At 40.9% G+C, this 144,179-nt stretch overlaps 1 protein-coding gene across 1 annotated transcript; it reads left to right on the top strand.

Moving 5' to 3' along the window:
• Positions 1-39,972: 39,972 nt before the first annotated feature.
• COL6A5 (collagen type VI alpha 5 chain) lies at positions 39,973-130,909 on the top strand. The gene is made up of 40 exons (XM_058553328.1): positions 39,973-40,056; positions 41,487-42,086; positions 46,952-47,584; positions 52,478-53,038; positions 56,197-56,751; positions 58,796-59,371; positions 62,401-62,976; positions 64,672-65,012; positions 65,125-65,206; positions 67,157-67,299; positions 67,885-67,977; positions 69,813-69,866; positions 71,635-71,706; positions 72,050-72,076; positions 72,184-72,228; positions 72,319-72,372; positions 74,289-74,351; positions 75,006-75,071; positions 75,503-75,556; positions 78,711-78,746; positions 79,262-79,324; positions 80,794-80,856; positions 81,904-81,966; positions 83,317-83,379; positions 84,883-84,933; positions 85,051-85,086; positions 86,746-86,808; positions 87,841-87,903; positions 90,171-90,206; positions 90,309-90,345; positions 93,587-93,598; positions 95,628-96,115; positions 98,841-98,934; positions 99,496-100,155; positions 102,825-102,915; positions 105,141-105,349; positions 117,940-118,629; positions 120,413-120,509; positions 121,782-122,023; positions 130,093-130,909. Exons 1-40 carry the CDS (start codon positions 39,990-39,992, stop codon positions 130,110-130,112), a joined length of 7,839 nt encoding a protein of 2,612 aa, XP_058409311.1. The 5' UTR covers positions 39,973-39,989; the 3' UTR covers positions 130,113-130,909.
• The last annotated feature ends 13,270 nt before the right edge of the window (positions 130,910-144,179 follow it).

Genomic DNA, 144,179 nt, shown 5'->3' with positions numbered 1-144,179 from the left:
GTGAGGACTGGAGTTAGGGCTCAGAAAAAAGTAGGACCAAGTTATGAACTCCATCACATATTTTCTCCATTTCTTACTTCTGCTTCTCTCTCTCTGTTTGCTAATTCTTATTTTTCCTTTCTCTCTTCAGTCAGGATTCCTCTACTTCTCCCACCCATATGGTAGCAAACCTGGTCACTGACAGCACCTAAATTTCAGTCTAGGCACCCGGATAGGGAATGATGCAAGTTCCTATTTCCCATGGATAGACCATGATTGGGACCATAGCTTGGGTCAGGTTTCCACCTCTGGACCAATGAACGGTGGACAGGGGGCAGATCTTCTTGAATAAATATTGCAGCTCCAGTAGCAACCATGTGGGTGAGGGCAGGAGGGCAGTCAAAAAGGGATGACAGACAGTCTGAGTGGGTTGTTCATGCTTGGTGACTGCCTATTTTTATAGGGAATGGAAGACAGCACAAGCAAAAATGACTTGAAGGTTTGAGTCTGGCAGAATACTGGTAGCACTGAGAGAGATACAGAGTCTTGTGGCACTACTGGGCTTTGGAGAAAGATTGTAAACTTGCTTGTGGGTATGTCGATATTGAGATGGTCATGGAACGTCCAGACAGAACTGTCCAGCAGACAGTGGAAGATGTGGAACTAAAACTGAGCAGAGTCCCAGGTTGTGGTGTTAGTGTTCCCACACTCAAAGTTGAGAAATCAAGCCATGAAAATGAATGAGCATGCAGAGGAAGCAGAGCAGAAGGTCAAGGATTAAACTTTGTTTGATATGGCCACAGGTAGGAGGCTGGAGGAGGACATGGAGTCAAAGAAGAAATGTCATGAAATGTAGGAAGAACACCTGGAGTGTGCGGTCTCCTCAAAGACAAAGGAGGAAACTTTCAATGGTAAGGTCAACAGAACCTAATACTGCATAAATATTCAGGAGACTGAAGCCTGAGATTTAGCAGTTTAAGTAAAATAAACAGCAAGAATGTTCTCAGCAGCAAGTCATAGAAAACTCTGACATAGCTGGCTGATTCAATAAGGATATTTATTCTCTCAGATAACAAGAAGTCCTGGGAAGGGCAGCCACAGTCTATAACCTACAGCTGCTCAATGACATCATCAAAGTCCCGGATTCTTTCCATTACTCTGCTCTGTTATCCTCAAGCTAGTCACAAGATGGCTGCTGTAGCATCAGGCATCTCATTTGAATGTGATAATGTCCAGAGAAGGAAAGAGAGTGTATCTTTTTAAAAGAGAGAAAACATTTAGACCTTCCACTGTGTGTCATTGGCCAGAAGAAGGTCGCATGCCAGGTGGCAAGAAGAATAGGACTACATGATTGGCTTAAACTGAGCTGGGAATAGGGTCAATTTCCTTAAGTATAATGCCACACAGAGAGGGTAGACACCTGAACAAAACTTGCACACTGCTGATGAAGAAGAGTGGAATAATGGATTACAAGTAGGAAACCAATATCATCTACTACTGTTGTCTACTGGGAAATTGACAGCCAAAGATCGTGTGAGGGTTAAGAGATTGGTGTGGAAAAGTTTCAAATAGATTTGTGGTAAATTCAGTAGAATCAAAACGGAATAAGTAAAATGATTGTCGCATGGCAGTGAAGGCCTATAGAAGTTCGAGAGCATTGCTCAGAGTACCTGATCAGCAAAGTTTTAAGATATTGAATAACATTCATATTTACAGGAATCATAGTCATCGACGTTTCTGACTAGTCTGGGGAAAATTCAGGGACAATGGAGCTTTTCCAAGTGCCCTTAAAATTATATCTTGTTTGTTCAGTTAGGAAGGCTTAGACACAACGCTTATTTTTCTTGATTCGTGAATTTACTTCCTTTGTTATCTTACTGATTATAAATCAGAAGATTCCTGAAAACTACAAGCAGAATGTGGCAAGAAAGCAACTAAGTTACCTTATTATTGAACCTCACATGAACAGGATGAATGAGCGTTTTCTAATATGTGGCTTTCCTCTGAAGAGATGTCAGCAGTCAAAATGCCCTTGAGTTTCTCACTGTATGGTCACTGCATAAGCAGAATCAGGTGTCACTTCTTTAAGTGAACCCCCTTGTTTTGTGAGGCTGGTAGTCAAGATGTACTTGCCCAGCAGAGAATTCTGCTCTCCAGTCACTAGTAGAAAACGGAGTTTAGAATTATCTCCCTGGGCTGTTGAAAGTTAAATTGAACTTAAGGGGACTTCACCTCTTTGGAAACATAAAGTCTGAACCGTGACCTTGACTGTTAAAATTTTCTTCCTATTTATAAATTTTCTCCAAAGTTTCTTAGGTGGGGATATGGGTTACAGTCCTACGAATTTCAGATGGTGTGAGCATAGATTTCATTTGTGTTATATTTTTTACACAAAAATTTTGGGAAGCATTTGGAATCCTTCTGTGAAATCTTTTCTAACAACAGCAATGATGAAAAAGCCCTAATCATTGGATTGAAGCCATTTTGCAGACTTACGGGATGGCCGGAACACCAACATTCATCCAGTTGTACACATGTCCCCTTCCCATTGTTTCTGGCCTCAATCAGTTACATTGTTTTCCTTTTAGGGAATTAATGCAGCACAGTGCAGAAATTTCAGATGTATGCAACTGAAATAATTACAGTGAGCACAAACTCAGGATACCCTGCCAATGTGTGACTGGGTAATTGAATATATACAGTAGAATTAACACTGAAGATCTGAAACTTCTCCTTATTCTTCCGGGACATGTTTACAGAATCATCATGCTTATTCTTGACAGATGTTTAGTGGTTCAGTAATGAACAATTAAGAATTCAGATATGTAAACATAGATCTGAGTGACTCAATAAATCAGAGAATAAGTTTACCAAGAGAACTAAGTAAAATGAGCAGAAAAGGACCCAGAGCCTTTGGCACTTCTTTTAAGCCTTATACTTGATTTGCCTGAGGTCTAAATTGGTTTCTTTAGATTCTTGCCATCTAAACCAGTGTTTATTTGTGAGATGGCAATAATAATAAAAACTCAGGATATTTTCAAAGGTAGAAGTAGTGGTTACAGGATTCACATATAATGGAAGCCATTTCGAGATGGTGGAATGGGCTCACGCTGTAGTATCTTTTACAAAAAAGCCTTAGAAATGATAGAAAACTAAACAAATAAACCAATCAATAGATACATACGCTTGCAAATAGAAATAGAAACTCTTGAAGGACCAGAGGCTGTGAAAAATTTCCTAAAGATGGAAATTAGATATTCTCAGGTTAAGGAGAAAAACCACAGCCCAGTCCATTTGTGTGAAAATATTACTGTGAAAGGTAGAAGAAGGATCAAGAACGATCTGTGCTGAGAGAGAGATAAAGAGTAGCAGCTGTAAGCAGCAAAAGGCTGAGGGACAAATGACAGGGTGATTAGTTGGGAGTTTTAGGGGCAAACCTAGGGAGAAACATGTCTGTGATTTGTCTCTATCTTGGGCCAGGCAATGACAATAGGGAATCTCACTGCTCTAGGGAGAAGCAGTGAGTACGGAAGATTGTATTTCAGAAACAGGGTCCCGAGTGGTGGGTGATACTCTGAAAGAACACTTAGGAGACCAGCCTCAGAAGCCCGACACAGAGAGTGCCCCATTCCTCACCCATTCTCACTGAAAGCAGAGAGGTGGGCCAGCAAAGGCAGCAGCCCCTGCTTGCTCTTCCCCTCTAAGGGGACCACACAGCAGGAAATCTCAACTGCAAAGCGGACCATGCAATCAAAAGTCACTCAACATTTAAATAAATCTAATATCATTTAAGGAGAAATCAAGCTTAACAAAAGGAAGAATTTACACCCCAGGAAACAAAATTATTAGGGAAATAAGGATGCATGTAGGGTGTGATCAGACACCGATTCTGTGTAATTCTCCCACCAATCTCTTTTTTGTCTTCAGACTTCTGTCATGGAAGCAAAAAAGTTCTGTCATGGAAGCAGACTTCAGACTTCTGCCATGGAAGCAAGGAATTTCAGCAGCAGGAATTTTAGGCCTCATACCTGCACATCATACCATCTAGAACAAGAGAATATCTGTATTCAAGAATTTCCAGAAAACACCCTAGAGAGGCCAGCTGCCTGTACCACTCTGGAACAAATTCATGTGTTCAGAAGAATGTCAGACATTGACTGGATTAGCCTAGGACTATCTCAACCAATACGGTGACAAAGGGGAGACTACCCTGATTGTTTTAGACCAATCATGGCCTATTCCTGGAATTAGAGGTGAGGTCAATTTCACCCAAACCTCCAGACGGCTACACAGGGAGGAAGGGGTGTAATAGCTGTTGGGGAGACAATAAAAATGTCATTACAGTGACAAATTCTTGATGAATTCTAAAGAGCTCATATCAAACAGGACATGTTCAATGATTTCATGTCATAAAACTAGAAACATACATGGAAAAAGGAAAAAAAACACTTTAGAATATCTCAGGTTATTTATTCCATTTTGATTCTACTGAATTTACCACAAATCTATTTCAAACTTTTCCACACTAATCTCTTAACGCCCACATACTCTTTGGCTGTCAATTTCCCAGTAGACAATAGTAGCAGATGATATTGGTTTCCTACTTGAAATCCATTATGCCACTCTTCTTCATCAGCAGTGTGCAAGTTTTGTTCAGATGTCTACTCTCTCTGTGTGGCATTATACTTAGAGAAATTGACCCTATTCCCAGCTCAGTTTAAGCAATCATGTAGTCCTATTCCTTTTGCCAGTGAACATGTAGGAGGGATATATTTCTCCACACCATTGATAGGTTTGTCCATCTGACTAGGTGACCATCGGTCCAAGGAGAATATGGACACATGTAAAGGAGATCTAGTACCAGTCCAAAGCCTGGAGTCAAGCCCATCTTACCCATAGCCTGAAGAAAAGACACCTTAGACAACCCATGGACCCATGTGTGAGAAAAATAAAGGCTTGATATTATAAGCCTCTGGGTCTTGGAGTGATTTGTTATGTGTAATTACTATGGCGACAGATGAATAACTCATGAGCCACCGAACTGGAAATGAACCTGTAAACTGGATAGAAGTTTCAAATCAAACTCCCAAACAGGAATAATTTGGATGTGAAAGATAAATGGACGAGGTAAAAATGTGGATGGGTAATTATATAGCAGCCTTTGTAAACAGAGGGAAACTTAATAATTTCTCTAAATCATTCCATTATAATTTTACTTTAAAAAGTATTTATTGAGGACTGCCTGAGATGGGCAATTCTCTGGGTTCCTGGGGCTATAACAGTGAACAAGATGAACACAGCACTTGACCTCAGGAGCTTGCAGTCTGGTAGAGGATCTGATACTGAGCTAGATAGTCCAGTGTTTAACTTCTTGTTTATATAAGACAAAAAAAACAAGCACAAAAACAAAACCCTGGATATGTAACTTCTCAGTTAAAAATGAGAGACACTGCTATTAATACCTACATGACGGTTAGAAACATGGGCTGTTTCTTGCAGCCCTCTAGATGTAACTTCTCCTACCAGAGTGTGGACATACACATCTAATGAGGATAAAATATTTCCTAAAAATGTAACTAGTGGCCCTTAGATTTCGTTGTTGACATGTGTTCTGCAAACTTATGAAACTGAATTTATTATAAATGTACGCTGAAATGGAGAAGTATGTTCGGAAGTGCAAATAGAAAACAGAAGGGAGATAGTTATTGAGGAGCACACAACACAGATCTGGCCAGTTGGCTTTCGCAATTATTTTCATTTACGAGAAAGTGACACTACAGTGAATATTCATAAGCTTAGATAAATGAATCCTATTGTTCGCATTACCTAACCCTTTGGGAGATGATACTAAGATCTAGAAAAGAGAAATCATTTGCCCATTCTAAGTTACCATAGTGAAACTGGGATGCTTTATTAGCCTCTATGTAGATCCATCTCTTCCTCCACCTGGTGAACTTCTACACATTCTTCAGAGCCCTGACCTTGAGTTAGCTCTCCAACTTTAGCCTGTCTTGACTTCCACAAATGGTATGAATGGCTGCTTTCACTGTAATCTTGTAGAACTTTGGCATTTACTCTATCAAGCTGTATCATAATGTATTACTGTTGTTTGTCTAGACGTTTGACTCTGCTGTTCCTCACCCCGCTAAATTATGACCTCCTTCTGGGCAGGAGTTGCATAAGGTTTAGTTGTTACTACATAGACCACACAACAGCTTTATTTGCTCTTGCTTTATTTGTTCAACAACCATGTTTAATAATTTGTCTTCTTCAAACCTGATTGTTAGGAAGGGTAGATGGAGGCCATGCAAATTTAGGCCAAAGGGAAGTCCTACTCATAACAAGGGCAAAATGAGTGGGCACCACAGTTTGTAAACCATGGTATTGTGCATTTGAGTATGTGAATCAATTCTTTGGACTAGTGGTGCTCAAACTTGTCTGGTCAAAAGAATCAACTCTGGAGCCTTAAAATATCCAAATTCCTGGCACCAACCCCAGGGATTCTGATTCAACAGGCCCTTGGTATCTCAAATACTATATACATATACATATGTATTTTTAAAACATAGATTTAAAAATCTATTGATTTTTATATACAATTGACTTGAGAAAATATGATCTAGCGCTTGATCTCTCCAATAACCTAGTAAAATAAAAGCAGTAAAACTGAGATCCAGAACTCACCAGGGACAGCAGCTCCTCTACGATTTAACCTGTACCAGTAAATCGACCATAACCGTTTCTAACATTACCCGTTTTAACATCCCAACAGCACTGGGTTTGGGAATTGCATGTTTTTTGAAATTTGAATGGAATTTGACCCACCCATAAAAATCCTCCTCGGGGACTTGACATTCTGAGAACTTGCCCACCTGCTTAGTAGTGGTTATTGAATCTTATATGTGGTGTATACGTAACACATATGGCTCCGTCCATTGAGTGGGATTTGAGATATTCTGAAGTTTCCTATGGTTAACTCTTTATTTTAAATGGAGACAGAGAACCTCAGTGTTTATTTTTCCTACTGTAGTGCTTTTTAAAATTATTTATTTTGCTGGGAAAGAATTGCCCTGAGCTAACATCTGTTGCCAATCTTCCTCTCTCTCTTTTGTTTTTTCCTCCCCAAAGCCCCAGTACCTAGTTGTCTATTCTAGTTGTAAATCTTTCTGGTTCTTCTATGTGAGCAGCCGCCACAGCATGGCCACTGACAGACGAGTGGCATGGTTCCGTGCCCAGAAACTGAACCCGGGCCACCGAAGCGGAGTGCGCTGAACTTTTAACCACTAGGCCATCAGAGCTGGCTCGCTTTTTGTAATTTTTGAGTTACTTTGGGACAGTTCTGAGATATCAAAAGGAGGAAGAGATGATTTCAGTAAAAAAATACAACCCAGATTTAGGTGGATTAAATAGTCATTATATTAGCTAGGCTTCTTTCACTGAGTGAAAAACAACTAACTAGCTGTTTGTCAAGAAGGACTATTTCCTGGCCAATGTGCACACCTTGTAGTAAGGACAAAGTCTTAAAGATGACTGGAACTGGGAACTCTAATACCCCCAGAAGGCTCTCCCACTCTCTTCTCTGCAGGTCAACTCTAATCTTTAACAGTCTTCTTTCATAATGACTGGAATGTGGCTTCCATCAGCCTTCAGACTCATGTTTATCTGCTAAAGAATGAAAACTCAGCCTCTCTGAACCCAAGATCCCAGGGCTGACTGGCCAAATTTGGGTCAAGGGCTATCCCCAGACCAAGAACTATGGCTATGGAGGTGGGGCCCTGAAAAGAATGGCTGCTCTCTTTGGAATCATATAAGAAGAATAAATATTTCCCCGAAGAGGGGAGGGGAATGCTCTTCTAAGAATTCAAAACAATAGATGTCCGGTACAGACATGAAAGTTAATTGTTATAATTATCATATTGTGATTTGTGTGTCTGTGTATATCTATATCTATCTATATATGTTGTTACAGAGACTAGAACAACTAACATTGAATGGAGGTGATAATAGGGAAGAGGCTTCATAGAAGAGGTAACATCTGAGTAAGTCTTTAAGGATCACTAGAATTTTACTAGGCAGGCAAATGGGAACACCATTTGCGAAAGTATGAAGTATAGAATAGCATGGTATGTGTGGGCAACAGCAAGACAGTTTAGATTTTGGTGTAAGTTAGAAAAGTAGAGTGCATCTAGATCACTAAAGAACTTTTATACTTTGCTCTAAGTTTAACTTTATCCTCTAGGTATTGGGGAGTCTTGTACATTCCTGGATCCAATTCCAACATATGTGTTGGGGCGGGGGGGGACTTCCCATATAACACCAAGCGCTGTGTCTGAGGATTCAACTCAATTCTGACACTATCTATCCAGAGAAAGGGTCAGATTTCACAGGCTGATGGCTCAGTCCTGTAAGACTGCAGCTCCTCCCCTGCTTCAGACGCCAGTCGCCAAGTCCAGGCTGTTACCTGTGCTTCTGACCAACCGGCTACAAACTGGAGATGCCAATGACCCTCTCCAACTCAGGAAGCTAATCGCAAGTCCAGGTTGTTCCCTGTACTTCCGACTATCTGACTATAAATTAGAGGTTCCCACGACCCCCTCCTCACGTTCTCTTAATTTGCTAGAGTGGCTCGTAGAATTCAGAAAAATACTTTACTCACTAGATTACTGGTTTATTATAAAAAGATATAACTCAGGAACAGCCAGATGGAAGAGATGCGCAGGGCAAGGTATGTGGGAAGGGGCGGAGCTTCCATGTCCTCTCCTGGCGCACCACTCTCCCCAAATCTCCACATATTCACCAACCGGGAAGCTCTCTAAACCCTGTCCTTTTGGGCTTTTGTGGAGGCTTCATTTTATATATATATATATATACGTATGTATGCATGATTGATTAAATCATTGGCCATTGGTGATTGATTCAGCCTCTAGCTCCTCTCTCCTCTCCAGAGGTTGGAGTAGGGGGTACCCAAAGTTCCAACCCTCTTCATCACAAGGTTAGTTCTCCTGGCAACCAGCCTCCACCCTTAGGTTACCTAGGTTTTTTCCAAAAATCGCCTCATTAACATAACAAGACACCTTTATGGTTCTTATCACAGAAAATTCCAAGGGTTTTAGGAGCCTAGAATGGGACAGGACCAAATATATGCTTATCATAAATGACAATATCACAGGAAGCTGTTGAGTTTTTTCAGTAGGTGAGTTTAAAATCAGATTTCTGTTACAGGAGGATTGTTAAGCCACTCCCAAGTTCAGGCTCCAATCTGGAAACTTGAAGTTGACCTGCTGCTCTGTGCTCAAGTACCACTCAATATCCTTTCCATCCCCTTTGTTCTCCTGTATATGCATCATAGCTACGATTCCAGGGACACTTGTAGAGGGAGTCAGTTTGTACCACAGGAGAGGCACATTCTACCCTGGAGGTCCCTCTGTTTGACTCTTTACTGGAAGTCAACAGCTCTGACCCTCTACAGCACTAGGGTGAATATTGGGGATGACGTATCAAGGAAGGGATGGGCCTTAAAGGATACGAAATGTTTATTATGGAACATCAAAGACAACTTGCAGCCACATCAATATGTTGTCTGGGGTTTGCCTTAGGACCTTCCTTGATGAAGCTAACTTTTACCCCATGTACCTGGGCTCATAATTTCATTGGTCTTTGAAAACCCGACAGATTGTGAAACTCTTGTGGCAAAAACTCTCCTTCTTGGCCACATTGAATCAGGAGCAGAAATCCATAATCATAAGGCTGCATTTTCTATGTTTCAATCCTCCCCCTTGCTTCCACTATTATTCCTCCCAGGAAAAAATAATACATATAAACCAACATACATATAACAGTCACTGCTTTCTCCTCCATGGTAGCTGAAGATGCGTAGTCATAGGCTCCAAGAAGTCACAAGGCTTGCCTGCCACGCAGTGTTTGCATTACAAGTGATGAGAAAGCATCTACAGTGGTGGGTCCTTTCTTGTCTGGGGTTATCTGCATCTCCACTGGGCCTGGAGCATATGCACTTTCACTTCCTGAGGGCTCTGTCTTCAATCCTTGCAGTTTCTCTTTCAACAACCCCTTGTCCTGAATACTCTTGGCAAAGGCAAGGAAAATTTTAGCCTAGAATTTTGCTGTGTCTAAGATATTTGTGTTCTCTCCCACACAGGAATGCTCTGCTAAAAAGACATTGTTTATTATTTGGCGTGAAATAAATAACCATCGCATTCCATGTCTTTTGTGAAATGTGCCATTTCTACCCAGTAGGAAAAAAAAATGATGTGCTGAATGACTTTTAGGACAAGACTTCAGATGAGAAAAGGGAAAGCAAGTAGCATTTATTGAGCAGCTACTATATGTTGTACACTGTCATATTAGACATAGATGATATATCTAGTCTTCACAACAACCTGTAGCATAAATATTATCCATGATTAGTAGATGGGAAATCTGAGACTTGGAGAGAGATTAAGTAACTTGCCCCAAATCACACATCTGAAAAAAATCAGAGCTGGGTTTCAAACCTAGGTTGGTTTTGTTCCAAAGATTAAGTTCTTAACCACAATGTTAAGACACACAAATACACTATTTCATTTAGATCTTATGACATTGTTGTGAGGCAAACACAATTATCTCCACCATTTTAAGTCATCTCACTATGAAAATTCATATTATAGTTCAGATGATGTTGCATTAAAAGGGGTACACTTTTCCCACAATTACCTGGAAATATATAATGGAATTGATATTCTTGTTTAACAGGGTTGTAAAAAGATATTTTACCATGTTTTTATTACCGTTAATATCAAGGTGAAGAAACAAAACTTAAATTGGCTTTGGGCTGTTTAGAAAGGCTCATAACCATTATCCTTGCTGGATAAATCAAGGGAACTCATGTTTTGAGGTTTTAGGTCTTCTAGAGACCCCTCTCTTGTTATCATCATATTCACCATCCCATCCAGGATACATGAAGTTTCTTCTCACATTTTTTGCATATGTGAGATTTTCTCAACTACCTAAGAAGGTAAGGGGTAGCCACTCATTTTACCATGAATTCCTGGGATTTCTCCTTCTAATTGTTCTTTTTGGAGATGGAGGGTTTCTCCTAAGGAGACATGGTTCCCCAGTATTCCAGAGTTGGACTCAGGACTCTTTAGGACCTAGCTCTCATGTCACACTCTCATTAAACCTTTATAGATTCTGCTGCCCTCACCCATCCACACACTGTTGGCTTCGTCTTCCTCTGTGATGCTGTAACGTGAAACAAACATTGATTAAGGTGTGCTTGTCAACTGTTGAGTTCCTCTAGAAGACCACCAGAGAAACGTATTGGTCAAGCAAAGCTAACTAATCAGATTTATTACAGTAAAGAAGAACACCGTATTGATAGTCCTAGTAGTGTCTCAGAAGGAAGTCAGGGCAGGATATTTATAGGGTTTAGGTCCTGGGCTGGGTGAATTTTAGGTGGGTTTGCCTGCCAGCGTACTAGTTGGGTTTGGGCGAGTTTATTATATAATAGCTTTGGACTGGCAGACACTGGAAGATGAAGGAGTTGAAGCAATTCTTGTTGCGCTAGCTCATTAGTATTGATAAGTAAGCTGTTTTTGTTAGTCACAGTCTTGTCTTTAAGGAGCAAGTATTTCCTGGAGTGAGTAGTTAAGTCATTTTTGCTTGTTCTCAGTATGGCTTAACATCGAGAAAGGAAAGCACACCAGATTCCAATATTGTTTAACACAGGGATAAGAAAGTATGTTGGCCTTAATTATCAATATTGTATTTTATTTATTAATTTTTTTTTTACCTACTAGTATACAGGCATGACAGAGTGATATTGAGTCACTTAGTTAGAGAAGTGTTTCCTATTTTCCCCTTCTTTTAATAATTCCGATTTCATCAAGGAGAAAGTCGATCATGTCATTTAAATCATCTCCCATCCAAAATCATCTTGTGTATTTCTGGTAGTATAGGGTTCACATTTTTGGAAATACCATCAATATTTCTCAGTGGGAATTAAGGGGTGCACATTAAGGAGAACACAATTTGATATCGCTCACTCTAATGTTCTCTCCTTATTTTAAAAAGTTGCAGAAAACTCAGACTGCAGAGGCTGAGTTAATCAAAAGAAAATACAACTAATGATGAATTCTGGGGAAACATTTAATATCCTTTCCACAATTTTAATATTCTGGATTTCTTTTCTTTTATTCCATACCTTTTCCTTTCCTAGAGAAAATGGCAAGTGAAGCCAAAGTGAGATAAATGTAATGTAAGTCCATGTAAGCTATTTTCTGTGTTAGGAAATTGAAAACTTGGTGATTTTAGTGCCTGAATACCTTCAAATGTTCAGCTTAAAACTCCTACTTTTTGAAGCAAATTAAATTAGATTAATGTATTTGTAGTAGAATAAATATAATTCTCAACAGAGGACAAATTTTGCATTATAATTTCTTTAGAAAAAAAACTTGTTTCAATTTTAGAAGCAGAAGAAAGGAAAAGGAAATGTTGAATTCTGTGGAAAAGGTGGTAGATCCCCAAAGCCATTTTTACATCATATTGGGATTATGAAACCTAAATTGTAATTGTATTGTAAGTAAAAACATTCCTACAATAATATTTTCCAGAAAAGTTTACTCAAAAAAGCCAACTTCCTTTGGACTCCAATGCCGTTTGAACACTACTTCACTGATGGTGAAGAAAGGACCCCACCCTTCTCCTGAAGTGAAATAGATCTCCTTTCCTCCCTTGGGATTTTACTTTTGGTCGGGGAATAACATCCCAGTTAATAAATCTTTGCACACTGAGGGTGTAAGGACACAGCATGAGCAAAGCTTCCGTGGGGTGCCAGGCATGAATGTGAGCTGGAAGTAGATTTTGTCCCCAAGAATCCAGGTTCCTGACCTTCCAGCCCTCGACATCACTCTCTACGGTTCACCCTTATGGCCGAACGCAGATTCTCCGTTAAGGCCCGGACAGGATCTGAGGCTCACTGATACTAAAGGACGAGTCTTGGGGTGGGTGAGGAGTGCATCTCAACCAGAGAAACCATTCTTTGGCATCCTGAGTTTTTTTCCTGATTACATTCTAGAAACAATGCTGGGTGGTGATGTACCTTTAAAGAGCATGGCCTCCATCTCCCCCCACCATTCTGCTTTTATTGGGTTGTGTTGGTGGTCCTCATTACACCTCTTGGGGGACTGTTGAGGAGGGTGATGTTGGACAGTCAGGACAGCTCTGGTGGGCGGCACCAGGGACAGTGAACTCTCACAGCACACCTCTCCACCCCCAACACACACACAAAAGAGAAACCTCAGGATTGAAGAGCCAGCTGGGGCAGGTTGCAGGGCTCTGACCCCTGTGGTGCAGGCTGGGACCTCCTCCCAAAATTGAACAGAACTCTATTCAAATCCAAGATTTCAGGACGTTCTGCGCAGAACACCCCGTAATCCTGACTGTACTAAGTGGATTCCAGAAGTCCAGGACACCCTTGGCTTAGAGTAAACACACTGTCTTCTGACGAAAACCATTTTCCCCTTTATTAATAAAAAACAAATAGAAAACTAGTCATTAGTTTACACATATTTGTGTTCTCTTTGTTAAAAAAATAATAATACAAGGAAAAACTCCTGACAGCCCTCATTCAACTTCCTTCTCTCCATCCTTTCAACCCCATTCCTTCTGAGACATACGTGGCAACTTCCTAATTAACTTCTTCGGAAGCAGTACCAGAATCAAGAGGCCTGGCGCACCAGAGGTCTTTGCTGGGCCAGGAGGAGCTCCCATCCTTGTTTCCTCTCTGCCTTTTAATAAACTTCCATCAGTGTAAGTCGTTTCAGCTTCTCTTCACCGACAGCCTGAAGGAGCTGAAACGGTGCAGTGACAGACCCAATTCAACCGCACAAGCTGGGAACATGTTTACATATAAAATCTCCTGTCCATGAAAAACAAACATACATAAAAAATAAGCCATTCATCTGAGAATAGGCAACGCTTTCTAAGTTCTCCATCGTGATCTACGTGCTAAACCACATCTTCACTTTTGTTGCCTGCTCCATTTGTCAACCCTGCCCTTTCTGGAAGCTGCTGGAGAGAACTGCTACCTACTCTTAGCATAGGTACTCGCTCTCTCTCCCCCAGGACATTGCCCCTCTTTGGGAATTTCCTCTGGTTCTCCGCAGGCCGACTCTGAGGAAACTGCTGAGTAAACCCTTAGAGCTAAATGGAGAGTCCTCAGTCCAAGGAGCAGCAGTGACCTCGGCTCAGCAGCCGGCAGACAGATAAACGTTGCCCTCTGCTTCTGAGAAACTCTGCCTTCTGCAATTCTTTTGGCAGCCCGCAGCTTCCCTGAAATCGGCTGCGAGCCGCTGTGGATGAAGCCAACAGGCAGCTGGAGCATTTCTGAACACGCACATAAAAACCTGCAAACAGTTAAAAGTCTCAGCCCGCAGGGGAGAGCCAAGCCAAGGCCAAGGGTCAGCGCCAGCTTAAAAGAGCCGCCCAGGGCACGCGGCGCTCGCTCGGTGCCCACCTGCGCTGTGCAGCGGGAACCCGGGCTGCCCGCGCTCCCGCCAGCCGCGCCGCGGGCGCCGAGAGGCGCGCGGTTAGCGGAGCTCTCCGGAGAGCTGGGGGCGGTCTCCAGGGTGCAAAGTTCGGTGAGTGTAAAGTGCGGGGGCTTGGGGGCTGAGGCGGGCTGAGGAGGGCGCTGAGGGCAGATATGCAGGTGCCAGTAGGATGTTCCCCTTCCGGTGATTTTGCACCGGTAGGATGCCCTAAAATCCTGGACTCGAAGGAATTTTGCAAATGGTTGAGACAAGGTTCTTAAAGGTTAGACTCTTAGAGTTGGAAAGGACCTTAAGAGCAGTGCTATCCAAAATACGGTTCAATGACTAGCAGCATCGCCATTCCCTGGAACCTTGTTAGAAACGCAAATTCCTGGGCTTCACCTTACACCTGCTGTACCAGAATCTCTGGGAACGAGGCCCAGGAATATGTGTTTTAACAAGCCCTCCAGCAGCTCAAATCTGATAGCCACTGCCTTGGAGATCATCTAACACTTGGCATTAGATATTGGGATATATTCAGATATAATAAGAACTTGGAAACACAGTTTCTGGGAATTGCTATTCTGTTTCAAACTGTGAACTGTGATCTTCCAGATTTCCTTTAAACAGCACTCATGGCTTTAGCAAAGAGTTTTGACTTTCTACCATGTGCAAGGCTCCAAGCAAGCTTCTTTCAAAGGGAGGGAGGGATTCTACTCTTAGAATCTCCGAACTGGTGGCATATTATTTCTTTAACCGGGATCTTTGTAATTTGGGGTAGTGATTCATACCTCACGTTTATGTTGGTTTTTGGTATTTAAATGCTCCTTCTGAAGTTAATTTTTGTTATTGTTGTTAACCCAGAATGCCAGATTAGATATTTTGGAAGAGATGTATTTACTTTGTGAGTTCTGAACAAAAATCCTTAAGAAAAATTCACATTGGCAAGACATATTTTTTGATCTTTGTATTAAAATTTATGTGATACATTTTACAAGTAGAATAAACAGGGATCCTGAGATTTCTTATGAATCAAAGTGAGAAAGACACTTGTCATCTTCTCTGATGAGTCTGGTGCCAGAGCTAGCTACCTTTTACAAATTCTGAGAAGAAATCAGTTGCTATGGGAAAACCCCCTAGAAAGAAATATGGATGCTGTGTAGACCCAAATTATGCTGTTTCCTGTTCTCCAAGGTTCTGAACCTTTCCTGCTGACGAGGCAGGCTCTTCACCACTGCTGAGAATCTCACTCATGAAATATTTGATGATGAAGGTTCCATGAATGGTTTGCTGTTACTTGTGTTTTTTTGTTATTCTTCTCCTTTAGTGGCTTCATTTAAATATTGTCTAAATCCACTATTGTCTCATTCTGAGACTCTGGAGCAAATGCTGCCACTATTTCTCAGTTTTCCCCTCTCTTTAATGGGTAGATGCAGGATGTATGGTTTTGATGTGGCACTTGCCAGGATTATTCCAAAGTATCTCCTCAGAGTTTCCTACCTGCTGTATAGTTACAATGTTGAATCTTTATTAATACGTTAAAGCAGAGGAAATACCTAATACAATGATCATATATTTAATTATGCTTGCATACTTTAAGTTAAAACATCTAAAAGGTTTGTACAGATTTCAAAGGCTAACTTCTCTTTGAAAACAACTTTGGAAATGTCGGTAAAATTGAAGCTGTTGCTAGGAATGCCACGAGCCTGTGAAAATAAAGTTTGCCAATGTTAAGTATTCCCCATCCTGAATCGTGCATGCACACCGAGCTTGTTCATAAGTATTCAAAGAGCATCTACTCAGCATCCTTCTATAACAGAGTATAAGATTTACAACATATGTCTTGTTTTCATGGTATTTTATGTTGTGATTTTCCTCCTTCAAGTTCAAATCACCTTCCAAAAGGGAAGAATTTTTAACCCTGGAACATTAACCCAGAACCCTCTGGCTCTGGCATTGGAGGACAGGAATTCGCTTGAGATGTGTACTTTTCATGGTATTGCAGTTTGCTTTGAGGATGTCCCTGTCAATCTTGCAGGATCTCAGACTCAGGTCCTCTCTGAGCACGTGCAAAGGAGGAGGAAGTGGGGCACTAGGCAAAGCCAGGACCTAAGACACAAACAAGATGCATGCCTACCTTATGAGGAGGGGCTAGGTGGTGGTACAAGTGGCAGTTGCTAGAATTTTTGTCACCACTGTCAAAATCCCCAGTCGCCTGTGGTACTATTCTAGATTCCTCTGACTTGTTTGAATTCTGACTCTTCAAGCCACTCTTTGGGGTCATACTATAATTCAAGGCTTGGTCTCTGAAAGGCCATTGTAAATTCCACGTTATTTGATGGGTCCAGATAACACCTTGAGCCATCTCCCTTGGCATGTTTAACTAAGATAATAAAGGAAATGAAGAGACCAGAATAGTGGAATGAGAGCTTTATAAAGGCAGCATAGTGCAGTGAAAGAACATCATCTTTGCAGTCACAGAGACTGCAAGTTTTGGGGCAAGCTGTGCTACCTCTCTGAGCCTCAGTTTTTTTCACCAGTGGTATGGGCATAATTATAGTGCACAAAGACCTACTTCTCTGCTGGGTCATCCACCTTCTGTGTGTGTTTCACTGGCTAACCTTAGCTGCAAAGGAGGTTTGGAAATGTGTTTTTTATAATTGCACACATTGCCCCATCCATCAATATAGAGGTTCTATTGATAAAGAAAGAGAGAATATTGGATAATGGGTAGACAACTAGAAGTCTCTGCAACAAGGATGCAGGACAAGAATGGTTCTTTGGAGAATGACAAGTGACAATGGTTGTGGTGGGTGGTGGTTTGTACATGTGTGTGTAATAACAAATTTATAGGCAACTGGATGGCTTGAGGATGTTCAAGTCAATCAGACAGGCCCCTGAAATAGAAATATTCTGGGTGTGAAATTGTAGTAATAATGATATCTCTGCTAGGTCTTGAAGCAGTTTATAAAAATGGTTATATTTAAATCTCACAGTAATTCTGAGAGGTAAAAAAAAAAAATGAAGTGTTTATTACCACTTCATTGATGAGAAAGTTGAGGCTTAGAATTATTAAGCCCTTGCCCAAGAGCACATGCCAAGTTAGTATAGAGCTGCTTTAGACCTTAGCTTTTATGATACGCTTAATAGGTCTATCTCCTTAATGGAGAGGGGGCAGGTTGTAGAAGAAATGAGAGAATGAAGATAACTTTGCATACTTTGTTTTAACCATTGCAATAAGGTAAGAAAAAAAATTGGAAAGAGGGAGATAACATAATCAAATTTTGCAGTGTAATGATTTAAGAGCCCCCCTATCTAGGTTCAAATCAGCATTTCATCACTTACTAGCTGTTGAACTTGGGTAGAATACTTAACATCACTTTATTCTTCTGTTTTATGGGCTAAAGGTGGTACTCACCTCATAGAGGTGTTGTAAAGATAAAGAACAAAGAATAGTGACTGGCACATGATAAGAAATACATAAATGCTTGCTGTTCCAGATAGACCATAGATAAGAGTCAATTGAAAAATTAATTGAGTTAATTAAGATAGCTGAGTACAAAATAAATCCTGAAAAAAAATCAATAGCTTTTTTATTAAGTAGTAACAAGCAGCTAAAAGTGTAATGAGAGGAAAATGTCTATTCTTTTTTTCGGTGAGGAAGACTGGCCCTGAGCTAACATCTGTTGCCAATCCTTCTCTTCTTTTTGCTGAGGAAGATTGGCCCTGAGCTAACATCTGTGCCCATCTTACTCCATTTTGTATGTGGGACGCTGCCACAGCATGGCTTGAGGAGTGGTGCATCAGTCCCCACCCAGGATTTGAACCTGCGAACCTTGGGCCGCCGAAGCAAACTTAACCACTACACCACTGAGCCAGCCTGGAAAATGTCCATTCTTAATAGCAATAAACTACAAACTAGCTGAGAACTATGAATGTGAAATGTGTAGGACCAAATCCTGTTGGATCCCTGCTGCCTCAATTTTCCTCCCCCATCTCCATGCCCAACACACACTCAAAGGCTGCACAGAAAATCCAAAGCACCAGTATGGGCCTTATGCAAAAATGCTTCCAATAAAAAGGGAAGCATTTGTTATATGCAAAATAAAGATTAAGAATTATTCCAGGAAACAGAAGAAAATCACTCCAAATTCTAAGGCATTAAAGAACACAGGTTAAAGGTCTCAAAGAAATGCAAGAGATAATGAAAGGCAAAGTCAAGGAAAGCACAGAAGGAAAATAAAACAATTACAAAATCAAAATCCAAATTAGAAGCAACTAGATATAAGTTAACCTTGTGGAAAACTGAGTTTTGATTTACAGGACAGCTTTGGGAAAAATCTCATAGATAGCAGAGGACAAGGACAAAGCCAGAAAAATGGTTAGATAAAATAATAGCGATGGAAAAAAAACAACAGAGAAACAGCATAGGACTATGTGGACTTTCTGAAAAAAAAAAAAGAGAGAACAAAAGGAAATGCAAATAAATATAAAACATGTTGTATTTCAGTGATTTCAAACTATCCTTAATCAAGATGCGTTGTTGGTTTGAAAATAACTTTTGGGGGAATAAAAAGGAACAATAATAAATTAAAGAACATGTCACAGGATATTTCTCAATTAGAGAAAGACTAAGATGTGAAAAAATATATCTTTTAGTTAAGGAAACATGGAATTAGATGAAAACTTTTCCAAAGTAAAAGAACATCTGAATTGGCAGATGAAAAGTCTCATCACGTTCCAGAGGAAAAAACAAAAAACAAATCAAGATTAATTTGGTGTTATTAAGGATAAAAGATAAACTATCCAGGCAGAAAAATAAAACATAAATTAGGCTAGCCATATGAATTATCTCAGCAACATCAGATTCCAGAAAACAATGACTCAATGATACAGAGCTTAGAGGGGAAATGAAAGGAATGAGACCCAAGAATTCTTTAGCCACATTCTACATATGGCTTGCCTTGTTTTCCATCCTAGCGAGAAAGCGTCTAGTTTCTCACCATTAAGTATGATGTTACCTGTAGGTTTTTTGTAGATGTTCTTTACCATGTTGAGGACGTTCCCCTCTATTCCTAGTTTGCTGAGGATTTTTTTTTTTTTGATCATGAGGGAGTTTTGGATTTTGTGAAATGATTTTTTTGCCTTGATTGATATGATCATGTAGCTTTTCTTCTTTAGCCTGTTGATGTGATGGATTACGTAAATTGATTTTTGAGTGTTGAACCAGGCTTGCATACCTGGAATAAATCCCACTTGGTCATGGCGTATAATTCTTTTTATACATTGCTGGCTTTGATTTGCTAACTTTTTTTGAGGATTTTTGCATTTGTATTCATGAAGGATATTGGTCTGTAGTTTTCTTTTTCTTGTAATATGCTTGTCTGGTTTTGGCATAAGGGTAGTTCTGGCTTATATAATGATTTAGGAAGTATTCCATCTGCTTCTGTGTTCTAGAAGAGATTGTAGAGAAATTGGTATCATTTCTTCCTTAAGTATTTGGTAGAATTCACCGTGAACCTGTCTGTCATTGGTGCATTGGTTTTGGAAGGTTATTGGTTTAATTTCTTTAATCGATATAGGCCTATTCAGATTGTCTGTTTCTTCTTGTGTGAGTTTTGGCAGATTGCATGTTTCAAAAAATCTGTCCGTTTCATCTAGGTTATCAAATTTATGAGCATAGTGTTGTTCGTAGTATTCCTTGATTATCCTTTTAAGGTCTGTGGGATCTACAGGGAGGTCCGCTCTTGCATTTCTGATGTTAGTAATTTGTGTCCTCTCTCTTTTTTCTTAGTCAGCCTGGCTAAAGGCTTATCAATTTTACTGATCTTTTCGAAGAATCAGCTTTTGGTTTTGTTGATTTTCTCTATTGATTTCCTGTTTTCAGTGTTGTTGATTTCTGCTCCATTTTTATTTTTTTCTTTTCTTCTTCTCACTTTGGATTTAATTTTCTCTTCTTTTTAAAATTTTCCTAAGGTGGATGCTTATATTTAGATTTTTCTTTTTTTCTGATACACGCATTCAATGCTATAGATTTCCCTCTGAGCACTACTTTTGCCATATCCCACAAATTTTGATAAGTTGTTTTTTCATTTTCATTTAGTTCTAAATATATTTAAATTTCTCTTGAGATTTCTTCTTTGGCCCATGTGCTATTTAGAAGTGTATTGTTTAATCTCCAAGTGTTTTGGGATTTTCCTGCCATCTTCCTGTTATTGATTTCTAGTTTAATCCCACTGTGGTCTGAGAGCAGACATTGTATAATTTCTATTCCTTTAAATTTGTTAAGGTGTGTTTTATAGGCCAAAATGTGGTCTATCTTGGTGAATGTTACATGTGAGCTTGAGAAGAATATGAACTTTGCTGTTGTGGGATGAAGTATTCTATGGATGTCAATTATATCCATTTGATTGATGGTGCTATTGAGTTCAACTATGTTCTCACTGATTTTCCGCCTGCTGGATCTGCCCATTTCTGATAAAGGGATGTTAGAATCTTCAACTATAATAGTGGATTCATCTGTTTCTTTTTGAAGTTCTATTGGTTTTTGCCTCACTTATTTTGATGCTCTGTTGTTAGGTGCATACATATTAAGGATTGCTATGTCCTTTTGGAGAATTGACCCCTTTATCATTATGTAATGCCTTTCTTTATCCTTGATAACTTTCTTTGTTCTGAACTCTGATTTTTCTGACCCCTTTATCATTATGTAATGCCTTTCTTTATCCTTGATAACTTTCTTTGCTCTGAACTCTGATTTTTCTGAAACTAATATAGTACTCCAGTTTTCTTTTGATTAGTGTTAGCATGGTATATCTTTCTCCATTTATTTACTTTTAATCTGTATGTAGCTTTATATTTAAAGTAGGCTTCAACAACATGTAGGTGTGTCTGGTTTTCTGATCCACTCTAATAATCTATTTTTCAATGGATGTAGTTAGACCACTGACATTTAAAGTGATTATTGATATAGTTGGATTAATATATCTACCATATTTGTTAGTTTTCTATTTGTTGCTCTTGTTCTTTGTTCTTATTTTTGTCTTCCACTCTTTTTCTGCCTTTTAATGTTTTGAGAATTTTATATGATTCCGTTTTCTCTTCTTTCTTAGCATATCAATTATCCTTTTTTTTCTTTTACTTTTTTAGTGGTTATCCTAAAAATTGAAATGTACATTTACAGCTACTCCAAATCCACTTTCAAATAACACTATATCACTTCATTGGTACTGTAAGTACCTTGTAATAACCAAGTATCCCTAACTTATTCTCCTGTCCCTTCTATCATTGTTGTCATTCACTTCACTTAAGCTATAATCATCAGATACATTGTTGTTATTATTATTTTGAACAAACTGTTATCTCTTAGATCAAATAAGAATAAGCAAAATAAAAGTTTTTCTTTTAAATTCACTTATTCCTTCTCTAATGCTCTTGTATTAACTATATTTTTTTATTTTCTGTATTCCTGATGTTCTGGCATCTGGGGCATTGCTAACTAGGGAGGGACTGCCTCTCCCCTCCGTTAGCTAATTCCTAGAGACAGTAATGGATTTGCCTGCAAGCACTCCTTTAATATGCAGACCAACCAAACCTGAGTCCCTGTCCCCACCTGCCTCCTCTTATTGGGCTCTTGAACACTAGGGCACTACTCTCCTCTCCTAATCATCCCAGGACCAGGTGCTAGATGACTAGGGACCACCTCTACAGCCCAGAGCCCACTGACATTATTCAAACTATCCAATTCTGAGTCTGCCTAGCTTATCTACCTTGCCTCACTCATTTCTTCTGAGATAAACCACAAAAAAGGCTCTACCCACAGTTCCTCTCTCTCTCTGCCTGCTCATCTTGCCTTGGTTCTTCTCTGTGTGGCCCTGCATGGCATGCCAAGTCTCCTGTTTCTAGGGGACTGTGAGTAAAATAAAAACTTTTTCCTTCATGCCAATCATTTTTGTGTTTGTGCATCTTACTATACCTAATTAAAACAAATTCTGGGTACCATTAAAATTTGAATCTTTGTCAAGATCCAAGTTTCTAACCTATGTTATTTTCCTTCTCTCTGAAGAACTTCTTTTAACATTTCGTGCAAAGCAGCTCTACTGGTTACAAATTCTCTCCATTTTTGTTTGTCTGAGAAAGTCTTTATTTATCCTTCACTCTTGAAGGATAATTTCACAGGATGCAGAGTTTCAAGTTGGTGGTTTTTTCCCTCAACACTTCAAATAGTCCACTCCACTCTCTTCTTGCATGCATGGTTGTTGAGAAGAAGTAAAATGTAATTCTTATTTTTGCTCCTCTATAGATAAGGTGTTCTTTTCCTCTGACTTCTTTAAGGATTCTTTGATTTTCTGAAATTTGAGTATGATAAGCCTAGGTATAGTTTTGGGGGTTGGGGGGGCACTTATCCTGCTTGGTATTCTCTGAGCTTCCTGGATATGCGTTTGGTGTCTGACATTAATTTGGGGGAATTTTCAGTCATTATTATTTCAAATATTTCTTCTGTTCCTATCTTTCTTCTTCTTCTGGTATTCCCATTATGAGTATGTTACACTCCTTGTAGTTGTCCCACAGTTCTTGCATATTCTTCTGTTCTAATTTTTCAGTCTTTTTTTCTTTCCTTTTCAGTTTTTGAAGTTTCTATTGACATACCCTCAAGCTCAGTGATTGTTTCCTCAGCTGTGTCCAGTCTACTAATGAGCCCATTGAAGGCATTCTTCATTTCTGTAACAGTGTTGTTGACCTCTTGCATTTCTCTTTGACTTTTTCTTGGAATTTCCATCTCTCTGCTTGCCTTACCCATCTGTTCTTGCAGGTCGTCTTTTTCCATTAGAGCCCTTAGCATTTTAACCTCCAGGTCTGATAATTCCAACATCCTTGCTGTATTTCTGAGTCTGCTTCTGATGCTTGATCTGTCTTTTCAAACTTTGTTTTTTGTCTTGTAGTGTGACTGAAAAATTTTTTTTGGAAAGCTGTATATGACACAATGGTTAAAAGAAACTGCAATAAATAAGTATTTAGTGATGTGGTAGTAAGGTGTGGAGGGAAGGGAAGTGTTCTCTAGTCCTGTGATCAGGTCTCAGTCTTTTAGTGAGCCTGTCCTCCTGGGCTGTGACCTTCACAGGAGCGTCTCAGTTTTTTTTTTATCCCCTTAGGTGGGACAGGATGGCTACAGGGGGCTGGAGTTAGGTACTTCCCTTTCCCCAGGTCGATTAGGCTCTGGTAAAATAGTTTCTCCTGAGGGAAGATCTTGTTAAGAAGAACAGAACTCTCTGGAATATTTCAAAACGGTTACTTCCCCCTCCCCCTGCTGGAAGCACAAGTGTAGTTTCTCAGATCCTCACTGTGAGAACTTGATAGAGCTACTGGAGGTAAAACTTACAAAAGTATGGGTGCCACCCTAATACTCAGGCCTCCCTTGGAGTTTTTAACTCTCCGATTTGTCCACTCTGAGCCTCTCACAATTTGTCAATTTCAGATCAGGTTCCTCTACCCCGGCACTGGTTCCTACAGAGGTTTCTGCTGTGGTAAGTTGTGATTCTCTGTATCCACCCGTCTGTCTCTCCAATTTTGGGAGCCGTGGTTTGCTCTGTGACCTCACTTCTTGGATAGATCTAAGAAGAGTTGTTGATTTTCAGTTTGTTCAGCGTTTTACTTGTTGTTAGGACAGAGTGATGACTTCCAAGCTCCTTACAAGCCAGATCGGACACTGGAAGTCCTGGGACACCTTTATGAGAGAAACAAGTTGCTATTAATGGATGTACTGGGACAACAGTCAGGAATTGGTACTGTTCTTGGAAACGCATCATATATTTGTGAATTTTTTCCCTCAATTTTTATGTTTGCTTTACTCGGGAAAAAATAATTTTTTTTATTGATGTTTTAATGGTTTTTAACATTGTGAAATTTTGAGTTGTGCATTTTTGTTTGTCCATCACCATATATATGACTTCCTTCACCCCTTGTGCCCCCACCCCCACCCCCACCCCCACTGCCCCTGGTAACCACAGTACAGTTTTCTCTGTCCATGTGTTGGTTTATATTCCACATATGAGTGAGATCATACAGTGTTTGTCTTTCTCTTTCTGGCTTATTTCACTTAACATAATACATTCCAGGCCCATCCATGTTGTTGCAAATGGGACGATTTTGTCTTTTTTTATGGCTGCGTAGTATTCCATTGTATATATATACCACATTTTCTTAATCCAATCATCAGTCGAGGGACACTTAGGTTGCTTCCATTTCTTGGCTATGGTGAATAATGCTGCAATGAACATAGGGGTGCATAAGCCTCTTTGGATTGTTGATTTCAGGTTCGTTGGATAGATTCCCAGTAATGGGATGGCTGGGTCATAGGGCATCTCTATTTTTAAGTCTTTGAGGAATCTCCATACCATTTTCCATAGAGGCTGCACCAGTTTGCATTCCCACCAGCTGTGTATGAGGGTTCCTGTTTCTCCACATCCTCTCCAACACTTGTTGTTTTTTGTCTTGGTGGCTATAGCCATTCTAATGGGCGTGAGGTGGTATCTTAGTGTTGTTGTGATTTGCATTTCCCTGATGATTAGTGATGTTGAACATCTTTTCATGTGCCTATTGGCCATCTGTATATCTTCTTTGGAGAAGTGTCTGTTCATTTCCTCTGCCCATTTTTTGATCGGGTTGTTTGTTTTTTTGTTGTTCAGTTGTGTGAGTTCTTTACATGTTATGGAGATCAACCCCTTGTCAGATGTATGTTTTGCAAATATTCTCTCCCAGCTGGTGGGTTGTCTGTTCATCTTGATTCTGGTTTTGTTTGTCTTATAGAAGCGGGAAAAAATAATTTTTAATTTAAGAATTAACTGAAAACATCCTCAACCCCAGATCCTAGAAATAAACATATTTGACATCTTTTAAAAAATTGGGATCACACTTTACGCACTCAACTCTTCATTACCCCCAACCTACTGTATCCTTTTAATTAGGTTAGGCAAGCGTTTACTTGCTTTGCATTGTATTAGAACCCCAAAGTAGAATCAAATATGGTCCCTTCTCTCAAAACTTACACTAAAGATAGGTCAACCAAACATGTACACAAAAATAAACAATACAAATAATAAAACATATATGTGAGCTGTTAAGAAACAGTGGTATAGACAGTGTTTGGGGCAGATGGGAACTTGGAATGTGGATGCAGCTGCAGTGGTCAGGAGAAAGGCTAAGCAGGTTTTGAAGTGTAGTTGGCATTTGAGATTGTGCATAAGAAGAGGACTGTTCAGGCTTGGGGCAGAGGAAGAAACAGCGTGGAAACCATGGTGTTTCGTCAGCTCCAGAGGGATTGGGAATTTGAGAGCTCTCCAGATAGTATGGTTCTTCAAAGTTGCAGCAAGAAGGAACCATCATAGAGGCCCCAATCTTGATTTCCCAGTGGGTCTGGTATCCAAGCATCTTCAAATGTTTCCAGGTGCATGTTGGTCAGGATTTTTTGCTTGTAAATTATCAAACCAGCTGAAGCACAAAAGGGAACTTATTGGCTGAGATACCTGAAAAAGTCCAGGGATTGGTCGGGGTGATCAAGGTGTTGATGCCATCACAAACATGTCTCTCTTGATCTTGAGGTTCTCCTTCATGGTGGCAAGGTGACCCCAGAAGCTGCTGCAGTCTTATATCCCACCAGTTTATCAACCTCAGCAGCAAGAGAACTTCTCCTTCCCAATTGGTCTAGCAAAAGCCTATGTATTGGCTGATGATTATTGATGCTGATGGTCTAGGTCAGGTGCTCATTCTTGGATCAATCATGGTGACCACAGCCATGCTGGCTGAGTCCAGGTGTCCTTTCCTGGAGTAGGGGTGAGGTCATGATTTCAGCAACTACATGAATTGAAAGTGAGGAGAGGGCTTCCTCAGGAGGAGTAATGAATATTGGGCAGGCAAAATCAACAGATGTCTCCTACAAGATACTTTATATACATAATCTTATAGAAACTTCTCAACAACACAATGCTACAACCATTATTCACCACAACTTACAGATAAGGCCATTGAGGTCCAGACTTTCTTCTCTTTGGTACTGTAACCCTGTGCTTTCTCCAGCGAGTTTGCTTAGACCTTTCAGGATGGCCTAACCCGATGGTGCTCAATCCTGGCTGCACATCAGAATCACCTGGGGTGCTTTAAAAAATCCCATGCTCAGACCACAGCCCTGATCAATTGAGTCTGAAACTCTGGGAGTAGAACCAGGCATCAGAATTTTTTAGTAGCTCTCCAGGGTGCAGCCATGGTTGAAGGCCACCAGCCCAGAGGTTGTTCTCTTTTCAGAAAGTTGTAATGAGAAGAAAGAGCGGAGCCATGTTCTGTTTTCTCATTGGCAGCACCATTAATGAGGCATACACTTAGACCCCAAGGAGATCAAACAACCACAGGAAAGCAAGCTGCAACCCCAGTGGAAATCAGGCATTGGGAGTATAGATGGGAATCATACTAATTTGGGGGCTTCATGATTTGGAGGGCAGCTATGGTCCAATCATTTATTCCTATGTAGATATAACAGGCCTTGTAAAGTTTTGGCTAGTGGAGGTATTAGAAACATAAGCAAGACATTCTTCTCTCCAGGGATGTTTATGCAAAAAACAAAATCTGGTTTGTAAGAAGCTAATGGATTGGATGGTTGAAATGTAATTAATAATACGTGAAAAATAAAAGTCCCTGATGCCTGGGGCCTGTGCTGGAGGAACCTTCTGGATGTACCAGTGCGGTTTCTGCCAATGCTCTGGCAAGGAAGGTGACTGCTTGTCTGAGAGGTCCAGACCTCGGAGGGATGGACTCACTCATTGTATGCCTTTGGCAGACCACATGTTCCGAGAAGAAATTGGTTCTAATTCACAAAATGAGGGCATTTTATAGCTGAAGTCTAACCCTCTTGTTTTATAGATTAGGGAACCAAGTCTCAGAAAGGAGCTCACATTTTGAATTATGAGTTCTGATTCTTCAGTATTCTTTCCATTACCCCTGATAAAAATTGTAGGAGCCATTAGAGTATATCAAGTGTTTCTGTATGTTTCCTTTTGATACCTTTTCATAAAATACAGTGTTATATTCTTTAAACTTCATTCTAACTCAGTTCTTTATAATTTATTCTGAAACACCAGGTTCATTTATTCTTTCAACAAGTATTCACTAGGCACCTAGCGTGTGCCAGGCACTGGAGTATGTGCCATAGTTATTGTATGATGGAGTTTGCAGTGACATTTTATTTATTTATTGTGAGGAAGATCAGCCCTGTGCTAACATCTGCCAATCCTCTTTTTTTGCTAAGGAAGACTAGCCCTGGGCTAACATCCGTGCCCATCTTACTCCACTTTATATGGGACGCTGCCACAGCATGTCTTGACAAGCGGTGCATCGGTGCACGCCCGGGTTCCGAACCAGAGAACCCCGGGCCGCTACAGCGGAGCGCGCGCCACTTTATGTGGGATGCCACCACAGCATGGCCTGACAAGCAGCGCGTCGGTGCACGCCCGGGATCCGAACCTGGGCCGCCAGCAGCGGAGCGCACGCACTTAACCACTAAGCCACGGGGCTGGCCCCTGAAGTGACATTTTAGTCAAAACCAACAGGTTTCTGACCCTTATTACAGTTCAGGGTTGAGCACTTGGTGCTTCCTGTATTTTTTCTTTTCATGTAATTATCCCGGCTCCTCAAGTAGATTGTATGCTCTTGGAGGGAATATTTTATATGTTTTACTCTTGGTGTCCAAGAGCCTATAACAGTTCCATTAATTCTCTATAAATGGCAGTGTTGGATGACTGGGCAATTGACAGCTGGTAAATTTGTTAATTAAGCTGCAGCCCATGTTTCTGATGTGTCTTACTTGTTTTGGTTTTAGAAGACAGTGGCACAAGCATTCCTGTCATCAGTCCTAATCTAATGTGCTCTGATGAAGATGTCCCTAGAATGAATTATCAGACATTCTCCAAACAAGAAAAATTTGAGGAATTGTTTCCTTGTACTGATGCACTGTGTCACCTTGCTGTGGGATCCTCTCTATCTTGGATTGCCCCTTTCCCTTCAGCCAAGAGCGATCATTAGCCATAATTACCAACAGAATTAAGTCTCACTCCTAAAATGCTCCTTAGAGCATTAAAGCCCTCCGCCGTCTTGTCCTCTCAACCTGGGCCTTTCCAGCCTTGATCTTCCACTCCTCCTCATTCCACATCCTGGACCACAGCCAAAGCAGAAGCTGGCAGCCTCCAGGACACACCTGCCTCTTGCTGCTATCCAGAGCCTTTGCTGTCTCTGCACCCTAGACACCAGAACTGTCTCCTCCCATCGTCTTTGCCCTTTGATATTCCAGGCATCCTTCAAGTCTAATCCAAATGCCTTTCTTGAAGCCTTTCCTTAATTCTGCTCTGTTTCCATGTATTTGTTTCATCCCCTTGTTTGAGATGACACCTCATTTTGCCTTATTTTATAAGTATTTGCCTTCAGACCTTCCTTCACTTCCTTCTCTCCTTTCTAACTGAGTATTCACTCTGTGCCAAGCACTGTGGATGTAAAGATGTATCAAACACATATGGTCCCAGCTCCAAAGAAGTTTATAGTCTAGAGGGGGGACCAGAATGAAAGCTTCACGAGAGTGAAGATTTTTGTCCACTGCTGAATCCAAACTGCCTACAACAGTGCTGAGAACATAGTTGGCACTCAAGAAATGTATATTGAATGAATAAATAACCTATCTATCATGGATGTTCATGCACATGTGTGTACATATATATATACATATATACATATATACATGTATGCGTGTATATAAAAATATATAGAAATGATATAAGTAAAGTCCAATGAGACTGCAGAGGAGGGATGACTTTGCTGAGTCAGCTTCTAAATCATGAGTTGGACTTTTCCTGGCAAAGATTCTAGTCTTGTTTTAGGCAAGGACTAGGTCTTAATCTTCCTTTCCCCATGTTGCCTGCACTAAGCACCATGCATTGTGGTAGCTCAGTAAATGTTTATGGCATTGAACTGAAGCTGTTTCTAGCTAAACTGGAACTCTGGATCTTTACTTCTCATCTGCTTTGCCCAGCCTGTATTGAAGGACATACTGGTCCTAGTACTGATGCCAAATCTCCTCCCTCTGCCACCATCTACTTCCTCCCTTGGCTGACTGCAGGGGATTTGGAAGGCCTCTGCTTTTTATAAAGTTGGAACTAGGATTGTCCACACAGTGTGGCCTTTGCTGCCAGAGCAGGCTCCCTGGGACTTGTGTAGAATGGTCCAATATGGTGGTATAGCTTAGCCACATAGTTGCTCAAACTGGTAGTGTTTGCTTCCCATGCATAGGGCAATTCTTTATCAATATCAGGATGCTCCAAACGTGGCCTTTTGCTCCTAGTTATGCCTAGAATTGCTGCTGTGTGAGGTTTGTTAGGCAGTTGAGTGGAATTGGCTGGATTGATGGTGCTTCTAGCACCTTCTAAGTAACTCAATTCAATAACTATTTCTTGAGAACCCACTATAGAGCAGGCACTGACCTAGGCACTGACCTAGTGAGAGATGAAGAGCCAAATCCTGCCTTAAACAAGCTTGTAGGTGTTGCTGTGTATGTGTATGTGTATGTATTCGTTGTGTGTTACTGGGTGAGGAGAAAAAGTGGGGGATTAAGAAAAGAATTTCAGTAACCACAGAACAGGCAAAATGTGATTAGTGCCAAAGAAGAGGATGGTCTTGGCAGTCCGGGCAGCCAGAGTTGGGGTCTGGGCGTGTCAGTAGATTCTGGGATGTGGAGGAGGTAGCACATCCTCTCTGAGGAGTGGTACCATGGAAGAAGCAAGAAAAGCGTGAAAACCAAGAGAAGCAGAGCCATATGGCACCCACAAGATGGTCAACCAGAGCAGGAAAATAAGACAGGGTGATTATCTGGCCTCACTGTCCATACTCACAGGAAAACTCAATGTGCCTTCCAGATGCTCCCAGAAATGGGCCAAAGCACCCGGGAGGCTGAGGCCCAGGCTTTAAGCCTCAGCTCTGCCATGGACTAGCTGTGTAACCTTGGACATTCCACACAACCTCGCTGGACCTCAGATCCTCAGCTGGAAATGAGCGGGTGGCACAGGTGCAGTTTTAGGCCCTTACCAGCTGAGGTTGCGGTTCCTAAATTGTGTCCTTCTCCCTCTGCTGGAGCTCCATATCCTGGTCTTGGCCTGTTTGTGGTGCAGATATCCTGAGTTAAGGATGGTTAATCTGGGAGAGTGGAGGTGGCCACTGGGGAGGAGGGAAACAGGATGGAGCACAGAAGGAGAGTTGGCCTGATCTTTATGTCTTACCAACTTTCAGGACCTCATGCTCCTTTGGCTGCAAAAGGAGAGAAAGAGAGAAATTAAGCTTGGTGGTTTTAGAATGCTGTTTGTACTGTGTTTGATTTAGGATTTAGAAGTGTAAAGATTAGAAGGATTTAGAACCTCCAAAAAACTTTTTACATATTTCTTTCCAGTCCAGCAGGCTCAAGACCTACACCAGTGCCTTTGATGTATTATTATAACTTACTAAATATTTACTGTTTTCTTATAGTGTCTGAACCTGTCAGAAGGCTGCAAGCTTTGCAATGTGCCTTTGTATTTCACTAACTTAAGCTTTTTTATTTTCCTGCTTCACCAAGTCAATTTAGACCCCAGGCCTTATGTTATAAAACAGACTGCCCCATAGAAAGTACAGTTTACCATTCCGAATGAGTGAGATTTGTCTTCACAGACATTTATGACCAAAGGAATGTAATCAAAAGGGAGGTGACTATTCATTGTTTCATTATTATTCTCCTATTTTGTCTCCTGGCAATGGCTGGGGAGTATCTTTACCCATCTCTCTGTGGCTGGCCTACATGTGCTGAACATCCCCACAGGAAAAAGCAAGGCCAGCTAGTTGCTGCCCAGGATGTGTGGAGCCTTCTCTCCAGAAGTGTGGTTTGGCTATTGATAGCCCCTGAAGTGGACTTGGGGTACTGTCCCTTTAGAGCTGATGCTAGCTTTGAATTCCCAATCAGCCTCCAAGAGATTGAACAGTTGAAAGTGTGAGAATGGGCAAGTTGGTTCACTTGGCAGCTATTTGAGCTTCAGTTTTTTTGTACCTGAAGTCTAGTTTGGGGTATATATCCTCCAAAATGGCCGATTAACTTCCCCAAAATATCACTTGTTTGTGCTACTCTCTGCTTCAGGACCTTCCATCGTAACATCAAGGGATCAGAGACTTTTAGAGGTAGAAGGAGCCTTAGAGATGTGATTCAACCTTCTCCTGAGTGCTGGGACCCCCACTCTGATGTCTTGGGACCTCCATAGCCTAATCCTTCCTTCAATTTTCCCCTGTTAGTTTTGGACAAGTTGGCAATTTGGTACTGGCTGCTAGCTTCCTCTGTCAAATCCAAACTTCAAGATGCCACAGGAGAGATAGGGAAGTTGAGTCATCAAAGAACCAAGAGCCATATATAATTCGTAATTAATAAAGGATGGCTTCCCAGAATAACCACAGGGCCTGAGGTAGAAGTACTTGGATGAGAGGGAGGCTTGGGAGAGGGGATTGGAGTGATGGGCCTAGATTACAGCAGTGGAATTTTTCTGTTCTGGGAGTCTGCCCTCTTCTATCCCCATCTCATCTGGAGGAACACAAGCTTTCCTTCTATCCTCAGGAATAGGGTATGAAACAGCCAAGAGAATGAAAAATGAGTTACACATACGCAAAAATTAGATTTCTCTCAAGAGCACAAGCAATACGAAAGATAAACAAATCAGAACAGCTTATACTAAGAGAAGCAGAAGTAATGGAAATAGCAAATAAAAAGGTGAAGTGAGAGACTTCAGCAAGATAGCTGAATAAGACATCCCTCGCTTGTGTCCAGCCCCCCCAACCCTGCCACAACACTTTGGCATCCATCTCTGAACAAAAGTGTCTCTGTGGGAACTTCGGGACCAGGTAGGAGATTATGAAACCCTGGTGCAGTTCAAGACTTCAGAGAGCCATTTTGAGAAGGTGGGCTTGCACCCAGGTAGTTGGCTTACTGACTGTGGTCTCTGCCTCAGACCCCAAAACAGCTCTATATCCCTGAAGGTCAGCTACAGCCCCTTTTGGCTTTGGTTCTGTCACCAGCCCCATACACCAAGGGACCTGGGAGGAGTCACACCCACCTGTGGGTCTTGAAGTGGCTTGCGAACCAACTCCAGCCCCTCTTGGCCATGGTCCAGGAGCCCCTGGAGGTGATGTCATCAAGATGGTGACATAAGTTGTTCCCTCCTTCAGTCTCCCTCACAAGATGACCAACTAGCAACTATCCATAGGCAAGACACCATTGCAAAAATCCAGAACCCGAGGGTGAGGCTGACACAACCCCTAGACCACAGAGACTGAGAAGGACCACATTAGGTGGGTAAGAGGAGCAGTTTCACTTTGATCAGGTTGCCTGTCCCCCAGGTGGGCACAGAACCACCTGGGCCACTCCCCCAAGGGTGTAGTTTCTCTACTGGGAAAAGAGAACCCAAAGTGGATATCCAGCTCCCTCAGAGTTGCAGGACACTTCCCAGGAGGTCCATTTGGGACTTGCCTCACAGGGATCACCGGGGGGTTCTGCAGGGCTTGACCACTGGGGATAAGATAGAGATGGAGAAGGGGGGCAGGGCTTACATGAACCGGTGCTACGAGCTTGGTGGAACATATTCCTAGCTTCCAGCCAGTGGCTCTGCCCATCTTCAGGGCTGAGCCTGTGGCCCTGTCTGGCCAGGTAGCTCTAGTGGCAGTTCTGCGTGATTGGAGTCCCCAACCAATGGGCTGTATTGCTGTGGAGACCATTTTATGGCTCCGCCCAGTCAAGGAAGAAAAGTCACAGCCCCACCCAACTGCTGAGCATAGCCTTCAGCCCCACCTGACCAGAAGCCTCGCTGGAGAACCTGGGCAGCTGTGGAACACATCCTACAGCCCTGCTCAGGCAAGGAACCAAGCCAGCAGCCCTGCCCAATTGCTGAGCATAGCTTCTGGCCTCACATAACCAGGGAGCCTGAACAATGACCTTGGGCAGCCTCAGAGCCCAGCCTATGGTACTACCCAGCAGTGGAACCCAGCTTACAGCCCTGCCTGATTTCTGAACACTGCCTGTAGCATCGCCCGGGCAGGGAGCCCATCCAGTGACCCTGCCCAATTGTGGAGCATAGCCTGTGGCTCCAACCTACCAGGGAGCCTGGACAGTGACCTCATCCAGTCTCAGAGCAGTCTCTAGCCCCACTCAACTGCAGGATACAGTGGGAAGCTCTGCCCAACTAGAGAGCCCAGGCAGCAATGTTGCTCAACAAGAGAGCATAGCCAGTGGCCTACCTGACCACAAAGCCCAGTCTGCAGCTGCACGTAACTTTGAGGCACAGACTGTAGCCCTGCCTGATTACAGAGCACAGCCTGGACTGTGGCTCTGCCTGAACGTGGAGTCCAACCAGCAGCACCATCTAGTCGGGGAGCATAACCTGAGATTCCACCAGACCAAGAGCAATTACAGAGCCCAGTTCACAGCCCTGCCCAATCACAGAGTCCAACCATTGGCACCACCCTGCCGGGGAACACAGCTTGTGACTTTGCCGGACCAGAGGTGTTTGTGGAGCCCAGCTAGTGGCTCCACAAAAATGGAAACACAACATACCCAAACTTTTGGGATGTTGCAAAAGTAGTTCTAAACAGAAAGTTTAGTGCTATAAATGCATACATTAAGAAAAAAGAAAAGTGGCCAGCCCGGTGGCGTAGCGGTTAAGTGCACACACTCCGCTGCTGCGGCCCAGGGTTTGGATCCTGGGTGCGCACAGGTGCACCACTTGTCAAGCCATCCTGTGGTGGCATCCCATATCAAGTGGAGGAAGATGCGCATGGATGTTAGGCCAAGGCCAGTCTTCCTCAGCAAAAAAAAAGAGGAGGTTTGGCAGATGTTAACTCAGGGCTGATCTTTCTCACAAAAAAAGAAAAAAGGAAAAAAAACCCAAACAAATCTCAAATAGCCTAACTTTATACTTTGAGGAACTAGAGAAAGAAGAAAAAACTTAGCCCAAAGTTAGCAGAAGGAAGGAAATAATAAAGATTAGAGCAGAAATAAATGAAATAGAGAATAGGAAAACAATAGAAAAGATTAACAAAAATAAGAATTGGTTCTTTAAAAAGATAAGCAAAATTGACAAACCTTTAGCTAGATTCACCAAGAAAAAAAGAAGACTCAAATAAAATTATAAATGAAAGAGGAGACATTACAACTAATACACAGAAATACAAAGGATCATAAGAAATTGCTATGAATAATCATATGCCCAACAAATTGAATAACCTGAAAGAAATGGATAAATTTCTATAAACAAATATCCTACCAAGACTGAATCATGAAGAAAGAGAAAATCTGAACAGACCAATAATGAGTATGGAGATTCAATTAGTAATCAAAAACCTCCCAACACGGAAAAGCCCAGGACCAGATGACTTAATGGGTAAATTCTACCAAACATTTAAAGGAGAAGTAATGTCAATCCTTCTCAAACTCTTCTAAAAATTTGAAGGGGAGAGAACACTCCCAAACTTGTTTTATGAGGCTGGTATTACCCTGATACCAAAGGCAGATAAAGACACTACAAGAAAAGAATCTATAGGTCAATATTCCTGATGAATATATATGCAAAATTCTAAACAAAATAGTAGCAAATCAAATTCAGCAGCACATCAAAAGGATCATAAACCACGATTAAATGGGATTCATTTCTGGGACGCAAGGAAGATTCAACATATGCAAATCAATAAATGTAATACCTCACATTAATAGCATGAAAGATAAAAATCATCCTGTCTCAATAGATGCAGAAAAGGCATCTGACAAAATTCAACATCCTTTCATGATAAAAATTCTCAACAAATTGGGTATAGAAAGAATGAACCTCAACATAACAAAGGCCATATATGACAAGCCCACAGCTAACATCATACACAACAGTGAAAGGTTGAAAGCTTTCCCTCTAAGATCAGGAACAAGACAAAGGTGCCCACTATTACCATCATATTCCACATACTTCCAGAGCAATCAGGTAAGAAAAAGAAATATAGGTATCCAAATTGGAAAGAAAGAAGTAAAATTGTCTCCGTTTGCCGATAACATGATCTTATACATAAAAAATCCTAAAGACTCCACCAAAAAACTGTTAGAACTAATAAATTCAGTAAAGTTGCAGGATATAAAATCAAGATAGAAAAATCAGTGCATTTCTATACACCAACAACATACTATTGGGAAAAGAAATAAAGAAAACAATCCCATTTAAATAGCATTGAAGCAAATTATTTATTTATTTGAGGCCAAAAGTCTGTGTGTTTGTTTCTCTTTAGTATTCACAACATAAATAGAGCTGGCTGAATGACTTAATTTTCAAATATTGAATTTAATGTGATTAGTTAAAAAAAATAGCATCAAAAACAATAAAATACTTAGGAATAAATTTAATCAAGGAAGTGAAAGATCTATACACCAAAAACTATAGACATTGATGAAAGGAATTGTCGAAGACACAAATAAATGGAAAGATATCTTGTGTTCATAGATTGGAAGTGTTAATATTGCTAAAATGTTCGTACTACCCAAAGCCATCTATAAATTTAATGCAATCTCTATTAAGAGTTCAATGGCATTTTTCACAGAACTAGAAAAAACAATCCTAAAATTTGTATGGAAACACAAAAGACCCTGAAAAGGCCAAAGCAATCTTGAGAAAGAAGAACAAAGCTGGAGGCATCACACTTCCTGTTTCAAAGTATATTACAAAGCTATAATAATCAAAACAGTATGGTACTAGCATAAAAACAGATATATAGACCAATGGAACAGAATACAGAACCCAGAAATAAATCCATGCATTATATCATCAATTAATTTACGACACAGGAGCCAAGAATATACAATGGGGAAAGGACAGTCTCCTCAATAAATGGTGTTGGGAAAACTGGACAGCCACATGCAAAAGAGTGAAACTGGATGCCTATCACATGCCACTTATAAAAATTAACTCCAAATGGATTAAAGACTTAAAAATGTAAGACCTGAAACCGTAAAATGCCTGGAGAAGAACATAGGAAAAAAGCTCTTTGACATAGGTCTTAGCAATGATTTTTTTATGTGACACCAAAAGCTCAGGCAACAGGAGAAAAATAAACAAGTGGGACTATATCAAACTAAAAAGCTTCTGCAGAGCAAAAGAAATGATCAACAAAATGAAAAGGCAATCTATAGAATGGGAGAAAATATTTGCAAACCATATGTCTGATAAGAGGTAATATCCAAAATATAGAAGGTACTTATACAACCCAAAAGCAAAAAAAAGACAAAACCCCCCCCCAAATAATCCAGTTAAAAAATGGGCAAAGGATCTGAATAGACATTTTTCCAAAAAAAGATATGCAAATGGCCAGCAGGTACATGAATAGGTGCTTAACATCACTAATCATCAGGGAAATGCAAACCAAAACCACAATGAGATATCACCTCACACCTGTTAGAATGGCTATTATCAAAAAGACAAGAGATAACAAGTTTTGCCAAGGATGTAGAGAAAAGGGAACACTTGTATACTGTTGGTAGAAATGTAAATTGATACAGCCACTATGTAAAACAGTATGGAGGTTCCTCAAAAAGTTAAAAATAGAACTAGCATATGATCCAGAAATTCCACTTCTGGGGATATATCCAAAGGAAATGAAATCACTATCTCAAAGAGATATCTGCATCTCCATGTTCATTGCAGCCTTATTTACAATATCTAAGACATGCAAACAATCTAAGTGTCCATGGACAGATGAATGGATAAAGAAAATGTGACACACACACACACACACACACGCACACCCCACACTGGAATATTATTCAGCCATAAAAAGAAGGAAATCCTGCTATTTGCAACAACATGGATGAACCTCAAGGGCATTATGCTAAGTGAAATAACTCAGACAAAGAAAGTAAATACTGCATGATCTCACTCACATGAGGAACCTAAAATAACTGAACTCATAGAGACAGAGCGTAGATCGGTGGTTTCCAGAGGCAGGGGGTTGAGGGGAATGTGTGAAGGTGGTCAAAGGGTAGACAATTCCAGTTATAACTCTTACAAGGAAACATCAGAGTAAATCTTCATGACTGTGGAGTAGGTAATGGTGATTTAGCTATGACACCAAAAGCACTAGCAACAAAAGAAAAAAATAGATAAACTGGACTTAGTCAAACTTAAAATCACTTGTTCCTCAAAGACACCATTAAAAAAGTGAAAATATGAGCCAGCCCTGGTGGTCTAGTGGTTAAGATTCGGCGCTCTCACTGCCACAGCCCGGGTTCCTTTCTTGGAGGTGGAACCCACACCACCAGTCTGTCAGTTGTCATACTGTGGCGGCGGCTGACACAGAGAATCAAAACTAACAACTAGGATACACAACCATGCACTGAAGCTTTAAAAAAGAAAAAAAAAAGTGAAAATGTGACCCACTCATGAAAATATGACCCACAGACCGGGAGGAGTATATTTGCAAATCATATATTGATAAGTGTCTAGTGTCCAGAATGTGTAAAGAACTCTTAGAACACAACAATAAAAAGATAAATAACCCAGTTAAGAATGGGCCAAGTATTTGAATAGATATTTCTCCAAATAAGATATCCAAATGACCAATAAGTACATGAAAAAATGCTTAACATTATTCATCATTAGGGAAATGCAAATCAAAACCATGATAAGATACCATTTATACCCACTAGGATGGCTATCATAAAAAAAGACAGACAATAACAAGTATTGGTGAGAACATGGAGAAATGGGAACCTTTATATATTGCTGGTGGGAATCTAAAATGATGTAACCACTTTGGAAAACAATTTGGCAGTTTCTCAAACTGTTAAATATGAAGTTACCATAAGACCAAAAATTACCTCCTAGATATCTACCTAAGAGAAATGAAAACATATATCTACACAAAAACTTGTGAGTGCTCATAGCAGCATTGTTCATGACAGTCAAATAGCAGAAGCAACCCAAATGTCCATCAACTGATGAGTACATTTTTAAAATGTTGTATATCCATACAATAGAATATTACTCAGACATAAAAAGGAGTGAAATACTGATACATGTCACAACATGGATAAACCTTGAAAACATTATGTTAAATGAAAGAATCTGAACAAAAAAGGCCACATATTATATGATTCATTTATAGTAATGTCCAGAATAGGCACATCTATAGAGAAAAAAGTAGATCAGTGGTTGCCAGGACCTGTGGGAAGGGAAGAATGGGGAGTAACTGCTAATGGGTATGGAGTTTCTTTTTGGGGTCATAAAAATTTTCTGGAATTAGTGATAATGGATACAAATCCTGTGAATACACTAAAACACATTGAATTGTACACTTTAAAAGAGTAAATTTTGTAGTATGGGAATTATATCTCAATAGTAAAATTAATGAATAAGTAAAATGTATGGTTTATTATAAGTCATTGTTGACATGGTTCAGCCACTGACTACTGGGGAGCCTCAGTTTCCTCCTTAGCAAAATATGGGTTTAGTCTAAATGATCTATCAGGTTTCTTCCAAATCTAGCTTCCAATGATTCTCTCAATCTTCCTGCATGATCAGCAATTTCAAAAGAACTGCTGGAGAAGTCAATTCCAGAATAAAAATCAACCTTTACATCTGTGGTATCTCATTTAAGGCAGTTCTATTTTTGAGGATTGGCTATTTGATCTATTTCCCTTTTTATAAAGAGCAACTCTGATTTGGTGGAATTTCTGTAAGATTGTAATTTCCCATGAAGATTTCTGATTGATTTTGAGCTTTGTGGAGAGAAATGCTGAAGTTGTAATTTGTAAAACTGAATATAACCATAAATGAGAGAACAGTTTTCGTAAGGGTTGAATGAAGAAAGAAACATGGGTAGCTGTTGGCTTTTTGGAGCCAAGTTATGAACATATACAATAGTCATTGTCAGCATAACAATAGAGGGTAAAGAATAGTGACTGCATACATTTCATGAGGATGCAGATTTTATGCAAGGCTTATAGCACGGTGGTTAAGAGCTTGGGCTCTGCAGTCACCTTGTCTGGGTTAGGATCCTGGATCCACCACTTACCAAGCAACTCTCTGCCTGTTTCCTTATCTGTCACATAGCTATAGTAATCGCACCATCCTGTAAGACTGTGGTGGAGATTAAATTAGATGATACTTGTAAAGCACTGAGAAAAGTATCTGAGCCATGGAAAGGGCTCAGCAAACATTAGCATTATCTGTTTTCAACAAATACTCCAAATGCTTGAGGAATGTTTTAAACACACCTGGCATTGCTTGACAAATAAGTTGTTTACAGTGTATTGCACCCTAACCCATCTTTCCCAGTAGTTATTTCTTGTTATACAATGAGATTTTTCATATTGTAAATAACATTTTTTTTACAGGATAAAAGCAAGAAACCTTCACTAACAAGATGAAGATCCTGCTAATTATATCTGTCCTAATCCTTTGGACTGAAACATTGGCAGATCAAAGTCCAGGTACCAGCATGTTTTATGTTTATTGTTATTATTTAGGAAAATAAAAATTTTTATGTCTTAAGAAAACTTTATTTCAATAAATAGAAACAAAGACTTTATTTACTAAGAAATCAAAGTAGACAGCATTTAGTTGTAATTGGAGCTATACAATATCAAGCAAACTTCATCTATCAAAGATGACAGAAAGCCATGGGCAAAAGTCATGAATTATGCTGCACCTGGCTAGAAAAACTAATTATTCATTGATTTGCTTAAGTCCCAATGTTTCTTGTCTCTATGAATAGAGTCAACCCATTTGTTTTGTAGGTCATTTTGCATGTTGGCCTTAATAAATGGAAGAAAAGGAAAAAGAAGGAACTCCACATAGAAAATAAATTCTATGTGTTTTTGTGGCTAAACCATTGCCTTCCTTTTCTTTTACAAACATGAAATAGGGAAGGGATATATGAATATATATAAAAAGAGTATGAAAGCTAGGTTTTTCTACTCTCTTGTAATTACTCAAAACATAGTTCAAAGAAGCATTTTTAACTTTGCACTGTGTTACCCTAGAATTTCCTGACTCATTTCTGAGTTGCTTTGAAAGAAAGAGCCAGTTAAACATTTACTAGCACATCACTAATTTCGAGAGCGGAGGTGGCTGATCATGACTGGTGGTGCCTCTCCTGCCCAGACTCTCTTTATCAGGCTGGTGCACGCCCCCCGGCAGTTGCGAATATTGCCTGCAACAGCTCACAGCTGTACCCCTCTTTCTCAGGAGAATTGCTCTCAGCTTTCCCAGAGCCACTTTACCCAGGAGGTTATGCCTGTAACCCTCCTCTCCTTCCCTCCAATTCCTGGGGATGGTCTGCAGCCAATGATTGACTGATAGGGGATCACAATAACCTGGCCCTCTTGCCCCAAAGAGGGCCACTCTGGTGTAATTGATGCTCCAGAGTCCCCTCAGATCAGGCCAAGGTTAGACATCCTGCTTTGCCCCTCTCCTGCTTCCCTCCATCAAGCTCATTCACCAAAACCCTGTCTCAGATCTGCTTCTACGCTCTCCAACCCAAGACAGCTGCCTCCTCGATACTGTTTTAAAAGTTGCTGTTAGTCCACAGACCACTTTGGGATTTGCTGGTATCGTGTTATTTATTCTTTGGTACAATATCAGAGTTTGGGGTTCCACAACCAAAAAGGAAAACAATATTGATTGTCTCTGGTATAGAGTTGAGAAAGAAAAATCTGTTGTTAACTTTACAAAAGTGCTGTTGTTTGACATTTTAGCAAAAACATGTATGGTTTCTTCTGTTTGACCTCCAGGAGACACATTCCTTGGGATTCTGAGTTACCCTTAACACTAGGACATAGTCTCAAATGAGTGCTGTGGGCGAAAACGTAAAGGCTGAACAATCTCCTTGTTTTGGTTTGTTGTCGTTTTGTTTTGACAGAGCCAGGCCCTCAGTTCGCAGACGTGGTGTTTCTGGTGGACAGCTCTGATCACCTGGGAACCAAGTCCTTCCCTCTGGTGAAGACGTTCATCACCAAAGTAATCAGCAGTCTCCCCATAGAGGCCGACAAATACCGCGTGGCCCTGGCCCAGTACAGTGACAAGTTCCACAGTGAATTCCAGCTGAGCACCTTCCAGAGCAGGAACCCCATGCTGAACCACCTCAGGAAGAACTTCAGCTTCACTGGCGGCTCCCTGCGGATAGGAAATGCCCTCCAGGAGGCTCACAGAACCTATTTCTCTGGACCCCCAAACAGGAGAGACAAGAAAGAGTTTCCCCCAATTTTGGTGGTCCTGGCTTCAGCCGAGTCCGAGGATGACGTAGAAGAGGCTTCCAAGGCCCTAAGGAAAGACGGAGTGAGAATCATCTCCGTGGGGATGCAGAGAGCTTCTGAGGAGGACCTGAAGGCCATGGCCACAGCTCCGTTTCATTTCAACCTTCGGACGGTCAGAGACCTCAGCACGTTTTCCCAAAACATGACGCAGATCATCAAGGATGTGACTCAGTACAAGGAAGGAGCAGATGACACTGATATAAAAGGTAAGGAAGCCCTTGAAGAGGTGCCCAGTCCCCATGCCATCAGATCTGCATCTGTCCACCCTCATGTCTTGCAACTCCCCTTCTGGTTTTCCTGATTAGACATGCTGAAGTATTGGAAATTTGTACACATCATACTCTGCTCTTGCTCATTTCTGCATTTGCTTGGGCCGGTTTCTCTGACAGGAATCTTTTCACACTCCTTAGCCTTCTTACAGCTTGAATTACTCCTGTCATCATTTAAATTCCAACCCCGCAATCATATCCTCCTGGAAAGCTTTTCTTTCAAATTTCTTTTTGGGTCTCACAGTTCCTTGTGCACACTTGATGACAGCAGCACTTCCCATAACTGTATAATTACCCGTTTCTGTGTTGGTCTCCACCCCCAACCCCACCAGTGAACTGGTAGCACCACGAGGGCAGAATTGGCAACTTACATGTATCTCTGTGTTCTTTGACTCTACACAGTGCCTAACAAGGAACTGATATTATATTTCTTAATAAGTGAAAATGAAAGTCTTACAGATAAAGAAATAAGATCCTTGTCTGTTCTCTTTCCCTCACAGTCCTGGCACAGTGTGAGGACAGTAAATATTCAATAAATGCCTGTCAATTAAGGTGTGGTGACACTATATGGGAACATTAACCTTAGAATGAGACCAGGCAGAGAAAGCATACCCTCAGCTGTACGGTGGTGCAATGCAGGATTCTGTGGTCTTGAGCCCTTCATGTGCTGTGTTGGCTTCTCCTCTCCCACCCCATTTTTTTTCCCTTGGAGGTAAAATCTCTCTAACAAGTGTCAGGATCTGCTGAAGCCAGAAGTTTGACTCATTCCCCCTCCTAGCCATGCAGTCATTTTGTGCTTATATTTTTCACCTCCAAGACATACATTTTCTTCACATTTTCACATTTTTTATATAGGGATGTGTCTTTCAGTTGTACCTTTTTAAAAAAATTCCTGAAGAGTTGCCATTAAATCATAGTATATCTTACAGTAGACTGCATTTTTGAATCGAAGAAGTATTGGAAATACTTCTGATGAGGTCATGGGGGTGAATGAGATCAATTAAAAGCAGCTCAAATTGAACTGACTCAGTAGCCCCACTTGTATAATTTAAGACCTCGGCTATCACACCCCCTGATGTAAATTCTCCCCAGCTTATTTTCTGAGAAACACCCTCGTGACAGCACAGACCCATCCTCTAAGGCTCCATCATCCATGTTGATGTGTGCTGTGTGCAAAGCTGCTTGAGAGCAGTACCTTACCCCAGTCACTGCAGCTGGTTTCCTTTGGGAGAATGCTGATTCTCAGGCCAGAAAGCCATTCTCTACTATCACTAAGCTGCCACCCCCCAGAACTGCCAAGTGCCACAACAGCCTTCCCTTCAGCCCCTGGCAAATCCCTGTACTTCGTGCAGAACACCTCCTTCTCATCAACTTTCATTCCTGATCCCCTGGACCAAAAGGAAGACTACTTATGCCCCCACAACTCACAACTTCTCACTTTAAAAATGCTTTATTTGTGTCTTAGGAGAGTTCTCCATGAAGACCCCAAAACAGAAGACCCTTGAGTACAAATAGTTTGCTTGGGAGGTAAACCTACAAAGCATTGGTGAAGAATGGGTAAAATGAGGCAGGAAGCTATACCTGCAGTATTGATGAGCTGGCAAAAAGGCCAGCACACAGCTCAGGGGAGGTGCTCAGTAAGGGTGCTGTGCCGTTGAGAGGCTCCAGCCATTCTCTCCAGGGTGAGGTAGAAAGACTCCTGGCATAATGGATTTTCCCAGCCGCCTCTGTGTTCGGTTAGCGATGATGGGCCATTCTGAACAGGTGCTATCCAGCTTTAATGCTCAAGGAAGCCACTTGGTGTGGTACAAAGTTCCCTGAACACCAGGTTAAAAGATCCAGACAATGCCACTCGCTGACTCTGTGAACTTGGGGAAGTGATATCATCTCTCTGTGCCTTGCATCAGCATCCTCATTTGTAAGACGCGGAATGAACTTGAAACTTCCATCCTGCTCTGCCATTCATCAATTCAATGGCTATAGCTATGGGCTGATTTTTTTGTCAGACTAGACTAGGGTTTAATAACAAATAGACTTCCTGGATAAGAAGAAGTTTATTTATTTCTCTTATAACGTTGTGGGGCCAGTGCTCAGAGTGACCAGTTGTCTTTCCTCTGTTCAGGTACTTGGACTGGTGGTGGCTCTTCCATCATCAAATATGACTTCCAGGTGACCTGGGAACTGTTACACATTCGGTGGAAGGGAAACAAGATGGACGATCACTCATGGGAGGGCTTTATGGGCTAAACTTGGAGGAGACACACACAATCTCTGCTCACATTTCATCGGCCAGATCTTAGTCTCATGGCCACTTTTCATAATGGAAAGTGAGACTGGGAAATCAGGTATAGCTCTATACCCAAGAAGAGGAAATGGGTTTTGGTGAGTATCTAGAAGGCTCTGCCACAGTTAGTGTTGCCCCTGAGGCACCAGGGAGTCCCTTTCCCTTCCCCTCCCCATCCGACACTCCTCCTGCCTTAGGGAAAATAGCAGGTTCTTATGGCGTATGTGCTTCGTCTCCCACAGCAGAAACCCTCCTGTGGCCCTCCACCTTGGGGACCTTGGAGATCCTCCACCCCTGTAGGTAGCTGCTTTGCCTGAGCTGTCCAGGACAGTGGGGCTCTCCCACCTTCTTAGAGGGCTCTGTGTGCTGATGCTGCTTCTCTCACTCCTTCTATTTACTTCACAGTGGTACAGTACAACAAGGATTTGCTTGACAGGACCCCTTCCTTGCCTTTAGAGGATAAGAGTAAGGGCTTTGGAGTCAGGAAGGTCTGGTTCAAACCCTGGCTTGGCTGCTTAGGGCCTTGAGTAAGTTGTTTAATCTCTGAGCTTCATTTTCCTTAGGAAAAGTGGCCATGAGACTAAGATCTGGCCGATGAAATGTGAGCAGAGATTGTCTCTTCCAAGTTTAGCCCACCAACGTCCACTTAGTTGTTGAGGCAAAAACCTAGGAGTTTTCACCACTTGCTCTTTGCCTGTCCACACTTACATCCAATTTATTATCAAGTCCTCTCTGTTCCACCTCTGATCATGTATCAAAGCTACCCTGTTGTTCCACCTTATCTGCTGTTATCCTTGTCCAAGAACCATTATCTCTTTCTGGCACTAGAGCATTTGTTTCTTAATTGATATCTGTGAATTCACTGTTTCCCCTCAGCAACTGGGGTGATTTTATGACTTAAATAAGATCATATGACTCCTATATGATTTGGGCCCCACCTCCCTCTGACCTCATCCATCGCTGTTTTCCTCACTCACTGGCTCTAGCCACTCTGAGCTTCTTGCTTGTTCCTACCTCCTGCTGTTCTTTCTGACAGAATTCCTCTTCCTTCAGAACAACATGTGGCTGAATCCTTCTCTTCATTCATATCTCAACCCAAATATGATCCTCTCAGACAGGCCTTCCCTGACTTCTTTATGTCTCAGATAAGTTATTACCCACCCCATATCCCCAGCATAGTAACTCAATTGAGTCACCTGTTTGATTTCCTTGCTAGCATTTATTACTGTCTGAAATAACATGATCTAGTTATCTATCCTCCCCATAGAATGTGAGCTCCCTGAGGTCAAAAATATTTCTGCTAACTCATCCCTGCATCCCTGCACTTGAGAGTGGTAGTGGTGGTGGACCTGGAGGTAGTGGAGGTGGTGGTGGTTGTTGTTGGTAGTTGTTGGTGGTGGTTGGTGGTTTTGTTGGTGGTGGTGGTGAAGGTGGTGGTAGAGGTGGTGATGGTTGGTGGTTTTTGTTGGTGGTGGTAGTGGAGGTGGCAGTGGTGGTGGTGGTGGTTGTTGCTGGTGGTAGTGGAGGTGGAGGTGGTGGTGGTGGTTGGTGGTTTTTGTTGTTGTTGGTGGTGAAGGTGGTGGTAGAGGTGGTGGTGGTTGGTGGTTGTTGTTGGTGGTGGTAGTGGAGGTGGCAGTGGTGGTGGTGGTGGTTGTTGGTGGTGGTAGTGGAGGTGGAGGTGGCGGTGGTGGTGGTGGTTGTTGGTGGTGGTAGTGGAGGTGGAAGTGGCGGTGGTGGTGGTGGTTGTTGGTGGTGGTAGTGGAGGTGGAGGTGGCGGTGGTGGTGGTGGTTGTTGGTGGTGGTAGTGGAGGTGGCAGTGGTGGTGGTGGTGGTTGTTGGTGGTGGTAGTGGAGGTGGAGGTGGCGGTGGTGGTGGTGGTTGTTGTTGGTGGTAGTGGAGGTGGCAGTGGTGGTGGTGGTGGTGGTTGTTGGTGGTGGTAGTGGAGGTGGAGGTGGTGGTGGTGGTGGTGGTGGTTGTTGGTGGTAGTGGAGGTGGCAGTGGTGGTGGTGGTGGTGGTTGTTGGTGGTGGTAGTGGAGGTGGAGGTGGTGGTGGTGGTGGTGGTTGTTGGTGGTGGTAGTGGAGGTGGAGGTGGTGGTGGTGGTGGTGGTTGGTGGTGGTGGTAGTGGAGGTGGCAGTGGTGGTGGTGGTGGTGGTGAAGGTGGTGGTAGAGGTGGTGGTGGTTGGTGGTGGTGGTAGTGGAGGTGGAGGTAGTGGTGGTGGTGGTGGTGGTATTCATAGTGGTGGTGATGGTGGTCATGAAGATCCTGGTGGTGAGCCGTGGGGAAAATTGGTAAGACTTGTTCTTCAGATAGCAAGAACAGTATTGCAAAGCCTTTGAAGTCAATGACCCTTGTAAGTCGTGTTTAGAATTTTTATCTTTTGTTCACAAAAAGAAAACCATGCTAACTACATCTGTCATGACTACCTCAATTGTCACTAATGCTTCCTGACAATCTGAAAAGTGCCTTTCTCACTCTGGGCCAGTGGTTTGTAATAATCCTTTTTCTTTCTCCACAGTTCCCTTCCCCATGGCCTGTCAGAAAGATTCCCTTGCCGACCTCGTGTTCCTGGTGGATGAGTCAGTCGGAACCACACAAAATTTAAGGAACCTGCAGAGCTTCCTGAAGAACATTACCGCCTCCATGGATGTGAAGGACAATTGCCTGCGTCTTGGACTTATGAGTTACAGCAACGCAGCCAATACTATTTCTTCTCTGAATTCAAGTACAACCCAATCTGAATTTCAGGAACAAATCCAGAAGCTTTCTCTCCAGGCTGGGAAATCCAATGTTGGAGCTGCTATTGAGACGATGAGGAGAGAAGGCTTCTCAGAGTCAAATGGCAGCAGAAGGGCACAGGGAGTGCCTCAGATCGCAGTTCTGATCACTAACAGACCATCAGATGACGAGGTGCGTGAGGCTGCGCTGCAACTTCGGCTGGAGGACGTAACTGTGTTTGCCATGAGCATCCAAGGGGCTAACGATACCCAGATAGAAGAAATAGCATCTTACCCTCCGAGACAGACAGTTTCCGTGCTGAAGTCCTATGCAGACTTGGAAACTTATAGTAAGAACTTCCTAAAAAAGCTCCAGAATGAAATATGGTCCCAAATTTCTACTCGTGCTGAACAAATAGATCTTGACAAAACTGGTATGTTTAAAAAAAATACTTTTCTTATTATAAAATATGAATAGTTGCCTAGGGCTGGGGCAGGAGCAAGGACTGACTATACTTGGATAAGGGAACTTCAGGAATTATGGAAATGTTCTAAAACTAGATTTTGGTGATGGTTGCAAAACTTTATAAATTTACTAAAAATCATTGAATAATTACAGTGAGTGAAGTATTTAGTATGTAAATCATACCTCAATAAAACGTAAAAAAATCATGTGTTAATTATAAAATAGTTTAATAGTCTTGATGAACATAAAGAAGAAAAGAAAATCATCTGTAATCCTATCTTTCAGATAAAACCATTCTTAACATTTATTTTGCTTGCATTTTTGTCTCTTCTCTCTCTCTACATTCATGTACACACAAATACACACGTTTTAAAAAAATGGTATAACATTGTGCATTTCAGTGCTGTCCAGAAGAACTTTCTGTGATGATGGAAATGTTCTCTATCTGTGCTGTCCAGTAAGGCAGCCGCTAGCCAGATGTAGCTATTGAGCACTTGAAATGTGGCTAGTGTATGTGAGGAACTGAATTTTAAATTTAATTTGATTTGAATTTTAGTAGCCACATGTAGCTGATGGCTGTTGTGTTGGACACCGCAGGAATATACAGTTGGGTAACCTGTTGTATTGGTTACAGTTACATTTGGGTGTGACTAACAGAAATAAAAATAGCAGTGATTTAAACAGGATGAAACTATTTGTTCTGTTTCACCGTTAAGTCCTAAGGTAGGCAGACAGAGCCCGTGTGGTACACCACGGTTCAGGGACCCTGTCTCTTTCTGTGTTACTGTTTTTGCTATTCGTGGCCTTTTCTCCCATGATCTTAGTCCAAGACAACTGCTCCAGGCATCACATTCACATCCAGCAAGCAAGAAAGATGAAAGAGAAGGAAAAGGGCAGGCTTCTACCTCCTTTTTTCCAAGGATATTCTCAGACATTACACACACCATTTCTTCTTACATCTCGTTGGCCAGAACTGAGTCACATGTCACACCTAGTTGTAAAAATGGAAACTGGAAAACGTTAGTCTTTATTTGGGGCAGCAAGTACCTAGGTTAAAATTGGGAGTTCCATTAGTGTAGAAGGAGAGAATGGATCTTGGGGATAACTGGTATTATCTGCCTCACCCACTTTTTTATCAACCTTGTATCATGAACTTTTGTCAATTTCCTTAAATATTCTTTTGCAGCATTCTTTAGGTTGGGAATAATATTCCATTGTATGGATATAAAATAATTTGTTTAACATATCCTAAACTGCTGGATATACAGGTCATTGCCAATGTTTTGCTCTTATAAAAGTCTTGCAGGGATCATCCTTATTCCTATATCTTTATGCACAACCGTGATTATTTTCTCACTTTTTGTTCTTTTTTCTTATGTTTTTCTTCCATCATTCTAGTGAAGGATATCCTAGATAAGATGCTTTGTGAATCTGCTAGTTTTCCTGAGCTCTTTTCAAAGGTACATGCCAAGAGATACTTGATGTCACTTTGAGATTATCTAATTCTGAGATAGCTGCTATTTTCACACATTTCCTCTGCAGATAAAATGCTTCCAAACAATTGAAACTGGAATTTGGCAGCACTCATGTAGAAAAGAAGTGTAATCTTCCAGTGATATTAAAGGCTAGTTTTAAACTCAGACCAGTCAATTGAAGGTTTAAGGATGCATCCTGGGCCAGCCCTGGATTTCCTCTGGCACATGTACATCACAAGCAGCAGCAAGAAACAAGTCCCCTATTACCTCCTGAGTGATACATAGGGGAGTCCCTCAGAGTGGCAGCCACCTTGGTCTAGTATCAACTGTCCGGGCATAGGAGGGATGTGTAATGTGGTCTCTCTCGGGGAGTTTGCAACGATGTGACAAAAACTATTATTGTCACTATAGAAATTCTAAATGGAAAAGTATGGGACCAAGGCTAGGGCAAGGGCCGTCCAAGGGGATGGCTATCTTCCATAAGGCCACAGTGGGTAGCTTCTTATTAATTCAGTGGCTCTCAAATATTGGTACCTGACTTAGGTTGGGTTCCTGAGAAGTAGAGGCCAGACAAGGATTCATGTGAAATTGATGTATTAGGAAATATACCCAAGAAAAACTGGAGATTGGTAGGGAAGTGAGGAAATAGAAGCAGGAAGGGAAGGATGATAGGCAAAGTCTCAGGGAGGGTCAATTCCGTGGGGCCATTTCTAGAAACAGCGTGGGTTCAACTTTAGAATTGTCCTAGTCAGGGGGCAATATAGCTAGAGAATTTATATTCCAGCACACGTGGGAATGTAAATTTCCACACACTTCTCGCTCAAGCACCAAACCAAGAGGGTGCCAACAACCTGAGAGAAACAAACAGACAGAGGTGCCAGTCATTGGGGTGAAAGCATTGGGGGCCAACATGCACAAAAATGGTAAAAGATTTGAGGGGATACAGGCAGGGCACCAACAGCATCTGCAGTAAACTTACCAGAGTTTCCTGGGGAGCTTGTTAATAATTCAGTGGCTCAAGCCCCACCCTAAACGTAATGAGTTAGTCTCTGAGGGTAGGGCCTAGACACTTGCATTTTGGTAAGCTCCCCAGTGAACTCACGCTAGCAATGTTTGAGAAGCACTACCTTAGTGAATTTGCTGTGGTCTAGAGTGTGGTGGTCAGCTTTCTAGTTTCAGAATGGTTAGACACAGAGAACCAATCTATATTGACGTAGTCACTGCTGTATCCACCACATCTAGCACATACTAGGTATTCAATTTTTTAAATAGAACTTCATTAAATCAAGGGGAGACTCATTAACCAAGCCAAGAGGCTAATATATAGAAGAAGAATGACAGTTATCTTTGTAATGACAACTATCACTGCCCAGGGCCTGGATGTTCCTGTCCTCTGAGAAATACATTCTCTTCCTGTAGGCATGCCAAGTGAGACGCTAAATTATAATCAAAAGAATCAGAGCAAGGAAGTTGTGGAATCAGAGTAAGGGAGTTAGTTTTATGATTGAAATGTCTAGTGGCATCCAATTGGGTGGATGACTCTCTTTCAAAATCAAGAACATAGATCTCTATCTCTATCTCTCTCGCTATATAACTGTACAGGTGAGACTGTGGGCCAGGGACGCATTCTGCTTCAACACTGTCCCATCGAACTTTTTTTGATAATGAAAATGTTCTATATTTACACCGTTTAATATGATAGCCACTAGCCGCACGGGATTGTTAATCACCTGAAATGTGGCTAGTATAACTGAAGAGCTTATTTTTAAATTTTGTTTAATTTGAAGTAGTTTCAATTTACATTTTAATAGCAATATGTGACTAGTGGTTATTGAACAGCATAACTCCAAGGAGGGTGGGACGGGCCTTGCCACGCCCACCCACTGTGACTTCACATTTTTCTCTCCTTCGTGCAGACCACCACTATCTTCCTTCTGAAGAATACCTAATTCTTTTTTATGAGGTATATAAATCAATTCATTCCGGTTACCGTCAAGTTTTGCTGGCCCAGGAACAACCCTAACTTTTGCAGATAACTGCTTATCTTTGCCCTAATATTTTATGTGCGGATTTCATAGTTTAATTCTCAGGGTTAAACTTGTTTCCAGTATTTCTGATTTCTTAAGGACCACCTCCCCATAGCTTGAAGCAGTGTCAATAGCTATAAATTGCCAAAAAACTGTTGAGAGAAAGTATTTCTGAAATGACTAAATTGTCTTGTATTTTAAAGATCTTTTCGCGTACTCAACTGGATAATTTCGTAAATAACCTAAATTTTAAAAGTATGCTCTTTCTCCTACCCAATTTCAATGAATGACTAGATGGAGTTGTAAATAGACTATTAGGAAAGTTATAGCATTGTTTCATAGAATCTGCTCAACAAAGGGAGGAACATTGAGAGCTCTTCTATTTAAAAATTTTTATGGAAATCTTGTGATGTACCAGGCCTACTGGGCAGAAGCAGAGAACTAGGCAAAGTCTCTGTCCTTGTGGAGCTGACATTCTGTGACAGGAAGCAGGCTGTGCTCATGAACACATGAATAAGATAATTTCAGAAAGTAATGGGTATTATAAAGAAAACAGACAGGGTAATAGATTAGACAATGATTGATGTGCTTTAGCTGGAGGGGAAGAGAAGGCCTTTTTGAAGAATAATGTTTGAGTTGGCACGTCCATGGTGAGATGAGAAGGAACAAGCTAAGGGACTATTTGGGGGAAGAATATTCCAGGAAGAGAGGAGGGCAAGTGCAAAAGCTCTGGGGCATGTTCAAAATACAGAAAGAAGCCCAGTGTGGTTAGAGCACAGTGAGTAAGACAAAGAATTGCTAGCAATAGGATCAGAGAGAAAAACAGGGGGAAGATCAGGTCAATTTTTTATTTTTAAATTCTAAATGCAATGATAATTCGTTTAAGTAGAAGAGTAATATGATCTGGTTCTAGTTTTAAATATACTGTGCTACTTGCTCTGGGAAGAAGAGGTTACTGGGGAAGTAAGAAGAGAAAGTCATCTAGCCCATCCTGTTTCTTAAGAAGTGAAGGCATAAACTGTCTAAAAAGTCAGGCGTCAATACTAGAAAAATGATTTATCTTAGAGCCTGGAGACTTGGGATTCTGGTCCTTACCTGTTAATTTACTGGCTGTGTGACCTTCGGCAAATGAGGCCCCACTCTGTTTCAATTTCCTCACAAGGGTGTTGCGAATTTCAAAGGAGAAAATGAGTATGAACAAGCTCGATGAAATGGACAGGCTCTTTGCAAACGTGAAGTGTCCTCGTTCTTTAGAAACTTCGCAGTCTCACATTCCTCTACAAACCCTCTTGCAAAGTTCTCTCCAGATTCTCTATAGTTAATGGAAGAATGCACTTTCCACTTTCTATTTTTTTGCAGGCTGTGTGGATACAAAGGAGGCTGATCTCTATTTCCTCATCGATGGCTCAACCAGCATCCGTCAAAAAGAGTTTGAGCAAATCAAGAAATTTATGTCAGCAGTGACAGAAATGTTTAGCATTGGCCCAGGCCAAGTCCGAGTTGGAGTTGTGCAGTATTCACATGAGAATAAAGTAGAATTTCATATTAGTGTCTATTCTAATGATGTGGACTTAAGAAAGGCTATTTTCAACATCAGGCAACTGCAAGGCAGAACTTCCACGGGGGCAGCTCTGGATTTCATGGGGCCAATAATAAGGGAGGGAAGGAAGCATAGGCCAAGCGGGATTCCCTGTCATCTCATTGTGCTGACTGATGGGAAGTCATCAGACGACGTCCTGGAACCTGCTGAGAGGCTAAGGGCTGAGCAGATCACCATTCATGCAGTTGGCATTGGAGATGCTAACAAGGCAGAACTGCAACAAATTGCTGGGAAAGAAGAAAGGGTTAACTTTGCACAGAACTTTGATTCTTTAAAAAGCATAAAAAATGAAGTTGTTCACGGCATCTGCACTGAGAAAGGTAAGCAAAACTAAAAAGGCTTTTTTCTGCACACTTCATTAATTGCTTCTGGCAGACTAATAGCCAGGCTGAGACAGGAGTGATGTGACCAGCTGTCTGGCTACGGTTTCGCTAACTTCCTTTATCACCTGGGAGAGATTCAGCCCCTCTCTTTAAACCAATTGCCAAGATTAGAAAAGCCCTCTGTAGACAGCTGCCCTGAGGCCATCTTGGAAGTCCTAAGTAGGAAAGTTGCTAAGAATGTTGCGGCCTTGACACAGCCCACTGCTGTGGAGTATGAGACTCTATTCTAAGTGTGAGTTGTGTGAGTGTGCATGCATAAGCACTGATGGAGGCAGATGAGTACAGTGGAAAGAAAATTGGCTCTGGCTTTAGGTAGATCGGGGTTCAACTCACTTTTCCACTTGAGCCTCAAACTTCCTCATCTATAAAATGAATGAATACCTGTATAAGAGAGTCCTTCTAGGTTTAACGTAATAAACACCAACCATTATTTCTCTATTATGAATGCATACCTAGTACCCAGGTAATCCTTGTTTATTTTTATTTATGACAGGAACACATATTTGCCTTTTTGTTCTGAAAAAGAGTAAATAACAAAAGTTAGGAAAACTTTGCAAATTTGCAAATTCCTGTACTTGATTATTTCTCTTATTAATAATAGCCACTTACTAATTGAGAATAGTATGTGTTGATTGCTAGTATTAGCGCATGAAAATATTGTCTGCTGAGAGGCGTGTTAGCTTAGTGGTTAAGACAGAGGATGCTGGAGTCAAAGAGGAAAAGTGCAGACCCCAGCTTGATCACTTATTCACTGTGGGCCTTGAATAGGTTATTTACTGTCTACCTGCCCTGGTTCCCTTGTGTCTAGGCTTATTGCAAATCTTATAGGTGACAATGTATGTGGGGCACTTAGAAGCATGCTTGGCACATTGTAAGCACCACATAAAAGTTAGCTATTGCAGAAGTTGGCTAAGGTGTTCACTGATGAGGGAAGGAAAAGAATTCTCACTTATTTGAACTTACAAAAGTGAAAATGTGTTGGAATTTTCTCTGAGTCACTAAAATCAAAAGCAAAATGAACAAGCCCATAAGTAGCATTCATAGCAAAAACCTAAATCCCAATTTTGTTCATTGTTCTCCCTGTGTGGACAGTAATAGAGTGGGGTCTTCAGGGTGTCTTAGAAACAGTACAAGAGAAAAAGTTCCACAATGTTTCCTGGAGTTGATGCCTAGGAAAGTGAGAGAGTTTCAGGAGACATAAAGTAGCTTGTATCTCAGGTCCTTCAAGGGAGAAGGTCCTGGACCAATCTGAGGAGGTACAGTACATTACAGGTAGTTGCAGATCAGAGGCCTGAGCACTGGCACAGGGGACAAGCTGTGGACAAGGAAATGAGCCATAAGATGTGATCAGAGAGGCAGGAAAACTAAGAAGCCAAAGCTCAAGGCTTAGGAAAACACTGACCGGTCTCAGAGCAGATGCGGATGGAGTGAGACCGAATGTATTGGTTAGGTGGCTGTCTAAGTGGCTCTCACAAAAAAGACCCCAAAGCACACAACACAGAATATTACTTCTGTCTTGTGTAATAGCCCAGAGGGAGCAGTCCAGGTCTAGTAGAGAGGCTGTTCCATGCTCAACGTATAGGTTCCGTCTCTAGGTCAAAACTGAAGCTCCAGTTCTCATCACCTGGCATTAGTGGAAAGGGAGAGAGGGCCAAGGGAGCCCACCATGCTCAACTGTCTCATTGTTAAGACCCAGAAGTGCCCGAATCACTCCTGTTCATATCTGTTGGCTGAATCTTAGTCACAGGGCCACGTCTAGCTTCAAGGAAGCCTGGGAAACAGAGTCTTTACCTGGGCAGCCCTCTGCCTAGCTGAAACTTTATTGACATAGAAGAATGGGAGAAAAGATATTAGAGGACAAGAAGCAGTCTCTGTCATAAACAGATCCAGGGAGGTAATTCTTGTGGATACTAGACCACATATAAAAATCGACTCCTTTCACCGTGTTTCATGGAAGAAAGCCTTCCACACTTCACAGCGGTGGGGCTTCACCAATGCCACAGACATCTTCAGCAACCTCCTTATTTACAACTTGCATGACGGCCCCAGGATAGCCTGGGTCTTAGACGGTGGTTTTATTCCTCCCTTGTGGGCCTTACACAAGTTATTAAAAAATAATTAGCATCATCTTATCCTTCTATGGCTGATGCTAATTGTTTATTTTCAAATAGTGTGGGATGGACTCTGTGAGTGTTGAGGGGTGGACTGGTAAGAGAATGGCAACAGTAATAGACAGATGAAAGGGATAAGACTAAGGAGATACATGCTAAAGAAAATATATTTGCATATTTTATATATATATACATATGTGTACACACAACATCTGTACCATGAATTAATAACAGTGGTTTGTTTCTATGGCTTATAGAAATTGGTCTTCTATGTGGGTATATGTGTATGTGTACATATATATGTATATGCGTGTACATATATACGTACATACACATGCAAATACATGTCCATTTCCAATCAGTAGGATATCTACAAATTTTGTGTATAAATAAAAGAACAATCCATGTTGAATGAATATGTGTTTACTAACGTACTTATTATCTCTAGTAAAAGCTTTTTGCCCCAATTTTTAATATTGATTTATAGTATTTATCAAATCACTGTAAATTATTCCAGAAAATATGCTGTATAAAGACTACTTGGAATTTTGTGTTTCAAGACTGTACATAAAACCGTGGAATATTAGTCCTATGAGTACAGGGAATTGATTACTTTTTCTCTGATTCCTTTTTTTGATCACCACTGCATCCTTAACATATAGCCTGATGCTTGGCACTTCATGCACCTCAAGAATTATGAATGAATGGTGAATAAATGAATGACACATGCATGAATGAATACACATTTTGGAAGTTGCAATTCCCCTTTAAATCTTTTTGGCTAATCTTCAATGGATTTCTGATTCAGGATCCTAGTCAGTAGGTTTCTACTAAAGAAGCAAATAAAATTTTCAAATGCAATAGCAGTTGCTAGAGTTAAATTAGGTGTTTTCTGATTAATGCGTTTATTTCTGCTTTACTGTTTCTGCATATTCTGAGAAACATGTCAACCTGGTTTATTTCTGGTTTTTTAATAACATGCAGGTTGTGAAGACATGAAGGCTGACATCATGTTTCTGGTGGACAGTTCTGGCAGTATAGGACTTGAAAATTTTGGGAAAATGAAAACCTTCATGAAAAATCTGTTAGCTAAGATTCAAATTGGACCCGACAAAACCCATATTGGTGTCGTTCAGTTCAGTACTGATACTAAGGAAGAGTTCCAGCTTAATAAATACTTTACGCAGAAAGAAATTTCTGATGCAATAGACCAAATGTCTTACCTCAACCAAAACACTTTTACTGGAAAGGCACTAACATTTGTAGATCAGTACTTCAGCCCCCTCAAGGGGGCCCGTCTTAGGGTGAAAAAGTTTCTCATCCTCATCACGGATGGAGAAGCACAGGATGCTGTAAGAGACCCTGCCAGAGCTCTTCGGGACAAAGGTGTGATCATCTTCTCTGTGGGAGTGTTCGGTGCCAATAGGTCTCAGCTAGAGGAGATCAGTGGGGATGGCAGCCTGGTCTTCCATGTTGAGAAGTTCGATGATCTAAAGGCAATAGAAAGTAAACTCATCTTTCGTGTCTGCGCTCAGCATGGTAAGTGACCCTGTTATTCTTCAGGACTCAAGGATGTGAGCTGTTGATTTTATAGTGGGGTGAACAGTGGGCTGAACTCTGGGCTTGGCCTCTAATTGGACTATAGTGTTAAGTTTTGGTCTTATACTCATGATCTCCAGGGATATTCCAGATTAACAGTTTTGTGAGGGAGTCTGGTTTTGGTGACTTCAAATATATTCTATGAAGGTCTCAGAAATTTACATTAAACTTCCACCTCTTTAATACCTGCATACCTAGATTTTTCCAGATCCAATTTTTAATCCCAAGTGATTCCCCAGAATTGTTTTTTGGACACTTATAACCATTGTTAAGTAGTAAATAATTAGAAATACAAATTCATCTTCCTCTTAGTTAAATTAAATCCAGTATCCTAAGCAACTCCTGCAAAACAACCCTCTCTATTTTAAAGATATATATATATAGTGTATATTTTCATTGCTTCATGTTATTCCTTAACTTCTGTCAGCTAGGTATTTTGCATTTGTGTATTCACGTATCTATCCCTTTGGAAAATTTTAATTTATTACTTTTTAAACGATTGCTTGGGGTCATCATTTTTACCTCACAAACTGGAGTGCTTTTCAGATTGTATTGAGCAGCTTCAGTTTGAGCCCATCAATTTTAATGGCTGTTGAGTGAGAACTGGTTATAAATCTATACATAAGACTAAAAACACCTGTTCTTTTCAATGTATCATGTGCTGTTACCTGTATTTTGGCTACAACTAACAGAACAAACTGAAGTATTAGTAAGTTTGTTGTATGTCATTACCCTGGCAACAGAGAGATCTCTTTTGGACTTCATTCTTCAGAATATCTGTGTGAAGTTTTCAGAAAGTTAATAAATAAAATGTCTCAGTGTCAACTCTGAGTTTTAGGCGATGGCGCTAAGATTTCTCTCATAACAGCTAAATTGGAATTTTTTCTTCCTCTAAGAATGGCAGTGATTCCAAAACTCTTGGTAATGTTGAGACTTTCTAAGAAAGGCCTACCTTAAGGCCACAGCCCCACCTTTGAAATCCACTGGACCCTTCCTGGAATTTCTTCATTTTGATACATGGAATGTTTGTGGAGGCCCTGTCTAGAGCATAAGGTGAAATCCAGCTGCCTCATACATTAGATCGACTCATTAATATTCATCAAGTCATGACCAGTCACCAAATCACAGTGGGTCATGGCCCCAGGTTCCTACAGGTGTGGCCTGGGCTCATCCACAGTGTCTGAGGCTTGAAATTTTGAGACCTCATTGCCAAAAATAAGGATTGGAGGTAAGATAGGCAGGTGGTAGGTGGAGAAAGCGAACCTTGGGAAGGCATGTGCTTAAGGTACTGAGGAAAGGAAAAGAGGGGAGAGAAGGCCCACACTTTGGAGGCCCAGCCAGAGTGGTCACTTGGCTTCTAATATGGAGGAAGGCCTGGGGCTAAGGATGAGGTGATAGGATCCTTAGCTCTACCCCTACTTGGGGCCTTTCTAATTCAGGAGGTCAGGGGAAGCAACACAAATAGACACAGAGAGGCATGGTGTCATAGGAAAGTCTGCCTACCAGAAGCTGAGAAGACGGCCGAAGCCAGAGGGAGTAGGATAAAAATCCCAGCTTAGACAATGAGCCCCTGAGCTCTTGAAAGCAGCAGGCCAGTTTGGCAAACATCAGTGATCTCACCATTATATTGACATTGAACTACCTTCTGACATTTCCTTTCTGTTGAAAGCCTGCTTAGCAAAAGATGTTACACCTTCTAATGAGATTTAGCAGAACAGTGTTGTGGCGTAAGAACCACTGCTCACAGAGTCGTGTAGATAAGGGTACAAATGTCCTTGGAGTCATGCGCTGGGCAAGTTGTGCATCTCTGAGCCTCAACTTCTTTCTCTGTGAAATGGCGACAGCCTCCTCTAAGAACTCAGTGAGATGCAGCGGCTGGCACACAGTAGGTTCATGGCAAATGTTAGTTTGCTTTCCTTCTCAGCTCTCTGTGTAGAGCGTACTGTGCAGATGATTTGTGATGCCTGCTTTCTTCTTCTTTCAGATTGTAAAAGGATTAACCTGTTAGACGTTGTGTTTGTGCTGGATCATTCAAGCAGCATAGGTTCACAACAGCAAGAAAGCATGATGAACCTAACTATCCATTTGGTGAAGAAAGCGGATGTTGGCAGGGACCGAGTTCAGTTTGGAGCTCTCAGATACTCTGACCATCCTGAGGATCTTTTCTACCTTAATACATACTCAAACAGATCAGCAATCATTGAGAATCTGAGGAGGCACAGGGACACCAGAGGGCCTACCTACACTGCCAGAGCTCTCGAGCACTCAAACAGCCTGTTCACTGAGGAACACGGCAGCCGCATCAAGCAAAACGTGAAGCAGATGCTGATCATCATCACCGATGGGGTATCCCATGACCGAAGCCTGCTCAATGACACAGCATTGAAATTAAGAAACAAAGGCATTATCATCTATGCAGTGGGTGTAGGAAAGGCCGACCCAGAAGAACTTGAGACTATGGCAGGGAATAAAAACAATGCTATCCATGTAGATAATTTTGACAAACTGAAAGATGTTTACCAGGTTCTACAAGATGGTATGTGTACCAATGCACAAGAGGGTAAGTTGTGATTTTTTAAAGTTTCTATGGGGGTAGCAATAAAAATTTAAGCAAGACATAAGTTATGAGTCTTGGCTTCCCATTACCTGCGTGTCAATGGGCTGAACTTTTCTCTGCTCAGGCTACGTTGTCTCATCCCTAAAATAAATAGGCAATTGAGTGAGATGCTCAAGGTCCCTTCCCACTGCAGCATGCATGGAAGAGATTATACAAGGAGGTTTTGGAAGCATTCTTGCTGTCTTGCCTGTTTCCTTTTTCTTGGCAGAAAGGAACTCTTCTTAGGATTGTATTCACTTTGCCCCTTTTCATGGCTACTTGTGTTGTTCTATTTGCTTAATGGTTCAATGCAGCCACTGGGCATCAGTTTCATGCCAAACTCAAGTGGAGAGTTTCATGGTTTAAACAGATAGACTTTTGTCTTCGAAGATCCAGGGCCCTCTATATGGGATCATACGCATCCTGTAGGGCCATAGGAAGTCCAAGTGGTCTAATGTGTTTTTCTGGCTAAGGACCACCAGCACAGAGGGAAAGATATGGGAGTTGAATGTGGGGTAATGGAGACTGGCTCCTAGGAAGAGGGAGGGAAGGGGCCTAAGCTGATTCCCTGAGATATCACTGGGGTAAGGTAGGCTGGAGGCATCACATCTGAGTGAGGGAAGGATGAGATTTGCCACCTGATCTCAAAGCAGCAGAGACTGACATGTTATCTAGGGAGGGCCGCTGTGCTTCCTTGGAAGGTGGGAATCCTTGCCGCTTGTTGGCCCAGTCCTCCCAACCTGGCAAATGAATCAGTCAACCAACTACCTTCCTTTCTTCTTTCCTTCTCCTCTCCCTTCCTGCCGACCGCCTTCTCTTCTTCCTTTCCTCCTTTTTTCCTTCTTGTCTACCAGTTTGAAACCTACTTTTGTGGCCAATGCAAATCATGTTTCTAAGACTGACATTAACCCACTCCCATCTCTGTAAGCAGTCCAACCCCAAACAAAACCTTCCCGCAAATCCCGTATCAGAAGCAGCATTTGCTGTGCTGAATGAAAGTATGTCTGACCACCATAACTCTACCTTACTTAAGTAAGCAATAAATTCATCTTCTTGTTTCAGATACTGAATGATAATGTCATCTTATCACTTTTTTCAAGACAGTGGGACCATCTCAGTTCTTCTGCCTGTTCTGGCCTGTCCCTGGACTCCTGCCCTGAAACCTGCTTTCCTTGCCATCTGTCTTGCCACCTTCCAGTCCATTCTCAACATTGAGTGATCTTTCTAATACACATTGGTGTATTAGATGTCACTGCTCTGCTTACAGTTTACAATGTCTAACTCCTGAGTTCCATCTAGCGCCTGCCCATGTCTCCAGCCTCATCTATTGCCCCTCCCCTCTTTACAGTCTCTCCTGTCATTCTGAAATTCCTCCATATCTTTTCAGGCACCATTCTACCCACCACAATCACGCCAGCCCACTGCTTCTCCTGGCTACATCTAGCTTGTCTCTCATGTTTCAGCCTTTGTTGACCAGTTTCCTTACCCAACACCTGATGGTGTCCCCACAGTGTCCCCCAACCCCTACACCTTCTATTTCTCCTGGTGGTAGCACTTAACACATATTTGCTGTTTCCTTATCTGCATCTGTCACAAGACTGTGAGCTCCTTGGGCGGGCTTGGCCTCTTGTTTATCGTTGGGTCTCCACCAAATCTAGTACATTGCTAGGATTACAGTTCTTTCCTAGGGATGTGGAGGCTGTTTTATTCTCATCTCTCATGCCTACTTTTTGGAGGTAGATATAGAGATGGAGTTTGGGATGCCAGATGTTTATCAGGGATCCACACCTGTGAAATAAAGGGGGAAAGCAGGATGGGCAGAAGGAGAAGTCAAACAGTGATGCATGCTTGACAAAACTTCAAACCTGGGCGAGAGCTCTGGAGTGAGTATTGCCCATCAGAGTTATCCAGCACCAGACTAAAAGGACTGGGCCTTTATACCCCCTTCTCACTTAGTCCCCAGATGTGGGCTGCCCTGGGAAGAGCATGGCCTTTGGCAAGGCATCTCTCTGCAGTGAGGCTGACCCTGAGGAGCTGACAGCTGGAGGCCATAGGCTGATCACACTCCCACAGCTGGGCAGCCATTGCTTCCTTGAAGGTCTATCTGGGCAGCCCATCTCTGCGTCTGCCACATTACCCTTACAAGGAATTACTCAATTACTTTCAGTAATCACTTTAGTGCTGCCCCTATCCCAGCCATTGCATTTGATTGGAACTGAGTGTAGAAGATCGTCCCTTGGTTACGGGACATTTCACATTGGACTTCAGGGATATGACCCTCTGCCCCATTTACTAGCCATTAATACTTGTCTCATGAAGTTTTAATATTTGGATTATGATATTATAAAAAAAAATTGCTGTTGAAAAAAGTTCTGGATTTAAGAATAAAAAGGATTGAGAGGTCCAGGTACCAGCTCCACTGCATAGTAATTGTGTATTCTTAGGCAAGTTACTTAACCTCTGATTTCCATATCTGTATCTATACAATTAGAATAATTCCTTATAAGGTGGTCATGAATATTAACTATTATTGTATACCAAAAAATTTTTTCAAATGATAATTCTCAACACAAATATAAAATGATAGCATTAATAGTAACAGGAGTACTAATGATAGTACAGAGTAGTACCATTACCTTGACTTGGGTGAACCTTCCGATCTGGGTATGTTGAAGGGATTTCTAGTCTTTGTAATTACCTTTCAATGAATATATTCAATCTACTCAAACTTCTTATTTTCTTTCTCTGAGTAGATTTCAGTGTCATTTCAAATGAATCATATAAATAATTAAAATTTGAAACAAAATCTATTCTCTTTCTCTTTCCTGCTATTTTTTCTTCTCTCTTTCCTTCTCTTTCCTCCTCTCTTCTGTTAACTGATCTCAATTTGCTACAAATGAGGGGATTTAGTAAAGCAATTTAAGTATTTGAGTAAAGGGAAAATTTAGAATGATTCATGAGGGAAATAATTGACTTATTTTTTCCAATTGTAGACTGTAAAATTAAAGAAGCCGATGTGATTTTCCTTTGTGATGGCTCTGACATGGTATCTGATGCCGAGTTTGGTACCATGACAACTTTCTTGTCAGACTTAATTGATAATTTTGACATTCAGTCTCAAAGAATGAAAATTGGGATGGCTCAATTTGGGAGCCGCTACCAAGAAATTATTGAGTTGGAAAACTCTCTGACTACAACCCAGTGGAAGACGCGAATTCAAAATATCACCAAGAGCAGTGGGCTTCCGCGAATCGACTTCGCCCTTAGGCAAGTGAGCTGGATGTTTGATGCATCTGCTGGTGGGAGAAGAAACGCTGGTGTGCCTCAAACTTTGCTTGTTATCACATCTGGGGATCCCCGCTATAATGTGGCAAATGCAGTAAAAATCCTGAAAGACCTTGGAATTTGTGTCCTTGTTTTGGGCATAGGAGATGTTCACAAGGAACAGCTTCTGCCGATAACAGGCAATTCTGAAAAAATAATCGCTTTTGAAGACTTTAATAAATTAAAGAACGTGGATGTGAAGAAAAGAATGGTCCGTGAAATCTGCCAGAGCTGTGGGAAAACCAGTAAGTGTTCCCTTGCTCTTTGTTTTTATTTAATTGCAACTTCTCGGTTCTTCATTTCCCAAGGTGTCTTATGGGCAGGTCCAGCAGAGCCTATTTTTAGAAGAGTGTGCAGTGAGAATAGACCTCTCCTCTGTTTCCAAGAAGTTTGAGATCAGTCAGCCTCCCTCAGAGACAAGGAAAATGGTACAAAGGCTGGAGGAGGCCCTGGGCAATGTCCTCTGGTCAGCCCTGTGCGATCCAGTGTTTATGTGCCTCTTAGCATCTGGAACTCAGTCTTCTATTTCTCTCCTCTCCACTTCTGGAAGTCCTAGAACAATGCCTTACATCCAATAGGAAGTAAGTAAAATAAACCTTTGCTAATTGGAAGTTTTACCTTTTTAACTTTCTTAAACTATCTTGGAAGGGATTCAGTGGTGTGTGTGTGTGTGTGTGTCTGTGTGAGCATATGTGTGTGTACGTTTTCTTCTTTTAATGATGGCATTCATATAATCATAGCATAGTAAAGATTCGAACTGTCCTTAGGGATTACTTAATTTCCAGAGGTCACAAACACAAATGGCTGCAGAGGCCAGGTGGGTGATATGAAGGAGTCAAGTGAGCAGGGAGTGAAGACAATGAATGGAGAGCAATGACCCATTGATGGGGATGTCACTATTCAGCTCCAGCTGAGAGTAGCCATGTGGGGCTCAGGTTCTGTACATTTGGGGCTGGGAGTTGGGAGGACAGTGCATCAGGAAGCAGCAGTGAATGATAACATCTTATGGAATTTGCACAACACGCAGAAATTTCTCAGAGTGCTTCTATTTCTAGAGGTGTTATGATTGAAGCTACTTCTTTTGCAACACGTGTTGATCTTTCCAAGCTCTCCAGATCTTTTACATCCCATTTGAGGTGCTCAGTTGGAGGCAGATGGTGGAAAGAGCCTGGAATCAGAAAGCCAGGGTTCTAATTCTGGTTCAGCTGCAAGAGCCACCACGAATCATTGTCTCCTCATGTGTAAAATGAGCAAGTGGACAGAGTCAGAGGTGACTAAATGGCAACTTGCAGCTGAGTTGTGTTTGTCCTGTCTGGTGTCGACAACTTATTAAATTAGTTGACAGCTTTTATAAACTGGAGATTTTACATTAAAAATGTAGATTTCAGGCTTCTTGTTGAAAAATCAGATGATCTGACAATGTTAGGTCTTCTTTTCCACATGGCTACTCTCAGCTGGAGCTGAACAGTGAACAGATGGGTCATTGTTCTCCATTCATTTTCTTCACTCCCTGCCCACCTCACTCATTTATATTACCCACCTGGACTTTGCAGCCATTTGAGTTTGTGACCTCAGGATTAAATAATTTCTAAGGACAATTCGAATCTTTAATATGTTATGATTATATGCACCATAATATGTCATCATTTAAAGAAGAAAATATGCATGCACACACACACAGAAAGTCAGCCACTGAGAATGAGATCAAATCATGATTGGGTCTTCAAATAACTATTGGAACTTGTAATATTGGAAAGGGGACAGAGGAAATATCTGTGTTATATGTTGCTCAAGCAGCCAATGTCTTCCTTCTTGAAGGCTTTTTGGGTACTAGAGACCCTCCAGTCCTAGGCCATGATCGCTCTCCTTTTTCCGACCTGGTCTGCCCTTCTCTGCTCCTGTCTACTCATTAATCTGGCCTCCTTTCCCTTGGTCTCCAGATTGCCTTGTGGACATGGTGGTTGGGTTCGACATTTCCACTCACCTGCTGGGACAGCCGTTGTTCCACGGCCACCCCCGCCTGGAATCATACCTCCCAGGCATCTTAGAGGACATCACCTCCATCAGGGGGGTGAGCTGTGGGGGAGGCGCAGAGGCGCAGGTGAGCGTGGCCTTTAAGGTGAACAATGACCAAGAATTCCCTGCCAAGTTCCAAATCTATGAGAAAACAATATTTGACAGTTTGCTGCAAGTCACCGTCAATGGGCCAACTCATCTGAATGCACAGTTCTTGCAGTCGCTGTGGGACACGTTTGAGGATAAATCTGCATCCCGAGGACAGGTATCCACATCACATTCTATCTCCCATCTCCACAGCCCTTCATTTGTTTCTCCCTCCGAATTATATATTTCATTTTCACGTCATCCCGTTCTCTGCTTTCCTCTTTCTCTAGGTGCTCCTCATCTTTTCAGATGGTCTTGGAGATGAAAGCACCACAATGCTTGAGCATCAGTCGGACAGGCTCAGAGAAGCAGGTACTGAGTTGAAAATTTAAATGATGAAACATGGGATGTGCTGAGCAAGTCCCTACCTGCTCAGGGGCTCTAGACTTTGGAATCTGTCTGGACACTTGTAGCAGATTCTGTTGGTACCCTGCCCAAACCCCCTTGACCAGCCCACACACTCATCCCCCAAATGCTGCAAATGCTATGGCCGAGTGCTTACACCTGTGACCTTCCATAGACGTGTGCCCTTGACTGACCTGATGCTTGGAGTGGGGGCGGGGTTATACAACGTCCGCCCTCGGGCTGGAAGGGGGGCAATCAATTATATAGGGGTGCAGAAGCCCAGCACCCTGGCCTCAAGTGGGTCAACTCTGATGCAATTTACACTCCAAACTCCATCATGAATCATGCCGAGGTCATGCTAATCATGACTTTACTGAGACACATCCTTGCTTACAACTTCCCCTTCCCTTTGTTCCTCTCTCTCCCTCAAGAAACCACATACTCACAAATTCTTCTCTCAGATTCTACTTCTAGGGAACCTGACCTAAGATGCTTCCTACTGTTTCTGATTATCCATGTGCAAGATAACAACATAGATTTTGAAAAGCTCTTCTCGCTGTACATCCTCTGTCCGTGTCATAGTTTCAGACTGAGCTGGACGCTAAATGCGGAAGTTGAGAGTAGTGTGCAGTGACAGAAGGCTCCACTGATTGTCAGATGGGATACATTGTTGAGACTTCCCAGGTTTAGGCCCACACTGGCTTCTGGGGTTTAGCTTCCATGGGCAACCTCCCTAGAGGGCACAAAATTTCCTCCTTGATTTCTGGATTGTGTCACCCTCCCGTTTCAGATCCCGTCAACACCTTCCCACTGTGCTTGGGATATCAAATTCCTTAGTATGACCCATGATGCTTTGCAGGATCTGGCCCCTGCTCCCCACTCCAGCCTTACCTCACTCCTCACATTCAGCCTTCCGGGTGTACAGAACCTTTTCCATTCTTCCTCCACAGCCTCATCCTCCCAGACCTTGCATGTACTCTTTTCTGTTGCCTAGAACTCTTCCCACTCTCAGCTCCTTCCCAGTCCTTCTCTCCATCTCCTTCTCTGATTCTTTCCCTTGACCAACTTCTATTCATCCCTTAGGATCAGTTTAGACGTCAGGTCTTTGCAGACACTTTCCATGACCTTCTAAGACTGAGTCAGGAGCTTCTCCTTGAGGCTTTCATAGCACCCTGACATTCCCTCTAAGAGCACTTACCACTTCTCAGAGCAACTCTGATTCTTGTCCAGCTCTTCTATTAGATCATACCTCTGTGAAGGGGAGTATGCCTGTCCTGTTCATCTTGTATTGCTGATACAATGATTAAAACATAATAGTCTCCTAATAAGCAAATGTTTGTTTAAGGAAAGGATGCATAGAGTAAATGAACTAGCAAATGAATTAATAAGTGAGTGAGTGAATAAATGAACTCCTGGGGATGGCCAGGAGTTCGGCTGAAACTACAATCACCCTGGGCTTTCCTCAGACTCTCAGGGCCAGGGCTCCCATGGGCATTTGATAGTGGAGATGACTTGAGAACTACCATTAATTTACATTCAGAAAAACTCTGAAGATGAAAAATACCCCTTCTTAATTGCTTTTGAATGCCCAAGAATTGCATCACAGTTGGTGGTAAGGTATTGAACATAGTTTTCTGCTAGTGTTTTTCCGTAAGATTTGTGAACAGTTTCCCTTGAAGACTTTTTCTCAGGGGATTTCATGCTAAAGTCAGGGACCAGTGCCGAGTGTGTGTACTGAAAATGCAGGCAGACCTGCTGTTGGGTTCTTCATATGTCAAGAGTACTGCTTCCTCTTATGTTTTTCTTTCCCCCTTTCTGATTCTTTGAATAATGTTCACTGAGTATAAATATGATGGTCTTTTCTTCTTTTTCATGAACAAGCCCTTTGGCTTTATATCTGTTATTTTTACTGAATAGGACTTGATGCTCTGCTGGTGGTATCCCTAAACACAACTGCTCATGATGAGTTTTCCAGCTTTGAATTTGGGAAAGGATTTGATTACAGGTCTCATCTGACAATTGGAATGAGAGAACTGGGAAAAATGCTATCACAATATCTGGTGAGTTGTTGATCAAAAAGCCCAGTTATTCAAAATGCCATGGGAACAAAATTGGAATCTTTATGAGTATTTCCAAAGACTGCCTTGTTTGCCCCACTAATTAGGTGCGTGGTCTTTAGTATATGAAAAAATGTGAAAGACCAGAGCATTGTATTTTTGTTTTTGCATACCCTTTCATCCTTTGTCATCTCACCAAATGAATGCATAGGGAACTAAAAAACTAACCAACCCCTAATCAAATAAAAAAGCCCCCAACAATTTTTGCTGTAGAAATCCCAGGAAACAGGAGACTATCAACTAGGAACCAACCAGTCTTATGCAAACTTGGCCTGCGGCTATCTATGTGATGAGTGCCCTTTTTATAAATAGAGGTCATGTCCTTGGAGAGGGTACGTTTCCAAGGCAGTTGCTAGTCTGGTGCCCTCTAATCAGTATCAAGTCTAAAAGCACCTCTTCTTCTCTGCGGCCGCTCACCCAAAAGGAAAGGATGGGCTTGTAGGTGGTGGACTATGATTTGTGTAAATGCTGTTCTTGTGTGAGGAAGTTCCTCACAATTGTTGCTCACTCAAGGTTGGTTTTTTCCAGGGAAACATTGCAGAGAGGGCTTGCTGCTGTACATTTTGCAAGTGTCCAGGGATTCCAGGACCTCAAGGGAGCCGGGGACCACTAGCTTCGAAGGTGCCACTCAGTTGTGAAACTATTTTATGTAATGGGCCTTGATTTGGTATGGGTGGGACTGAGACTAAGTGGTTCAGTTGCAGCCTTCACTCAAAGCTGGTGTAATTGCTTTGGGCATTTTGTGTGCCTTTCCTGGTGTAGGAGCCAGTTTAGAAGGACTCACTTTTGATACTGTTGTTAAGAATAACTCCCTTTTCTCTTATATATCCTTGGTGATGTTGCCCCTTGGTTTTGCAATTTATACTTTTGTACCCACTTTAGACAGCTTGAAAGTAGCAAGGGGTATTAGAAATAGTGGGGAAAGTTATACTTCATCAGCATTGGAACACAATTAAACTGCAAAACGAGCATAGCATTGCAGATTAATAGCCTTAAAAAAAACAAATTATAAAAGATAAGTTACACAACAATAGCCCAGATAAATATGTCATGATATTTTTGTTCAACGGAATTCTCTAAGATGACGAAAATGGATGAACTACAGCTACACACGACAACATGTATAAATTTTACAAATGCAATAATGGCCAAAAAAAAACCAAAATGCAGAAGACGACGTGGTATGAATCCATTTATAAAAAGTTTGAAAACAGGCAAAACTAACCTATAGTGTCTAGGGATGAATAATTAAGTAGTGAAGTATAAAAAAAATGGCCAGGAGGGCCGGCCCGGTGGTGCAAGAGGTTAAGTGTGCGCGCTCCGCTGCGGCGGCCCGGGGTTCGCCGGTTCGGATCCTGGGCGTGCATCGATGCACCACTTGTCAAGCCATGCTGTGGCGGTGTCCCATATAAAGTGGAGGAAGATGGGCACGGATGTTAGCCCAGGACCAGTCTTCCTCAGGAAAAAAAAAAAGAAAAAAATGAGAGGAGGATTGGCAGATGTTAGCTCAGGGCCAATCTTCCTCACAAGAAAAAAAAAATTAAAAAAAAAATGGCCAGGAATTATTATCATCAAAGTCAAGAGTGTGCTCCCGGGGGTGGACGTGGGAGTGGTTTGTGTCTGGGATGGGTGCCGCATGTCGGTACCAGCGACGTCCTATTTCTTGGCCTGGGTCGTGGCTACACAGATGTTCACTTTACAATAATTAAGGTGTAATTTATATTTCATTTACTTTTATGCACTTTTTCAAATGGGTTTTAGATATCACAATAAAAAGAAGTCTGGTTTGTTGGTTTTTTTAAGAGATCAAATATAATACTTGCTCATGAGTTCTGCCTTGTCCATTCTTCTGGAAGGATAATTTTCCTTGGACTTTTTGCTAAATTATGATGTTTTGTTTAGCATAGTTTCCTCTCTCGTTACTTTGCTCAACTCAGTATTAGAATTATAGTCTAAGAGTACAACCGCCCTGGTATACCGAGCAGACAGCTAAGACCTGTGTTCGAGAATGAGGAAAGCAAACCTCGAATTAAATCCCTGCCACAAATAAGCCACAAGGCAGTTAAACCACACAAGGCCATGGGAGAGACGATCGTAATTTAAATCTCTTTGGAAATGTTATCAATTTGCCTGCTAAAAGAGCTGTGGTGGCCGTCGCTGTCCTCCACGCAAATTCCTCAGGCGCAGGACTGGCCCGGACACACTGAGCTGCGAGGTGGGTTCCAAAGGGCAGCCTCCTGTAGGCACGGGGAGGGCCACCTTCTGCAGAGGGCTTCCAGGTGAGTGCAAGGACAAGAGCCAGCTCCAGAGGTGTCAGACTATCCCCAAACTCACAGCCACACCGGCAAAAACTACGGCCAAGTTGGAGGGAGGGACTTGCCTAAAATGCCTAACGATTTCACAAGTTTGAGTTGATGAGAGATGGCTGTCGTTTGTTTTTCTCTCTTTCCTCCCAGGGTTCTCCAGGTCTGAAAGGCAGCAGAGGACACAGGGGAGAGGATGGAGACCCTGTAAGTTTTTGTGAGCCACCACTTACGCACGCACACACCCACACGCACATTGATTTTCCTTTTCATGGGAAGCTTTCTTTTCCCACAGAAAAGAGTAGGTAGGGTTTTGTTTATATGTTTATTTTTTGTAGTTTTGGGAAGGAAATGTGTTGCTTTTCTTTTCCCTTTTCCTGTCTGAGTCATGAGGCACTTGCCAAACCTACTTTTGGGAGGAAGTCAGGAGCGGGCTCACCTACCTGTTGCCTGGCATGTTTTTATCAGCGGCAGGGAGCTGGGCATCCCCCTCCCTGCCCCAACGCAGGCGACTTTGGTCCTGAAACCCAGTGCTTCATACATGGAAAGGGAAGTGGGCAAAGCACCCCCAAGGCATGGCATCATGGTTACATGCCACACAGAGGCTTTCAAATCTCAATCTTTGATCCTAAAACCAGAACTCGCACTTGCTTCATCAATCACATTATGAAAATGGATTTGGAGGAACTGAAATCATGTGGGTGGCTCCATTTGGGATGCGAAAAGTTCAGGAAGCATTCAGCCTGCCTCTCCATCCCCTTAGAATCAAGCCCAGCTCCTCGTCTGGGCAACAAGTTATGATTAAAAGCACAGGATCCGGAGTCAGACAGTCAAGGGCTGACCTAGATGTGAAGTTTAACAAGATACTTAACTTCTTGATCCTCAGTTTCCTCAGCCATAAACATTTATAGATTCCTCTGGGGCCGTAGTTTACGAAATGACCACTAAAAGGAGCACTCTAAATCACCCACCCTGTACCTCCAGAGGGGTCTTGGAGCCCTAGCCAGCAGGGGAGGGCTTTGAGTGTGGGGACTAGTGTCACCCTACACTCACAGCTGGCTGAGAGTCCAGTCAATAGGAAGGCGCAGTGTTTAGGTACCTCGGAGCAAGCTGTGGCGCTGAGCGAGGCCTCCTGCTGAGAATAACCCTCAGAATAAAGAAAACAAAACAGGTGAAAGCAAGTCACCTCTCCCCTCACCTACCAGGAAGGATTAAGCTCATTGCTAAATAGATATTTATCCATACAGCACAGCATTAGCACCTGCAGTGCACCCAGGTCTCAGCCAGGCACAGGAACACAACGGGGATGGAGACGGTTGGGGCTTCCTGCCCTCAATGAGCACATTGTTCTTCTCTTGAGATTCATTTTACTCTAGGATTTACCCGTATTTAAAAGTTTCCTGGGAGAAGCAGCATTGGTGGGAGATGCACACATCATTGCCCTTGAGCGCTTCTCCCTGTGTGGATGGTCTGACTTTGGGGATCTTTAACCTGGCGGTCCTTCCCATGAGCACTGGCTTGGGGTAGCGTTGCTTCCCATCAAACTGCTTTTACTCAGCTTGGGTCCCCTGGCACCCACTTGCTTCTCTAAGGTCAACAATGCTGACTTTTCCAGGGCAGTATGAGGGCCCAGGGCAAGATGTCAGGCCAACATGTATTACTGGAGTATTTGGAATGTGGCTGGAAAGTGAAGCGACTTCCAAACCCTTAGCTGTGCTGTCTGATGAGGGCAGTGAAGCGACTGAGCTCACTCTGCACCTTTGAGTGATCTTGGATCTGAGGGAAGCCCTGAAGGTTGACAGGGAAAATGTTTGAATAGAGGGGGGAAACAGAGTTAAATGAAGGAATTTGTGGGAGGATTTGCTTTGTCTAAAGCTCAGAGTGCCATGTGACCTAGCTTAACTCGCGAAAAGCAAACTGCTGGCAGCTTCTGGCAAGAGTCCCTTCAGATACCTGTTTGGGTTCCTTCTCTTAGGGCAGACGAGGAGACACTGGACTCCAAGGAGAAAAAGGGCTTGCAGGATGTCTAGGGGAGCAGGGTCAAAAGGTAAGGTTTTGCTGAAATGTTATTTTAAATTGCCTACATCCTCTCCCTCTCTCCTCCATTCCTTCCCGCTCCTTTTCTCTCTCCCATCATCCCTTGCTCTTTCCCTTTCTCCAATTACATCTGTTGGTTTCCTCATCTGCAGATTAATTCTACTTCTCAATAATCTCAAGTTTTGAGCACTCATTAAATTCCATCTGTAATCTCTTGGCGGTTGTATAGCCAGAAGCAACTAAAGAAATCCACAGTCACTCTCTTTAGAGAGGCAGCCCCTTCCTGCTCCAACAGTCTATGAATCCACATTCTGTCTTGGATATGCCAGTGAGAGCTATTTAATCTTTTACAGGGAGCCAGAGGATTTCCTGGATCTAAGGTACTGTAGTTGCTTCTCAAATTTGATTTCCTCATGGGATTAGTTTCCCAATAAGCGTGTGGCAGAGATCGCCTTTGACCTGATTGCTGCTCCTTGTTCTCTCTCAGGGAGAAGATGGTGACGATGGGCTGGATGGACTTGATGGGGAGGAGGTAAGCCATTTTTCTTTAAGTACCATAAAATCATCATGAGGTTGATATATTTTTCTTAATGAGAATTTTGTTCTCCCTGTCTTCTTTTAGGGTGTTCATGGATTTCCAGGAAAAAAGGGAGAAAAAGGTGATCCAGGATCCCAGGTAACACTTTTCAGTACATCAAAGAAGGAGAATTTGGTGACGCAGATGGTCTTAATTGCTGTGTGTCAGTGGTTATTAGGGATAAATCTGACAGCTGACTTAACCACATAATGAAGGCCTATTACCACTGAATAGACGCTGCATTCCTGTTTGGGGCAAGTGGGTAACTGTAATTTTCAAGAATTTCCAGCTAGAAAAATTCAAGGCGTCCAAGGACCTTCTACAGGCGTGTTTTTCAGAAGTCTGAACATGAGTGCTCTTGCCTGTCAGCAGCTTGCATGTTCTCTCTATTGCATCAGAAAAAAATAAAAAACCAGAGAAAGAGACAAAATTATTTTGGTGGCCTTAGTATAGCAATGACAGTGAAACATTTTTTTATTTTAAATTCATTTCAACACTCATTAATATGTGCTCATTTGGTTCCAAGCAGCTCTGCTTTTTATATTCTGATCCATTTATTTATCAAATATTTTTGGATACCTGGCATATGCCAGACACTGAGTTATGTGTCAGAGAATCAGAGACGAACCACACTGTCCTTGTCCTCAAGGATCCCGTGGTGTAGCTGGGAGACAGACGTATCAATAGCCAATGCCAACACAGAATGTGATGAGGACCATGTTGCAGGCATTGACATGGGAGCCCAGAGAAGGGCACCTAACGTGGCAGGGTGGGGAGGGAGTTCAGGAAGTCTTCCTGGAGGAAGTGGTCCCTGAGCTGAAGATGGATAGGAATTAGTAAGACATGGAGGAAGGGTATTCCAGACAGAGGGAACAGCATAAGCGAAGACATGGAGGCTTGGGGGCACTGCCTGACGTGAGCATCAGGGTACAGATAGAGGGAGATGAGGTTCAAGAGGTGGTGGGAAGAGATTGGGAAGGCCCTGGTGAGCCATGCGGAGGAGTTTGGCTTTTAACCATTAGGCAGTGGGGAGCCTTTGAAAGGTTTTAAGCAGGGGGATCACAATTGAATTTACGTTTTAGAAATATTACTTGGCAGTAGTGTGGAGGGTGTGTTGGAGATGATCTAGATGCAAGGCAAAGATGAGAGGTGGATCTGTTACAATCAAGGTGAGAAGTGGTGAAGCCTTTAAGTAAAGCAATGGCAGCGAGGACAGAAACAGATCATACCAAGGACATAGCAGGGCCTGGACTAGATTGAGAACCTAGGGTGCAAAATTTCAAAGCACTAGTTCTCAGAGTTATGCAGAGTGAGTGCCCCCCTAAATTTTGCACCCTAGGCGACTTGCTTGTTTCACCCTAGTCTTGGCTCAGGGACACAAGATCTCCAGATCTAGGTGACCAGAGGAGCAGGAAATGAGGAGTCGGTCAAAATGCCTGCAAGGATCCCAGCTTGGGCAGGTTTAGTTGGGAACAGTTGAGTTTGAGGTGACAGAGGAACATCCTTGCAGAGGTTTGCAGTGGGCCATTTAATTATAGATGTCAGATGTTGCTAGACTGGCTGGGATGTCCAATACAGCACCAAGTAGCAAGATGTGACTTATTATTAAAGTCAATTAATTATGAAATTCAAATTAATGAAAGTGAAAAATTCTGCAATTCAGTTGTACTAGCCACATTTCACATGCTCAGCAGCCACATATGGCTAGTGGCTGCCATATTGGACAGCACAGATATAGAACATTTCCAGCACTGCAGAAAGTTCTACTGGACGGCACTATGCTAGGCCATAGGAAGGTTTCCCATTTGTCAGCCTCACTACAGGTAATTCTGACCATAGACTTAAAACTGGACCTAGTACTGCTTGAGCAGTCTGAGAGAACCCGGCTGGGATAGAAGAACGTAGATTATTTTGTCTGATTTCCTCCCTACTAAATGCACACAGCACTTGACATTTTAACACTGTTATAAAACCCTCCTACAAGATAACTCAGAAGCTCATTTTATTTTTTTCAGGGCAGCCCAGGTTCCAGAGGCCCCCCTGGGGGATATGGGGAGAAGGGCTTCCCAGGGGATCCTGTAAGTTACTAGGGCCCAGTTGGCTCTGAATTGTGTAGCTGCTCTAAGTTCCTGTCGCCTTTCTCTTGTGTCTCTTGCTAACTTGTAGGCAAAGGCTTGTGCTGGGAATGGAGGTGGTAGGTGTTGAGCGAGGCTTATTTGGGAAAAAATCTGTCTGTGTCTCATCTGGGCTGATTACATTAAAAATTCAGAACTGGGAACCAAAGTTCTATCTTATTCATCCTTATGGTATGTTGAGTCTTTAAAGTTCTTTTGGGGAGAAATTTCGATAGTTTTGCTTATCGGCTTCTAATCTTGTAGATTCCCTATTTGCAGACTCAGTTACAGGGGACTCTTACTATACATTTGAGGGAATGGCATGAGCATGTTTGGACTAGTGCGGCAGTGAAGCTGCCCATACAAAGAAAGGAAAATCACTATGGCTTCAGCAAGCGCTCTTAGAATTCTTCATTTATCACGAAACCCCCTTCAAACTTGGGAAAATATTACTTTTATTTTTTTCAAAAATCTATGAGTTCCAAATATGGGGCATTTTCTCACACCCCTCATCACTTAACCCAAATTAGCTTAGTACTTGAACATTGTACCATTTTGCAAAAAAAAAAAAATGCTGATATTTCTTGATTCTGAAATACTCTTTAAATCTTCCTCTAGGGTAATCCGGGACAAAACAACAATCTCAAAGGACAAAAGGGCTCCAAAGGAGAGCAAGGAAGTCAAGTAATTGGATCTACTTTCCATATATAAGTTGGTTAATTCTGTTACCTAGCTGAGGCCTTCATAAAGTCTAAATTTATTAATTAGCAAAATATGTAACCCTTCTATAATTGCACCTCTCCAAGTTCCCATTTAAAAGAGGCTTATTTTCTTAAAATAAGGCGTGTCTGTAGTAGATTGCACTTCTCTGTGCAAAATTACTAAGCTTCTGTGGGTGATATTGTTCTATGGGGATGCTGGCGGTAGCAGAGCATGTTGCTGTACCATTGTCCTCTTTAATGGATCCGCACCCAGTAGTGTGAGTATGCGGACAGATTCTAGCACGACACATTTGTTCTGCTGTTTTAATAGTGCTTGAGATTTTGGTGCTGATGCCTCTGTAATTTATTCAGAATCATTGCCTCATAATCTTGGGGGAACGATTGTATTTCTAGGGTAGAACCGGACAGAAAGGAACACAAGGTAGTTCTAATTCCGGAGGAAGCAGGGTAAGTATTCCCGTGGACATTTATTTCCCGCTCCTTATCACCTGAAGATGCCACAGAGGCATTCAGAGTATTTCTTGCTGCAGAGTCGGCTTGTCCAGGGCTGATACGCTGGCGCTATTGTCATTCGGGGCCAGATAATTCTTTGTTGTGCGGGGCTGCCCTGTGCATTAGAGGATGTTTCTCAGCATCTCCCGTCTTTACCCACTAGATGTCACTAGCACTCCCCCCCACCCCCACCCCCAACCCCACCCCTGGAGTTGTGACATGCAAAACTGTCTGCAGATACTGCCAAATGTCTGTGGGGGGTGATGGGGGTGGGGGGCAAAACCGCCCCTGGTTGAGAACCACCGTGACATCCCCTCTTTCTCTTTATATATGCCAGTGGGAAAGAAGAATCACAGATAAATTCTTCTCGAATGAACCAAAACACTAGCAATTAGGGCCAAGCCAGTGGCAACCTCGAGATCCTAGGGTAACTTTATAGCCTCCATGTGATATCGAGCCTAAACAAGGATATGGGATTGCCTCTTCTTTTTAAGGAACAACCAAGGAGTCACTTTTCTCTTTGTGGACTACTGAAGTTGGAGATGCTATTTATAATGTGTTAGAAAACCTTTTATCACGCACTCGGCAAGCAGGTCGTAAAAAGAGAATAACGTACAACATCCTAGATTTGGCCATGAGTTTTGTTCAAGAGGAAACTGAAAATGCTTGGCTTTCTTTTCTTTTGCAAACTTGGAATCTTCTCATCGCTTTGAAGGCTGTGGCTGACTGCCTTTCTCTCTGGGACAGATAGCGGAGAAATGTGTTTTAATTCCTCTCGCCTTTGTTTATCTTGACTCATAGTTCTTAGGAGAAAGAATCTGTAGTCAGGTGGCTTAGGCTTCCTGGTGCTTCTGGTAAAATTCCTTGGGACTTTGCCCTCTTCTCCACTCAAGAGAATTAAAATTAATCAGAGGGAGCAGGAAAGCAGCAGGATGAACTAAGTGCTGTAAATTTTAAAGATAAACATGTCTTTTTGTTGGTTGAAGAGAAAATAATTTTAGTTTGAAGTGGCTTTATAACTGTCACCATCCATCAGGCACTCTTTAAAAAGAGATGCTAGAGGTGGGGTGGGGAATTACTACTTGGACAAACCAGCGGATTATTTTAAGTCTCTCCAAGGACAGGGGTCTCTCAGCCTCTCTCCCTCATTTTCATCCACTTCCCTGAGCATCTCCTCCTTTGTAACCTCTTTTCTTCTGAATTAAACAAGGCAATTTGGATATAAAACAACATCAAGCTTTTTTACCCCCTCCCCCACTTTTCCAGTGAAGGCCAGAATTCTCTATGAGGGTCAGAGGATCTTAAATGGATTCTAAAAACACAAGGAAATCTAAGATGTTGCCTCCTGCATTACAGAATTTCAACTTATGTGAATTAATTGTTGCACCAGCTATTGCCAAAACAGCGGATCAATGTACTGAGAACCAGAGCACTTGAAACCACACTCCAGGCCCATTGCTTTCGGCCTGTCATGCACAAAGAATACTTACCAATAATAGTATTTGTACTTCTATAACCTCTATTTTGTGCCAGGATCTAATCAAAGCACTTTCAGATATTAATTCATTGAATCCGCATAACAGACTTGCAAGGTAGAAACTAATATTATATTCATTTTACAGATGAAAAAAATCAAGGAACCTTGGGCAAACTTGCCCAGGATCAAGATGGGTAATAAGTGGCAGAGCTGGGGTCTGTCTCCCTCCAGAGTCTGGCCTCCCAACCATGCTGGCCAAGGTTTATTGTGTGACTGTTCTCTGCCACACGGGCTTAAAGGACAGGGTTGAGCTCAAGACTGCCTGACTTCTTAGGGAACGACCTAACCATTGTGCTATATTGTCTGGTTATGGAATGAATGCTATTTTATCCTTGCTTTTTAATGGAGACAGAATTATGACATCATGAAACAGTGGCCGCAACCTTTCTTTACTGTGTCTTCTCTGCTTTTGTATGTCAAGAGCTCTATTAGTCACATCAAGGTACAAACAGCTGCCAAGTTACAATGTGTAACTTCTCCCAAAAGGTCTTTGCATTTTAAAAGCAAAGAGTAGCTGAATCAAGGGTCAAAACCTCAATGGAGGAATTCTGATCATCAGCTAACCCAGTGGAGGTGATCTGTGATCAGGTAGTTTATTCTAAGGAACTTCAGAAGGTGGGCAGTTGAAAGGAAACAGCAGTTCTGAAATAACAATTTCCATGCTTTCTGAATGAATGAGTGGATAGGCTTTTTTGAAGTATTCGTATTATACCTAAAGTAATCATAGTTGTTTATCACAGCACAAAGTAAATTGGTGGTTGCGATGTTCCACAGCTCTCTCTCTCTCAAAGATGCAGGGCCTGGGGCGGGTGAGGGCACAGTCTTTATCATTGCCTTTTAGGGAAAAAGAAGTTAGGATCTGGGGTCTGAATATCTCCCTGCTTGGCTACCCTCTGGAAAGGAGAGGGTGTAACAAAGACAGCCACTATATGGAGAGCCTGAGTTGGCAACGTGAAATCGCTTCTGAATTGGTACAGACAGATTTCAGCTTCAGAGACCAGCCCAGCTTTTCTCAGATGAACCTGGTGGTGCCATTTGGACTACCACCTAGTCGAGCAGACCCCATTGGCCATTTCCTGCTTGTAGAATTCCCTGGAAGCAAACCCCATTTGGCCCATATGAAGCACTGTATCTAACAGTTTTTTACTCTCCCCCAAGATACAATCAGGAGCCCAACACAGAGAGAGATGGTTATGACGCAGCTTGTTCTCACGCAGGAAGCCTCTGATTAGCAGACAGTACTTTGTGGGATTTGTCAGAGAGAGAAAGGTAGAAGACGGGTTCTTCTGGATGATTTGGTTCTCCAAACATAGCCTCCCCGATAATTGTCGGAGGGTGTCACGCTGGAGCTGGGTCTGTAATGACTTTTAGATTGGTTTGAAATCAATCCCCCAAATGTTAGTCTGTAATTAAGTGCCCAGTGTGAAAACTTGTCTTTGGAAAGTGCCTCGGGGAAGCCATTTCTGTGGGCTGCTCATTACTTATGTCTGTCAAGAAATGAGACAGGCTGCTTTGCCTCTGAGAAACCTCCATCCAGACCCCCACACACTAACACTGCCTTTTCTGCTCCAGGGCAGAGAAGGCCAAAGGGGGCTCCAGGGTGCCTCGGTGAGTATGCTTTACTCCCTGTCCTCTGTGGTAGATGGGGCCAAGGAGCCTTCTCACATGCAGATGGCCCTGGGAATGGATGAGCATTTGACAGGGATGTTGTAGGAAGTGCCGAACGCTGGACATGATCCCCACCAAAGGGGGGATACACAAATGTCCATCAGTTCAGCTGTCAGGGACAGGACAGGCCTCACTTAAGGCAAAGCCTCTCTCACAGACGCCTCAGAGACCAGAGGACCTGTGCAATCCCAAATGTGGTCCATTTGACTGCTTTTCACATGCCCTGGGAATCGGCTGCAAAAGAGTGAAATTCTTTACTCTTTTGAAGCAGTAGAAACGACCTTGTGTTCATTTCGTAGGCAGTGTGGAAGAGGAAAATCCTAAGCAAAGTCAGGGGTGAGCAAAGAGTCAGACAAAATAGTACTTGTGTGCTGTAGTACTAGGTACTATAAATAGAAAATCTACATGGAAACCATGCAGAGAAAATCTTACCACTGAAAACTCTCATTCATCAGGGGCAGCCGGGAAATCCTGGGCCTGAAGGTGCACAGGGAGCTGAAGGCTTACAAGGCCCACAGGTGTGTTGGGATATTTCACAAATATTGATAAATAATGCTGTTATTCTGATAGGAAGGTGGCAGATAGTTGTGTATAATAATAAATAACTGAGAAATTTGTAATCTGCTGCTGCTCTCCTCCATGGTACGTGTCTCTGGAATTCTACCTTTCCCATTGTGGGTGGGTGATTTTGCTCCATCAAACCTGCTCCTACATTTGCAGCTCACTGACAGAGGAAAAGCATGCTCTTGGGCTGACCTGGTATTGTGTCTGCATGTTTTTAATAATGAATTATTAAGACCTTAATGTTATACTAGTAATCAATATCAGGATCAACAAATTGGTTTTCCTTAACTCAGGTTCCACACACAGACTCCCATGAAGCAAAGTTAGGAATTGGAAACGGTTATTCAATTCACCTAATGCTAACACCATGGGGGATGACAGTGCTTGGGGAACATCACTGATAGGGCTTTATGTCATATCATTAGTGACATGGGCATCAGAGAGAGGATATCTCTGTCTCTCTTCTGTGTCAGAAAGATGCTGGGGTCATCCCTAGAGAATGGCTTTGTAGCATGTGGGTATTTAGTCACCTTATAGAGTCCACTTTAAGCCTGAACTTGTCTGGAAGGGCCTGTGTAGATGTGTCCATTCTAAGACCTTCCCAGGAGTTCATTTTTCTTCAAAAAATTTCCAGATTGTTAATATTAAACTGGAATTTGGGATTCTCTTGAGTGATTCTGGGGCCCCTGACCCAAGCCACCAGCAAGCAGCTCCTCTAGATTGAGTAACCATGGGACCAGCCTAGATCCACCCCCGGGCTTTGTGAGGAGAGGGGTGACATTACCTCAGCGACCCAGGGTCTCTGATACTTGGGCAGTGAACAAAGGCTAGCCCAGGGCTCCAACCACCATTTGCACGGGGCAGCCAGGGCCATCTTAATGCTGGTGCTTTGGCAGTGAGAAACATTACCAGCCCCTCTAGTTTTTTCATCTGTTTGAGAGAACCATACGAGAGCCATGCATTTATTGGTAAATATGGCAGGAAATATGTTTTAATTCCTCTGATGGGTCTGCTGCTAAAATGTCCTTTTGTGCTAACTTGAAACAACTTTGCTCTCTATGGTGCACATTGATAAACACTTTGACTCAGGTAACCAGCCCCATCAAAGGAATCCATCCGACCACTGTTTACATCTTATTTCTGTCTCCTATGGGTTTATTTCTCCTTTTAGTCTCTTTTTCATTTCTCCCTCTCAGAGAGGGATGAAGGTCTTATACCCAGGCTGGGAATTCCTTAATAAAATCTGTACCACTAAGTCTGGGTCTCCCCGCAATTCCTCTTCTAAGACATGCTTAATCTCAGAGTTAAAAGGCTGCTTGGAGGGTGGGACTAGTGCTTTTCCATGGGGTGTTTCAAAAACACTAATGAAGAAAGCAAGTTTCACCGACTTCATTGCACTGTGTTTCTTTTGTTACCACAAAAGGGGGTAAATGGAGTTCCTGGCAGGAAAGGAGAGAAGGGAAGCGAGGGGCATAAAGGACCTCAGGTGAGCGACTCAGAAACGTTACAGTCAATGGTCTCCAAGCTTTGTCTTCCTCTTACTCCAAAAACACCTTCATATATAGTTTATTTTATATTGTCTACATATGGAGTATTTCATTTTTGGATTTACTTGGGACAAATTTTTAGCACAGCTCAGATTCCTTGCACGTGGCTTAAACACTCTGCTTTCTCCCTCACTGGGGTTTTACTCCGAAAGCACAGACCCATTTCACCAGCCTGAGGAAAGCAATTGGAAGAATACAAACCTTGCTGACTTGTGAAAGATTCAAAACCTGATACATTTTTCTGATTTTTCTAACTTTTAAAAATTATCTGTGCCATGTGTATCTCCATTGACTGAAGATATTTGAAAAAATTGACTTGGCCAAGATCTCTTGCTACTCAAATGTATTTGATTCCTAAGATCAGCTTTGAATTCACCCTCTGAATCTCTTTGGTTCCCTGGTTTCTGACAGTGAGTAATGAGAGTTTGGATGGTGAGGGATTCGTATGAAAAATGTTCGGACTCTATTCAGTTCTCCAGCTCAGATAGCAAGAGTTCAGAAGGCAAGGGATACCTGCGTTTGCTCAGGTATCTTCCTAGCATGTTTGTGAAAGACATTTTTGCCCATTTTCAGAAGGGAAACTGAAACACAGTCTACATACTCTTTTGTATGTGTGCGTGGTACAGTGCACAAAAGTGCCAATGACAGCAAAATATCTCGTTCTAACAAAATCAGTACATTACAACAAAGTTGCCACATTCGGAAATAACGTATATCAAGTCAAGGGCGCCTTTTCTGTTTCTCACTAAGGCCCCATATGGACTAGTGACGTCCCTGCAAATGAAGACTTGTGGTCCTCTAATCAACACTGTAGCCTGAGTCATTTGGTTTCAGCCCAGATGTCTCTCTCCCTTGGGTGGCTGAGTCTCTTGTTAAGGAGGCATCAAGGAGTTGTTGGAAATGACATGAAGAAAAGCAAAACCAATCTAATGGGCTGTCTAAGAATCACTGCAGTGCCAGTATTTGCATCTCCCATTTTCTTTCAGGGTCCTCCTGGGATAGTGGGAGCTAAAGGGAGCATTGGAAGACCTGGACTTTTGGGGAAAAAAGTAAGTGTATTTCTTACAGATTTTAAAAACTGAGAAAAAGAGTACCTCCATTTTTTCTGGATTTTCATGTTAGTTCCTCACATAATTGAATCCAGGAACCATCAATCACCCACCAGCTTCCTGCTTATAGTTCTTTTCTTTCTAACGAGCAAAGGATTTTTAATTGCTTACCTCTTCATGAAACTGCCCCATTATACCAGGAGAGACACAGTGATCTCACCTATCATGAAACAACTCTGAAAAATCTCTTCAGCTCCCTGATTTCCTGAACGCATGAATGCACGTGGTGGCAGAGTTGGGCAAAGGGTGGTGCATGTCAGGACTCAAGTCTGTTTCTGCGTGCGATTCTCTGTCTAGCTCAACCTACCATCTCTGAGGCATCTCTGCCAGAGATTGTCAAAGAGCAGACTACTGGCCTATTCAGAATCTCACTCCCTGCCTAAAACCTTTCTGTGGCTCCCTCCCCCAGGGCCAGCTTCAGGGCCTGGACCTGTACAGTCACGCAGGGGCCTCGCTTAGAAGGACCCCCTGCTTGGTTTAATGCTCTGCTATCATCATCTTGAAACTCTTAATATTTGAGCGAGGGGCTTGTGCTTTCGTTTTAGACTGAGCTCTGCAAATTATGGAGCCAGTCTCAACTTCCCCATGGCCCTTAGGAGAATCTCTAAACTTTAAAGAAGGCTCTTTGCTGTTTGACCCTGTGTAATTCTAAGGCTTCATAGCTCATCTCCCTCCTGCACACCAGCCCCGGGCTTCTACCAATGCCTTTTGTCTACGTGGATCATTCTCACTCTTCTCTCGATCCTTCTTCCAGCTCACACAACTCATCCTTCAAGACTCACCGTCCCTGCTCCTTTCCTTCAGGCAGCCAGCCTTCCCAGCCCCACCAAATCTAGTTTAGATTCGCCTTCTCTTGGCTCCCATAGCGCTCTGAACTTTATCACACGAGTTTATAATTGCCTGTCTAACTCTCTCTCTTTCCAACCAGCCTATGCTTGGTGAGGGCAGGACCATATCTATCATGTCCAACAGTTTATTTTCCAGGACAATAAATAATTATTGGATGGGCAAATGAATCAACTTTCCCTGGAATCAATTTTCCACTCTTTGCCTTCTCCTTCATCCTTCTATAACACTGGGAAAGCAGTACTTGCGTCCAGCCCTGGGTTTTGCTGATGGTCTCTGTTCGCCTTTGGGAAGATCATTGTTTGTTTACTCTACCCATCTCCTTACTGGGCATTGAACCCTCACTGGGAACCTGGAGTCTCCCCATCTGGTGGACAGAACTTCCTAGGGTGGGAGCTGGGTTTGATTTTACTGATCTGAAGCTCTTCTTGTCTCATTTTCTAGGGAGAACCTGGAATTCTTGGAGATCCGGGGCCAGTGGGGCAAGATGGACAGCGAGGACAGCAGGTATGAGTTTTTAGGATCCTTTCCCTTTCCTGGCTCCATGTGCTCAGTTCTGATGTAAAAAGAAGGGGCCTGACACCATTAGCCTAAGCACCGGGGGAACTGAAGGTATTTCAGCATCTCCTAGGGAGATGTGGGACATTTCTCCTACCCCCTGAGCTCTCATTCTATAGCTAGTCTATTACAGTGGGGGAGAGCAGCAAGAGGGAAAGGGGGCATGCAGAGAGGATCATAGATAAGTTAGAACAGGGCATTGCAATATTTTAACAACCAAGATGGCCATATGGACACATGTCAGTTGAAAAACAGCACAGCCCATTTCTCTCCCTGTCTTGCAAAAGTCTAGGGCGACGACAAGAAGAAGGGAGTAGGGCCAAGAAATGGGGCATCTGTTCTGGTAACTCCAGCTGTCCCAGGATCTCAGTCCATGGAACAGCCAATATAGGAACAATTTTTGTATTCCTTTTTAATGTTTATTGCAAATGTTATACGTAGATATTATAGAAAATTTACCAAGCACGAAAGATGGGAAATGAGGAAGAAAAAAAAATTACCCATAATCCCATCGTTTTGAGATATTTGTCATTAACATTCTGGAGAAACAAAAAATAAATTACTCTATTTTTCCCTGTAAACAACGTATGATGATACATGTATCGTGTATATTTCCATGTCATTAACATTTTTCCCTCAACATCACTTTTAGTAGCATCATAATATTCTACTGAATATATATACCTTTGTTCATTTGACCAATCTCTTATTATTGGATATTTAGTTTATTTTTAATTTTTTACTGTTATAAACAGTACAGCAATGAACATTCTTGTACCTAACTAATTTTTGGACGAAACCATAATTCATTTCTACATAGAAATTTCTAGTAGTATAGCTAGGTCAAAGATTTATGTACGTATTTAATTAAGGCATTGAACTCTATTTTCCCAAAGTGCTCTTGGGAAAATTCAAATGATATATGCAGATATATGCACCCATGTGTTATACAAGAGAGTCCTTCTTCAGGGCATCCACACCAATGTGGGTGTCAATACCTTTTTTTTTTATCTTTACCGATTTTATTGACTAAAAATGGTATCGCAATATGGTTTCAAATTGCTTTTGTTTGGTTACTAGTGAGTGTGACATTTTTCCATATGTCTATTGGCCATTTATAATTCTTCTTTGGGGAATTCCTCGCCTGTGTCCCTTAGACCAGCTCCTAATTTTCCAGGCAAGTAACTGTCACTGACTCCATAAGTCCTGAACAACCATCCCTCTGCCTCCTGCAAAGTTTGCAAAACAGAGCTGGCCCAAGAAGTACCAGGGCACATATCAGGCAGTGACAAAAACCCAGCAACTCCCATATTCCCAGAGTTCAAGGTCACTGATTAGGCCTCCTCCACCTGGAAGTCCCCTGTGCTTCTCTCCTAACACTATAATCCCCCCAGTATAGATTACAACTAATTTTCGCTTTTGAGAAATTGAAATGAACTGATATGTTCACAGGGAGATTATGGCATCCCAGGCTATGGTCCTACGGGACGAAAAGGAATAAAGGTAAATATGGAAAACAATTATTTCTTTAATTGATGAATCAAACCTAAATAATACAAGAAGAAATGATCATACTGCAGAAGTGGTGTGTTGATTTAGTTCCTCTGCTAAAAATTATAGGGCCCAAGAGGATTCCCTGGAGATATGGGGCAAAAGGTATTGTGCACATGATCTTCTTTTGAAATTACCATGATCTTAACCTTCTACTTGAGAATTGAGGTAAGCCTGTAGATCTGAATGAAATGGAAAAAAGCAAAAAAAGAAAACCACAAAACAAAGCAGATGTTTCACCTGGGCTTCGTGAAGAAAAGACTACACTTAACTCCCATGAAAATTTAAATTGGAAAAGATTGTCCTGTCCTTCGTTGCCTGCTGTCTCTTGTCTTGAAAACCTACCTCTAAGTATCCCCCCAAATTTAGTCGTTTGTCCTCTTCTTGATGTCTCTGCCTCGGTGATCTCATTCAGAACTCTTGGCTTCAGCTATTCCTATTTGTTCTTTGTTATTGTGGCCTTCACTTCCTCTCACCTGAAAGATGACAATATTCTCCCCATTGGTCTCCTGCTTCCAACTTCTCCCTGCTTCAGTTAATCCCAAACACTATTCTCACTTTTTTCCGAAGCATAGCCTAATTAGGTGACTCTCCTGGTCAGACGTCTTCCAGAATTCCTCATTGCCCACCAGATTGAAATCCATCTCCATGCTCTACAACCAGCCGTACTTTCCATTGCATCCAGAGTAGCTCGTGTTATATCTGTTTTATACACTGGAATTAAAAGTGTCCTGTCCAGAAGAGTGTCTTCCAATTGTTGATGCTCAAATTAAAATACCCATTATGGATTAAAGAAATAGAATGTCTAAGCAAATCAAATCAACTATAGGAAAATAGCCAATTTTTGAATCCTCTTAAAAGTGCTTTTAATTGATGAATTACTAAAAGAGATTCTTTCTGGGGCCAGCCCGGTGGTGTAGCAGTTAAGTTCACTTGTTCTGCTTTGGCGGCCCGGGGTTCGCCAGTTCGGATCCTGGGCACGGACCTAATCACCGCTCATCAATCCATGCTGAGGCAGCATCCCACATAGAAGAGCTACAACTCTACGGCTACAATATGTACTGGGGATTTGGGGAGAAAAAAGCAAAAAAAAAAGAGGAAGATGGGCAACAGACGTTAGTGCAGGGCCAATCTTCCTCAAAAAAAAAAAAAAAAAAGACAGCCCAGATAGAATGACCCTTTAAAAAAAAGAGAGAGATTCTTTCCTTAGGTAGAGAAGGGTACAAGAAGGGACTATATAAATAACTGTTAGGATAAGAGTTCTCATTGTAGAGTACCAATTTTCTATTTACTGATAAAGGGAGAAAATTAGCATATTTCAATTTACAGATAAATGTGAAATTAGCGTATTGGTAAGTGCTAAAATTAGTTTCCCACCAAAGTCAGAGTGAATTTTTTTTACCTTCAACTGTTTCAGAAATGATTCATGAATTTAAGAAGTAATTAGTTTTTTAGTATTTTATGTAGTCAATACTCTGAATGTTTTTCCTGATTTTCATTTTTCTTTAGATATTTTTAGTAACTGATTGGATAGCCATTGAATTGATATTTATGCACAAATATTTGTATTCTTAGAAAATTAAAAATAGTTTGGAAAATATCTAAGTGTATCAATGACTTAATTCCAAATGACAGAAGATGACATTTAATGTTTAATATATGGTATAGTTATAAGATCAGTTAGGTTTTGGATTGGAGAGAATTACTTTTATTCTTTCATAGCAAATATTTTAATATCTTGATTTCTTATATCTGAATGTTTAGGGTAATGTTGGTGATCCTGGAATTGCTGGGAGGCCTGGCCCCAAAGGATTTAGGGGATTAACGGTAAGTAGCCTATAATGCCAGAAATAATAAATGTTTCTTTGGAAGACTCTGGCTTTTATGTTATAATAATAAATGTGGATTATCGATCCAACCCAAGGGCATCTGAAATGCTACTCCCTAGCTGCGTGACCTTCAACACACCTTTTTAGGGTCTTCATTTCTATAACATGAGAGTTGAACTTAGTGACACCGAAGGTCACTTTCAGCTCTCAAATTCTATGGTTCCATGAATCTGAACTATTTTAAAGATTTACAGATTGATAACTGGCTGTTCCAAGAAATGTCAGTGCCTTCCAGTCTTTTCTAAGGCACATATTAAAGCCTAGAATATTAACCTTGTGAGTGGAAATGAAGCTGACATCTTCCCACTGTGTCCCTGAGGATTTTCTGACAATTCCACTACCCATAAGCAAGGTCATATGGGGTACTCATTTTAAGAAAGGATGTTGAGATCTTCTAATTAGCTAAGTGCAGAGTAGAATGTTATACCTACTTAAAAACAAAGTGCTGAGACATGCATCCTTTCATTGTAAAGTTTGAGTGTAATATCAGTGGTCATTATCAGCATGAAAGAGACGCAATTCAACAGATACTTTCCATCTGGCTGGATAAATTTCATTAGCATCCACATCCATCACCTTGAGGCCTGGGAATGACACAGCCCAGCCATGTCTTCTTATGTATGTGGGGAATTATTTTTCTTATTTGATCCTTTGCCGATGGGAGGTTTTTGAATTAGATCTCTGTGTGCCCTAGTATATTTGCTTTTTTTAGGGCCAATCTTAGTTTATGACTAATTTAGGTTTAAAGGCACAGAGCAAAGTATGTCACTTAATGAAGAGGCTAAGAGGGAAAAGGATGTTTACCAATGACTAAGAATGGCTAGTTTATATTACAAGTAAGCAATTTACTTGACTTGAATTAATAGTTGTTTTCTTTAAAAAAAGTTTTGTTAATTATAAAGTCTTGTTAAAAGTACAGTAGTCCCCATGGATAAACAATGTGGAAACTAACGCACACTCATATCTGCAGCTCAGTGTAGGCTTGAAAGGTGAAGAGGGATCTCAAGGAACTCAAGGCCCTCCTGGACGGAGAGTAAGTATACCCACGAGAACTAAGTAGCGTACACTGGTTTTTAGGACGGCCGATGGAAAGGGCACAGAATTTAAAGTCTGAAGCACTGGGTTCAAGTCTAGATTCTGCTTCTTGCTAGCTGTGTGCCCTTAGGCCAGGCATTGGGTCTCTCAGTTTACCTCTAAAATAGGGGTAACATATCTTCTCCTAACCACCTCAAAAGGTAGCTGTGAGGATCAGATAATCAAATGTGAACACTCTTTATAAACTATAAAGTTCAATGCAAACGTTAGCTGTTACTGTTATTTTTTACTAAAGTTTTAAAAATAGGGATGGGATTGCATAAGCTCCATAGATGTGTCCTGGCAAAGTTCCATCATGAGAGACAAGTTGATAGAGTTTCCCATAACCATGATTGTTGCCTTCCTAGCCTCAGAAGTTAGACTCTAGAGAGCTTTGGAAATATAACTGAAACTTTCCACTGTGATTCCATTACAAGAGAAATGTCACTTCTGGAAGCGTGCCCAGGCAGAGTCAGGCACATCTCCCACTGATGAAATATCTATATCTCTATTTTAGTGCCTCTCCTGTTATTGTAATGATTTATTTACACATCTCTCTCCCCTAATGAGCACAGTTAGGTAAGAACTAAATGTTACCAGCACCTGTGTTTTGTGTAGGAGGTGCAGGCAGCACTGTGTAATGAGGAGAGAAACTGCTTTTCTTGTTTTGTGCATTGTGAATGTTTTCTGACTACCTGGAGGGGTTCTTTAACTTTATAAAGAAAATAAAAAACATGGATGTTTTGTGGACGTCTGAATCCATAGTAGAATGAGAATAACTAACTGCAAAGGACATTCTGATACAATCTTTTCTTTCTTTTGCGTTAAGGAACTGGTGAATATTCTTAGTCATGTGAGTGAGAATCTAGTCTCTAAGTCAATATGGTCTGGTCTGAATTTATCTCCTTTCCAGCTTCTGGAGCTCTCATTTGGGGGACCCACATCTTCCTGGTCTTGTGTTTGGTCCTGCTGGTCAGGTGGAATATAGCTTCTTTGTCTTAGGCCCTTGATCCTCAGTCTCTGCTTAAGAACTTGCTCAAAGTTATTCTTAAGGTCAGTCTTTTAGGACATACTCTCCACAGTTCTGATCTGTAAGATGTGGGCTGTCTACTCTATTTACCAGCCAGAAATTGTTCCTCTCTCTGTTTAAATCACTGTGCATTCCTTTCTGTTTTCTGCCATAACTAAAAGGAAGGATAAGACTCAGTATCATTTAATAAGATGCATAATTTCATGATTTAGGTCAGGAAGACCTAATGGGTAGAATTATGGATGCTGCAACAGTTTTAGTTAACACCAGCAGCACACAATGGGGCACATCAGCATTCAGCAGACATTTTACTGTTTACTGGATGGATGGATGGATGGATGGATGGATGGATGGATGGATGGGCAGATGACACAATTGTCATTTAGAACAGAGGTTCTTATACTGACATGCCTAATTGAGCTTCTCGGGGCCAGTGAAATTGTAGGAGTGTGAGCATGTAATAGCATTTTCTGAACCTAGCATCCTAGTATTCATCAGTTGCCCAAAGGGATCCATGTGGGCAGACATGTTAAGGACCACTGCCAAGGAGAAGCCTGATCCTGATAAATGGAAGTAAGAAGGGGAAACGAGAAAAGCTCAGCTGCCAAGAAAGAAGGACTGACTTTTCAGGAACCTTCCCTGATTCATCTCACCCAGTAATTTGTACTCCTTTGCTCCATAACTTTTCAGCATTTATGCTCTTCTTCTGTGTAATGCCCATTTTGCTATGTAATTCTTTGGTTCTTTCACATATATAGAGGTTGCCTGCTACTGCCTGCATTTTATGCTCCTTGATTTGTAATATACTTGTACCTTGCAATAGATTCCTCTCCTTAGTGCCACCCTTTGGGAAATCTGCTGTTTACAATGTTAAGTTTTCTTGTGAGAAATGCCTTCTAAGAGTTATATCTTTAGTACAAATATCTTTAAGAAATACTTTTGTTTCTTCTTCTCACCCTAGAAAAATAATTCAGTTTCTAATGTGCAATCATTAGATTAAGTGATAAAACACTGAAAGAAAAAAGTTTACACTCTTAATGTGAGTGGGAAAAAACATTGTTATCTAGCAGTTCAGGAATATTTTAATCACTCTCTGCCAGCTGTGCTCTTAATGAAGGTTTTTTTATTTGCTCTTGTTTTGTCAATAAAGACTCCAGTTCACATACCAATAACTTGCTTTGATTTTGTTTTCCTAGGGTGCTAAAGGCATGGCGGGGCAGCCTCTACATTCTGTATGTATCTGCTTATTCGACCAGTCCACTGGGATATAAAGATGGCCACTTGAAGGTCACTGTGCTCATGTCTCTTTTCTCTTTCTCTTTTTTTATTTGCAGCAGTGTGATCTGATCCAGTTCATGCGGGACCATAGTCGTGAGTATCTGTGTGTCATGGAACAGGAGCATCAGTGATTGGTGAGGGCTCCTAGGATGAAGGTAGTGTGGGTATGCAGAATCAGTAGGCTGAGTTCACCAGTGAAGAAGGCAGACATCGTCTGCAGCAGGCTTGTCGTGAGTGCCTGCTGTAGGAAGAGCTCGTGTCAAAGGTGGGAGGAAAAGACATGTGCCTCAGCTCATGAGTTGCGATTCAAACAGAGAGAGAAAGCATGCCTAGAGACCCACTCAAAAGGTATAAGAATTAGCTCACACTAGTATAACAATTACGTACAAAGGCCTGAGAAGGCATGGTGTTAAAGCGATGAACATGGGGGTTTGGGGTTAGTTGGTTAGTTAGTTAATGAAGTCTCCTTTGATGGAGGTAATTGAATCTGGTTATAGGGAAGTGATGGGAAGCGGCAAGAGAAGGGTTTCAGCAAAGGAATAAAGCAGGAGTCAGCAAAAATAGAGAGGTTGTCTTTGCTTATGAAGGAGAAAAAGCCCAGTGATCTCATTTCTGAAAATTTATACTAAGGAAATAAAGCAAAAAAAGGAAAAGATTATAGGTAAAGATGGTTGATGAAATATTATTCATTAGAGAAAAATGAATATACATTTAGACTGTTTAAACTTATAGAATAATTAGGTTATGGTGCAAAATATTAAGCAGATATGGTTTTTATGATGACTCGATCAGAATATGAAAAATATTGTCATTAAAACCCAGAAAAGTAAATTGGATCCTCCTTATTTTTACATATAGGTAAATATATATACACAGAGAAACAAGTACTAGAAGCAAAAGTAGAAAATGTAACAATTTATTGTGTTAGGGTGGTAGAATTTAAGATGATTTTTCTTTCTTCATGTTTGCATTGTGATTTATAGTAATGCTTGTACAGTCACAGTCAGAAGAATGTAAAATGGGAAAATCAAAGAGACTTTACTGAAGAAGACTGGATAAAAAAATGTAGAAATTGCAAGTGTGTGGCAAGGAAAGAACAACAAACAAGAAAAACAAGTTTAAAATCACTGTAAGGCCGGCAGAGGAGGCTCAGTATCACTGTCGATGAGGAGGCAGGGAAATCCAGTGGTAGGAAAGGCAAATCAATTGGTAGGAAAAGATGATGACTTTAAACATTTTAGAGGTAGAGAAATGTTGTGTAGGCCTTAAATTGAAATGATTTACAGGCAGCTGATGAAATGGGCCTCTAAGAAAGATGAGGATCAGGGGAAGAATCTCAGATGTTGAAGTCATTCAAGCACTTGTGTCCTTAGAGCCACATGGATGGATGAGGTTCCTAAGGATGTGAAACTAGAGAGACAGAAACAGAAACCCAAAGGCTGAACCCAGGGGGCTTAGGAAAAAGAATAGGGCCAGAGGACAGAAAATGGCCTTACAGAGATGAGGATGTACCGCCAAATGTGGGCAACTTGAAAAGAAGCAGGAAGAAGCCAATGGTGAGAAGATTCAAAGGGAGGGGAGCCATGTGAAAGACATTGCTTGAGAGGTAGAAAGGCTCTCCAGCACAGGGAGGAGGTGAGAACCAGGGCCTGGGGCCACAGCGAGAGGACAAAGGCAGAGCTGCTGTAGGGGAGGCCAGTGTGTGATAAAACTCCTCAAGGTGTTGCTGGTCTTCTCAGTGAAGTCAAATGATGTCTTCCCAAGGAAGATCAAAGGAGGTGGAAGGGGCCAGGGAGGTGAATACCTGCCCTTGGAGGGCTTGGGATTTGAAGAAAGTTTTCCAACATGAATGAAAGGAGTTAGCCAGGAAATTAGGGGGCCCAGGAGGAGTGGGTGGGTTCTATAAGCAGATGGGTGCTCATCGGAGAGCATGGAACTCTGGAATGCAGAACTGAGATGAGGATTTGGGTGATAGGCCTTAGAGCTAATTCAGAGGGCCTCACTTCATAAATGATGTCACCAAGGCCCTGCCAGGCTGGACGCCTGGTCTAACACTGTTTGCTCTTCAGTCCTGCAGCAGCTCTGCGACACAGGGATGAGGGCCCAGGTCCTGAGCTGGCGGCTGGGACCTTCTCCCCAGAATAAAATAAGAGATCTAGAAGGCTAGGGTGCAATAGGGAGAGGGACAGGGTGGTCGAGGATAAAACAGGAGGACCCAAGTGGTTAGAGTTTTGGAGGAGGAGGTGTAAGTAAAGAGGATTTTTAGGAAAAAATATATTTGAAAAGAAACACACTAAAAGAGGTCGAGCAGTTTCCCCAAAGTCACCCAGCTTTGCCAGACTCAAACCCATACAAGTGTCTATTTCCAGAGTCTGTGCTTCTAGCCTCACAGCTGGGTTGGAGGTTAACAAATGGAAGTTCTCAGTCAGAAAAAAGGCATCTGTCTCAGGCCTTGAGAAGCACAGGAGGCTGTGGGTTGTCTGCCAGGTGTTAGCATCTCAGGGCCACAGGATTAAGACAAAAAAAGGGTGTTAATAGGGTTGATGTGAGGGGAGCGTGTGCTGTGGGGCAGCAGGATGAAAGGCCACTCCGTTGCTGGTGCTAATAAAATCTTTTATTACATCGGCGTGACTCATTTGTGTCCTAGGAGTTGAGCAAAATGAACATGGAAATTGTCAGCCTGTACTTTCTTAAGGATTTACTAACATTTCCCCCTGATTTGTCTCACACTTACAGAGCAAATCACTTAGAGAAACCAGCTGCTGCTTTGCTCAGGAGATACCCTTGGGGGGATTCTCTCCTTTCTCTAGATATGGAGATCACTCAAACACAGGAGCTATATTTTTTTAGCAGAGACAAAGTTCATTTGGAAATCCCCACAGTTCCGCAGGAAAATAGAGGTTCCCAAGGTGTTCATCGGGGAAGAAAATAAGACCCCATGTTTTAGCCTTGTCTTGCTGTATGGCTCTCAGGAGACTGTAGGAAGAGAGACAAAACAAATTGAATTTTAGCTATCTTGCCACTTAATCAGAGGCTCACCTATTCTGCTTCTAAGATAAGTGATCAGTGTTTCAGATTTCAACCAAAATTCTGCTCAAGTTGGCTGGCCATGACTCACAAGGAGAATAGGTCAAGAAGATTCACAAATTAATAAAAGTCTGCATTTGTCTTGCTCAGTCCTTCAACCCTGGCTTCCAGTAATCTAGGAATAAGCCTCATTTGCGATTCGAGTCAAGCAAAATGTTAGATTTTGTTGAAATTTTGTTGTTTTGGATTATTGTTAGTCTGTGTTCCAAAAATGTAACAGACTCTTCTCTCTCTCTCATTTTTATAGCTTGTTGGAAAGGTGAGTATTCTTACCATACTATGTTTTTTGCTGCAATAATTACTGCATTCTGACAAGATTAATTTGAAAGAAACTCTTATCCCTATGGGAAAAAGGACTTCTTTCTTCTATGCAGACACTTCTGTCTTTTGGTTATGAATGAAATTGTCAATGTCATGTTTGGATCTGATTGTAAAATGGTGACACCTAGCCCCTAGCCCCTAGCCCCTTCACACTATTGTTCTATTTAGGTCCTGTCACAGTTTACACCTCACTTTTTTCACGGAGGAGGCCTTGTGTTGCTGGGGAATTCAGTGACAGGGCTCTCTGCCTGACCACATTCTATTGCTCTGTATGCTACTGACCCCATGGACACTGGCTTCTTGGACTAGTGATGTTTCCTTTCCTCCCTCTGACCCACATTCACACCTTTCATCTTGTCAAGTGCCCACCACTTGTAAACCTGACCCTGCCATGGATGGTCTTCTCGGGGCCTAGACTGCAGTTGGTGTTGATGATGCCTTAGATCCCTGGGATGACATTGTCCTTGAAGTTGAGCTCCTGGTCTCCAAGAGGCCTGCCAAGGTAGACCCACAGGGTCTTTGAGCTTATCCTAAAGTTTGGCACCATTTACTTTGGAATTTACATTTCAAAAGAAAAAAACCTTACTCATGTAAGTGCCCAATAAAACTTCATGGATTTGAATTAAGTTTATCAGGTACCCTGCTGGGCACTAGGAAAGGGAGAGAATAAAAATAAATAGAAAGTGATTCTGTCTTCTGGGAGAATCTGTGATGGTAGGTCAGTCTTGAATATGCTTGTCTGCCACTCCATTAATAATTTTTAGTATAGGGCTAAGAGATAAGGAATACTTCATTTCTCTAATTTTATTGTTCATTATTGCCTTCCATATTATAAAAATTTCTTCATAGTAAAATTCCTTGATTCAAAACACATCTCTAAACCAACACTTCCTCTTCTGTTTCTATTACTGGGATATGGGCTATTTCGAGTTTAATGTGCTTTGGGAGTTAGCCAGATTGGGGATAGTAGAACAGCCTGTACAGATAATGCTTATTTTTCAAATAATTCCTTTTTCTCTTCCTGTGTTCAGACTTTAACAAGGACTTTCAAAAGTTAGGTTTGATACATAGGGCAGATTCCCTATGAAATTCCTAAAGTTCAATCATCATAAGACTATTACGACTGAGTTGGGAATTGCAGACAGTCCCATTTTTATAATAGCTTGTTGCAAGCCTGCAGTGGTCCGTGATGCTCTCTTTCTCCTGCCACCCTCGCTTTCATTCAAAAGCTAGCTTTCATGAAGCCCCTGAGATCTCCTCTCTTTGGAAACAGCCTTTTTTCCTCTGAATCCCCATTAAGAATAAGCATCACTCTATACCTTGTAATATAATGATCCTCCCCAGTAAAAATTCCTTGAGGGCAGACCTGCATTTGGTTCATCTTTGCATCTACCTCACAGTGTATGTCACCCTGCTTTTCACATGGCGGTACTCAATAAATATTTGTTGCATAAGTGGATGGAGATCTTCCAGCTGACCTTTCCATTATTAGTAGAGAATTTCTGAAGATTTGTAGAAAGAGTAAACTTTCAAAATACCCAATAAGCCGTAATTTCTTTTTATTCATTTTTTAAAATTTATGTGCAGTAAAATTCACTTTTTTTATGTGAGTTCAGGTTTAACACATGCATAGATTAATGTAACCACCACCACGATCAGGATACAGAGCAGTTCCGTCAGCCCAAATACTCTATCCCATTGCTTGTTAAGTAGCAGCCTGATAGTGGACTGTGAGGTCTGAGCATCATATAGCCAAATATTAATGCTCTATATTTGTATAACACCTTCGAGCTAACAAAGCAGAAACCTTTCCTTCCTTCACATGTGGGTACCTCTCGTTCTAGAGCTGTATGTGACATTTGCATTTTCCTAGACCTCGGTGTCAACCAGCCTCACTGGAGTAAAGAGAATGAGAAAGGCTTTTGATCTAGTGAAATAACTTCATACTCTGCTTTTCATTTTTGTAGAAAAGTGTCCTCCGTATCCAACAGAGCTGGTGTTTGCCTTGGACCAGTCCTACGGTATCACAGAACAGAGATTTAATGAAATGAAGGACATCATCGCTTCTATTGTCAATGACCTTAACATCAGGGAAAATAATTGCCCTGTGGGAGCAAGTGTAGTTGTGGTTTCCTATGACTCCGACACCAACTATCTCATCCGTTGGTCTGACTACCATAGAAAGAAGCAACTCCTCCAGCTTCTTTCCCAAATAAAATATCAAATCCCCACAGAAGCCCGAGACATTGGTAATGCGATGAGGTTTGTGGCCCGAAATATTTTCAAGCGGACTTATCCAGGAGCCAACGTGAGGAGAGTTGCTGTGTTTTTTAGCAATGGACAAGCAGCCAGTAGGTCGTCCATCATCACAGCCACCATGGAGTTTAGCGCCCTGGATATCAGTCCAGCAGTCTTTGCTTTTAATGAAAGGAATTTCCTTGATGAGGCTTTTGGGGTAAGAACTTCCCTTGGCAACATCTTTATTTTTAAGATAGTGGTACTAGCAGGATGGGAGTAGTGGGGAGTAGGGGGAGATATGTGGCCTCTTGATCCTCTTTGCGGTTTTCATAGTTATGTTGTTATCAGGGTCCATGAAATCCAATACCTAATAACAGGAGTCAATCATAATAACAGCCACATTTGCTCTGCTCCTGCTGTGTGCCAGGCACTGTCCCTAGAGCTTTACATACATACTCATACATTCTCACTACACTCTGAAGTGAATACAATTGTTATCTCCATTTAAAAATGGGGAAACTGAGGCCCAGAGAGTTTGAGTGACTTCTTCAATTTTGTACAGCTACTAAATGGCTAAATCAAGATTCAAACTCAAGTCTGTCTGATAGAAAGGGCTGTGAATATGGTACTCTACCAGCCCTCTACAGCATTCGTGTTTCTCAAATCTGTCATCTGCTCTCTGTATCTCATTGAACAGCTGGTCTTAACCTGTGATGGATGAAGTTTAGGGGATCTTTGAACCCTTAATGTTGTGTAAAACATTTGATGTGTATGAACATTTTTCCCAAGAGAAGTTCCATCCCTTTGGATTCACCGATTCTCCTGAGATCTCTGCTTCCCGCCCCCGCAAAAAAAAAAAACAACTGAAGAACCTCTCCACTTACTGTTCTACTATTTTTAAATATATTCAGATTATCCATGAAGTACATGCTCCTGGAGCTGGGTGAAGCCGTCACGTCATCCAGGAGGTCATAAAGGTCTATTTTCAAACAAATACACGTATTTCTACCATAAAAAGAAAACGAAATCCTCTATAACGTGAAAAGATCAATCTGCTCATAACACATTCAAGAATTTTTTGGAAATAGGAGCCACAGGGAGAGTCACAATTGATCCTGACAAAAAGGATTGTAGGAAGTCGAAGTTTTTTCTGCAACAATAATTACCTCCCAATATACTAGATAGTTAATTTACAAATAGTCCCCAACTTACAATAGTTTGACTTATGATTTTTTGACTTTACCATGGTGCTAAAGCAGTACGTATTCATAGAAACTGTACTTCAAATTTTGAATTTTGATCTTTTCCCCCGCTAGTGATCTGCAGTATGATACTTTCTTATGATGCTGGGCAGGGGCAGTGAGCAGCAGCTCCCAGTCAGTCATGCGATCATGAGGGTGAACAACCGATACACGTACAACCATTCTGTTTTTCACTTTCAGTACAGTATTCAATAAATTACATAAGATATTCAACACTTATTATAAAACAAGCTTTGTATTAGATGATTTTGCCCAACTGTGGGCTAAAGAAAGTGTTCTGAGCACGATTAAGGTAGGCTAGGCTAAGCTGTGATGTTCGGTAGATTAAGTGTATTAAATGCATTTTTGACTTACAGTATTTTCAATTTATGATTAGTTTATCAGGATGTAACCCCATCGTAAGTTGAGGAAGATCTGTATTTGTTATGCTATGGTATATGTCCCCCCACTAGAATGTAAGGTAGAGATTTTATCTGCTTTATGCATTTCTGTATCCCCAGCACCTAGAACAATACCTATAAACAATATAGGCACATTATATTGTACCTATAACATTATAAATGAATGAATGAAGAACACGTGGTTTACTTCTGTGAATAAACTTTCTTGATTTACCAAGGCAACATTTAGTCTTTACTTGGGGGACCACCAAGGTCAAATATACAATAATGCCCAAAGCATCCAATTTCATGAAGAGTAGAGAGTAGGAATGTAGTAAATACTTTCTAACCATAAGACTGGAATGACTATAAATATTTCCAAATGGTCACTCAGCACTTTACATAAAAACAGAGGGTGTGGCTTTTCTAAGCCTTTAATTTCCCAAGGGAGAGGGAGAAACAGTATGAACATCTTTGTGGATTGAGAAATACCCTCACCCCCACCAGGGAATGATAGATTTCTTTCATTGTAATAAAAGTATCTGCCTTGCATGGTGCCTCGCACAGAGAAATGGTCAATAAATAGTTATTGACTCACTGACTGAATAAATGAATGAATGAATGCTATATATTGCCCATTTCAGTGAATATTAAAGCAAAAAAACTAATCAAGAAACAGACAATCAGGTAGTATACTACTAAGAATTTTGAATAGGCTTAGTGTCTTCTGTCTACTGCCTTTCGAAATAGACTTCTAGTTGGAATTTGTGATTGGGGAAGTCCAATTGACATGTGAAAGATGTGCCTTCTAGATAGTGTGATTGGGGTGGAAATAGTTGAAATCACTACTTCAAGAGGCCAAAGGAAACTTGTGAATGTAAAATTTCTGCAGGACCCAACTTCAGGGGCTGATGTGTGGTACATAATCAGCTGGTACATAATCAGAAGCATGTAAAAATTCAGTGCAGAATTGCAAGCTTGGAAATGAGTGAGATTTTAATACTTGCCCTCGTGGGTGAATCTGGTGGTTATCTTGTGGCAGTTTTCTCTTCATTAAAAAAGGGGTGCTGATACCTGTTCTGTATATTTCTTTGGGTTATGTTTAGGAAAAAAGGGAGATTGTGTGTGTGTGTGTGTGTGTGTGTATAAAGATGCACTGAATAGAGCAAAGGGCTATAATGCAAGGTAATGGTGATTAATTAGGTGTTTTTCAAACTAATTCTTAAAGTGGATTCACAGTGGCTTCCTGATAATGACTAAGAAAATGAGCAAATAAGCATATGCTTCTTTTTCAATACAGTTTGACAACACTGGAACATTTCAGGTGATTCCAGTTCCTCCAAATGGGGAATATGAACCACTGGAAAGACTTCGGCATTGTACACTTTGCTATGGTAAGACCAATGAGAAGAATTCATTGTGTTGAAATACTTAAATGCCTTTCGTGTGAGTTATTAAATCTGGCTTTATCAGAGATTTCTATTTTTGATTATAGATTCTATCGTAAGTTTTCCAGTCTTTCAACACTGTATGTCAGGGTTTCAATTTCTGTAATGTTTGGAGTTTCCATAGAATGTGAAAATTGGTTTAGAAGATTGTTCCAATTGATGTGGTTTTCTTTGGGGACAATTTGGTAGTTTGATCAAAAGCCTCTAAAATATTGAGAATATTTTCTAAATGAGTTTGGACCTGACTTGTAGACTTCAAATTTACATGCTACCTACATCTGCTTTCAACAAAGACCTTCCCAAATTTCTGCCACAGAAATTTGGCCACAGAAATACTGGGACATTGAAAATTGCTCATTAATTTAAATGATGTGAGATTGAAGAGGTAATTGATCAGATTATTAATTATTGGTAATCAGTCACCGAATCATTTGAAAAAGGTCTCAAACAACAGTGTCTTGTTGTGCTGACATTGAACCAATGATGAGTCTTTTTATGTGTTTTCAGATAAGTGTTTTCCAAATACTTGCATCGAAGAAGTATTTGTGCCTGAAAAGTCATACATGGATGTAGCCTTCATCTTAGATAATTCTCGGAATATAGCAAATGATGAGTTTAAAGCTGTAAAAGCCTTGGTGAGCTCAATGCTTGACAACTTTGACATTGCTTCAGACCCTTTAACTTCAGACTCTGGTGATAGAATTGCCTTGTTAAGCTATTCTCCTTGGAATAATTCTAGGAGAAAGAAGGGTGCAATAAAAACAGAGTTTGAGTTTACAACTTATGACAACCAAGTCCTAATGAAGAACCACATCCAGACTTCCCTCCAGCAGCTAAATGGAGAAGCCACCATTGGCCAAGCCCTACAGTGGATCATGGAGACTCTCTTCCCAAGAACACCCAACCTTAGAAAACACAAGGCTATCTTTGTGGTCTCAGCTGGAGAAAATCATGAGAGAATGGAATTCTTAAAGAAGATGACTCTAAGGGCCAAGTGTCAAGGCTATGTCATATTTGTGATTTCCCTGGGCTCTACACATAGGGACGACATGGAGGAGTTAGCCAGCTACCCACTTGATCACCATCTGATACAGCTCGGGAGAATTCACAAACCAGATCTGGATTATGTTGTGAAGTTTTTAAAGCCATTTGTATACTCAGTCCGACGTAAGTCATTATTTTGTTTTTCCTCTGTCGTAATAAATTAGTGTTTGTTAATAGTATTGATAACCTAACTTATCTTTGTGTTTATAGCTAACCCAAATATATGAATTTGATGGTGGGATGGGGACAGGGACAGGACATATCCTGGTAATATCCTGTTTATACCTTGGTCATAATACTTTGAGACCTTTTTCATGATAGAATGTCTCTTAGCTAAAATCTCAGCACCAGAAAGCGCAGAGTGATTGGAGGTCTCCTGAGCCACACTCGCTCAACCTAAAGAAGTTTTAGCAGCTCTTAGATGGTCTCCAGGATGAGCATTGAAATAAAAATTTTCCCTGCTACACCTGGTTTGTTTCCATCATTGGCACACCCTGGAGACCTGTGTGAGGATGTAAAGATGGCACAGTCCTGTGCTGCTCCCAAAGAGTCTGACTATACAAATCACATAGAAATCTTGTTAAAATGCAGCTTCTGATTCAGTATGTCTAGGGTGAAGCCTGAGATTCCACATTTCTAACAGGTTCCCAAGTGATGTCAATGCTTCTTGTCTAAGAATGACATTTTGAATAGCAAGGCTCTAGGCCAATGGACTACAAAGTGTCACCCATTGGGTGGATGCTAGTCCACAAACTGATCTGTGAAGAGGGAAACACAGAAATCAAGAGTAAGCATCTAGAAACTTTTAAAGCAATTTGTCATTGCCATGGCATAAAGTGCATGAACAGTGGACTCTATCTCACTGAACAAGATATAAACCAAACGTATCAATCTGCAAAGGATTAGAAATAAAACTACCTTGTCCTTCACCACAAATAGTTTGGAAAACACTCTAGAGTAGTGGTTCTCAACTGGGGATGATTTTGCCCCCTAGAGGACGTTTGGAAATGTCTGGAGACATTTTTGGTTGTTGCAACTGAGGGAGAGGATACTACTGGTATCTAGCAGGTAGAGACTAGGACTGCTGCTAAACATCCTACAATGCACAGGACACTCCCCGCAGGAAAGAGTGATCCAGTCCAAAATGTCAGTAGCACTGAGGTTGAGAAACCCAGCTCTAGAAGATCCCACAGAATCAGAGCTGAACCTGTTCTTTTTGAAAATTGGACAGGTTTAGAGTTAAGTTCTGCTGGAACCAATCCCACCGCGCTAGAATTCTGAAGTTGCCCTGGTCTTCAAGGAGTCTCCAACACCACCGCAGTGACAATGTTGTGAGAGTTCACTCTTCGTTGCAGAGAGTCACCTTTCTCCTGTGACTCATATTCAATTGGAGAATCCAATAATTGCCTTTTTGGGAATATCATGTGATTTCTTTAACTCTAAATGCCTTCAATTGCATTATGCACCATTATATTATGTAAAAATAAAGAAAAAAATGCTTCTAATTAAATGTTGACATCAACTTTTCTATTAGAGTTATTTTATAGTAATTGAAAGAGTTCTTTTAGACTATCATATATCATTCTTGTGCATGCATAAAAAGGGAATATATGTGAACTAGACTGTTTAAGGCATTCCTAACACTTCTTATTCAAAATCTGACTCTTGTGAGCTCTTTCTTGACTCAGAGTCATGGATATCCATCTTTTTCCATGCAATATTGTTCTTTGGGCCATCAAGATTGATAATGATGCAGCAATTTTGAAAGACTCTATAAAGTAACTCAAAACTGGTCTTGCTGGGCTCTTAAGTGGCTTTGTGATCAAGTAAAACTAGCTTACGGCTGATTTCCCCCTGAGCAATGCTGTTAAACACATCCAATTCACTGCCTTCCCATAACCACGTGGTTTGTAGGGATTAAACTACTCCCCTACTTATGGGAATTTTTTCTAAACTACTGACCCCGATTCTACAAGTTTTAGTGCTGGCACATTTGCTGTTCCCACAAGCACAGGCAATAGTAACTGCATCACAATTCCTGCCTCACTAACAGCAACTGTCAAATGCAATTGATTAGAAGACACAGTCTCATTTTGGGAAAAAAAATGCTCATCTCAGAACTAAAGAAATACGATTATTATAAAACCATAAACGTTCTCTGAGACATTTCCATGGAGTCTTGGATCATTTGATGGTCAAAGGCCTCCTTTAACTAAAAAACTATTTCTTTTCCTGAATGAGGGGAAAAAACGATATACGTCTCAATATTCCACAGTTTATAGAACAAACAATGGGAAAGGGGTAAAGGGACATATTATTTAGGTCAGTAAGCTAAAATCTTTTCTGTGATTATTTTTCTCCTAGGAAATCAGTGTTAATTGGTGCAGAAGCACAGAAATAGCATCATGTAATAAAATATTACTTTTTCTATGTTTGATCCATTAGCATAAGTCTGAGTGAAAAAGCTTTATAGAGTCAGAATAAAATTTCCCTTAGATTATGTTAGCCTGAGCATATGGGAATCATGTGTCTCTGCATCACAATTAACTCGTAAATGAGAGGAGGTCTGTTTCCAGGACCTCCTGGTAATTCTTTGGCTGCAAAGCACTCTAAAATCAAGTTTTGAATGCTATTTCTAGTTGCTACTATTTTCTGTTTTCACCCCAAACAAATTTTGCTGAAATATTTTAGTGATATTTATTGCTTCAAGAGGATTCCTGTTGGGATTCTCTTTACCTAGCAAACACAATTTCTAGCTTAAAAATCTAACTATAACTTTGCTCTCTCAATAGGAGGATTCAATCAGTACCCACCACCGATGCTTGAGAATGCCTGTAGACTCATCCATTCAGAAGGAGAGGATGATCAAAATAGCGATCTCCTGTGAGTTAGAAAGCTCTTATATTTACAAGTGACTGTTAATTGACTGATGATTTATAACTGGCTGATGGCAGGTTACTAGGTTGAGTAAGCTAATAAGGTCTCTAAGTAAAGGTTTTTCCTGTATTCCATTTTCTGTAGCAGAAGTTACACATCTAGCATGCTCTCTCTATCAAAGTTTTTATAACATCCTCATGAGCTTTCTTACCATTTTGCCTTTGAATTCATGGTTTCTTCAGAAATTCCCACTTTGAAATTTACCCCAGAATAGAACCCACAGTTTAGCCTCAACCCACCTCAGCCTCACTTCCCATGTCTCCCACCATAAGTGCTGCATTCTGGCTACACTGGACTCTTGTCTGCAAGGTGTGAACTGTTGTTTTACCCTCCTGGGCCTCTGGTCACACTGCCTGGGACCCTGTTCCTTCCAGTGAAACCCGTCTTTCATGGCCCTGATTAAAGCTGTCTCCTCTTTGAAGCTCATCTTTACTCTCAGTCAAAATCCATAGTTTCTCCCTTTTTTGTACCTTTTTATACCTCTGCTGAGGCTCTTATTACAGTTTATCCCAATGTCTTGTCTCACTGAAGTCTGGGCTGCATATGATTCATTGTTTCATCCTCAGAACCTAGCATAAAAGACCCGACGATATAATTTCACCTGTAAATAATTTTCCTTAAAATTCTATCCTAAAAAGAAATATATAAATAATTAATCTGAATGAATCTTGAACCTCAAACAGCACGAGAGTGGCCCATTTGGTTGCTCTCTTTTCTCTCTATACTTCCCTGAGCTTGGAATCCCTGACTGCAGCCCTGTGATAGCCCAGATTTAGGCCCATAAATACTCCATCCTCTCAGACTGCAATTAAGCAAAGAGCTTCTCAGAACAGATAAGGTCTCTTACCCACATCCAGAAGCAAAATGGCAAGATGAAGCGTTCCTCAGCATTCGTGCGAGTACATGTTCCTCCAATGTCAGATTTCATTTACTCGGTAGTTTAGGAAGGAAGTGTCCAGCAGCCAACAACTTCTGAGGGACACTATGGCACTGATGTCATGAAGCAGTGTTCCCCAACACTGAATAACTCATAAACTCATTTAAAGGAAAATCGATTCTTACAGAACTGCAGATATTATAATGTTATTTAAATCTGTATAAACATAAAGCTAGCTGAAAATACCTTATGCTTATAGTTCTTGTGCAACTATCAACCCAAAACAAATTTGTGCAGCAAAGTCAATAAGATACAAATTTAAAACACTAATTTAATATAATAGATGATTCTGCTTTGCCGAAATAAAATTCCTGAAAACTAAAAAGATATGGTCCATATTGGTGAAATACATAAAATATGATGCATGCTGCAGAGCTACATCCACTTTCAGCGTGCCTGCTAGGTTGCATGATAACTTGATTCCTCAGCACTTGTCTTTACCTGCACTACTGCAAAATTACCCATACTATGTGTCATGATAGCATTTGGTTTTCACTTGGTGTGAATGTATTATTCATGTATTATGTCTGACTTTTTCCCCTGTCCTCATTAACTCTCAACAGTTAAAATTGTACTACTGGGTGCCAAACACCAGTATCAAATACAAATATAAACATGGACATTGAAATTGCATAAAGTTCCTTGAATAGAATAAAAATAAAGATAAACTTATATTGTATATGCTTTATATCATAATCTAAATAAAAACACAATGTTCTCAATTATCACAGAGAACTCAAACTCTTAAGAATATAAATGTAGACACCATTTTAAGAGTCATGATGTCAATGAGATATGTTTTATATAGTCTATTCTTCTCAGAGTAGTTCTTGGTAAATTAAATGATTGTTTTCTATATTTTCTGTGGTGATTGATGTCAGTCTGAGACACAATATTTGGTTGTTCCAAATAACCTATGATTGAGTTTCTCATCATTTATCTAAAAATCTGTGGCAAATCAGACTTGGTTTATTCCAAAGTAGTATTTCATAGGCTATAAGCAGGTGGGGGAAAAGGAAGAATAAATGGGAATTTTTTAATTTATCAATTTATACTTTTTTAATAATAAGTATAACAAATATTAGTGAATTATTTGATGAAATGAATTTAGAGTTGTACCACTCACTTGTTTTTTTCCTAAGAAATAATCAACTATATTAAGTTGCTGGGATATTTTGTTTGCATTCCCCAAAGTTACCCTCATGCACCTAAAACTTTCCTTTTTGTCTTCTAGATTTACTACTGAGCCACATGAGGTTTCTTTAAGACAGAACAGCTTCACTGGCCGGGAATTAAGTGCTGAGAGAGACTCATCTTTTGTCTTGGAGGATAACGGAAGTGACCATTTGGTTTACGTTCCAAGCCAAATGTTTGTGCCACAGGAATTAATGATTAAATATGAAAAACATAAGGATTCTAAAGGAATTGCAAGTCTCACTTCTGGTAAGGAAATGAAAAGTTACGGTGGAAATTTTTAAGTAACAGGTCCTTGTCTTTTAACACTAGTGGAGAATCACATAAATTGAAGCTGATATCTAAAGCAACTTTTTTCAAGTTCAGGATGGTAGCTACAACTACTGCTTTTGTTGAAAGTGAAGATTTAAATGGTGACAGGCACCACTAAGGAGATTGCTGATGTCAGCTCTAAGAAATATCCCTGATGTTCTCACGAGACTTAAGATTTCTCTAGATTCCACAACTTAAAATGTTAGTGTGATGTAGAAGGAGGCAATATAGAGAGCATCAGAGCAAAGGAGGGATTAAAATGACTTTGAAAGTTGGCCTGGCCAGTCCCCCAGAATTTGTGATTGCATGAGAAGGTATAAGTTAAATTTTTAAGTACCTGGAAATGATAAAGCATAAACTCCCCCATTGCCTACTCTATATATTTGAATGGTAAAGCATTAATACCTTTTGTCAGGATTTAATAGTTTCAAATAAATCAGATACATAGGAGTTTTGTCTGTATTTTCATTAAAAAGGGTGACATTCTAAACAGACTATTCAGCCATTCCACCTATGCGTCTGGAGTCTTCCAAAAGTTCTTTTGGCCAGAGTGCCAGCATTTAAAGCATTGTGATAAATATCATGTGTGGTGTTAGAATATGCACGTTTAAAAGAAAAAGGGGCCAATTTCATGCCAATTATTCATTCTTAGTGGCTTTCTTAGATAGATAAATTTTCTTTTCCTTGGGTTCAATACTCATGTTCCCACACTTTCCCCCCCGTTTCTGAATTATAAATATTTGAACTTTATCTTTAAAACAGCTGAACTTTGGGCCGGCCCCGTGGCTTAGCAGTTAAGTGCCCGCCCTCCGCTGCTGGCGGACCAGGTTCGGATCCCGGGCGTCCACCGACACACTGCTTCTCCGGCCATGCTGAGGCCGTGTCCCACATACAGCAACTAGAAGGATGTGCAGCTATGACATACAACTATCTACTGGGGCTTTGGGGGAACAAAATAAATAAATTAAAAAAATTAAAACAGCTGAACTTTCTTTGTAGAAGCTAGAATTAAGAATTAAAAAGTCAATCAATCATTAGTTGAAAAACAAGGCTCAGAAAAGAGGTAATACAGTAAACCTGGATGTATGTAATATGATGGCATTAAGGCATTCAGATGTGTATATTTTTTAGCTGAAACAATTTTTTATTGTCTTATAGACGTAGCTTAAGGAAGAGAGTAAAATATTTGTTCGTTTTAATAGATGTAGTTAATTTTAGGTGTTTATTTTAATGATATGGGAATTACAACAGCCCTCAAGGCACAGGAATTTATTAAGTTTGATTTAAAAAGAAGAAAAAGAAAATGAGAAGTAGTTTTGGCAGTGTTAGAATACCAAACCGTCATTCGTGATAGTTTTGTTAGAGGTAAGCATTCTGAAGTCTAATAACTCAGAAATGTGAATCTTCTCAGGAAAGACAGCTATCTGGATATTTAAGAAAGAAAAAAAGAAAAGAAACTCTTCTTTGCAGCCATCTTTAATGACCATTGTGCAGTAATAATAGACTTTTCATTTGATTTTTTGGATATCTGGAAATTGAGATACTCGTAGCCAGTGTAAGGTCCAATTTGGCCAGAAAAAAAAAATTGTATATGGCTCTCTAGTAGGAAAAAGTGTAAATTGTCAGTTACCCCTACCCCACCCACTTTCTCCTGCAGTGAGTTGAAGTGGGCTGGGAGTTCCAGGGAGGATTGTGTCAGATTGTGATAGCCTGGAAACAGTGCGAGTCTCATATATTTTTATGAGACTCATATCATAAGGATATCATATATTTTTTATCCTTTAAAGATCATCAAGTGTTGTCTAGGGACTTTGTGCTGTTCCTGTCTTTCTTTGTTTAGCCAGTTGCCAAAACCTGCTGAGAACTTTCTGTATAAGGTGCTGTCCTCGTGGAGAGTAAATTGTGGTTCAGATATTTTATTCAGTCACTAAGAGATGAGCTTTGATAAGTTCCAGATGTATTGCGCAAATAAAAGGTCGATAACTTTCGGAAGCCTCTCCATATGCTGTGCTAGTTACTCATTTATAATGTGATTCTTATGGCTGATGGCTGATCTTTCTGCCCTTGAGCTGAGTCTTGGAGGAAAGTCGGAAATCTTAAGCATTTAAAAAATTTACAGAGTTCCCAGAGTCCTGTGGGCTGGCGATGAGTTGTGTATCACTCTCTTACACAAGAAGCACACCCACTATCTCTCTCTACCTATGCCTCTCCCTCTGCCTCTTTCTACCTGCTCTGACTTCCAAGTTCATCTTCAATTCCATCACCTTTCCTGGCCCTTGCCACTCCTTACAGCAGCTCAAGGACAATCTGTATCAGAATCACCTGGAAGTCCTCCATAAGCACAGATTCCTAAGCCCTCCTCAGATCTGCTGTTTCATATTTAGGGGTGTGAGTGGCAAGGAAAAAGCTACAAGCTTTAAAACCACCATAGGTGGGCCGGCCTCGTGGCTTAGTGGTTACGTGCACGCGCTCCGCTACCGGCAGCCCGGGTTCGGATCCCAGGCGCGCACTGACGCACCGCTTCTCCAGCCATGCTGAGGCTGTGTCCCACATACAGCAACTAGAAGGATGTGCAACTATGACATACAACTATCTACTGGGGCTTTGGGGAAAAAAAAGGAGGAGGATTGGCAATAGATGTTAGCTCAGAACTGGTCTTCCTCAGCAAAAAGAGGAGGATTAGCATGGATGTTAGCTCAGGGCTGATCTTCCTCACAGGAAAAAAAAAAACAAAAAAACCACCATAGGTGATTTTCGTATGTCTTCAAGTTTGAGATCCACTATCCCAGTGGTTCTCAAAGTGTGGTCCCTAAACCAGCAGCATCAGCATCACCTGGGAACTCGTTAGACATGCAGGTTCTCAGCACACATCCCAGACCTACTGAAGCAGAAACTCGGGTGGGGCTCAGCGATCAGGCTTAACAAGCAGCACAGCTGATTCTGATATAGGCTGAAGTTTAAGGCCACTGCTCATCCTACCACTTTGGTGTGCCAGCTTTGCTCTGTGATCTCAATGGAGCTGAAAGCAATTGGGTATTTAGTAGCACAGAACAGAAGTTCTGTTTCCAGAGAATGCCTGTTTCCAAAGGGTTCCAGGTGAACTGGATTATAATTTTATTTCACTCATCCAAGACCACTGAACATTCATCCCTCCATCCGTCCATCCATCCAACACGTATCTAACAAAATGCTGTTTAAGATCCAAATATGGAGAGATCATCTAGTGATACTGTCGCGTTTTGACCACGACATCTGCAATGTAAAGTTTCCTTGGAAAATTCAGTCCCTCCTAATTACTACTTACTGACGGACTGCACATAGTTTTTTGGAATTATGTAATGAAAAATGTGTGGTTTAATTCTAATTAAATTGCAGCTGTTGCTCAGTGTTGAGACTCGCACTTTCATCACAGGTGCTATTTTCACCAATATTTAAGATACGGTTAGTCTACTTTCAAGAATAAAGGACAGGATAATTTGTAATGAATGTTAAAGACCAACCGAGACTCAGCCTAGGGTTCACTCACAGCTTCAAGCAGTCTCAGGCCTTAGGATAGCTTCAGCTGACGTTCTTTTCAAAGAATTGCATTGAAAACTAAGAAGCAACACCTCTCCCTTCAAACTAGGCTGGAATTGTGCTCAAGGGAATTTGCATGGATTTTGCTTTATATTTTTTATTTTTCTAACTTGAATATGAATCTGATCTACAAATCAGTTTTTTTTTTTTAAACAATATGTCTTTTGACTTTGAATCAACTGTGGGGTGCTACAGCTGAGGAGGTATTTAGTGATCACCTCTTGCAAATTCACCTGGGGGTGATTCCATTCTCCCCCACCCTAGGAGACGCATTGCATTGTCTGGAGAAATTTTTTGTTGTCGCAGCTGGAGGGTGCTACTGGCATTTAGTGGGTAGAGGCCACGGGTGCTGGTAAACATCATACAACGCACAGGACATCCCCTTCACAATGAAGAATTATCCAAACTGTCAATACTGAGAGAAACTCTTTTTAGGATAAACTCCATGCCCCCAAGATCATGGAACTGGAAGATTCAGTATAGGGACTCACGATTCCTACACCCGGTCCACTGTTTCCCCATTATGCCCTCAGGATTCTGCTAATTTTAAAAAAAATTATAAAAGTACTATCATACCACATAAAACTTGAGTGCAAAGAATCTAAAATCAGACAAGCAAACTGAGCTATTTGTAGTGTGTACTATATTCTTTGTTTTTTCCGTAGGCATATAAGTTTATATAGTTTTATTCAATTGCATATACTGCTTTTCACATAATATTATGTCATACATTTTCCATATTGCTGCAAGCTACATAAGTGTCTTGATTTCTCTGTGTCCTCATAATTTTTCTTTCAATGAATGAATGTATTTAAATATTTACTCATGTTGAACACTTAGCTTGCTTCTGATTTTTGCTGTCATGTATTGAACTTGAATATATATCTTTACTTCTCTTAAATTTAAATCTATACTGGAATTAAATGCAGCAGAATTTGCTTCTGAGTCACCCATGGAACCCCAGCTGAATGTGTTACTTCCAAATCAGTATACATTCTAAAGAGGAGATCAGTAATAGAATTGTGGTCATGTCTGAATTTTAATGACATGTTTCATGAACTCTTTAGGAAATCTTAAGCATCTTGATGTTCCTTGGGGAATAAACTGAGTTTCCTGTTCATTTTAAACTGTAGACTGAGGTTGTTGCATTTACTTCTGCTTGGGAATTTACTATATTGTTATTATAGTTTTGAGTGTCTTGAAGGTTTTGCATGTGGGCGAAACTACCGTGAACTGAGAGTTCAGGGTATGTGGACTATCTGAATTCAAACATACACTGAGGTTGCTTCTGTAGGTCTCATGCAGTCGTTTGTTGCAGTTAACAAAGCAATGTTCTAGAGTATTAGTGACACTTTTTTCACGTGGACCCCTTTATAATGGAATAAAAATTGGACACTTGAAGTAGTAATTGGGTGATGGTGGTGGTGATGATAATGTTGGTGCTGGTCATAGTAGTGAAGACAATGGTGATGAAGGTGTGTGCTGTTGCTGATGGTGATGGTAGAAGTGGGTGGTGGAGATGGTGGGGGTGGTGATATTGTTGATGGTGGAGATGGAGGTGGAGGTATGAGGGTGAGCTGGTGCTGATGGTGGTAGTGATAACGGTAGCGGTGGGGAGGTGATGGCGGTGTTGACAGAAGCAGCAGTGGAGGTGGAGGTACAGGTGTGAGGGTGGTAGGGATAGTGGTGGTGGGGAAGGTGGCAGTGGCAGCCCTCATTGAGGGCTTACGATGTGAAAGGACTCTGCTAAGCATTTACGTGGATTTTCACATGATTTTTGAGACATCCTTTCATGTAGCAAATATGTATTGGGCTCCTGTTCTGAGTTAAGCCCTCAGCTAGTCTCTTTGGGGAGTTAGGTTTAAAATAAAAAAGACTTAGAGGCCCTGTTTTCAAGGAGCTTATAGTCCAACAGAGTATATTCTTTATGTACAAAAAAATGCCTAATACAAGTCAGAAAGTATTGAGTTTAATAAAAAGTGCAGATGGAAGATTTGGAGGCCAATATTTATTCCAGGTAGTACAGTTCTCAAAGCATTGCATACACTGTCTTGCTTGATGTTTAAACAATGCATGAGGAATAATAGTAACCACAGAAGCTACTGCTTATTTAGTGCAACTATGTGCTAGGTATTATGCTAAACACTTTATATATCTCATTTCATTTAATCTTTACCAAAAAAATCTATCATCATCATTATTGTTACATTTTACATTTTACAGATGATGACACTGGTGCAAAGGTTAAGAACCTCAGGCAAAGTCACATAGCTTGTAAGTGGCAGAGCCAGGATTCAAACCCATGCCCATCTGCACAAAAATGCTAACTTCTAACTGTGTATGCCATGTTGCCTGCTGATGGCGTTATCTGCATTCACAAATGGGGAACTATATCCAATTGCCAAGTCTGAGAGTAAGTTAAACCATGTCATCATTTGAGAGAGTTATTTTAAAATAATTTTGGTGGTGCAATTCTATTTTTAAAACTTAATTTCATTTTTTAAAATCCCTGCTTATAAACTCATCCAGAGGCCATAAGGCCAGAATAAATTGGCCTTATAAACTGCTTATAAACTCAGTCAGAGGCCAGGGCACAGAATAACGCCATAAAAACCAAAGTGCCGGATCCAGTGGGTTGGATATAAGTGACTCCTAAGGCATGCATCACTTTTTCTCGGTATGCTGGTACCTTCTGCAGACTATTGTTTCTGAGTGTGAAGTAGAAGGCAAGAGTGAGTCTTGTGGACTAAGTGCCACCTAGAAAAGTCTAGGCAAGAAAGACATTGATTCTAAGTGTTTGGGGAAAAGGATGCAATCTATTTTAAGACCGTCACTCCCACTCCCAGACAAATGGGAGAAAGAAGACCTCATACAACAAAACAAGAGATTTTAAATGTGTCTGTATTTCCCTTTGGCATAAAATCAATGACACACACAATGACAGACACACTTGTGCCTGTCTCCCTTGCTGCCCCAGCTGAGAGCTTGACCAGTTACCTCACCAGACAGAAGGGAGGACAGGCCTGGGTTGGCAGTTTTCAATGGAGAGGTGTGTAAATTATTGCCAACTCCTCTGCAGTTAAGCGTGCATAAAGACAACAAAATGAGCTTTCTGCGTGTACTTGTGCACGTGTGTGTCAGTTGTGTTCCACTAATACCAGTTTGACTTTTTTTCTTATGGAAATTCTGGTTTGCAAAATAGAGTATCACGGGCAGGATTTTCAGATGTCTGAGGCTTTTCTATTTGTTTGTTTCCCTCTAAAAATTGTACTTGTGGAGTACTTAGGATATGCTAGGCACTGGGCAAACTTGATTTAATTCTCTCAAAACCTTATAAGCTTGTAGTTTATTATTACCATTTTCTAGATGAAGCGTGAAGAAGACTCGAGGTGTCAGAGCTAACAAATGGCAGAGACGAGACTCAAACAGACCCCAAAGATTCTGTTCATATACAATGCCTAGAGAAGAAAAAATTACAAACCAGGTCCCAGGGCCTTTGGTGAGCTGGTTAATGTGTCCCTTAAAGTTTCTGCTCCACTTTCATATCCGATGACCAGTTCTTCTGAAAGAGTTGCACAGAGCAGGGTTCAAATCCTGCCTCTACCACTTACAGATTGTCATTTCTTGCCAAGTCATGTACCCTCTCCAAGCCTGAGCTTGCTCCTCTGTAAAATGAGAATGATGATAATTCTACCCGCATCGTGTTGCATGGAAGATTAAACGAGAGAAGACACGCATAGAGCTGAGCACAAGATCCGAAGCAAACTGAATGCTCAATTGAATACTTAGAAAGTAGAAAACCAAAAAAGAAATTATTGCCAACTTCATGAGAAGTCTTCTAAAAAAATATTAATTTGAAAAATATCTGCTATAGCTCATGTGGACAGAAGTTTACACATAAACTGGCCTCAATTGTACATGTGGGTTGCTTATGGAGAACACATGGCTCATTTTAGTGCCTGGACAAATTCCAAGGCAGACCACAGGATAATTCATGCATATTTTGAGATTTTTCCCACAAATGCCATGAAAGACAGCATAGCTACTTCACAGCATACTTAATCCCGGTCCAAATGGCTCAGGTCCTTTAGATTGTCTCTTCTCCCTCAATTCCCTTTCCACCCCCGCTTCTCCCTGAAGTTAATGGAGCACATTTAGCATGTGGCTTAAATCTTGGCCAAAGTTAGGCTAATCTCTGGGGGCGCGTCCCTGGAAATCTAGCTGGGTCCCTCATTCCTTCCCAGCCTCATCCATAATAAAGCGAGCCAGCCCTTCCTCCTCTGCCATTCTGAGGAAATTCTTACACAGAGTTGAAGAGGGGAATTACGCTCGGTGACATTTCCAGAAAACATGCAGCATTGCTATGAGCTATAGGTATATTTTATCCATATGTCTGCCAGGTTTTCTTGAAGGAAAATATTTTTGAAGGCCCAGTCTCCCTAAGTAAGATGAGTTTAGACTCAAAGTAGAATAATCACACCTTATGTTTGACTACATTTTAGAGTTTCAAGGCATAGTCATCTACATTTAGCTTCTTTGATTATCATGCTAATCCTATAAGTAGGTAGAGAATGTATTTTTAGAGATTGTGTAAGTGAAATGTACCTCTTTAGCAAACAGTTCTGTGGGGTACTTTGGAAAAGGATTGAGATTTTGTTCTTTTGTAATTAGAACACTGGAAAAAGCAGTAATATTTCTGATATGGGCAATGCATGAAAAAAATATTTCACTAACATGATAAGTCAACCTTTCTTGTACCAGAACGTTTATGAAATACTTGTTAACAAAGTTTGTTGACTGGCTTTTTTAAAGAAGCCAAAATGCTGTAGATGGAAGACAGAGATCCCAGTGGTAGAGAGGGCTAAAGCATATTATATAGCATTTACTGCAAAGAAGAATATAAAACATGTGCTTTTTTCTGCACTTCTAGTTTCATATTTAGTACAGTCACGCATCACTTAATGATGGGGATCCATTCTGAGAAACGCGTTGTTACGCAATTTTGTCATTGTGCAAACATCACAGAGTGTACTTACACAAACCTACGTGGTATAGCCTACTACACACATAGGCTATATGGTACTAATCTTATGGAACCACCGCCATATATTCAGTCCGTCTTTGAAACATCATTATGTGGCATGTGACTAGAGTTTAATCAGGGACCTCCATCTTGATCAAAACTTCTACGAGTTTGGCGCTAGGTTCCTGGTGAGGAATGGGAGGCCCATAAATTTCAAATATGCTTGTGAAATGCAAGATCCACTTCAATGATTATAAATGTATTAATAAAGGAAGAATCTGCTACACAAATAACCAGTTCTTAGTCCTTTGTGAGAAGGAAGTAAACATAGGAACATCTCAAACAAGATGTTCAGTTGTCATCTATTAGAAATGCCCAAGATGGAATAACGAGAATTAGATTTACCTCCCAAATGAAATAACCAAAAGAAAAAAAAATATATATATATGTATTCATATATGAAACAACAGCTTTCAAGATACTGGACATGAGGAATTGAAAGGCAGTGATCCCTGAAAGATAGGAAACAAGTCAGGGGAACCCTGTGATTGCTTCAGCTTACTGCCATGAGAGAGTTTCCAGGTCACAGTGCAGGAAAGGGGAATTCAAGTGGAGCCCAGTGCACTCCTTGAGATGAGGAGACAGAACTGCGAGTCCAGGGAGACCAAAGCAGTGAGGGGTCACAGGATGGAATACTAGAAATGAGAGAGCTGCACAGGAGAGAACCCCAGAGATCTTCAGAGGGTCCCTCTTCATTACTCAGCAGAGTGCTGACAGCACATGCCTGTGAGGAAATGACCTGAGCCTGGGGGAAGAACCATCTGAAAGGATTAGAGAATAGTGTCAGCTGCTCGCACTGGGCCAGGAGTAGTGCCTTTTCCTACCAGAAACACTGAGGAAACTCATAATTCATAGAGTATTAGGGAGAAAACTCAGGTCTTGCCTCAATACAGGGAATAATTAGCCTTAAATTAGGCACTGTTCCAGACTCACCTAACAAATCATAACAGCAAGACCCAAAAGGATCAAACCGTTTCCATGTGACTTGACTGCCTCTCAAAACAAGGCACATGAATATTTATAGAAATACAAAAGTATCCTACATCCTGTAAGGAAAATTTCACAACGTCTGGCTTAAAAAGAAGGAGAAAGATTTGACCCATAATCAAGAGAGCAATCACTCAAAACTAAACCAGAGCTGACACAGATGTTAGAATTAGCAGACAAAGGTATTAAAACAATTATTGTAACTATATTCCATATGTTAAAAAGCTAAGTAGAGACATGGAAGATATAAAAAAAGGATTCAAATAGAATTTGAAGATATGAAAACTGAAATGTCTAGGATGAACAATACACTGAAGGGGATTAATGGCAAATTAGATTTGGTAAAAGAAAAAAATTAGTGAACTTGAAGATAGAGCAATAGAAATTTTCCAAAATCAAACCCAGGGAGAAAAAAGATTTTTAAAATATGAAAAGAGCATCAGTGAGTTTCAATACCCTCTCTCAATAATCAGCAGAAAAAGTAAGCCGAAAATTATCAGGAGTATAATAGGCTGGAACAACACTATCAACTAACTTGACCTAGTGGATATTTATTGAACAATCTACACCACAACAGAATACACATTCTTTTCCAGTACACATGAAATGTTTACCAAGATGGGCTATATTAATGGGCCATAAAACAATTCTCAAAACTTTAAGGGATTCAAGTCATACCAAGTATATTCTCTGAGCAAAACAGAATTAAATTAAAAATCAATAGCAGAAAGATCTTTGAAACTAAATAAAGCACTTCTAAATAATCCATGGTCAAAGAAGAAATCAAAAGGGAAATTAGAAAATATTTTGAAATGAGTGAAAATAAAATCACAATATCACAAAATTTGTGCGATTCCATTAAAGCAGTACTTAGGAGGTTATTTATAGCATTAAATACCTATACTGGTAAAGAAGAAAGGTTTCAAATTAATGACCTCAACTTTCACCTTAAGAAATCAGAAAAAGAAGAACAAGTAAACAAAGGTGAGCAGAAGAAAGGAAGTAATAAAATTAAAGTGGAACTCAATAAATAAAAAAGAGAAAATAAAACAAAAGCTTAGGTGAAATAGGCAAATTTCTTGCAATGCACAAATTACCAAACCTCACTCAAAAAGTAATCTAAATAGCCCTAAACCTATTAAAGAAATTGAATTTGTAGTTCAAACCTTCCCATAAAGAAAACTCCAGGCCGAGATGACTTCACTGGTGAATTCATCAAAACATTTAAGGAAGAAATAATACCAACTCCACACAAACTCTTACAGAAAATTAAAGAGAAAGGAATACTGCCCAACTCATTCTTTGAGGTCATATTACCATGATACCAAAACCAGACGAAGACATTACGTGAAAAGGAAACTACACATCAACATTCCTCTAAAAATTCTAAACAAAATTTTAACAAATCCAATCCAACAATATTAGCTTGATTGCGGTATTCATTACACAAGTATACTGATATCAAAACACCACATTGTACATCTTAAATATATACAATTTTTATTTGTCAAAAAACGAACAAATCCAACAATAGACTAAAAAAAAAAAAGATAATGTGAAGTTTACCCCAGGCATGCAGAGTTCTTTGAGCATCTAAACATCTAATAGAGCATTTTCCCTGTTAATAACATCACCCATGGTGGTGTTTTTTTGCATTCTATTTCAATATTAAGCTTTTATGGATTAAGATAGGTCAATCAATTCATTTTGAGGATTGTTGTGAGAATTAAAGTAATAAATGTAAAGTATTGATAATGGGTCAAGCACAAATGGGGATCAATAAATTTTTGCCATTTAGAAATCTACTTCTTGCTTGATTAGGTTCACAAACACATTTCTTCTTTCATAGAAAAAAAAAAAAAAAACACTGGCCACACGTTTCCTGTCTTTCTGAGCTGGCATTTTGTGTTGTGGCTTCACCAACCAGCCATCACTGCCATGATTGTGAACATGGTTTCATGACCCCTTAGGCTTAGAGCAGTGCTACGTGAAGTGCTGTTCTGCAACAAGATAAGTTGGGATCAGAAGGTAAATCAAAGCACTGTTGCCTTCACTGAGAAACTCTTGCTACAAAAAAAATAAAGTTAGCTCAACTAATTAGTGTGCTTAGTAATATAGTTGACTTACATCATGGTGCAAGCTCCTTACCTTTTGTTTTTTATTGTGATAACATTGGTTTATAACATTATATAAATTTCAGGTGTACATCATTATATTTCAATTTCTGTGTGGATTACATCATATTTACCACACAAAGACTAATTAAGCTCCTTATCTTGTCATGAGCAGATAAACTATTTTCATACTGCCTCTTTGAGTACCAAGATCTTAGAGCATGTTGTGTCTTACGCAGATTTGGATTCTAAAGTCAGCATTGATACTTGTTTTCATGATATCACAAATATGGTGCATATTTTGAACACGTGTGTAAAGGTATATGTGTTTGTGACATCAATAAATGTGACTTTGACATATTTACTTTTCTCTTGGAGTCATTACATATAATTGACTCTTATGCAACCACGTACTTTAAATTTTGCAATCACGTGGAGTGCACTAAAAATAGCTGTATGTTTTTCATCTTCATATGAAAATAGCTGGAGGATCAACCAATCCTTTGACAAAGATCTGAGATGGGGTAGCAAATAAGTTTCTTTTTATGTGACAACATTTGTCAAATGGTAGTGGCTCTCCATGAACTGTGTGGAGACATATTTGGAGAATGCATCTGGAAACAAGTACTGTAATTGATTAGTGATGTCTGCCATGGCTGTGGGAATGAAGCAAGGCAATACTCCATGCTGTGAATTTGCCATCCCTGGCTAGGAGTTCCAAGTTTATCCTTCTACTAAAAAGAGTGACTTGAGTTATTCTGTTGCAGGACATGGAAATCATGGCAGAAAAGAAGGACCAGGTCTTACTTATGAACCTGGAGATGCCTCTCTTCAAGAATATTACATGGATGTGGCTTTCCTCATAGATGCTTCCCAAAGAGTAGGAAATGATGAGTTTAAGGAAGTGAAAGCTTTTATAACCTCAGTTCTTGATTACTTTCACATTGCCCCAGATCCACTGACCTCCACCTTAGGGGATAGAGTGGCAGTCCTGAGCTACTCTCCTCCAGGCTATATGCCCAACACTGAAGAATGCCCTGTCTACCTGGAATTTGATTTGGTCACTTATAACAGTATACACCAAATGAAACATCATCTCCAAGACTCTCTTCAACAGCTCAATGGAGATGTTTTTATTGGCCATGCCCTGCAATGGACAATTGACAATGTCTTTGTAGGAACCCCCAACCTGAGGAAAAACAAAGTTATCTTCATTATATCTGCTGGTGAAACCAACCCCTTAGACAAAGAAGTCTTAAGAAATGTGTCTCTGAGAGCCAAGTGTCAGGGCTACTCTATATTTGTATTTTCCTTTGGTCCTTTACACAATGACAAGGAATTAGAAGAATTAGCCAGCCACCCACTGGATCATCACTTAGTTCAGCTTGGCCGAACCCACAAGCCAGATTTGAACTATATCATCAAGTTTGTCAAGCCATTTGTCCATTCGATCAGACGTAAGTTATTAAACCTTTTCTCTTCTATTGCTTTTGCAATAGATTTAATGTCTCTGTGTATAATCCATCAGTTGATTCAGTAACAGGATCCTCACTTCAGTTGAGAGTGGTGGAGTCTAAGCTGTGAGTAGGAGGCAGTGAGAAACCACAGAGAAAAATCTAAAGTCTTATTGACCTTGAATTTTACTACTGCATTGTCAAGGTCTTTGCCATAAAACCCTCCATATGGGTAAAAGTGTCTTTTAACCCTAATCTGTGAGTGTTTACTGCTTGTCAAGTTCTTTAAATGGATTCTATAATTTAATCCTCAGTACAGCCCTCAAGCCAGCCCTGGTGGCCTAGTGGTTAAGATTTGGTGCTCTTACTGCCACAGGCTGGGGTTGTTTCCTGATCAGGGAACCACACCACCTGTCTGTCTCTCGACTGTTATACTGTGGTGGTGGCTGCATGTTGCTGTGATGCTGAAAGCTATGCCACCAGTATGTCAAATACCAGCAGGGTCACTCATGGGCGACAGGTTTCAGCGGAGCTTCCAGACTAAGAAGGACTAGGAAGAAGGATCTGGCCACCCACTTCTAAAAATAATTGGCCATGAAAACCCTGTGAATAGCAGTGGTGCATTGTCTGATATAGTGCCAGAAGATGAGAGAATGACACAAAAAGACCAGGCAGGATTCCGCTCTGCTGTCCAGAGGGTTGCTAGGAGTCGGAACTGACTCAATGGCACTAACAACAAACAGCCCTCAAAGGAAAGTATTAATATCCCCATTTTACAAGTGAGAAAACTAAGGTTCAGAGACATTAAATAAATTGCTCAAAAGTTCACAGTTAATAGTTGGCAAATTTTAGACTCAACCCCATGCATTCTGACCCCAGAACTGTGCTCTTGTCCATTAAACTATACGTCAATTCCTAAATCCTTAGCATGGTATACTGCTATAATAAATAATATATCCCACTACCACCATCCTCCACCTACTCCAAGGACTTCTATTTTATCTTGTCATTGTAAATTACCTTTGGTTCTGACTTGAATTCTTATAAGCCATGGGCACAAATCTCTTCTAGGGCCTCAGTCCCAGACAGCAGGCTCAGGCACAGCCAGGCAGGGGGGTTAAGGGTGTCTTTTCACAGTGGGGCTTTGAAAGTGGCTGCCCCAGTCTCTGTCCATGTGTGGTAATTTTAGACACGTTGTAGTAGCATACCTAAGAGCTTGTAGCATCAAGCAAGTCCTGGCCTGCGCTGGAGATTAGAAGTGGGGCAGAGCCCACATGGCTGTCTGCAGCTCCTGCAGGTTTACCAGGGAATCACAGGGATGCAGACTTTCTGGCACTCATAAAGTCCCAGGGCTCACGTAACCCTCAGGAGTCTTGGAACTCAGAATTTGTATTAGGTAGCAGGCTTGTCACTTGTGAAAAATGATGCCTTCTTCCAACTCCGAGATAAATAGGGCAATTTCAATAGTTAATGGTGTCTTCTAGAAAGATCTTCCTTTTAAAGGGAGAGAAATAGATGATAGAAAGGATTAAGAGATGTCCTTGAACTGTACCACAAGCCTATGATGTACAGAACATGAGAATTTTTGACTCAATCACTACCGTATCTCATAGACTTTGCCAATGAGGTATTGCAATGTCAGAAGGTGCCTACTTTGCTGAATCCCTTATAAAATTAATTTGCTCTTGAAAAAACCTCCAACTGCAGGAAAAAATGAACTAACTTTGGGTGATAGGCAGAATGCAGAAGGGTAAAATTTAGATTAACCAGCCCACTCTCTCTCCAGGTGCCATCAACAAATATCCCCCTGCAGATCTGAGACCCAAGTGTGTTAACATCACTTCTCCCAACCCAGAGACTGTTGGCACAGAAAACACTGTATTGTGAGTTGATAAATTCACAGTTTGAATAATACTATAGCTCGAAACAGTCCTTAAGAAAATAATTTGAAATGAACGGTGTTTTAGTTTTCAGGATGCAAGTTTGGTTGTGGGATGTGTGTGTGCATGTGTGTGTTTTAAATGCTCCTGGTTTGTGATGATAGCACAGATCTGGTGTTAATAGCAGACAGAATATGACCCCTATTAGAAAGAACCATGTTTCCATTTCTGTTGCTTTTATGAAAAAAAGAAGAGGTCCTTATTAGTAATTATATAACACTACTCTAATATTGTGTAGTGCCAAAACAGAAAACTTATACAGTCATGCATCGCTTAACGACAGGGATGCATTCTGAGAAATGCATCATTAGGCAATTTCATCATTATGCAAGCATCATACGTGTACTTACACAAACCTGGATGGTAGAGCCTACTACACACCTAGCCTATATGGTGCTAGTCTTATAGCACCACCATCATATATGCAGTCTGTTGTTCTCTGAAACAATGTTATGCAGCACATGACTGTAATATCAAAGGTTAGATGTAATAATTTTAGAGCAGAAGAGAAACGTGAAAAAGAGTAACAAAAGCAACAAAAACATTTGCTGTTTAGAAAACAGAATCCATATGAAGACTGGCAGGAAGAATTCTTTTAAGTTTGATTTTGCAAAGTACAACCCTAAGTACTCAATAAAAATTCACTGATGAAAATAATGTTAGTCTGGAGTCCTAAACCACTGACACAAATGTCCAATTTCCCTTTGGAATATTAAAAAGTTGCCCCTTAGATGTTAGCTCAGAGCTGGTCTTCCTCAGCAAAAAGAGGAGGATTAGCATGGATGTTAGCTCAGGGCTGATCTCCCTCATAAATAAATAAATAAATAAAAGCAATGAGGGTCCTATAATAAAAAAAAATTTAAAAAGTTGCCCCTCAGTCAAATTTATCCACAAACAGCATTTGGACTTTTCTGATCTCATGCATAAAATTGATTCCTTTTAGTGACCTACTAGTTAAGTTTGGCATGCTCTGCTTTGGCAGCCCGGGTTCAGTGCCCAGGCGTGGACCTACACCACTCATCGGCGGCCATGCAGTGATGGTGACCCACATACAAAATAGAGGAAGATTGGCAACAGGTGTTACCTCAGGGCAACTATTCCTCAGCAAAAAAAAAAATACAATTGATTCCTGTTATATTCTCTGGCTGTATTTACGTTTAATACTGCAAGGGACTTGGCTAATGTATTTTTCATCTCTTTTCTCTGTCACCTCAGCCTTATTCCTGAGGTGTATGAAATAGAGACAGCAAACAGTGAGCTGTTTGGTGAGCTTGGTTCCCAGGAGCAGCATGTCTTTGCAGTAGGGAGCAATCACAGTAATGGTTCTGAGACCACTACTCATTGGATATGGAAGTTATACATGCTCTTGTCAACTGGGGATCTGATGATGAAAGACGAGGAGGCACATTCAGAAGAAATTACAGCCCCAGCAAATGATAAACAACCAGATGAAAAAGGTAACCTTGAGTATAATAGAACTGGAGATCCTGAAGTACCTGTGTGTGTTTGGATTTTCCCTGAGTGGAGGATGAGCAAGGAGAACTCACTGGGACAGGAAGAGATGATAAGATAGAGGGGCTTATCATGTAGGGCTACAAGGCATCCCCAAAGTAAGGGGGCAAGGGAGATAAAACTCCAGAAAGGCAAAAAAGGGAGTCAGTGGTGCTGACGAGACCAGAACTAGAAGTCAGTGTAGATGCTTGGTGTGTGGTCAGGGAATGGAGATGTGAGAGTGACAGGAACAAGGACCAAGGTCCTGAGTAAGCAAGGGGAGCCCTGCGCCTTTGTGCAAAATGGAATGGGGAGGAACTGTGCAGCGAGCCTTCAGAATTTGAGCACTCACGGTCTGCCTTCTTCCTTAGCAACCAGGGCTTGCCTGGCCTGAGATGTAGGCTCCTAGCTGAGCCCCGGCCTCAGTAGAGCCTGGAGAGAACAAGGCTGCTGTGGTTTGAGGTCTCTGTGGAGGCTGAGGGCAGCTTCTTAGGCTGTATGAGGGAATGGTTACAGACCTACAGCTGAAGAGAAAATAGGAGGTGGAGAATAGGAAGCTGTAGTAGGCTCTAGGGCAGCTATTCACAATCTTTGCTGTGTACCAAAATTATGTGGGAAACTATTATAAGATAAATATTCTTGGGTACTTACTAAAGCTAAAATATGCATATCCTAGGACCCAGCTATGTTATTGCAATGTGTATACCCAATAGAAAAATACATATTCACCAAAAGTCACGTACTAGAATGTTTGTAACAGCACTATTTGTAGTAGCCCCAAAGTGGAAACAAAAATGCCCTACAGCAGATATGATAAATAAATTTTGGTATAGTTATACAATAAAATACTATATATGTATGCAGTATGCATGTAAAATACTATGTATGTATGTAGTATGTATGTATACTTATATGTATACATATACATACTATATATTATATATTACATATGAATTATATATTGGTATAATTGTAGATATAACTAGTATATAGATACAGAACAAAATCAACAAATGGATGGAAAACAAGAGAGATGAGGATAGAGGAAACGAAAAATATAGACAGAAAGGGGAGAGTAGATAAGACGTAAGAAAAGAAAAATCAAATATAAATATGATGAAATATCTGGTTCCGGTCAAGAGGGACTAAGCTGCTTTATGCTCAAGATGGAGTAAGCCCATACTAACTACCACTCCCACTGATTACAACTGAAAACTCGGGAGAAAACACAAAAAGCAACTACCTGAGAAGTCTGAAAAGTAAACAAAAGCAGATATATTGTGAAGGGTTTGAGTTTCTCATTTTTTTTTCTGTTTTGTGCTGAGGACAGGCCCCAGTCCTGGAGCTGTGGTAGGAATGGAGCAGGCTAAAACTCAATAGAAACCCCATATTTCTGGGCAGAAGAACTAGGAAAAGGGGCTGCTGCTTGTCACAAGTGGTGGAAGAAATCCCCATTTTGCCCCTCTTTTCTCTCATGGTTTTGCTCTGAAGGTGGGCAGAGTTTGGAGCTGAGTGGAAGGCTAGACAGCTAAGATTAAAGAAAAACCCTGTCTTTCTGGCCAGAGGAACTGGGAAGAGAGGTTCTGTTGGCCAACATGTTGGGGTAACCTCAGAGAGAAGAGAGCTGGAGAATGCGATCCTCTAATTCTAAGTATGGGAACTGCGTAAGTCCCAGGCTCTCCCCTAAGCTGTGCATGGATGGGAAAGACCCAAAAGAGGATAGTGAAGGCTTTGGACACTAAACACATTAGAACTATTGTCCACAGAAGGTGAGACAGCACTTACATTCTGAACCTACTGGGTTGATTGCCTCCTTAAAAAACAAATTAAAATTCTACAGAGAATTAAAATAGGACTTAGAGTCTATACAACATAATATTCAAAATGTTCAGGGTAAAAATCCAAAATTTTGCAACATACAAAGAACCAACATATGTGAACTATTCTCAAAGGGAAAGACAATCACAGATGCCAACCTCAAGTTGACTCAGATGTTGCAATTATCAGACGGAGACATTAAAGCAGCTGTAATAACTATGCTCCATGAGATAAAGGTAAACAACTTGAAATGAACAGAAAGATAGACATTCTTAGCAGAAAAATCGATAACAAAAAACCTAAAGGAAATTTTAGAAGTAAAAAAATATAATATCTGAAATAAGAAAAATTCACTGGATGGGCTCAATAGCAGAATGAAGATGACAGAGGAAAGAATCAGTGAACTTAAAGATAGATTAATTATGTAATCTGAAGAGAGAGAAGAGATTTTAAAAAATGAACAGAGCCTCAGAGACTTGTGTAACACTATCAAAGGTCTAACATTTGTTTCATTGGCATTCTAGAAGGAAAGTAGAAAGAAAGGAAAGTTAGATTCATTCAGAAAAAAATATTTGAGGAAATAATGGCCAAAAGCTTCTCAAATTGGTAAGAGATATAACTTTATAAATTTTAAAAGCTCAAAGAAAATTCCACTCAGACATATCATAACCTGTTGAAAACAAAAGATAAAGCAGCCAGAGAAATACATGTTACAAAAGAAGGGAACAACTATTCAAATGACTGGATTTCTCATCAGAAACCAGGGAGGCCAGAAGACAGTGAAACAACATTTTTTTCTTTAAAGTGCTGAAAGAAAAGAACTGTGAACACAGAATTTTATATCCAGTGAAAATAGCCCACCAGAATGAAGGCGAAATAAAGACTTTCTCAGATAAAGGAAAACTAAGAGGATTTGTTGCCTATAGCCATATTTTACAGGAGAACTACGATGGGACCCCAAGGAATTAGAGTGAGGGCCAATGACTGGTGACTAGATGGTGAGAGAATATACTGGGCAAGTGAAATTGAGGAAGGGACACAAATGAGAAATCATGTCCGGGATTGTAAGGGAGGCTGGGTAAGTAAGAAAGTAAGAGAAAGCAGGTACCAGATGCAGCTCAGCCATGTACAGAGCTATACTGTTGGTAAGGTAATTTCATACACATGATGTCACCGGGTTCCATCCCAAACTCTGTGTGTTAATAACAGAGTTAATATCCCTCAGATGCAGATGGAGAAACTGAAGCCCAAAGAGGTTTAGTGCCTTACTGGGACTTGACCCTGGTCTGGAAACTCCTGATTCAGTGTGCTTTCCCAAAAGTTTTCAGAGACAGAGAGGGTGAGTGTAAGAAGGTGGGTGTCTTAGTCAGCCTCAGGCCGCCATAACAAATGTCATAGACCGGGTGGTTTAAACAACAGTAATTTACTTTCTCCCAGGTCTGGAGGCTGGAAAGTCTAAGGTCAGGGTACCAGCCAGTTTGGTTCCTGGTGAGAGCTCTCTTCCTGGCTTGTAGACGGCTACCTTCTTGCTGTGTCCTCACATGGTGGAGAGAGTTCTGGTGTCTCTTCCTCTCCTTATAATGGCACCACTTTTATCAGATCAGGGCTCCACCCATATGACCTCATTTAACCTCAATCACCTTCCTAAAGGCCCTATCTCCAATACTGTTACATGGGGGGCTAGGGCTTCAAAGTGTGAATTTTGGGGGGATACAATTCAGTGCATAGCAGGGGATATAATTAACAATGTAATCACAGGAAAGAACCCTCTATAAATCGGCATTTCCCAAACTTGTCTATCTATTATAATTCCTTGGTTATTTGTTGACAATTCTGTAGTCCAGCCCACACTCACATCAATTAAATCACATTTTCTGGGAGTGAGACACAAGCATCCATATTTTTTTAAAGCTCTGCAGGTGATTCCAGTGTGCATACAAGTTTGGAAAACAGTGCCATAAATCCTGATTGAATCAGTCCTGTTAGGTCTCTCAAGGTGGTTTGGTGCTGAAAATGAGAAGGTTGGTAGAATCAAAAGGATTGTTATCAAGTGAGAATTACTAATACCTTTCTTGTTTATTATCATTATTATATTATATATTATAATATTATTATTATTATCGTTCTTCATATTTTCTTTCCTCCAAAAGTTTTCTCCATTTTTCTGTTGAATTATATATCATACATCTAGAAGTAGATGATGTCTTTAGTCATTTCTCTCAACGAGTTCTACCCAACAGCTTGATTGGGTGACATTTGGCCAGCCCTGCTCCGTGAAGCCGGTCTGAGTCTCTTCAGAGAATGTCAGTTGACTTTTTTCTTGGAATCATGGAAGGCTAGAAGTTGAAAATTAGAATGACTTTAGAAATCACTGAGTTGTTTTGTATCTTTTTACAGATAAGGAAGTGGAAGTTACAGACATCTGAAGTGTCTTATCAAAGAATATTGACAGCACCAAGTCCAATACTGTTGTGTCACAATGATTCATACTCTATAATTATGTTTATAGAACACAAGTTCACCTTAAATTTAGTCCATGAAATGGAGATAATAAAATCTATCTCTGGGTTGGCAAAGGGTTGGAGATGATATATATGAAGCTCAGAATACACACTGTACCTGGCACATAATCACCTAGTATTATCCCTAAATGAGTTATCTGAGCCTGATAATACACTTGACAATTAAAAATAAAAATCCATTGTGAAGAATGATCAGCCTTTATATCACTGTGCTTATCTTTTATTTTCCCAAAGAGGGTGGGCTTTTCTTTTCGCTTGCCCAGTTTTCTATTTTCACTTTATCCATCTACTTAACGTACAGATTTTCTGTTTGCTCATTATAATGTACATTTGCAAGATTTTAATATGGGTTTTTTAAAAGTGTAACTGTATTCTTTTTCTCATTATGCCAACCCAGAACTTGTTTCTTAACCTTTATTTTTCTAACATCAAGTGCAGTATTTCTCAAAGTGTGGTCCCTGGACCAGCAACATCAGCATCATCTAGCAACTCATAAGAAATGTAGATTCTTGAATGCCCCCCTGACCTACTGAATCAGAAACTCTGGGGTTGGGGCCCTCCAGATAATTCTGCTGCGGGCTAGAGTTTGAGAACCACCGACCCAGTGTTACAGATATTGAGCCTAAATTAATCTTCTTTAATGGGGGTCTTTTCACTAAATATTAATAGGTATTTGGGAAAAAATTATTTTCCTGTCAAACACTGATAAGTAGGTGTCATTTTTGCAGGACTTCTCAGTGCCTTTAATGAGCTAATGTTCATTGTGATTCTGAGAGATTCAATAGTCAAACCAATTTGACCACAGAATCTTGTGTCAGGGGGCATCTTATCAGGCTAGTGTTTTATAGAAACCACTTTGGGAAACAACAGTTGAAAGAGTGAATCCAGAGGTCTGACATGGATTTGAATTCTATTTCTGCAATCACTGGTCATGTGTTCTTGGGCACGTCACTTTGCCTCTCTGAGCTTCCATTTCCCCACCTATAAAATGAGGATAATAGTAAAGCCTTCATCATAGGCTATTGTGAGCAGTAAATGAAGGTAACCTGCTTCAAATAACACTTTGCATGGAGTAAAAGCCTAATAAATGTTGGCTACTATTTAAAATTATGATGATGGTGACGACGACGATGAGTGATGATGACAAATTATATTAGAGCTGAGGGCCGTGGTGGAAAGAGTGCCAGACTGGGAATGAGGAGATCCATATGCTTCTTTTGGTTCTGTCGCTAACTAGCTTTGCGATCTTGAAAAGTCACCTGATTGCCCTGGTCCTCAACTTTCTTATTTGTATAATGAGGAGCTTGGGCAAAGCCAGCGTGTGTCATACTGGGGGATGCACAAAGACTTGCCAATACATGGATTTCTAAAAACTAGTCTTAAGGGCTCTCTACCTGACAATGTTTTTGTCTGAGGAATCACGGAGGGTCTCCTTTCCTGCATCCCCTTTTACGCATGCCACCCACTTCACACAGAGATGGCATATTTCTGAGCCATTCTAAGTCTGATTACAGTGCTTTGCCCAGATGTAAAGCCCTCCTAGGGAGGCACGAGGTGGGGGGTGGGGGTGTGTTGTCAAACAAGGAGTCATTTTAAATATTGGATCTATAGGCCCCCTTTAAGCCAGGTAAGGAGTCAGGTCTTTCCCATTCTGTACATGTTTCTGTTAAGCAAGAAGTGTGTTGCTAGAAATGGGGTATTTGAACTCATGTTTGGGCATTCTGAATTCAGATATATTTTAGAGTGAGGGTGATCTGAGTGATGATAAATTTCATTTAGTAAACTGGCCCATTCCATTTCCCAACTCTTGTCAAAGGATGCATCTCTACTGGGTGGGAATTCCGTGAGAACAAAGCAAAAAGTATGCAGGAGAAATATCAATGGACAGCAAGCATTGTTTCATCAGCCCAAAAACATCATAGCAAGAGCCTCAATCATTTACCTGTCTTGGAATGGAATCATAAGTAAGACGTCATCACAGAGACCCTCAGTAACATACTTACTTAAATTGGAAGATGAGATCAGATTCTTTCTAAGGCAGAGGTGTTGATTGGTTTTACAGTAAGGACCAGTTCTGCCATAATTAGACTACATGGGAATATGTCCCATAAAGTGAATTAGCTAAGTTGCAGCTTCAAAATTCTGAAGAAAAAATATATAAAACAGATTATAGAAATATTATTTTATCAAAAAATATAGTAATAGCAGATGTGTCAAATATGTTAATTTAGTAATATTAAAGTTTTCCAACCATATTTTAGTTTCTCAAGTTAAACCCTGTGCCTCCAAGTGAAAGAGTAGCTGGTATAATTAATGGCCATTTGATAAGTTTGGTAAAGCGTTTTTGAGTACATTTCCCAGAAGTGAGAAATCGTCAACTAATGCCTAGGTAACAGATTCTTTTGTAAAACCCAAAAAGTTTTACAAAAGAATTGCTGAGTGGTTTTTGGCACATAATTCAGAAAGAACTCAAAGAATTGTCTGACATTGCTATAATAAAACTCTTTCAAAACCCATCTATGTAAACAATATTTATCAGTGCTTACATCTATAACAATAAATATTAATAGAATTGATATTAAACTTTACCTCACTCTAACAATAAATCGTAATAAGTAAAAATAATAGGGAAAAACTACCCATCTCATTAAGAAATACATTTCCAATAAAAATGTTTACTTTTTGTTTTGATAGAATTACCAAAATTTAAACATATATGGTGTTTTTATAAATTTTAATGATAATCCAGCTAGAAAAAATTTTAACAAGTAGAAGCTTATAGTCATAGGAAATAAAAAGCATACTTTTGAATATATAGTTTTTTGCTGAAGAGAATTATGATTAGGCAAACAATAAAAGATTTTAAAGCATATAAATATATTAGAATGAAATTCTATGACGGAAGTGAAATAGAAATACATGTTTAAGGAGAGGCATGAATGCTGCAAAATATCTGACTTCTAACCATGAGCATGTTTACATATGTTTTAAATGGATACTGGTGATAACAAATCACCATGATATTTAGCTTCCATTAAGTAAATTAAAAGAGAAATGTGGAAGTTTTATTTTTAAACGTCAGTTTTTACAATATGTCACACATTACATCCTTGCCAATCACTTAAACTAATAATAAAAAAATATTCGATGTTAACTTTAAAATATGCCAGGCAAGAGTACATGATTTTTTTCCTTTGAGGAGGGCATGTAAGCAAATGTGTACGAAGACAAGCAGGCGAGATCATCTCTCAGATCTCGTCTTGGGCCAGGTTCTCCTGAGCCAATCCTGAGGTGAGGCTTCCTGTGCATGGGATTTATTGAGGTGACACTCACGGGAGAACCGGAGAGGGAATGAAGGAAGCAAGACAGGGAAGGAGTGGAAGCCTTTGCTTTGATGAAACAAGGGTGTCATCTCCAGCAAAGTGCCATAGAGGGCAGCCTCAGCTTGCTCCTCAGGGCACTCAGGCGTGTGAGTTATCCTGCAGAGCTTTCCCAGGAAGGAGTGTATCTAGAGTTCTACTTATATGCTGCTCATTTGTATCTATTATCACATCACGCTTTTATTTTGACTATTGAAAATGGCAAAACTACGTGTGTTTGTTTCATATGTGGCATAAAAAGGAGTAGACTCTAGAGGGAACATTTTAAACAAATCCAGTGACATTAAGAGCAATGCACGTTTTCATGTTTTGCAGATGGTGAGGACGCAAGATGATCACAGCAGCAAAGAAGATATCTCCATTGGCATGTGTAATTCCATGTGGTTCTAACCAGAAAGCAAGAATCGTCTGTTAGAGGTGGAGTGGAAAGTGGCAGGAATTTCTCATGTGAACAATTGGCTAATAACATGCTAAATCTGTTCTGCTTCAAATCTGAGGGAAAGACTTTTCTGAGTGAAGACATCAGTGAGCAGACCTGAGGAACTAGGAATGATTTCATTTCTCCTGAGAATTGGGACAACTGACCTTGAAGAGTTCACTGAATCTTTTCTTTGACAACCCTGTACAGTTCAGGCATCGATTCTGATGATGTGTCTGCCAAAAGATTTTTGTCATAATTTTCATCCCATCTATATCAAATTGGACTCTTGAGTTAAAAGCAGTTAGAATTAGTTTTCTGGGAATGTCTTCTAGCTATTCATAGAACTAGACCCCCATGCCCATGTCTTCAGTTCTGGTATGACCCTAATGTTGCATCTAGCACTGATTGCTCTGTAAAAACCACCTGTCAGGCTGCCACCACCATAGTCAATGCTTGCTCTTTTCCAGGACATTTACGAAAGAATGGAATTTGTGAGAAAGAGAAAAGGGAGATGAGGCTAATTTTATGAACTGCTATTTTGTGCTGTGTTCATTTGTTTTGTTGTAGCATATTTTGCATGTACTTGATTTTTGCTGCAAAAAACCAAAACATTATGAAAAAGGATGAATACTCTATATGACCAGAGCAGTTCTTGGGAATTACAATGTAGCAAGAGACAAGTTCTGAAATAAAAGCAAGTCTGACTTGGAAGCTTGTTCTGTTCGTTTTTATTTAACTGTAGTCTCACTCAGACCCACTGGAAGACCAGTACATGTTAAACACATTTGGAAAATATACATAAAATGTCTAATAAGCCAAGAGTGAATTCATTTTAAAAATCATCCCATTTGGTTAAGGCAACAAGTAATTGCCAAGTCTATGAGTATATATTGTATTTTAAAAAGTGACTGTTAATGGGGTAATACTATAGGCAATTTTGTACTTTTTCCATGTAATTTTCCTTAACATTATCCTGTTTGAATAATTTTAAAATAATCCAATCAATTAATTCTAGGCTGTCAAAAATTTTAAAGTAGTCATTTGTTGCTCTCTGGGAAGTTCTAAAGCAAACTCGACTCACCTAATAAAGTTTTGTTTTTCCCTAAGAATCTTGGTGTGTGTGGGTGTGTGTGTGTGTAAATGTATGCATGAAGTGTACATCAGATCCCTAAAATCTGAAAGTAACATGGGTTATCAAGAATGTGGAGCCAGAGGAACTCACACTCTGCTAATGGGACTCTAAATTTTTCCACCTTTACATTTGAAGCATCTTAGCAATATCTAGTTAGGTTGATGGTGCACATCTCCTACAACCCAGCGATCCCACTGCTAGATTTATATGCCTACAGAAGCTCTCACACAGGTACACAAGGAACCAAATATAAGCACGTGCACCACAGCATTGTGTGTTTTAGTGAAGACTTGAAACCAACTGAAATGTCCTAAATGTAGTATATTCATACAGTGGAATATGATACAGAAGTTCAGTTGGTAAACTAGAGCGGCATCTATAAACATGGACAAATCCAAAAGAAAATATTGAACCAAAAAGAGTTGCGGAAGGATATGTTATGACATCGTTTATACAACATTTTAAAACCTGAGAAGCAATACCACATATTGTTCATGAATACCCACAACTGTAGTAAAAGCATATGGGGATGATAAATACCAAATTCAAGGCAGTGGTTATCTTTTAGTGGGGAAGGGTAAAGCAGGGGTCAATTGTCCTTATAATGTTTTATTTCTTAAGCTGGGTGATGGAAAAATGGGTGTTTCTTATATTTTTTTAAATAAATTTTTGGATGCCTGACATTTCATTATGAAAAGAGTAAACCAAGTCATGAAAATAAATGTAAAATTCAAATAAATCCTTACGCTACATCCAGAACCGTGTTAAGAATAATGGAAAGTTAAAACATATACATATATAAAAACTATCCTTGCCTTGAGCACTTTGCATTAAGTCAAGGTCGCTAGAGTTAGAGAACATTCTAGAACAATGGTTCTCGTTGAATACGAAGGACGAGGGAGACTTGTCCCCTTCACTGGTATGCCACATAATTTTGATCAATATATAAAATTAATTTAGGTTACCACTGAGTGTACATTCACTTTTGATGTAAATTTTATGTCTGAGTGGTCATTTGAGGTTATAGAGCACAATTTAATGCATACAACAGGTCAGAGGGGTGATATGAAGTGACATTGTTTCACAGAAGGAGCATTACACTCTAAACATAGGGAACTTTTAAATAAATGTGTTATATATCTCAGACATTCAAACCAAAAATATAGTACTTGAATGTGTGCTGGAGGCACAAAAAGTTGAGAACCAACAGCAGAGAATGATCATAGGATGACAAAAATACCATGCGTAAATTCAGAGTAAGCCTTCTACGTAGAGCCAGTTAATTGCTTTGGAAATCAAAGAAGGAAAAAAATCACTTGAGATTTGAATAATTGGAGAAGACTTCAAGGAATAAATTGGATTCACACCAGGTACCTACTTACAGATTCTTAATGCTCTCCTTCCAGCTCATTTAAGATGACAGTACAAACTCCTTCCATGCCTTAAAGACCTTGCAAAATCTGACCTTTGCTCACCCTTCGAGCCTAATCTCTTCCCACTGCAAGGAGCCTCTTCCCTCTCTTCCTCCTATTCGTCCTTCTGGGCTGGATCTCACCTGCTTGGGAACACCTTCCATACACTTCCCAAAGGTAGGCAAGGTAACCCTCACCCTACTGTATAGTCTCTTAGTACTGGATCTCTCCCTCTGGGTCCCATGAGGGAGGGTTATAATGGCTCAGCCCACTCACTTGTCTATGTCCCCAAGAGGCACTGAAGTGAGCACCTCCATTTGTTCATCACTATATCCCCAACACCCAAGATGTTGCCTGGCACTTAAAAGGCATCACCTCAATAAAGACGTGATGAATGAATGAACAAACTCACCTTGAAATAGACATATGGTTTGATTTGATGGAGAGGAGGGGAATTGGCATGAGCAATGACCAGAAAACAAAAGCCAGCAAGACTGGTGTGTTTGTTTGTGCACTGAGTTGAGTGGGGAAACTGGGACTGTGTGAGCAGGACTTGTACCGGGGCCAGCATGACTGGATTGGAACTCTGAGGATTAGTGGAAGCTGAGGTCATGGCAAGTGTGATGAGTTGTTCAAAAGCCTTTTTATAAAAGCTTGAAAATAATAAAAAGGGCAAACAAAAAAAATCTTGAACCATTCCACAGTAACGAATCTATTTGACCATGGAGTGATCTAGAAGTAAAATTGCATGTCCTCAAAAAGGAGCCATGGCACATGTATCAAGCACACATTTTCCCAGGGGTTCTGTGCAGAAATGACCTATAGCTGAGCCACTGCAGTCTTATGAGACATGGACGGTGCACTACAGAACAGCTGGTCAGAATTACAGATGACTAAGAATCCTGTGATATGTCTGGAAAACTTCATTTGACATTTTAGATTTGATTCCTAGATCTTTTATCTGAGTGTGAGCAGTGGGGTTGAGAATTTGAACAGTCATAGTTGAACATTGGTACAGTCCCTATTGGACTCCCTAAATTGAAACCTCTTCCATCTCTGACCCAGAATTCTGGAATTTTCTTTTGACTAAATTTCTTCTCTAGCCCTCCATTGTCCACCTGGACAACCTTAGCATCTGTCACCTTATAGTATCCTAGGAACTTAACAAGTGTTCACTAACTGGTTTTCTTTATGCAGGAAGAAATGAATGAATAAGCCTTCTTTTGCTGAGGCTCGCTAGTATCCTGTTGGCCTCTCTCTCTTCTTCTCCCCAGCTTCTACTTCCCAAACTGAATTTGGATTCTGTGTTGAGAAAATGTCCTGTAACAGCTAGAAGTTGTCCTCTACACAAATGCCACTGATAAGGAAGTTCTCACCTCCTGTGATGAGGACAACAGCTGTGTGGAGGCCTGGTTCATAAGACAACCTTTGCAATCTCTTACAAAAGAATATATCAGACTCGGGTATTATGAGAATAGACTAGTAAACAGCATAAATCATCTTTTACCCTCTCTGTTACTAGCACTTTGGCAAAGTAAGAAAAGTTTTTTCTAGTACGACATAAGTTGATCTACAAGTGTCCTCTGTTTCATGGCCTTGGAGGGCCACAATCCTGGCTTCTCAAAGTGTAGCTGATGGCCCTTGAACCAGCAGCATCAGCATCACCTGGGAGCTTGGGAGAAATGCAGAATTTATAGGCTCCACCCAAGTTAATTTTATCATATTTTAACAACATCTCCAGGTGATTCATGTGCACATCTATGTTTGAGAAGTGCTGGCCTAGAATTCGCTTGCTTGATGCTCTGCAAATGAGTACGTGCATTTTGCAGATTTTCAGTTCAGCTTGGCCTCATATATTGAGCATCCACCATGTAGCATGCATTATGCCAGAAGTAGGGACTATAAAGATAAATAAAAGGTGACATATGCCTTGAGCTCATGGTCTAGCTGGGAAGACCCAGAGGGTGTTTCAATTTAGTGTGGTAGTGCTAAGGTGAAGGTACGCAGGAAGAGCTGCGGGAATTTGGAGAAGGACTCCTTATTCCAGACTGGGACAGAGAAGCTTTCTTCAAGAAGCATGTCTTTGATCTGAATGAAAATGATTGGATACAATTTAGCCAGGCAAAAATCAGGTAAGTAATCCAGCAAAAAGTAATTCTCTCTCCTAGCTCTTTGTCCTTAAAATAGGTTTTTGTTTAAACTGTGAACCCCATTGTGCTCCTGGGGAAGGGGGATTGACTATATGGATGCTGTATTGCTAAAATGAGTCTAGGAGTGATGGGAGATGAGGATAGAGAGGTTAGTACAGGCCAGCCACAGGGGAAGTTGTGTGCTATATTGAAGAGTTTAGATTCTGTTCTGTAGGCACCAGAGAAGGAATGTGGTTAGACTTTTAGTATGGCTGGTACTAGCTGCTGAGGTAAGAGGGAATGGGAGGGGAAAAGAACTAGTCACAGGGTAATCAGTTACCCAGGCAAGAACGGATAGTGGTGCTCAGGTTGGAGACGAGTGGACATATAAGGGAAATATCCAAAAAGTAAAATGAGTAGGACATGATAATTGATTAGCTTGGACAGAGGATAAGGGAGAGGACTGGGTATCTAAACCAGTGGTTCTCAAACTTGAGTGTGTATAACAATGCCCTGCAGGGCCTACCCCCAGAGTTTCTGATTCAGCAAGTCTGGGGTGAGGCCTGAGAATGTGCATTTCCAACAAGTTCCCAGCTGATGCTAATGCTGCTCGTCCTGGAACCGTACATTGAGGACCACTGCTCTAGTGTCTCTCAATGGTTCTCACTTTTGACTGCTCATTGGGAGCACGTGAGGAGTTTTTTTAAACTACTGAGGCCTGAACCTCACCCCCAGGGACTCTGATTGAATTGGTACGAGGTGCAGCCTGGACACTGGGCGTTTTTAAAGCTCCAGGTAATTCTATTGTGCAGCTGAGTACCAGCTAAATACCACTTAATTATATTAGGAACGCAGGCAAAGAAGCCATTTTGGTGTTTCTTAAATTTATTAAAACTGTTTCTTAATATTCTTATTTTCTTGTAAAATCAGGTAAATAATACAACAAAAAGTAATTCTCTCTCCTAGCTCTTTGTCCTTAAAATAGATTTTTGCTTAAACTATAAACCTCATTGTGTTCATGGGGAAGGGGGATTGACTATACTGATTCTGTATTGAAATACTTCATTATATGTGTCCTCATATGTATGCAAATATATAGTCAATCCATTTGGAAGATCAATATGATATATGGTGATTACTATCTAAAAGGGCAGGTACTGAAAAGGCCAAATAGACCAAATATTTCCACACCCAAGGCAAGAGGAAGAGAAAAAAGAAAAGGAAAAAAACCACATTTGGTGAGTTCTTACTATGTCCCAGGTGCTGTGATAGGTACTTTATATGCATTATTTCATTTAGTGCTGACAACAAAAGGAAGAATAAGATATCATTACCTCCATTTTATAAATGAGAGATCCAGGACTCAGCAAAAGAAGGGCACACAGTCCAAGGTAAAGAGGGATTTAGGAGGCGGAGTCAAGATGGCGGCGTAAGCAGACTCGGAACTCACCTCCTCCCGTGGACACAGCCAATTTACAACTACTCGTGGAAAAATTACCCCTGAGACAGAACTGAAAACCGGATGAGAGGAACTCCTGCAACAACGGACAATCCTAACTGAGGTGGAAGAGGCAGAGACTCCCTTCTGGAGAGAAAAAACGCCGCCTTCACAAGCCGCCAGCTTCACGGCCGCCGGGAGCAGCTCACAGGTACGGAGCCCTCCCGGGAGGCGCGGGGCCCTGAGCCAGGGAGTGCCCCCGCTGTGGGCATTTTGTGGACCCAGCACAATCGAGACCAGCGGCATAATATCTGACTGTGCCTGCTACTAAAGCACTGGGGAGCACCCCCAGAAAACCCGGTTAACAGAGAAACTAAAACTGGCTCTTAAAGGGCCCGCGTGCAAACTCACCTGTTTCAGAAAGCAACCTAAAATCACCAGAAAGAAAGGTGCACAGTGCTGTGGTGAAAAGACACTCACCTAATAGGCCCTGAGTGCATCTTGGTGAGGGGTGAGACCTCTCCAGGGACTGGGACATTGGCGGCGGCCATTGTTGTGGCCTGGTGTGGGCGTGCTGACACAGACGCCACTGGAGTTCTCCCTGAGGCCTGCTAGCCCAGGGTCTGCCCCACCCGCTAGAGCACCGATTTGATCCAGCTCAGCCAGGGCAAGCAGCCCACCCTAGAGACTGGCCCCACCCAACAACAAGCCCTCAGGCAACTTGTGGGCCTGCATAGATTAGTGACTGGATTCTCTGCAGCCTGGCAACTGAGCCGACTTGAGCGGGGCAGGGTGTGAACAAGGAGCGGGTGGAGAGTGTGGGGCGGTGGCGGAGTGTGTGGGGCTCCTGCCGTGGAGAGACTGGGTCCTCTTGGGGAGGTCGGGGCACTCACGCGGGGCAGGACTGTGTTGACTGTGTGTGTGGACCTGTGGGCGGCAGGGTTTGTCAGCTGCAGAAGACTTGTGCTTCTCAAAGACCCACATAGGAGGTTTGCCCCACCTTCCAAAGCCTGAAACGATTGGGTGCTCCTGTGCCTGAGGCCAGCCCCACCCAGCTGCAATCCTCAGAGAGCTGACAAGAGACCTAATGGGCTAGAGGCTTACAGCAATTGTAAGGCCCTGAGCCTAACAACCTGCCACGCTGGGGGCCTACTCACTTAAAAGAAATACTGCAACACAAATGTGGTATTAGAACTTGCAGCCAACTGTGCTGGGGCTCCCCACACCTGATAAAGAGACTGAAGGGCCCACAACAACTACAAGCAGCTGAGCATTACAACAGCTGCCCAGGAGCATAACTGAGCCTCCCTGGGCACCTACAGGGAGAGCAAACAGGCCACAATAGAAGGACACACATAGCCCACATAGGGGTCACCTCTGGAACATTGAGAACTGAGGGAAGCACACTGGAAGCCTCCTAAGTCATCACTTACATAAGGTCACCTATCCAAGAGCAGGAGACGTAGCTGACCTACGTAATACGTAGACACAAGCACAGGGAAAGAGGCAAAATGAGGAGGCAAAGGAATACATTCCAAGTAAGGGAATAGGACAAAACCCCAGAAAAGGAACTAAGTGAAACAGAAATGAGCAACCTACCCGACAGAGAGTTCAAACTAAGAGTGTTAAGGATGCTCACTGATCTGGGGAGAAGAATAGATGAACTCAGTGAGAATGTCAACAAAGAAATGGAAGATATAAAAAAGAACCAATCAGAAAGGAAGATTACAATACTGGAAATGAAAAATTCACTAGAGGGACTCAAAAGCAGAGTAGAGGATACAGAAGAATGGATTTGTGAGCTGGACAAAAGACTAGAAGAAATTACCCGAGGTGAACAGGTAAAAGAGAAAAGAATTAAAAAGAGTGAGGACAGTCTAAGGGACCTCTGGGACAACATCAAGCGCACTAACATCCATGTTATAGGTGTTCCGGAAGGAGAAGAGCGAGGCAAGGGGTCAGAGAATCTATTTCAAGAAATAATAGATGAAAACTTCCCTAACCTAAGGAAGGAAACAGACATCCAGGTACAGGAAGCACAGAGAGCCCCAAACAAGATAAACCCAAAGAGGCCCACACCAAGACACATCATAATCAAAATGTCCAGAATTAAAGATAAAGAGAGAATCCTAAAAGCCGCAAGAGAATGTCAAGTTACATACAAAGGAAACCCCATAAGGCTATCAGCTGACTTCTCAGCAGAAACCTTACAGGCTAGAAGAGAATGGCATGATATATTTAAAGTGCTAAAAGGAAAAAACTTACAGCCAAGAATACTCTACCCAGCAAGGTTATCATTCAAAATGGAAGGAGAGATCAAAATTTTCCGAGACAAGCAAAAATTAAAGGAGTTTGTCACCAAGAAACCAGTGCTACAAGAAATGTTAAAGGGACTGATTTAAGGGGAAAAGAGAAGACCACAAATAGGAAAAATTATCTATTTCCATGATTAGAATGTAATGGATACAAATACACAAAAAAGAGGTTAGATATGATATCAAAAACATAAAAGGAGGGAGGAGGGGAATTAAGAGTATAGCTTTCAGACAGAGGTTAAACTAAAGTGACCATCAATTCTGTATAGAAGAAGGAAGGAAGAGAGAAGGACTACTAAAACACTGAGAAAAAAAAAAAGTTAAAAAATGGCAGTAAGTACATATTTATCAATAGCTACTTTAAACGTCAATGGACTAAATGCTCCAATTAAAAGACATAGGGTGGCTGACTGGATAAAAAAACAAGACCCATATATATGCTGCATACAAGAGACACACTTCAGACCTAAAGACACTCACAAACTGAAAGTGAAGGGATGGAAAAGATACTCCACGCAAATGGCAATGAAAAGAAAGCTGGGGTAGCAGTACTGATATCAGACAAAATAGACTTTAAAACAAAAACTGTAAAAAGAGACAAAGAAGGGCATGACATAATGATCAAGGGAACAATCCAACAAGAGGATATAACACTTGTAAATATCGACGCACCCAATGTAGGTGCACCTAAATGTATAAAGCAATTATTAACAGACATAAAAACAGAAATAGACAGTAACACAATAATAGTAGGGGACTTTAACACTCCACTTACACCAACGGATAGATCATCCAAACAGAAGATCAATAAGGAAACATTGGCCTTAAACGACACACTAGAACAGATGGACCTAGTAGATATATACAGAGCATTCCATCCAAAAAATGAAGAATACACGTTCTTTTCAAATGCACATGGAACATTCTCCAGGATTGATCACATATTAGGCCACAAAACAAGTCTCCATAAATTTAAGAAGATTGAAATAATACCAAGCATCTTTTCTGACCACAACGGTATGAAACTAGAAATCAACTATAGGAAGAAAATCAGAAAAGCCACAAATACGTGGAGATTAAACAAAATGCTACTGAACAACGACTGGGTTAACGAAGAAATCAAAGAAGAAATCAAAAAATACCTGGAGACAAATGAAAATGAAAATACGACATGCCAGAATTTATGGGATGCAGCAAAAGCGATTCTAAGAGGGAAGTTTATAGCTATATAGGCCTATCTCAACAAACAAGAAAAATCTCAGATAAACAATCTAACAATGCACCTAAAGGAACTGGAAAAAGAAGAACAAACAAAGCCCAAAATCGGTAGAAGAAGGGAAATAATAAAAATCAGAGCAGAAATAAATGAAATAGAGACCAAAAAAACAATAGAAAAAATTAATAAAACCAAGAGCTGGTTCTTTGAAAGGTCAACAAAATTAACAAATCTTTAGCTAGATTCACCAAGAAAAAAAGAGAGAAGGCACAAATAAGTAAAATCAGAAATGAAAGAGGAGAGGTTACAACAGACACCTCAGAAATACAAAAGATTATAAGAGAATACTATGAAAAGCTATATGCCAACCAATTCGACAATCTGGAAGAAATGGATAAATTCCTAGAATCATACAACCTTCCAAAACTGGATCAAGAAGAAGTAGAGAATTTGAATAGACCAATCACCAGTAAGGAGATTGAAACAGTAATCACAAACCTCCCCAAAAATAAAAGTCCAGGACCAGACGGCTTCCCTGGTGAATTCTACCAAACATACAAAAAAGACTTAATACCTATCCTTCTCAAACTCTTCCAAAAAATTGAGCAGGGGGGGAAGCTCCCTAACTCATTCTACGAAACTGACATTACCCTGATACCAGAACCAGACAAGGACAACACAAAAAAAAAAGAAAATACAGGCCAATATCACTGATGAACATCAATGCAAAAATCCTCAACAAAATACTAGCAAATCGCATACAACAATATGTTAAAAAGATTATACACCATGATCAAGTGGGATTTATTCCAGGGATGCAGGAATGGTTCAACATTCGCAAATCAATTAACGTAATACACCACATTAATAAAATGAAGAATAAAAATCACATGATCATCTCAATAGATGCAGAGAAAGCATTTGACAAGATACAGCATCCATTTATGATAAAAACTCTGAATAAAATGGGTATAGAAGGAAAGTATCTCAACATAATAAAGACCATATACGAGAAACCCACAGCTAATATCATCCTCAATGGTGAAAAACTGAAAGCCATCCCTCTAAGAACAGGAACCAGACAAGGATGCCCACTGTGACCACTCCTATTTAACATAGTACTTGAAGTCCTAGCCAGAGCAATCAGGCAAGAGAAAGAAACAAAAGGCATCCAAATTGGAAAGGAAGAAGTGAAACTGTCACTATTTGCAGATGACATGATTTTATATAGAGAACCCTAAAGAATCCACCAGAAAACTTTTAGAAGTAATGAACGAATATGGTAAAGTTGCAGGATATAAAATCAACATACAAAAATCAGTTGCATTTCTATACACTAACAACGAAGTAGCAGAAAGAGAAATTAAGAATACCATCCCATTTACAATTGCAACAAAAAGAATAAAATACCTAGGAATAAACTTAACCAAAGAGGTGAAAGAGCTGTACACAGAAAACTATAAAACATTGGTGAAAGAAATTGAAGAAGACACAAAGAAATGGAAAGATATTCCATGCTCTTGGATTGGAAGAATTAACATAGTTAAGATGTCCATACTTCCTAAAGCCATCTATAGATTCAATGCAATCCCTATCAAAGTTCCAACAACATTTTTCACAGAAATAGAACAAAGAATCCTAAAATTTATATGGAACAACAAAGGACCCCAAATAGCTAAAGGAATCCTGAGAAAAAAGAACAAAGCTGGAGGTATCACACTCCCTGATTTCAAAATATACTACAAAGCTATAGTAACCAAAACAGCATGGTACTGGCACAAAAACAGACACACAGATCAATGGAATAGAATCGAAAGCCCAGAAATAAACCCACACATCTATGGACAGCTAATCTTTGACAAAGGAGCCAAGAACATACAATGGAGAAAAGAAAGTCTCTTCAACAAATGGTGTTGGGAAAACTGGATAGCCATATGCAAAAAAATGAAAGTAGACCCTTACCTTACACCATACACAAAAATTAACTCCAAATGGATTAAAGACTTGAATGTAAGACCTGAAACTGTGAAACTTCTAGAAGAAAACATAGGCAGTACGCTCTTCGACATCGGTCTTAGCAACATCTTTTCAAACACCACGTCTGACCGGGCAAGAGAAACAATAGAAAAAATAAACAAATGGGACTACATCAAACTAAAATTCTTCTGCACAGCAAAGGAAACCATCAACAAAACGAAAAGACAACCTAACAATTGGGAGAAGATATTTGCAAACCATACTTCTGATAAGGGCTTAATCTCCAAAATATATAAAGAACTCATGCATTTCAACAACAAAAAATCTACCAACCCAATTAAAAAATGGGCAAAAGACCTGAACAGACATTTCTCCAAAGAAGATATACAGATGGCCAACAGACACATGAAAAGATGTTCAAAATCACTAACTATCAGGGGAATGCAAATCAAAACTACAATGAGATATCACCTCACACCCGTCAGAATGGCTATAATTAACAAGACAGGAAACAACATGTGTTGGAGAGGATGTGGAGAGAAGGGAACTCTCATACACTGCTGGTGGGAGTGCAAACTGGTGCAGCCACTATGGAAAACAGTATGGAGATTCCTCAAAAAATCAAGCATAGAACTACCATATGATCCAGCTATTCCACTGTTGGGTATTTATCCAAAGAACTTGAAAACACCAATTTGTAAAGGTACATGCACCCCTGTGTTCATTGCAGCATTATTCACAATAGCCCAAGACTTGGAAGCAACCTAAGTGCCCACCAAGGGACGAATGGATAAAGAAGCTGTGGTATATATACACAATGGAATACTACTCAGCCATAAGAAACGATGAAATCCAGCCATTTGTGACAACATGGATGGACCTTGAGGGTATAATGCAAAGTGAAATAAGTCAGAGGGAGAAGGTCAAATACCGTATGATTTCCTTCATTAAGTAGTAGATAATAACAACAATAAACAAACACATAGGGACAGAGATTAGATTGGTGGTTACCAGAGGGGAAGGGGGGAGGGAGGAGGGTGAAAGGGATAATTCGGTACATGTGTGTGGTGATGGGTTGTAATTAGTATTTTCGTGGTGAATATGATGTAATCTATGCAGAAATAGAAGTATAATGATGTACACCTGAAATTTATACAATGTTATAAACCAATGTTACTGCAATAAACAAAAAATTTAAAAAAAAAAGAGGGATTTAGATCTGGATTTGCCTGGTTCTTCCAAAGACTGTATTCTTTTCACACATTCTCAAGGGAAGAGAAACTGCCTATAAGATATAGAGAAAAGCAGACAGGATTGGGTATGAAGTGCTTGAATTCTAGTCCTAACTTTACCCCTAACTCGTTGTGCCACCTTTGATCAATCACCACATCTCTGGGCCTTGATTTCTTCATCAATACAATGGGAATAAAAACTGTACCCAGCTCATTGGATTAAATGAAGTAATACTTAGCACAATGCCTGGCATGTAAAAGAGAAATAATGTTAACTCATTATCTTCCTCCTCTTCATCATCATTATCAGTAAAATTAGGGGGTTGGGCTAATCTTTCCTAAAATTCCTTCAGGTTATAAATTCTGTGATTAAGAGTTTGCTACTTTCTTTGGTATCTGCAGCTTCTTTATGAAACCCTTCAACTGGTGACCTCATCTTAAGAATTTGGTCTTTGCTTAAAATCAGCCACTCCCTTCTCATGAAACCCTCCCCCGGTCCCTGGGATGTCCAGCTGGCCGTGGTGTTCCATCAATAGCTGTGACAGAGAGCTGTGTCAGTGTTTTGGAGATTCTTGCAGGAGCTCCATCGAGTCTCTCGTGCTGTGTTGCTGTGTTCAGCTCCCTCTGCAGCACCTGCACGAGACTCCTCATGCCAGACCGGCAGGATTTCTGTCCAGTGAACACATTTGCAGTGACAAATGGACCACACTCCACAGCTTCAATGCTAATGATCTTGTTCTGTTACTGATGTACTGTAGGCTTAGAAATGGTCCAGGATGCAGTTACGAGTCATGGAAAGAATAAGACTTGTTCTACTATGTACTGGTTATGTGATGCTGGGCTTGTGGTTTAACTTCTCAGAACCTCCATTTTTCTCAGCTGTGAAGTTGGTTTTGTGAGATTTGGCCTGTGTGAAGTGCATTATACAGTGTCTGGCTCCCAGTAGCTACTCAGCTACAGAAGTTAGGAACGGTCCCTAATGACTCTATTTGGGAAGCTGGTGATAACTTTCATGGTAGACCAAGGTCATGTAGAACTTTGGAGAGGGCTGATGGTGGCTTTATTAGCCTTTTATAGTAAATTTGCTGTCACTGTGACACTTCTGTCACTGTTTAAGTAGCAGATTTCAG

This window comes from Diceros bicornis, chromosome 2 (genome assembly GCF_020826845.1).
Source record: "Diceros bicornis minor isolate mBicDic1 chromosome 2, mDicBic1.mat.cur, whole genome shotgun sequence".
Classification (NCBI taxonomy): Eukaryota; Metazoa; Chordata; class Mammalia; order Perissodactyla; family Rhinocerotidae; genus Diceros; species Diceros bicornis.
Note: the sequence above shows the minus strand (reverse complement) of the source record. Positions and strands in the feature narration are given on the sequence as shown.

Excerpts from the sequence above, each read along its gene's own strand:
- COL6A5 (XM_058553328.1), top strand. The coding sequence starts at position 39,990 with ATGAAGATCCTGCTAATTATATCTGTCCTAATCCTTTGGACTGAAACA. Across the intron at positions 87,904-90,170 it reads AAGGCCCTCCTGGACGGAGA|GGTGCTAAAGGCATGGCGGG; the intron begins GTAAGTATACCC and ends TTGTTTTCCTAG. Across the intron at positions 90,207-90,308 it reads CGGGGCAGCCTCTACATTCT|CAGTGTGATCTGATCCAGTT; the intron begins GTATGTATCTGC and ends TTTTATTTGCAG.